Source organism: Balaenoptera acutorostrata, chromosome 14 (genome assembly GCF_949987535.1).
Source record: "Balaenoptera acutorostrata chromosome 14, mBalAcu1.1, whole genome shotgun sequence".
NCBI lineage: Eukaryota > Metazoa > Chordata > Mammalia > Artiodactyla > Balaenopteridae > Balaenoptera > Balaenoptera acutorostrata.
In genome coordinates this window covers 60377044-60500304 of record NC_080077.1, presented here as the reverse complement: position 1 = coordinate 60500304, position 123261 = coordinate 60377044, and the positions used below count along the sequence as shown (strand labels likewise).

General features: G+C 36.7%; 3 protein-coding genes across 11 annotated transcripts; 1 reads left to right on the top strand and 2 right to left on the bottom strand.

Moving 5' to 3' along the window:
- Window positions 1–6289: 6289 nt before the first annotated feature.
- Window positions 6290–74153, bottom strand: USP45 (ubiquitin specific peptidase 45). 8 transcript variants are annotated; one of them, XM_057527953.1, is made up of 18 exons: window positions 74088–74153; window positions 69371–69480; window positions 65758–65930; window positions 64394–64497; window positions 60470–60570; window positions 48343–48482; window positions 47858–47953; window positions 42199–42329; window positions 34550–34637; window positions 25317–25398; window positions 23329–23420; window positions 21784–21840; window positions 20932–21075; window positions 18936–19608; window positions 17193–17290; window positions 13666–13752; window positions 10653–10806; window positions 6290–10066 (listed from the first exon to the last, which is right to left on the bottom strand). In XM_057527953.1, the coding sequence occupies exons 2-18, from the start codon at window positions 69468–69470 to the stop codon at window positions 9936–9938; spliced, it is 2451 nt and encodes an 816-aa protein (XP_057383936.1). In that variant the 5' UTR covers window positions 69471–69480; window positions 74088–74153; the 3' UTR covers window positions 6290–9935. The 8 variants fall into 8 exon arrangements, 7 of the variants coding, with proteins under 7 accessions (XP_057383936.1, XP_057383938.1, XP_028019194.1 ...); XM_057527955.1 differs by having other exon boundaries at window positions 65758–65927; XR_009005208.1 differs by lacking the exon at window positions 6290–10066 and adding an exon at window positions 13367–13466 and having other exon boundaries at window positions 10741–10806.
- A 3913-nt stretch (window positions 74154–78066) lies between these two features.
- Window positions 78067–82867, top strand: TSTD3 (thiosulfate sulfurtransferase like domain containing 3). Its single transcript, XM_007169648.3, has 4 exons — window positions 78067–78201; window positions 81282–81455; window positions 81552–81711; window positions 82016–82867. The coding sequence occupies exons 1-4, from the start codon at window positions 78129–78131 to the stop codon at window positions 82086–82088; spliced, it is 480 nt and encodes a 159-aa protein (XP_007169710.1). The 5' UTR covers window positions 78067–78128; the 3' UTR covers window positions 82089–82867.
- Window positions 82868–85675: 2808 nt separating this feature from the next.
- CCNC (cyclin C) lies at window positions 85676–111889 on the bottom strand. Of its 2 annotated transcripts, none has more exons than XM_007169646.3 (12): window positions 111428–111885; window positions 105398–105504; window positions 104462–104546; window positions 104191–104260; window positions 101452–101503; window positions 94774–94829; window positions 93847–93882; window positions 93080–93171; window positions 92242–92309; window positions 89358–89437; window positions 88405–88523; window positions 85676–86919 (listed from the first exon to the last, which is right to left on the bottom strand). In XM_007169646.3, exons 1-12 carry the CDS (start codon window positions 111457–111459, stop codon window positions 86865–86867), a joined length of 852 nt encoding a protein of 283 aa, XP_007169708.1. In that variant the 5' UTR covers window positions 111460–111885; the 3' UTR covers window positions 85676–86864. The 2 variants fall into 2 exon arrangements, with proteins under 2 accessions (XP_007169708.1, XP_007169709.1); XM_007169647.3 differs by lacking the exon at window positions 85676–86919 and adding an exon at window positions 86944–87555 and having other exon boundaries at window positions 111428–111889.
- Between the last annotated feature and the right edge of the window lie 11372 nt (window positions 111890–123261).

The following is a 123261-nucleotide window of genomic DNA, read 5'->3' as shown; positions in this document are numbered from 1 at the left end:
AGATTCGCTGGTCCTCAAATCCAAGTGGCCCACAAAATACAACTTCATCTTGGGAGAAACGATAACTAATTACACCTCTATCAACACAATAATGTGAGTGCATAGTATTACTGGAGGCAAAAAGAAAATTTGGTTCCTTTGACCCTTTCCCTAATTTCACACAAAAAAGCACACACACACACACAAAAGGACGACACAACAGTCTAGTGCGATTTTTATTTATTTTGGGTTTTTTGGCCAGCCCTGCGGTTTGTGGGATCTTAGTTCCCCCAACAGGTATTGAACCTGGACCCTGGGCCGTGAAAGGACGGAGTCCTAACCACTGGACCGCCAGGGAATTCCCTAGTATGATTTTTTAAATCACTTTATGGAACAAAAACTAGGACATTTACCACATATTATCAGTGGTCGTCTCTGATTTTGCTCTGTGATCATTTTCCAAGTTTTTGCCCAGGGCCTGATTTTCAAGTTTATTTCTCTGAGAAACATTCTAATCAGAGAAACATTCTATCTTCCTTGTGAAACCTGATTGCCCTAGAGAAACTTTCATATTGTTCCTACTTTCTATAATCATCTTGTATTTGTTTGCTTGTTTCACTAGTAAAGTTGAAGCAGTTTTCTGGTAGTTTTTTGTTTTTTGTTTTTCCCATCTCTGTTCTCCAGCTGGCCAGTGTACTGCTTAGCATACAGAAAGTTCTCCATTTGTCGAATGAGAGAATTATTAAATAACTCACGTTTGTTCCTTCTGCCAGTTTAATGAGGCACTCTCAGCAATCACTGTTTGCCAGACCAGGAAATGAGTTTTACAGTCCCATATTTTCCTTTCCCTCATTACTTTCACCTAGGATTTCCCTGTAACTTTAGGATTCGAAGGAGACATCAGGCACTTACATGTATTTCAACACCAGACTTTCTCGCAATGTATTTTCGTGTTAAAGTGTCTATTTGAGCAGCTATCGTGTACACGAGCTGCTGCAGTCTAGTCATTCTGCACCTTGATTAGAAAGTGCAGTTAACAGTTGCCATCTTGCCAGTCTTAGCAATCTGCTGTCTATGACTAACAATCAGGGCGCTTTGTAAGTTAAATTTTTTATTAACTTGCCTTCGTTGCAGAGTGTTTGAAGGGGAGGATATATTCAAGTTAGTACTTTGCATTATTATGAAAACAAGTTATCCTTAAGGTAAAGTGGAAAAAAGTTAAATGAGATGTGGAAAAGAAACAGAATTAAGAAATATTCCTACTTCTTGAGATCTGAACCTTTAAGGTGTTATGACGTTCCATATCACATCCATCTTAAAATTTAAGAATAAAAATTATTTAATGGTAACTAGACTTGTGGTAGTGATTACTTTGTAGTGTATACAGATGTTGAATTATAATGCTGTATATATGAAACTTATCTAATTAAAAATTATTTAAAGCTGTGGTATATACATACCATCGAATATTATTCAGCCTTAAAAAGGAATGAAATTCTGATACATGCTACAACATGGATAAGCCTTGAAAAGATTATGCTAAGTGAAACAAGACAGACACAAAAGGACAAATGTTGTATAATTTCACTTTTATGAGGTCCCTAGAATAGGCAAATTCATAGAGACAGATAGCAGTTGCTGTGGGTTGGAGGACGAGAGGAAGAGGGAGTTATTATTTAATGGGCACTGAATTTCTGTTTGGGATGAGGACAGGGTTCTAGAAATGGTGATATTTGTACAACAGTGTGAATGTACTTAGTGCCACTGAATTGTACACCTAAAAATGGTTAAAACGGTAAATTTTATGTTACATCTACTTTACCACAATAGAACTACAATGGAGGATTAAAAAGTATATAAAGCTAATATGCTACAAGCAAATTATTAAAAATTACAACTCTTAATTTTTTTAAAATTTTATTTATTTATTTATGGCTGTGTTGGGTCTTCGTTTCTGTGCGAGGGCTTTCTCTAGTTGCGGCGAGTGGGGGCCACTCTTCATCGCGGTGCGCGGGCCTCTCACTATCGCGGCCTCTCTTGTTGGGAGCACAGGCTCCAGACGCGCAGGCTCAGTAATTGTGGCTCACGGGCTTAGTTGGTCCGCGGCATGTGGGATCTTCCCAGACCAAGGCTCGAACCCGTGTGCCCTGCATTGGCAGGCAGATTCTCAACCACTGCGCCACCAGGGAAGCCCTTAATTCTTAAATAATAATAATTCTTAAAACAACTGTTTAAATTCTTAATAAATTACAACTCTTTTAATTCTTACTTAAGCATCTCCTAGAAAGTAGTGAGAATATGTGTCATAATGAAATATGAGGAGGACATACAATAATAATTCAGTTATTTAACAATGGACCATGTAAACTATTAGATATAGAATGGATAAACAAGATCCTACTGTATAGCACAGGGAACCTATATTCAGTATCCTGTAATAAACCATAATGAAAAAGAATTTACACAAATATATAACTGAATCACTTTGCTGTACAGCAGAAAATAAGACAACACTGTAAATCAACTATACTTCAATAAAATAAGTTAAGAAAAAAACCAAAAAAACAATGGACCAAACTGGGCTTTATGCTTGTAATGACCACTTAGACCAGATTGGAGAAAGTAAGGTACACCTACTATGTTCACTGACTGGCATATTCTTACTTAAAAATCTTTTGTGATTCAAACTACTGTTTCTATACTTAAGTCACTTGTATGATGTAGTAGACATTATTAGTATTCACCAATATCTGATTCTCCACTGACTTACAGCACACAGAAGGTTTAAGCCTCCTTAGAGTTTAGGTAGTACTCAGTGAATTACTTCTGGCCAGTGGGCTGTGGGTTAAGTGATGACAGTTATTTCTGGACCTAAGCTTACAAGAACTGTTAAGCATTGTCACATCAACCAAGAATTCTACAGGCAGATAAAGGGGCAGCTACAGGTTGGTATATTCTCTGTCAGCCACGATCACTGAGTTGCCTTATGGGAAACAGTGGCCAGAAAGAGCCCCAAATCAGCGAAAGACTTTGCAATGACCACAAAATAAGTTGCTGAGATTCTGGAGACATTTGTTAATAAAGCATAAGCCTAATTTATCCTGACAAATATAGATATTGGTAACAGGAGTCGGGTGCTGCTCAAAGAACTGAAAATATGTGGCATTAGCTTAGAGGTTGGTTGGTATACATAGGAAACTAATATTGGAGGCTAGAAACAGGGACGTCACATTATGCAATGGTAAAAAATTTAATATCACTGTCACCCCCAATAACCTGGGAGGCAGAAAATGTACCTACTGACTTTTGAGCTAGGGGAAGAAGTTGAAAAATAAGTGTGTTGGGTACTATTGGATGCATTTGGCACGGTATTATGAGAAAGAGTGGAGCTCAGAGAGGAATGGTTGATTTGTAAAAGCTGACACGAGGGAATAGAGGCAACCAGAATTTGAGCCTCACATGTTTGTGTTTTTCAATTCCAAGCAGTAGGAGATAAACTTGAGAAAGCCTTTAAATGACAAAGGATCATTAAAACTCAGCCTTGCAGCAAAGATCATAACTAAGGGTGTAAACATCATAGTTATTTTGGAAATTTTCAGTGGGTTAATTAAGGATGTAATTAAGGTAACCTTAATTATTTTCTCACTTGGAAAAAAAAAAAAACCTAAGGATGGAAATGTGGTTAAGAGGATGGCTCTCCCATCAAAGCTTATAGACAGAAGGTACTTGCCATAAGGTCAGGAGAGAGGTAGGGAGGTAGGAAATCAAAGAAATACAACCAACCCAAGAACTACTTGTCTCAAAAAAAATGGTATGGTTACTGGCATATAAATCTGACCAGAAACAAAGAGGCCTACTAAGCTTTTAAGAGTTGTACTGGAAAAGAAACCATAAGCCTTGGCTAACAGAAATCGTGACTATTCCAAACTTTAAACAAACAAACAACTTCAGCCCGCAATTATCTAGGAAACAGATTGAAAAAAAGCTGTGCAACTTCCAAGGATGGCATATTCCTCAACAGCCATTCAGATGTAGCCAAGGAGGATAATAAAAAAAAGATTCGGGCTTTCCTGGTGGCGCAGTGGTTGAGAATCTGCCTGCCAATTCAGGGGACACGGGTTCGAGCCCTGGTCTGGGAAGATCCCACATGCTGCGGAGCAACTAGGCCCGTGAGCCACAACTACTGAGCCTGCGCATCTGGAGCTTGTGCTCCGCAACAAGAGAGGCCGCGATAGTGAGAGGCCCGCCCACCGCGATGAAGAGTGGCCCCCGCTTGCCGCAACTAGAGAAAGCCCTCTCACAGAAACGAAGACCCAACACAGCCATAAATTAATTAATTGATTAATTAATTTAAAAAAAAAAAAGATTCTTCCAAGGGGTGAAGTCTGGAGTCACAGAGAGCAGTGGAGAAGGGAATTCTTAGGGAATAGAGGAAAGGTCAACAATGAACATTCCCCATGCCCAGTGTAAGAGATTGACAGTATCTCCATTCTTCTTCCCCTTTCTGAATTAGAGTGTTTATTGTGGTTATAGTTCCACTGGTTTCACCACTGTACAGTAAGTTTGTGGAAAACAGAACATATTCTTTTGGCTCCTGGGTCTCCAGACCAGTGGGAGCAACATCCAGACCTGACATAGCACTTCCAAAGAGGCTAGTTCTGGAATGGCGGATGGTCCTTTGGGGCTGTTTCTCTTGAAAAGGGAGTCGCTGTGTTCCACGTGTAGAAAGAAGAGCTGAGTATTTGGTGACCAGAGGGTAGACTGTGAGAGACTTCTAGTCCATTCTCCTTTTCTTCTGAGCCCTGGGAGACTTACTCTTTCCTACCCATCCTTCCTGGCAATTAGGCAGGGCCAGTGTGACTACTTCTGGCCACTGGGTTGTGCGTGACGCATCCAAGATGAAGAATTTAATTGCTGGTGCAAGACCTTTGGTGTTCTCCTCCCCTGCCAGTGAAGAGGCCTGGCGTTAAAATGATAGGGCCAGAAGACAATCAGCCAGGATTACAGAGTCACCAGTTGGAAAACAGTTGCTTTTGCAGATTGACCAGATTCACAGTGGATTTGGGGTGAGGAAGAAATTAACTTTTGTTGTGCTAAGCCATTGGGATGTGAAGTTATTTGTTACTGCAGCATAACCCAGCCTATTCTAATACATATGGGAATGCAAACATTTTAGATATTTCTGCCTGAGTGCAATTTAAAAAAAAATGTATGAAAATGGCTTCAGGGGGTCTGTGAGCCTCTGAAATTACATACAAAAATCTGGGGCATATATTTTTCTAAGAAGATGTAAGTGCCAAGATTTCCCTTCCCAGCCTCTCTATCGCCATTAGCAGGAGTGAGGAGAGGGCCCCAGAATTAAAACCCTCCACTTCCTCCAACACTCATAGCTTCTCTTTGAGACTATCAGGACTAATATCATACACCTTTTTTTTTTTTTTTTTTTTTTTAAAGGATTTTCTTATTTATTTATTTATTTATTTATTTATTTATTTTTGGCTGTGTTGGGTCTTCGGTTCGTGCGAGGGCTTTCTCCAGTTGCGGCAAGCGGGGGCCACTCTTCATCGCGGTGCGCGGGCCTTTCTCTATCGCGGCCCCTCCCGTCGCGGGGCACAGGCTCCAGACGCGCAGGCTCAGCAATTGTGGCTCACGGGCCCAGCTGCTCCGTGGCATGTGGGATCTTCCCAGACCAGGGCTCGAACCCGTGTCCCCTGCATTAGCAGGCAGATTCTCAACCACTGCGCCACCAGGGAAGCCCCATCATACACCTTTTATCCCTAGAACATCCTTCGTCCCATGGACCTTAATTCCCATATGGCTCTGTGGGTAATGTTGCTTGATTTTTCTCCATATCATTTACCATTTGAAATATCTTTTCTTTAATCTTCACTTCTTAGAATGTCTATTTCCTCACTTCTTAGAGAGATTTCTATCTCCCATGGTCAATGCTGTATCCCCAGTGCCTACCACACAGCAGATATTCAATAAATATGAAAGATGGTCTATAACATTCATTATAATCTCAAAGAGCTTCATGACCTAAAAAAGGTTGAATACAAAAAGGTAGACAAAATGTTTCCTAACGAATTATCCTGCCTAAAAAACTCAAAGAAACATCTGAAAGGATGAAGACTCACCCTTGGCAGACACTGAAATCTGAATGAAAGAGGCCCATGAGATATTTTATTTGGAAATGATAAACTCCTGAAATAGGAAGGATATTTTGAATATAGCTAAGTAAGCAAATACAGTGTTTGTACACAAAATATTCTGTCAATAATGTGCATTGAAAAAAACTCCAGGACCAATCTTGAAACATAAAGTAAATATGAATTTAATATTTTATGCATGTTTATACAGTAACATCAAAATAATGCTCCATAAGTTACATAGCTATTTTCCAAAAACACTGCAAAAAAAAGATAAAATGGTAGGAATGATATATAATCAATATTACTCAAAATTAAAAATATAGTCATCTATCTTTTAAATAGATTTGAATTGATGGATTTCTACATGAACCAGAACATTTTAAATATCTAAAAATTGTCTTTCTTAATGCAGCAGATAATATATAAAGAATCACTTTTATTGCACATAACATATCTGGTTTAGGCTTATTTTTTCAGGTAGCATGCAGACAAATTATGAGTATGAATTTAATAAAAGTAGGCAAGATACTATTTTATACCTCAAAAATTAGATGAAGGTGATATATTTCACAGCTTAATCCTCAGGAAATTTTATTCAGATATCATATAAAATCATTGACTAAAGTCAAACATGCGAACTAAGAGCTCTTAAATACACATCATAGTAAAATAGTTTTGTTGGCACATTTACAATAAGAAAACAGGTATCAACTGCTCTTAGAACTGACACCACTCTCCCTGGCCACTCAAAAAGGTGGCCTTCACATCAGTTTTTAAAACATTAAATGACAAAATCTTAAATATAAACATACATTTGGTTATGTCAAAAATATTCACATAATTGGCACATAGTCAAAAATGTATCATTTTAAACATGGAAAAACTAGGGGAACCCGAGGTTAGATATAAACCAGTTTCTAAATAAAGCTAGTTAAACTCCTGTTTTATTTCTCAAATTCATTTCACCAAACACTATAGTAGTTGTTCTGAGGATCTGTAAACATTCTCACTGATTTGTACTGTTTCCTGAGGTCATCTGGAAGCCACTGTTAACTAAAGTAGCTCACAATTTAGTGCCCCTGCAAATGTGCTTTGGAAATATTCAAAATAAAAACAAAAATTTTAATGTAGATCCATGTGTAACTTAACATACTTTCTCTATTACAAAAGCTATCTTTAGGAAATTCTTAGATCTCAAAATCAAATTTATTCCATTACCAGCAGACCTGGACAAGCAAAGCATTCATAAACTTCGGGCCATAAAAAAACAGATTTCAGAATTAACTCATTTAACACTGTGGAAATGAAAATAAAAGTATCTTATTACTTCTAGAATAATGTCTAAAACTTACACAGGCCTCTTCATTTTAAAACATGTTAAAACAGTGTCAGCCCAGGGCCTGACCCTTAGTAGATGTTCAATAAATATATACTTAATGAGTAAATGTGAAGTTAAGCATAAAAACTACTGTAGTATTTGAGTACTGAGGTAATGTTCTGAAGCTACAATGTATCACTCACTTAATGAAAAAATCAGTCTTAACTGGTATTCACAATAAAGCTTAAAAGATCTCCTAATCTGCTAAATTTAGCACTAGTTCATTTCCTGGCATCCAACGAAAAGAGGAACTAGGCACTTTCCTTGATTCTTGCCCTCACCTATCACTTACCATCTCTACTTAACTCTGTAAAGGATAAGCCAAGAGGCAACAGGAAAAGAATGGTCTTGTTTCTTTCCTTTCTTTCTTGCTTCCTTTCCCTCTTTCTTTCTTTCTCTCTTTCATCTATCCATCTATCAATGAAATAAGAAGCAGGTGACCATCCAATGAAAAGTGCATGCTTCTTAATGGTATCTTTTCTGGGAGAAAAATGAGACAATTTAATATTTACATTTGGGGGAGGGGATGGTAATTGTCATTACCAAGACGGCTGACTTGAATAAAGAGGATTAACTAATAGTTTTCAAAAAATTTCACTGCTCTGGTACTGAAGTCTTCAATGTTAACGGCTTACAATTAAACAGAAAACACTTTAAACACTGTTTACCTTTTACAGGACACAACCTGAGTTTACAGGTTAACTTATAAAGATACATTTCTCCATCATTTCACTGTTAAAAATCAAGAAAATCACTATTATTGAAATTTCAACAGCTTAAAAATACAATTTATGCAATGACATTTTTAAGCTCTGAATTTCGTATATTATTACCATCTTTAACACTAATCACAATTCCATTCATCCATATATCAAAAGGCGGCACTGGTAACCTTGATAATATTACATATACTTAAATATTAAGAAGGGTGAGAGTCTTCGTTAAATATTTCCACACATTAACTACAGCCGTTATTCTTATCCTTCCTTAACAAGAGGAGGATGAACTAGGAGCAGGCACTTACCCAGCATCTGCCTGTACTATCATTTGTTAGCCCTCATGATTAGGATGCTTGAACCATGCCGTTATGTGTTTTGATTTAATAATGTAACACCAAAGTAGTCAGTTTTAAAAAATTTAAGCCTAAGTAATGGTAACATTTTCATGCCAAGTTTTGACAGCTTAATAATTTGTTTTCTAGGGGGGAAAAACTACCATATGTTTGCTATTAATTATTTTAAAAGAAAATCCGAAATGCCAACTTTATGCTCCATTAAAATAAAAACTAAACCTACTTGAACTTACTGATGATGCTTGCTGAAGACAAAAGGTGATCTCAAAACCCCAAAACCATGATTAATATTTACGGATCTACAGAACTAGAAAATGTATTACATTTCCCTATTAAGCATAATAAGAATAGAATTCTCTATCGTTTACAAATATGATTTGGTAATTTACATGTCAAAGGTATCCTATGGTCCCATATGGACTAACAACTTCTATTTACCAATTCTGCATGTAACAATCATCTATAAATATATTTTGACTTTGGCTAATCACTTGCAAATTATTCTCAACTCCATCATAAATAGGCTGCAAATAATATGTTGATAAAATATTTCAGTATTTTTCCAGTTCTCAAAACCTCAAAGCAATAAGCTAACCAGTATATTATTTGTAAATCCATATTACTGAAGCTACAGTGCTACCTTTTTATATGGTTGAATCATACAAAATATGACAAGGTCAGTAGGCCAATTGTGTAAGTATATGTTATAGCAATGTGTCCCACACAGCAGTGTAATATACCACTGGATAGCCCTGAGATGATTTTTAGTGAAGTGCTACATGAATGAGCAACTTTTCTTTAGTTATATATTTATTTTAATGTTTATTAGAAAAAAATGTAACTAGCACATAAAATGTAGAATATGCTCAAAATAAGACTATGGTTTAAAAAGGCTAAAAAATAAGCTTAAAAATAATAAGTAAACAATCGCATAGGAGACATATATACACATATATATGAAAACAGAAAGGTGGTATTGACTCACATTTGGGAAACACTGTTTTAAGGAATGATCTGACTTAGCCAGCATCATTTCTGAATGCTTATAATAATAAGCCACATTATAAAGGAGTTTCCTCTACTACTGTAAATTCTGGGGTTTTTTTTCCAGGACAAATATGTTTTTAAAAACATGTGTTTACATTTATTTTAAGAATATAATTTTGAAAGCATTTAGTAAATTTAATTTACTTTAAAAGGATTCACCAAAATGGTAAACATGTTCAGGAGCATTTGAGGGACATGCTATTCCTACAGAAAAGACTACAAAGGCACATTGCATATAATGGTTATCGCTGCAGCATTTAAATAAAAGTGATCTAAATAATCATTACCATTAACAATTAACAAATAATTATAATATTCTTTCATAAAAAAGAAGGTACGCTTGTGCGCTAAGTGCTCTTGATTCTGGAACCACCTGCACATAAGTGTCACTAACATGGACCCACTGGCTGGCTGATTCACTATCAGGTTCTTTCAAACCTAACAAAACAAAAAGAAATATAATTTTACAATAAGTATGTTCTGACTTTACATTAATGACAACACATTTATCACAAACTCTAATGCTAGACTTTATTACATAAGGCTGTTTCTTCTTGGGCTAAACATCTTCCAAAATGAACTCTTTCAAAGCGTTAATATTAGTATCATTTACTTTAAATATCTAGTGAAATATTAGATAGTCTTATGAATATTTATTTATTCAAGGAAAAGTGCATCTGCACTAAAAGAGAAGGAAGAAAATACAGTTAGTTTGCCGAAGCAAATTTTCAACTCCAACTCTAGTCTGAGGACCTGGTATGTCTTTAAAAACTATTGGTATTGTTAAATAAAATGCTATTCCACTGCAATACACGATGACTTAACACCTTGAAAAACTGGGTGTCACTTCACATGACCTGAAGGGTACAGTTTTATGATATTTAAGATTATCTAGGTACTCTTAAAGGTTTTCCTCACTTAAAGTGAATCCACTTGAAGTATCCATGAAAGAACTTACCTCTTCCAGAAAAGGAAGAATGAATTCATTTGTTTTTAAGAATAAAATAAACTTAGGATGGCATACCAGGTACATTTTTCTTTCCAGTGATATGTTCCAGTAATTTCCTGGAGGGTGTTCTCACTTTCACGTAAGCGGTGTAGTGGCCTCCTCTCATTGAGCCACTATGTTCCACTACGCCATAGAGACCATAGAGAACTTTATCTCCCACACTTACATTCTTTTAGACAAAGAAAAAAAACCTCAAATTAATTAGTAATATTTAGTGAACTCTTATTATAAGGAAAATTAAGTCAAATGCAAGTCCTGCTTAAAATAAGAGCAGTGCATATTAAAACTACACTGGCGTACTTTCCCACCTGTATTAGACCAGCAAAATGCAAAAGCTTGACAACATTCTCTGTTGGCTGGGCTGTGGGGAAAGGAGTGCTCTCATATGGGAATGCAAAGGGGTACACCCCTATTCAGGGATACTTCACGTTATCTAGCTAAGTTACACAGGTATTAACTCTTGGATTTATTGATCCTTTTTCTAGGATTCTATCTCACAGGAACATGAGCAATATGTAAAAAGACATGTACCAGACTAGTGACTGCAGGACTATTTGTAATATCAAAAAACTGGAGTAGACTCAAATGTCCATAAATTGGGGACGGGTTGAATAAACTATAATGTATCCATACAATAGAGTACTATGCTGCTTGGAACATGGAGTGCAGACTATCTCTAAATACTACTATGAAATAATCTCCAGGATACAATGTTAAGAATAAGGTAGAAAAAAAGGATACATATTGTAAGCTATAATTATTAAAGAGGGGAGATGCAGATATATATACTTGTTTGTTTACATTTTAAAAAAAATAATAGATGAATAAACAATAATTTGAAAAAATGGTTATCTATAAAGGGAGGAAAGAAATAGATGGAACAGACATGGAGAAAAACTACACTTGTTTGAATTTACCTTGTTTTATACATTTGACTTTGGAACTACATAAATATTTTATGTAATTATTAAACAAAAAAATTTTAATTTAAGTAACAATCCCTAAAAATGAAAATTTAAAAATTAAGCAAATGAATATCCAGTTGGTGGCATAATCACTCAGAGAGCAACCATAAGGGTCATGTCAAAAGAACCCAGGAGCCAACTTGAAGTGGCTCTCAGTAGCCAACAATAGACCCATTAGACTAACGTATTAGACCACAAATTAAAAGAAAAGTACAGTAAATTGAAATATATTTAATGTGTTTAAATCCATGAATTCATAATGATAAATTAACTGATCACAGTTTGAGGATGACAGTGAATTAATTCATTACTCTGAAAACTGGTTTAAAAGGGGGACGGGGAGAGAACTGAGCATTTACCCTGCCTTTTCTGTAAGAACTATACCATAAGATAACTAAATAGATGAAAGGAATTTCTCTTTATATAGAAGTATTCTAGCAAATAAATGAAGAAAGAATTACAGGATTACCATTCTGTAATTCTTAATGAACTCGCTGAGCAACACTCGTTGCTAATATCACAGAAAGGCAACTGGCATTATGTGCCACCTGATGAAAGAACAGAACACTCCCTGTGAGATAGCCTTACTGGGAGTGGGAGGAATATCAAACCTGAATCCGTTCAAGCCTCTCTTGGTCCAACTACCTATCTGTAGGAAATAAAGAGGATAGAGGAATAGTCATCAAAATCTAAACTATAGGAAACTACCAGAAAGATGATCCAGTTTCTTCAACAAATAAATTGCAAGGGGCAGAGATGGGAGAGGGACACTGTATATTAAAAGGGACTAAAAGATATTTTTCAATCATGATGTGTAGTCCTTACTTTGATACGAATTCACTTTGAAAATTTCATTTATTAGACAACTGGAAATATATACACTAGATGATATGAAAAAATTATTGTTAATTTTTTTAGTGTGAAAGTGGTATTGTGGTTATGTTTAAAAAGGTGGGGGTGATTCTTATCTTTTAGAGACACGTATAGGAAAAGATTTATGAATGAAATGATGTCTGATACCGGCTTCAAAATAACATAAGAGAAAAAAAAATAATGTAAGAGGAGGAAGTAGATGAGCATGTGGATGGGGCAGGACTGGCCATATATCTAAGGTTTGGAGGCAAGGTGATGCGTGCTAGAGGTTCATTGTACTGTTCTGTCTACTTTGGTGTATGCTGGAAATTCTCCATAATAGGTACTTCTAAAAAATGTTTTTGTAAGCTTAATACAGAGCTTGCTAGATATTTTGTTTACCAAACTATCAAATTCTATGAATATTGAATGTGAATAATTGACAGTGCTAGTACAGCAGATGAATTGGATTCACTGAAAAATTGCATTTAAGATATTTTGTTTTGATTGATCAATGTATTGAAAGTATTAAGTTCAGTAAGTTTATGTACCACAAATCCTAGACTGCTAACCAGTAATTGTGAGCAGGACAACATGTTAGTTACCCTGGAACTGTGTAGTTCCCTCATGGAAAGCAAAGTCATCAATTTCACCTACAGAGTTCTTACATACAAGTACGAGCAATTATAAACCAATTTGCTTTCTATATCTACGTATTAAAGTATTAGTAATTTTAAAGTATCATACTCAGTTCACAAGTACACTATTCTCAGTAGTGTACATGAAATGGCATGAAAAACAATGCACTAGTGTATTGATTTACAGAAGATAAAGAACTCTTCAACTGCTAAAACTACTGTCAATTAAGCACATCATTCACAGGGAACAGGAGAGGGCACAAAATCTGCTTACTTCTCTCAGCAGCTATCTGATTCTAGTAGCATTTACAAGCAGCTCTGATCTTCATGAACATCGTGTCTCACTCATGCTTTATGCATCTTTTCAACTTATTCTATCTCCCAAAAGACAAAAGTGATAGTGTGTTAAATGTTGAATGGAAGGAAGAAAGGGAGGGAAGGAGGGGGAGAGGGGGAAAGAGAGAGAGAGAGGGTGGGAGGGAGATTGGAAGACATGGCCTAATAAACGATACATAGGATATTCTGAAGCATATTATTTGCAAGACAATTAAATATCTTAATAATATACTATACCTTACAAGTAGCAGAACAGAATGGTGCTAAGTCAAGCGTCAGTGGAAAATCTACATGTCTGTTTACTTTGCGAAGATTCAAGCCAGCCTCAAAAAAAAACCAAAAAAAATTTTTCTTAATGTAACAAACTTAATCTAGATCATTGCATTTGTTAATTAAAACCAAAAGAGGGGGGCTTCCTTGGTGGCGCAGTGGTTGAGAATCTGCCTGCTAATGCAGGGAACACGGGTTCGCGCCCTGGTCTGGGAAGATCCCACATGCCGCGGAGCAACTGGGCCCGTGAGCCACAACTGCTGAGCCTGCGCGTCTGGAGCCTGTGCTCCGCAACAAGAGAGGCCGCGATAGTGAGAGGCCCGCGCACCGCGATGAAGAGTGGCCCCCGCTTGCCGCAACTAGAGACAGCCCTCACACAGAAACGAAGACCCAACATAGCAATCAATCAATCAATCAATCAATCAATAAAAAAATAACTCTTTAAAAAAAAAAAAAAAAAAAAAACCAAAAGAGGAATCCTAGAAGTTTTTTCATAGATATAAAAATATGACTCATGAACAGTCCAAAACTGATATATGACTAAGTTCTCAATTAGGTTTCATAAACTGTTATTGCAAAGATCATTCATTTACATGGGCATTTTTACCACAAACAATATGAAAATAATTGCTTTCACTGTGCCTTTCAACACTTACGGGAAAATAAATTCAATGTGATAAAAGCTCAGCTACTGACACATATGCTATCATAAAAATGTACTCAACTGAAGAGTCAGGAGTCTGGTGTTCTAGGCCTAACTCAACGACTGGTTAACCGTTGTCCTGACTCTAGACAACCTCATCTAGATCAAGGCAGAAAACGGGTATAAATGGATTAGATTAGTTCCTTTTCAGTTCTAAAATTCAGTGATATTCATTCATTAAAAAGAAAAAAACCTGAACACAAATCATTTTAACAGTAAAAGTAAACATTACATATTATATAAATCAAAATGAATATTCATATTGTTAAGCAAGCTCTATTTCTTTCCCTATTTCTAGTTTCCAAAGGCAGGCCTTGAAAAATGTACACTTTGCATTTAAGTAATGATAAAAATTTGCTAATAGACCACCAAAGATATTGGATAAGAAACCCACAAATAGAAATAGACTCTCTTGGAATAACAAGATACTTAAATCTGAGATGTTTGGGTAGACAAAATTAACAGATGCAACCTTTTACGCAAAGCTTTCACGACTTACTTCAACGACTAGTCTTTTTATTTGCATACTAATCACATAACTTTTACTACAGATCTGTTGCCTATTTCTTACCTTTAAAGAAAAGAAAAAAAAAAAAAAAACTTATTTTTTGACCAAAATATAGCCACATAGCGATTTGTATTTTCAAGTAATCTTTAGAAGTCTTAACATGATCTCAGACATGAAATTATGAAGTCATATGTCAGGAATAATTATTTAATCTGTATTTAATTTGTTTGCCTCCTTTCTTCTCATCAGGTGACCTCTATAAGCAGCTGATACCAGCATTGTCTGAGATCATTTCAGGCCAATGTGTCCTCCCCAGACGGTACTTTGTTACTGAGAAATTACCCCTTATTAGAAGAGAATTCTATCAACACTATTATAATCTTTGCCAATTTGGACAGGCTAAAAAAGGAATCTCACTGTCATTTTATTTTGCATTTGTTTTGCTGGAAAGAGTGGACCTTTCTTTCATACTTTCTTGGAATTTTTACTTCTATGAACTGTCAATTCATGTTCTTTACCATTTTATTATTAGAGTCTTGATATTTTTCTTATTGATCTTTAAGAACTCTTTACATATTTACAATATTAATCATTTGCAATATTTATGACAAAGAGCTCTATCTCGTTGAGATTTGCCTTTCAGTGTTGTGGATGTTTCTGATATACAACTCTAAAGTTACTACAGGGAAACAGGTTTTCAGGGACACTAAAAAACTAGAAGCAGAGACATTGCTTAGAGAATCTTACTCCTAAAATTCACAGTCCCAGAGAATGAGAACGTGGCTTTGCAGACATTCCATTTAGCCTGAGAACAAGAAGGGAATGAGATATCTATAAAAATCTCCCTTTAAAGGCATGAATTCTTTCTGTAAGTTGTTCCTGAAAGGGATGCAAGTACCAAATATAAAATAACTGTGCTACATCATTCTCAGATCTGGCATGACCCTATCTCGTTCACACAGAGTCACTGCAGCTATACACCTTCTATTTCACATTCTGATGTAATGAGACTCAATACATCTGCTTCTGCTCTCCATGGCCATTTCATTTCCACTGGGTTTCTGTAATGTTGGCTATAGAAAATCAAGAACTTAATCGAATTTCCATGGATAGGGATAGGGGTATAGAGAAAAATCTCTTCCTGCCCATCTGTGGCCTACCTGAAAATGTTGCAAATATATAATCAAAGCTTTCAATCTCTTCCCTTGAGATTTCTTTCAAGGGTTTTATACTTAGAAAATCTTTCACACAGAGGTCAGGTTAATAATTTTCATCAAGTTTTCTTCTAGTCTTTTGATAATTTGTTTCATACAATTAAAAAACATTTATCTGAAAATAGTATTGATATATATGGTCTAGAAGGAAGCTGTAAATTTTTATTTCTTCAAACACCCATCTTTCCTAAGTCCTTTACTAAGTAATCTAGCCTCTTTCTCAACTGATTTGAGTGAGATTCATCCTGTATCATAACAAAAGAGCTTTAAATTATACTCAAATTTTATTTATTGACAATTCTGACCATACTGTTTTAATTATTAACGTTTCTTCCAGAGAAACTTTAAAATCGTTTTATCAAATGCAAAAAAAAAAAACAAAAACAGAGAGACAAGGCATTGAATTAAAACTATAAACAATTAGATAAAAACTTGATACATTATATTTAGGTTCTCTCCCATTAGTCCTACAAGAGTGGGGCCTGCCTTGCAGCCCTTTTTGCAATTGGTCCCAGCCAACCACACCCAGCCCAAGTACCACTCTCATTGGAATGAAAGCTTAGAAAGTTATGTGCACCTTGTTATTTCTCTGCTTCTAAGGGTTCTTAAGAAATCTTATTTTCCATTCACACACACACGTGCGTGCACACACACGCAAGCCACTGAGGTTCCGACCATCTAAATCTTCAAATATTGTGAATTAAACAATCTTATTTAGAAAAGTCTTGTAAGCTATTATGGATGAAAAAGCAATAAATCTTATATGACAAAATTTTTTTTTTAATATTTATTTATTTATTTACTTGGCTGCACCAGGTCTTTGTTGCGGCGGCATGCGCGATCTTTAGTTGCGGCATGTGGGCTCTTAGTTCCCTGACCAGGGATGGAACCCAGGCCCCCTGCCTTGGGAGCACGGAGTCTTAACCACTGAACCACCAGGGAAGTCCCTCATATGACAAATTTTTAAATTCAATAAATTACTGTCTAATCCTTGACAGTAATTTACAAGACTTAGGGCTCTGCAAAATATATGATGAAAATTTGTATAGTGCTACTAAAGGGAATTTACCTGATGAAATCTTTTAAGATGGAGAATTAGGATAGCTGGAACAGCAGAAATGAGCAATTGCTTCCTGGCATTAGTATAAACCCCTCCTGCTTTCTTTTCTGCATAAAATACAAGATAACAAAGTTACTTGTAAATTTCCACCTTATACATTATCTACCCTATAATACAGTAAACATTTAAATAGAAGCATCACACCACATTTTCAAAAATGTTAAAAAAGAAATTAGACCTCTGATCACAGGGAGCCTCTACTCGTTCCCAAAACTCCACTAATATGAAAGGGAGTTTTTTTTAAGGCACACACTTATAAGGAGAAAGAATAGGGGAGGTGACACTTGCAACATAACTTTGGAAACTGGAAAGCAAATAGACCAGTAGTGACCTATGTCAATGCCTGCCAGTCAAAGAACAACAGAAACACACCTGTAGTTGAAAAAACTGGGTCATTACTCATTGCAGTGAAAAGAGATCATGTATCATGGGAATGATGGGTCATTTCAATAAGAGGTTGTTAGAAAAGACTTCTGATAGGATTTGAATATGGCCAATTGCATATTTAACTTGGATTAATGTAAGCTGGCATTTCTTCCTCTCCCATCTAGACATTTCTTTAATTACTAATGTATTAATCATGTCTTTATTCTGATGCTTTGACATCTGGAGCCTTGTTGACACTGGAAAGGGCCTTTCCCAGATCTAGCTAATTCCTAGATACTAAACAACTTAAGTGTGCCTTTCATATGCAAACTAACCAATCCAAAGCCCATACCCCAACCACCTCCTTTATTGAGCTCTAATAACTCTAGGTCACTATTCACCTGCCCTAATCATGCCAGAGCCAGGTACCAGACAGCTAGGGACAGCCCCTATACCGAAGAGTCCACTGAAATTTTCAAAACTAGTCAATCCTAAGCCTGTCTATCTTGCCGCATCCATTCCTTCCCTTAGAAACCACAATAAAGGCTCTTGCCTGCATTTTCTCCCTTGCTCCCTCTGTCTCCTGACCAACGCTGGTGCTTCCCCTTGTGGCCCTGTGTGCCGTGGCTTAGCATGCCCCCTCCTCTTGGGAACTATAAGTAATAAACTATCTTTTCAGTGGCAATCGTCTCCTTATCTGTTAGACTCATCATACCTGAATAATAAAATCTGCATTTTGAAACAACTAGTCACTAAGTAATCAGAGTGTTCTCTCCATTTAATCAAGGCTAGAGGTACACCAGAAATTTCTTACTTGACAAATCCCCCTTTTCTACTTTTCTCTGGTCAACAAAACACAGTTATTATATTGCTAGCTTTATAACATACAGTTACTTAAAATCTTCAAATTTATATCTTATGATATGACTTTACACTAGATTGATGGGATTTATGAAGAACATTAATCTCACTAGTGTTGTAATTTTAAGTTTTACAGAAATTTTTTCTGGAAAGATTTCAGATAGCTAGTTCCCTGAAATAAGATTATGTGGATTTGCATTTTCGAGGCAGAGATGGATACTTCCTGTCCTTCAATTTATTTCAACAAAAATCTACTGAAAATTTACTCTGCCCAGTCAGTGTCTTCAGTGTTGAGGTACAAATATGATAAGACAACCCCTGCCTCCAAGCAGCTAAAGTATGCAGACAAGGTTCTTAGGCTCCTCTATGTGGGATCTATAACCCACTCGTCACTGCTTATCAGATAATCCATGAATACTTTTTTTTTTTCATGAATACTTTTAAAAAATTAAGCTAAATATTTACCTGCAGAACTGGTTTCCTTTGGGTACTTCTGTTTCTTTTCAGTACAGTTCTCACACAGAAGCTTGTTGTTCCCCATTAGTAATTCCATAGATGTAAACTGATAGAGACAGGACTGAATTGAACATTCTTTAGAAGTGGTTACATAGCTCTGAGAAAGGGTCTGAAAAGCATTTTGGGGGCTGTGAGACACCATATGCCTGCCCTCTGAAAAACACAAATTATTCGAAACGTTTAGTGGCTTATTTTCTCTGTCAAAATCCCTATCTCCAGTCACAGTGCTGCTCAAATGAAGTTCAGAAATAGCTTCAGCCACTCCCTCATCACCACCGTCACCCTCCTTGGTGAGTGGTTCACTCTCTGACGGAGGGCGAAGGTATCCATTTGTGTGCACATAGTATCCACTGCTGGGTCTCAACAACAAAGTCTGCTTAGGAGCGCTTTCGGACTCTGAGGCCTCACTGTCAGCATCAACACTGCTTTCAGAAAGGCTGGCTTCTTGTTCACTGCCGTCGGTAGGGCTTTCAGTCAGAGTCGACTCAGTGTTCACGACGCTTGCGAACAATGAAGAGTCTCTATTCATTTCAAGGTTTTCATTTTTCTGGTATATGACAACAGCTTTATCTTCTCCAGATGACAATTTTCTTGTACGTTTTCTGCCATGAATTAGTTGATTCTGTAAGTTGATAGTGTTTTCAGAGAAAAGAATCTTGTGACCTTACTGAAAATAAATGCCAATAAGTCTTATTTAAACATTCGACAATTTCTAAAATACTATTTCTAGTACCTCTGAAATCCATTTCCTAAATCTACCCAAGCTACAATCAATAGAAGATATGCTAACAAAAAAGCTCTAATTTAAAAATAAACTTTTATTTTATTTTATTAAGAAACCGACAATAATGGTTACCTATTCATGGAGAGGGAACAGGACTTTCGCAGAACAGTGCTATGAAGGAGGCTTTTCAAGTGTAAACCTTTGCATAATCTCTGTAGTCTTGTCCCTTAAAGGACTTTCTAACAGAGTAAGTTAAATCTGGTAATACATCAATTTGCCAAGTTAGTACAAATCATATCATGGAAGAAAGTTTTTTTTTAATGAGGTGCAAACTCAGATTGATGTCTTTAAATGTATATGGCATAATTCATCAACCAGGTATGTCCCTAGAGAAATAATGGGTCTAGACAATGGTCATCAATGACTGATAACATTACAGAAAGAGAAACATCAAACATGATGTGCACCTCTTGGTGGAAATATACACCACCACTTAAAAGTTTTCTTGCCCAAAATTAAATAAATAATCAAACTTAAACCTAATAAGGCCTCTAGCTCTAACTGCCTTAGAGAGGAAACAAAAGGAACAGAAGCACCTCTTAACAACATGCAGATGAATTACTGCACGCAAAATGAATTACCACAACATGCAAACTGAATTACTATAACATGCAAAATGAAAAACTATTGATGTGGGAATGTGAGAGACTGCTGAAAAAAATGATATGATTTCTTCAACAAATATATTGCAAAGAAAAAAAAAAGGTGGAATCTGTGAGTTAAAAGACATTTAAAAGACATGGCAATCTATAGATCTTTTTTAGATCCTAAATTCAAATATGCTTTCAAAAGCAAAAACAAGTTTTTTATGAGACAACTGCAGAAATTTTAATTATGACTAGATGTTTATGCTATTAAGAAGTTTTAAATATTTTAGGTACAGTAATGATACAATGGTTATGTCTTTAAAAAGCATCTTTTAGAGATATACATTTAAGTATATGATATATTTGGGATTTATTTCAAAATAATCTAGGATGGTGAGGAGGAAAATGTGGGATAGATACAGATAAAACATGGTTAGCTGCGAGATGATAACAATGACGCTGAGAAATGGGTACATGGGAGTTTATCATACTTCCTTACTTTTGTGTACTTTTGAAATTTTTTTTAATAAAAAGTTTTAAAAAGCAGATATCTCACAAATGCATATAATCTTACCTTATCTTTAGATGAAGAATGCTTCTTGGTGGCTCTAGGTTGATGAGTATTTTCTATAGTAATAGTGCCACTGTATTGACCATTATCTGTGTCCTGTAAACTTCTATATTTACTCATTCTTCCCAAAAGTACAGGTTTTGAAACCTATTAGATACCATATATATAACACAAAACTTCTTTAGGAAATAAATTCTGGATATCATCTACTTTTTAAAATTTCTAATTCATTTGAAATGTAATTTCCTAAACATTAATTCTCAAAATATGAAGCATAAAGGTTTAAATTCCTTGAGAATAAGAACTATATCATAGGGGCTTCCCTGGTGGCACAGTGGTTGAGAATTCACCTGCCAGTGCAGGGGACATCGGTTCGAGCTCTGATCCAGGAAGATCCCACATGCTGCGGAGCAACTAAGCCCGTGCACCACAACTACTGAGCCGGTGCTCTAGAGCCCGCGAGCCACAACTACTGAGCCCGTGTGCCACAACTACTGAAGCCCGCACACCTAGAGCCCATGCTCCACCACAAGAGAAGCCACCGCGATGAGAAGCCCGCGCACTGCAACGAAGAGTAGCCCCCGCTCGCCGCAACTAGAGAAAGCCTGCGCGCAGCAACTAAGACCCAACGCAGCCAAAAATAAATAAATAAATAAATAAATTTATTAAAAAAAAAAAGAACTATATCATACTTTACGCATATACAAACTCCAATATCACGTACACTGTACAAACTCAATTACTGTATATAAAAAGTAATGACACTCAGATATCTGAAAATATACTCAACAAATGCCTAAATATATGAATTTATAAATGCCCTTCACAAAAAGACTTAAGTTTTTTTCTCCTTACCCTTTCTTCTATTATAGGAAGTGAAATATCAATAAAAGGATCTTTTACTGTGGAGATCTTAAAAAGAAAAGATATTGAGAACTTCAGTTAGAATTCTAATATAGACAATGTAGTTTTGTAAAGTCTTAAAGAAATCAAACTTCCCAGGCAACTAAAATCTTAAGTTAAAAAACGTTCCTGGAACAAACAGTAATTTAATTGGGTATAGCAACACATATTGTTAATCAAAACAAGATATCCCAAAACGTCAATAAATGCAACCCAGTTGAATTTTATAATACTGTTAATATGACTAACCTGTAATACTTAAAGTAACTTTAAAATAAACTGTGTTTAATAAAACTGATTAACTGAAGATATAAACATATTTTTGGTGAAATTATGGCCATAACATAAATAAAATGTGAAATGTTAAGAAAAAGCCATGAAAAAAGCCAGAGAGCTTGACTGTGTTTTGTAGATTCTTTAGGATAATTCTATTTTAAAAGATACTCTCTAGCTGGTGAAAAAGAAATCAACTTCTACGTTGAATATACTAAAAATTTAAGTGGGGTTTGACCACTGAACAAGGTGGGGCTTAGGGATGCGGATCCCCATCCCACCCAGCCGTCAAAAACCAGAGTATAACTTTACAGTTGGTGCTCAGTATCCAGGGTTCCGCATCTGCAGATTCAACCAAATGCAGATTGTGTAGTACTGCAGTATTGATAGCATTTATTGAAAAAAAATTGCGTATAAGTGGGCCCTTGCAGTTTAAACCCACATTGTTCAAGGGTCAACCGTAATATCATGATGACACATTCTGTGCTTCAGTATGACAGGCTAGAAGGAAATATAATATATAATTCTGACTTTATAAAACTAGAGAGGAAAGGTACTCCATAATCTGGGACAGGAAGATGGACATAAAGACTCTCTTTTATGATTAAAATCTGACAGAAGTTGAGACCTATTATACACCACATGCTTTCAGAAATATTCCTTACCAAGCAATTGGAAACCTATAAAAATTTATACATTCTTTAAGAAGTTATTAAAGTACAGATAGCATTCAAAATGAAAATTATCACTAAATTCAAAGATGAGTCAAGTCTGCTTAAAAAAAACTCCAACAAGTCAAATAAATGTAAACTTTAAAAGTAGATCAGCCTAAATTACGTTATGACATTAAATTATTTCTATTGGGATTACAATTTAGGGCAATGCATAATTATATTAACATAGTTACTCTCTTTGCAGAAGTTTCTCTTTCATTTTCAATCCAAATGAGTAGCTAACACATTGGAGCATATTAAAACAGGCTAAATGAACTTCACAGGTGTGTCAAGAGGAAAAATTAGATAACATAGTTACTTAAAAAAATTATACATTATGTTTATTTTCTAGGAGTGAAGGATATATTTTTAAAAGACTTTTAAAAACTACTATGTAGTCATGTGTGACAAATAAAAATAAATGACTGCTGATGATTACATGTGAAAGAAAACAATAAAAACAATGTGACCATAATCTATTCCATGTTGAAGTGAATTCCAAAGTACCTACATTTGCACATTCTTCACACATGACCGTGCTAGTTAATTCACCAATAAAGATACGATCTATGAAGTTCATTTTCACACCTTCTCTTCCATATGCTGTAAAAATAATACTTTTAATGCAAAAAACATGTCAACCATTAACCTAACAATGTAATAGGCTTTTTTTCCATTGAATCAAAAGAAATCTGAATAAGGCAGATATCCAGGACCATATTTAATAATATATTTCACTATATGATGCTATAATGTCTTTCTCCTTTACAATTCCACAGAGAAAATGTGACTATCAACTACTGTAGTCTCAAAGAAATAGCAAACTGTTCTTAAACTTAAGAAGTAAAATAAGTAGAGTATTAAGCACTATTCACACCACACTCAACTGCTCCCACTAAACCCTTTAAAGCCTCTGTGCCTATCCTAGAGGTAGATAGAGGGATGGGAAAAGAGATTATGATTTAGGACTACAGATGCCAGGACCATAACTATGGAAACAACAGAGTAGTAAAAGACAAGTAAACACTGCATAGGATAAAGAACTAACATGGCAATTAATAACTCAGCTATATATGTAACTCCTGTTACATAAAAATGTTAAAATTATTCTCTTTGAGAAATATTTATAAATAAAAGAAAATTATGCTTATGATTTGCTTCAAAGTAATATGTAGTTGGGGGAGAAGAGATGAAACATAATACACCATGAATTGAATGTAATTTAAGCGGGGTGATGGGCACACAGGTACATGGGCTTCATTATACTATTCTCTCTAATGGAAGTTTGAAATTTTCCACAGTAAACCATGGGGAAAAACATATTAAAAAACCTATTCACTCCTCTTTCAAACTTCTCTTCTATCCTTTTTGGATCTCTACCTTCAAATCTCATGCAAACGTTTTAAATCATTTTAGAACGTTACTTGAAGCACTGAATGACACAGCAGACTTTTATCTGGATATATCAATAAATATTTATTAATTATGATGATAACTATTTAGAAGTTATGTTAAACTGAGATGTTTCATTAATAAAAATTGTACAAGGGATTGAAAATAGGTTAAGATTACAAAACTGGAAAGAAGTGAAGGAAAAAATGAGCAGTTATTCTAAACATGCACTAGATGGCACTATCTGAAAACAAGAGAACAAGTATACTTGAGAGTCTGTATTTTTCAAAATCTTGAACCTTCAACTGCACATAAAGTTTTGTCATATACCATCATAATGTATGTATATTTGTTTATAAATTACAGACGTGTAGTATGTACACATAATGCTACCAAAAAAAACAGATGTTAAAAAAGAGAGTAAAATACAAATAATATTTTTAAACATTTTCTATAAATGATGACTACACGTTACCACTAGTTACTATCTCAAGGCAGAATATACTTTCCAGACAAGGTAAATCGTTAATAACATGGGATATAAATCCACACTTAAATACTGATCACTGTAAATGATCATCTTTGATTAGTTAATCATTGTTTCTGCCTCATATTTTGGCTGATGAAGAGTCAACATTAGTAGTAGACACATATGCTTGATTTAATAGTACTCTCGTAAGTAATGGTTTCCTTGCAGGAATTTTTGGAGCACTGAAGCATTTTGTCTAGTTAATAAGACTAGACAATATCCATAAATCCACCTATCTAAGCACACTTCAACTGCAAAATGATACAATATGATAAAAGTGAACTTCTAAGCGAGGTTGCTACTTTCAACAACCTTTCAAATCTCCCATAAGATACTTCACTTAAGGGCATCAGTGTCAATCTGTATATTTGATATTAGTTTTACTTTTTAAAATTCACATGGATTCTAACATTTTCTTTCGATGACTCATTAGACTTACCTTGCAGCCACAGGAGTAAGTACACCCTCCTTTTAAGGCCATTAGTTCACATAATGCTCAGTTCCTTTCCCTGCCCCGAAAAGAAACTTACAATATTTTCTTCTAGAAAAAAGTTTTAATAGTGAAAGAGTCAACATACCTTTGACTTTTTTTCTAGTTTCATCATCAGCAGTTTTAGTAGTTGGGTTGTTAAATGCTTTGAGAATGCCAGCTTGTATTCGCTATAAAACAAAGTAACAAGAATTTATTAAGAATCTATACTAGAATATATTCTTTCAAAGCATTATTTTGTGTTCCTGTAAATAGAATCCGGTTTTAGGGACAATCAACTCAAGCCTCATCCTCTTAATAAGAGGAGGACTTTCAGACAGCAAGGTACAGTGGATCTCAGTTCCCTAGTCTGTAAAATAAAATGACTGAATTTTTTTTAAAAATTAAATATGTCCTTTCTTCTAGTTCTAAAATTCCATTAATGAATAATGCTCTAATGCCAAATTCTCCCCCAAACAAAAGTCAAGATTTCCAAGTTTAGGTTCTCTCTTGGGTTTAAAGCATTTTCCTCAGTCGACAAAAAGCAAGCAGCCTAGTCTCATTTTGCTTATAGGTTTAGAGTAAGTTCTCGTTTTCCCTTCTCTCCCCCATCTCTCCCCGTCTCCTGCCCCCTCCCTCCCTCTCCCCCACTCTGTCCCTAAAATGATTTACCCCTTAATTAGGACAAAAAGTAACAAATAGACCACAGGAAATTTCTTACCTATGAATAAAATCTTAATATAAATATATAAGAAGCTATTAAACTGGTCACTATGACCTCCATGTAGATTATTTTACTTATATACATAGATGACTAAAGTCCAGAATATTCTCCACAGCAAGAAGACGATCCCAAATCTTAATTGTTGTTTTATTTGAATTTAGTTGTCAGTAACAATCATGTGTTAAAGTCATTAGCAGGTCTTAGTAAATGATAAGGTTTATGGTTCCACATCTCTTGCATGTGTTTTAGGAAAGATCCAACCTCACAAAAAATTCTCAGAATAAAACTATATATATTCCAAAAATAAAGACATTTAAGCTAATAAATTATCATCTTTTATACTAATTATGGTCCTACTTAGTAGATGAATTTAATCTTCTTTAATTCACATTTTAACAGTGGGGTGAGGGGAAAGCTTATTAATTATTCTTCAAAATATATTTTTTAAGTAAAGTCTTAATCACAGGTTTTCATATATGTGAAACCACTGTTAGACCTGGACTTCTTGGTGTGAAAATGATACATAAATCTGCTGTTAAAAAATTATTATGTCAGAGAAATTAAACCCAACTGCAGACTTCCCAGAGAATAATAAAACTTTGCATATCAGAATCCAAGATACGTTCCACTGTTCAGAAGAAAATTCACAGCTTTATATATTTAAATCAGTTGAAAAGAATAAAAACAAATGAATTAAGCAGCCAACTTATAAATTTAGAAAAGGACATCAAGTCAAACAAAAGTATAAGGAAAGAGTTAAACAAGATAAAAGTAGAAATTGAAGAGAATAAATGAATCGAAAGCTGACTCTTTGAGTAGCAGGGATAAATAAACCTACCAACTAATCTAAATCAAGATAAGGATGAAAAGCCCAACATCACACATCACGAAAAAGGGAAATCAATAACAAAATTAAAGACTTTGTAAGTAATCGTGAGAGACCACTTTGCTCAACTCTCACGCAATTACATTTGAAAATTCAGGAAAAAAAATAGATAATTTTCCAAGCAATTAAACCCAGAAGAGACAGAAAATTTTCCAGCTTTCAAAGGGAGGGAAAAAAAAGAATACTGTTAAAGTCACTGAATTAAGTACTACCTACAAAAAGTTCCAGGTCCTAACAATTTCACAGAGGAATGTCACTAAACCCATGTTCCAGGGCACAGAGAAAGGGAAACTTCCAAATTATCTTCATAAAGCATAATATTGGTACCAGAGCTGACAGAGTGTACACACACATATCAATATCACTCATGAAAAAATTCTAAATAAAATATCAGCAACAGAATACAGCAGCACATTAAAAGAACAGTACAGTATGACCAAGAGGCTTTTATTCTAGTAATGCAGGGATACTAGGGAAATCTATTAATATAAGCCATCATATACACTGAGAAAAAAATTATAAGATCAAATCCCTTGATATTCCCTATTCACTACTATTATTTACCACTAATGTTTTAGTTGATGCATTTGATAGAAAAATAAATGTCAGAGGTATAAAATATAAAGGAGATAAAATTACTTGCAGATGATATGAGTTTTTACTTGTAAAAGCCAAAAGAACCAAATGAAATAAAATACTACTATAATAATAATAATTTAATATGGAGTATATAAATATAATGAAGTAAATTGCCTTCACACACACAAACAAAAGCCAGTTAGAAGATATAGAAGATGGACCTAGAGACTGTCATACAGAGTGAAGTAAGTCAGAAAGAAAAACAAATATTATATACTAATGCATATATGTGGAATCTAGAAAAATGGTACAGATGAACTGGTTTGCAAGGCAGAAATAGAGACACAGACATAGAGAACAAACGTATGGACACCAAGGGGGGAAAGTGGGGGGTGTGGTGGTGGTGGTGGGATGAATTGGGAGATTGGGATTGACATGTATACACTGATGTGTATAAAATAGATAACTAATAAGAACCTGCTGTATAAAAATAAATAAATAAAATTCTAAAAGAACAAAAAAAAACAACAACAAAAAAGAAGATACAGAAGAAAATAACCCATTTATAATAGCAACTAAAAAGAAAATAACTAGGAATAAACTAAACAAATGTGTAAGATCTGAATGAGGAAAACTTCAAAACACTTCTGAAAGAGACAAAAGAAAACTTGATCAAATTGAAAGACACACCGTATTCCTGGACAGGTCCTACCATTACTAACATTTCAATGTCCCCACCTCCCCCACTCCCCGCCCAATTTATTCATTTAACACAATTCCAGTGAAAATGGCAATAGTATGTATGAGGTTTAGGGTTTTGTTGTGTTTTGTTTTAATGTGAGAGGTTGAAGGGAGAGATCGGTTCTAAACTAGATATGGAAAAATAAATAAGAATAGCAACGAAAACTATGGGGGGGAGGGGAAAGTGTAGTAAGAGTTGACTGGTCCTACTAGATTTACTAAATGCATTAAAATGTTCATAATTGAAAGTATGACTCTAGTATTCAAACATATAGGCAAACAGAAACAAGGGGAAGTTGAGAAATAAACCCAAAGGCATATGAAAAATTAGTATAATTAGGGTGTGACCAATTTAGTAGGAAAAGCATACTATACCATTTGGATAGGATAGCCAAATGGGAAAAAAGGAAATATCATGGAAAAGGATAAATTTCAATGGATCAAGATTTAGATCTAAAAATTAATCATAAAGAAGAAAACATGGGAAAATTCCTTTATAATCTTGGAGTGGGAATGCCTTTTTAACTATGACTCAATAGCCAGAAGCCATAAAAAAATAAAAAATTTAAAAAAAATTTTTAAATTCAAAAAAAAAATTTTAAGCTTTACATTTAAAAAAAAGCTACTGCCACATTATAAGCAAAATCAAAACACAAATGACAAACTTGGAAACATATTCCCTCCCTAATACACAAAAAGCTTTTAGAAATCAGAAAAGGATCAAAACCCAGTAGAAAAATGGGCAAAAAAATAACAGATGAAAAGATATTCAGCTTTGTTCAAAAAGAGAGACATGTACACTAAAATTACCCTGAGATACCATTTTCTACCTATCGGATTGGCAAAAAGTTTAAAGTTTGATACAACAGTATTTTGGTGAGGTTATTGGAAAACACTCTCCATATATGTTATGTTGCGGCTAGAGTGAAAACTGTATGCCTACGGAGGACAATTTGGTAATAGCTATCAAAATTCCACATGCATGCAATCTCATTTCTATATTTATACAGATATACTTACACACATGCAAAATAACATATATACATTATTCATCATAGCATTGTTCATAAAAGCAAAAATACTGGAAACAACATATAAGCGATAATTGATAAGGAAACGGTTAGAATTGGTTAAAAAGGAATTGGTTAAAAAAAAAAAAAAGGACACTTCCTATTTTCTGATATGGAAAGATTGCTACAATATCCTACCTGATAAAAAGGCAGGGGCATATATAGTAAATGTCACTTTTTGAAAAAAGAAAGGAAAAAATATGCATATATGTGTGTATATATACATATATATATATATATACATATATATATATATATATATATATATATACACCACCAAATGAGAGCATAAACCAAGAAAGACAATAATGTGGTTTACAGGCAACAGCAGGGCCAACACATAAGAGAGGCAAAGGGAATTTTCAGGAGCACAGTGAGGAAGAATTCCAGAATGATGCCTACACATCTAATGTGGGAGGCAACCAATCCAGATTGCAGCAGTGACACTTAGGATATGGACGTATTGTCGACACCAAGATCTCTTCTGCCATTCTACCATGTTTTTAATCTGAGAACAGAACATACAGGGAATGAGCTGCTAATGTTATTCTCCCCTCCGTGCCCTGCTGCCTGGATCAGCAGAGGATACACATTACCCCTCAGAACTGTTCTGCTAGGGCCTATTCCTGACAGCCATGATGTGGGCCATGATGAACTCAGAAGCAGAAAATACAATACAGAGCAGTCTCCAACCTTTTGGGATCAGAGAGCTAGTACCTGGTCTCTTCTACACCTCTGCCAATTGACTTTGACAGGCGTGGCTCAGAACACATTCATGATCTTGCCTACTGACTTCCCCAGAAAGAGCTCTTGTAAACTCTGGGAAGCCAAAGCCAGACTATGTTCCAGAGATTCTCTCATCTTTTTGGGGGGAAGCTTCATCCAATAATGGCAATAGGTTTGTGCTTGCTACCCAGTTTTATAAAACTAAACAATATATTATTTAAGCATACAGAGGTAGCTCTCAAAAACTATAAGAAAAAGCAAGGGAATGATTTCTGTAAAAGTCAAAATAGTGGTTGCCTCTGATAAGGAAGAAGTATTTGAAAAAAAGAAGTAGGTAGTTTTTATGGTACTAATAACATTCTTTTTCTTTTTTTTTTTATAACTCTGGGGGTGGTGTTAGGGAGAAGTGCTAATAATATTTATAATAATATTATGCTTTAAACCATATGTATATTGGTACACATTCTTCTGTATGTGTGATATGTTTTACAATAAGTTTTTTAACACCCTCCCCCAATAATTATGAAAGTGAGTTTTGTTTATTAACTAGCCTATGATCAGCACATTTTATTTCCTAGAACGGCTCACTATTCTCTTCAAGTGTTATTTTGAAAGTTAATGCAATGTATACCTCACATATATACAAAGTAGGGTATAAAAGTGAACATACAGCAATCCATACCATGTCACACTCTCCTGAAATATACTTATATGTGAAGGAAACTGAAATAATGTGTCCCAGAAGCTATTAAATACTGAAATAATCTCCAATTCAGACTCAATAAACGTGAAAATTTATATAATTTGGATATTGTCTAAGCTAAACTTGACTTTTATACCTTGAACAGAGAACTTATTAAACTAAAATATGAAAATTAGAATGGTGTGAATTCCATGTAAGAGAAACTTTTAATGGACTTAAATGAAAGATGCCAATAAATACCCATGTTCACCTATAAATATTTAATATAACCGTAAAAAGCCTCTCCAGCCACTAAAGATAAAGCCTCTAATTCAACTTAGAAGTCTGTAAATTTATTCTACAATTTTGAACATTCAGACGACTTTCAATAGAATTTAATGAGCCTTTACCATACTCTAAAATGTAAGCTATGATATCACACTTTTAAAAAAGAGTAAAAACAATTAAGCTGTTTAAATTATTGACTTTTAAATTATTAGACTTTTGTTTTTTTATTTTATCCTAGCCACAAATTTATATTCTCTGCTCTAAACTGCTAAAGAGTTAGTTAATAGGTAGTTCATCAAGCTGAATAAAATAAATAGGCTTAGATCCATCTCCAACCTTTCATTGTTGTGCTTTGAACCATTTAGGTTTAAAAAAAAAAAAAAGACTTTGGTTAGGGAGTGACTAACAACCACGGCACATTAATCATTTAGCAGTACCCATGTTCGACTAGTTCAAATCTCCATGTTAAACTTCTTTCAAAAATAATGCAAACACTCATAATTTAAGTTAGCTGAGATATTCTACCTTTAAAATAATCTTACCCAGTAACGTATTAAAGTGATATATCTTTGATAATGCAAATGTAATTATCATTAATTTAGAGATAGCTCAAATTAAAAGGAAAAAAGTGAAGAAGCATATATTTCTAAGGTAAAAAGACTGCCTATAAAAGAAGTTCTTATTGTGAATTTGATTTTATTTCACACATAGAAAATTTAGAATTTTTGCACAAATGATCCCTTTAGCTCTCTACTCAGCAAGAGCGAGTTATATTCCTCAACTTCAGAGTCATAAGAAAAAGACCCTAATGAAACAATATGAAAAGAGGTCAGTGGTTTTTAATCATCACTAGAAGAGTCTGGTGGCAGACATACCGCTGTAGCCTTCCTTCAATCAAAAAACACATGGCAGAGATAAACTACAACAGCTGCCCGATTAACAGCTGCGGAGTTCCCAGGCCAGACAATGCAGCTCCTGCTTGGGTACTCACTGTAACTGACTGGCACGACTGTCCTTGCTTACGAGACTGAATAGATCCACAGACTTGACATTTTAATTCTGCCACACCATCTAAAACCCTCAAATAAAGGAAGAAAGATAAGAGCTTTCAGAAACCAATGTTTCCTGCTGTACTGCCTGAGTTTTCAAGATACTGTGAATCATCATAATGCATCATTATGACAAAAGAATAATTTAATTGTAACAAAGAATGCCATCAAGTAATAAAAGTAAAACAGAAAAAAAATTATAGGGATAGATTTTATTGTTTTATTTGTAATATCAACAGAGAAAAACATTGTAAAGAGTGACTTTTAATTCCATTTACAATGATACATGACCACCATGTAGCAAATGTATCCTGCAAATCATAGGGGAAAAAAATTATTCTAGCAACTGATGGTTTGAATTAATCCTAAAGTAACTACTATGTCATCTATAGGCTCAGAAGGTCAAAATGCATTTACTACTCATAACACAAAGACAGAGCATCTCTTTCCACCTTGCTACCTTGTATCAACCCCTTCAATAAGAGTATCAATGTATCATAGTTATTAAGTCAGAGTTAATACTTTTTTCAAATAGTGAAATAATTATGGTTAAATTTTAAATAGCAAGCTTAAAAAATGGGTTATTTATACTAGTCACTAATGACCAAGCATTAAAATTAAACTTTAATAAGCAGTATTGGATAAAATTAGATAATTAGTTTGGAGGTCAGAAAGACTTAAGTTTGAATCTCCATTCTTGATATCAGTTTCTAGATCTAAGAAAATGTGATCAAATATTAGCTCAGGGGGATTGTGTTAATGTCCCAAAACTTAACTAATTATAAATCTCTTTACTGACTTTTTTCAAAACAAAGTACAGGTAAAACATAACGCAGAATTACCCTGTCAATTTAACAGTTTATTCAAATTATAACATATTCAAAGTAACTGCAAATCCCCAAGTAACTAGCTAGTATAACTCATTTAAGAGACTTTGTTTTCTTCCCAATTCAAATTCTCAAGAAATACTGTCCATTTAAAGGGTAAGCACAGGGAATTCCCTGGTGGTCCAGTGGTTAGGACTCAGTGCTTTCACTGCCAGGGGCACAGGTTTGATCTCTGGTCTGGGAACGAAGATCCAACAAGCCATGAGGCCTGGCCAACAAAAAAAAAAGGGCGTGGGGTGGGGGGTAAGCACAGACAACATATTCAACAAACATTCACTGAGCACTACTGTGTGCAAGGCACATGGGATACCATTCCTTGAGGAGAGCACAACCTAAGAGAGGTGATAGACGTAAATCTAAATAGAAGGTAGTAGGGTTCATAATCAAAATACATAAAAATAGATGGTAGAAAGGGAGTGACACCTTCAGAAGTTGAATTCAACTAATTTAATATGAAAGTCTAACAACAGCCAGTTAAGGATAGGATTGTAATATACACTGTTTGGTAGCAGGAGGGTGTAATTAACTCATTCTTTAAGATAATTTACGAAAAAATATTAGAACCATAACTCTCTCTTCACTGAAAACTGGCCATTAGGAGTAAAGAAACACTACAATGTTATGTACAATTCAAACAAAGTAGAATTTTTTTTAAAAAAAAAAAGGAGGGTCCGCCCTGCCTAGTAACATAGTAAACACCTACCACAAACATATCAGCACTTCATTTTCACCTGGTTGCTCTACTACCGTATTAATATTTAGATTAAGAAGGGTATTCACCTTGAACAGAAAACAGGATTTCACCTGTTATTAACAATTATGATTGGCAGGGGCTGCCCAGAGTGCTATGTTGAGAATGATTCTGAGACTGAACCCTGACTCAGTGGAACTGTTATGAATGATTAGCAGGGTCTGCTATGAGAGAGAAAGGGAGGAAGTGGAGGATATGTGCCGTGTATTTGATATCTTGCATCTTTAATATCTTGTATTTTCTCTGAAAAATTGTATCCTATTTGCATAGGACCCCACCAAAAAAGGTGAATATAACTAATTTAATATTAAAGTCAACCAACAGCCAATCAATTAAGGGACAGGATTACAATAAACCCTGTTTCAGAAATCTAACCAGTCCTTTTTTATTCAGAAACAGTCCCTGATCCAGGAGGCTGGGACCCCAATTTCCTGGTTCCTGAGTGGACTGCAATCCAACGTGGGATAATGGGACTTCTCTCTTTTGGGAATTTAGAATTGGGATTCACAAGCAGCAAGCCATGGTGGTCAGGTGCTACCATTCAGACAGGGAAGCAAAGAACTACTCTGTCCGCAGAGAGATGGGTAAAGAAAATCTATAGAGCCAGAGAAACTGGGGGAAAAAGGAGAATACTTTCCGGATTCCTGAGAACCTTCCTGTCCTATATCCCCCTTTATTTGGATTATTAGATTCCCTTTTCTTTATTTAAGCTAGTATTAATAATTTCTGCTATTTACAGCCAAAGGGCATTAACTAATAAAGGATAACAGAGTTGTGAAAGAGTGAAAAAATAATCTTCTGGTAGACGGGGCAAAAAAGTGGGGGGGAAGAGAAGAGTAAATAGAAGTTTTTTAAAAAGTCAAATTACTCTCAACCGTACATTAAAATTTTGGTAAAAATTCCTTCAGTTTTGTACCCTCTTCTTAAGAGAATATGTGATAAACACAAAGAAACCTGACCTTTGTTTCTTCTGTCCTCACTGCATCGAGCAGATAATGAAGAAGCTCCTGACTGTCCTGTTGTTGAAAACTTTTAAATCCAGGGGCCCTATGGTTTAAAAACAAAACAGGAAAGAAAAAAAAAGAACAATCATTTTATCAACAATATATTATTATCATTTAAAATCACCTTGAAATAACATATATTCAAAGATTTAATTTACTCCTTTTTCTATAAATAGAAAGACAAAATGTGATTACTGTTCCAATTAGGATGAGATCTTCAGTACACTGAGAATAAGATGGCTAAACACTTATTAAGCAACTACTACATGCCAAGTACAGTACATATGTTAAGCTTCACATAATCCTGAAACAAGCTTGGAATGTACTATTTTCTTTAGCTTATATATGAGGGTTCAGAGGGACTATTTAATTTGCAAGGTCACACAGCAGGTAAAAAAACAGTATTCAAACCCAAGCTACTGTGATCTATTATCTTCCTACCTTATATAACCAAAAGAAAAGCAAGAGATTATTTATATTAATATAAAGAACTATAAACTGTTATCTCTATGAAATGGTTTTCATTTTATGAATTTGACAATCAGATTTCCTGTGTATTAATTAAATAAAAGGATAAGGGGTTATTCATGGAGAAATCAGCACAGCAAATGTTTAGCTGATTTCAGTAACTTTAAAAAGTAATATTTACTGCAATTAACTCAATGCTAAAATGAGTATTTTTGCCTTAAATGCAAACAATTACTAAATTTAAAAAGTGCTCTGAGCTAAGATGAAGAAAGAATTTTGTCAAAATAATACAAAATAGTAAGACTATCTCATAGTAGTACAAGTTTACAATGGTCTTATTATGACATATACCACATATTTCATTTGATGTACACAAATGCTTTTAAGGAATTCATAAATACATACTCCGCCATTTTATATAAGGGACTTGAGCATCCATGGACTTTGGTATCCTTGGGGGTCCTGGGACCAATCCCCTGTGGATACCAAGGGACAACTGTAATACGAACTCCGTTTTACACTTGAGAAAACTGAAGAACAAGTTGAGTGCCACTGACATAAATCCAGGTCTTCTGATTCTTGAGTCCAGTACTTTAAGCATTATTCCTCATTATCTCATGATGAATATTCATCCTAGTAATGTACTAGTGTGAGTCCCTGGTGCTAAAACACTCTCTGAACTACTAGCGAATCTAGCCTGAAACAGGAACCATCATTTCAGTTACTCACTCTTGCTAAGAAGTAGCAAATAGCAGCATGATGTAGAGAACACTTTCACTTACTCCCTTCGTGGGCTTCCCTTTCTGCGTGTGGTGGATAGTGCCTACCTCCTAGATCAGAGGTGAGGACAGAAACCAAGATGGATACAAATTCCAACCCCCTTAGGGCCTCCCCAGCTGGAATTCATAAAGGCAGAAATTGCATGACACTACACTTAGGCTGTAGGTATCAGGAAAGGTCTGTGAAGTGGAAGAAGACTGGGAGGGGAAATGGGGATCCTTCAGAGAGCCTCACCAGCCAGGTGGCAGGTAGGAGGAGACAGTTTATGGCTTTCAAAGCAGACACACAGGAAGAAATAGTTCCCAACAAAGGAGAAACTGTCTCTACCATGTCTCTACCTATAGATCCATCTCAACCATGCACAAAGCACTTACTGCCTTCTAAACCACTGAAGAAAATTTAATAAACCTAGATTTTTTTCTTTCTTCTTTTATTTAGGGCTGGGGAACAAATCATATGATGACTTACAGACTCTCTAATGGAGCCTATCTGAGCTACCAATAAATACCAAAAGAGACCTTCAAACTTAAAGGATAAAAATAGAAAAATCACTAAACATATGAAAAAATTCACCCTATTCAAAACAAGGGAAACTCTAAACATTGACAGGAACTGTGCCTTAGTAAAAGTGTTACTGTGGGAAAGAGTTGAGAACTTTCAGAAATCTCAAATTCTAAGAGGAAAATGTATACACACTCATAAAACAGGAACAGACTGCCAAGACAAAGAAATTTAAAACGAAGAGACTTCATGGAGCTGTCTTCTGGGTGCAGATGAATCAGTCTGTTCATAATCCAAAAACTCTCTCTGCTCCAAACATAATATAAAAAGAGAAAACAAACAAACAAAAAAGGCTTAAGTGGGATTCAATACAAAAAAATCTCACAGAACAAAAATATTAGAACACGAAATTGTAGGCAGACTAAAAAACAGACTTGACAGGCTCTAGGCCTGAAAGAGCTCAGCCCTGAAGGGTAAAGAAAACTAAAAGTACTTCAGACAGAGACCAGAGCCAGGATCATTGTTTAAGGATGGTTGATCTTACCAAGAGCCTGAAAGGAAGCCCTTAGGCAAGTGTTACCTAAGGCTACAACAGAACACAGACACAGCCTAGGGACCTGAACCTGAGCCAAGCCCTCTACAGATTCTTCTCCCATCTGCTAACCAGGGCAGCATGGTAACTGAATCATTAAGAGAGCTGGATCTCCAAGGCCAGCCTGGAGGGAAGGGGTGAGGCTATCATAAAATTTAAAATTTTTAGGCAGAAAGAGGAGGTGGATATGAGGAAGGGAGGGGATGGGAGAAAGCAAAGGAGTCGAAGACAGGAGCGGAAAAACAAAAAATTCACTCCAAAGAAGGCTACAATCCAGTACTATAAAACACATAAAGAAATCTAATGTTAAAAACAACTGAAATGAATTTACTTCACTCCAAATAAATTGTATAGAACTGTCCCAAAGGTGTTGCCATAAATATGTTGAGAATGTCCAAAAACATAAAATAAAGGCATAACTGCCAATAAAAGCCCAAATACTACAAAAAATAGAAAAAAATTTAAAGAACATGTAGATATAAGATAGCAAATTAAAATATTAGAAATAAGAAAATAAAACTACAGATATAAAAATACAAAAAATAGGATAAACTCTAAACTATACACAGTTGAAGGGTAAATTAGTAAATTAGAAGAAAATACTGAAGAACATACCCAGAATACTATAGCATACTGAACTTTCATCTTTTTTTTTTGGCTGTGCCGCCATGCAGTCAGGATCTTAGTTCCCCGACCAGGCCAACCAGGGACTGAACCCGTGCCCCCTGCAGTGGAAGCAAGGAGTCTTAACCACTGGACTGCCAGGGAAGTCCCTGAACTTTCAACTTACCTTGAGACTTTGATGGCATCCTTAAGGTACATAACACACCACAGAATATCACAAAACTAGGAATATATATATATATATATATATGTAATTTCTTCATGGACAAAACCCAAAGAAAGCTCAGCACATCAATACTAGTTAGCAACATGAAGGAATAAAGGAAGCAAAAAGGTGGGCGTGAATGAGGGACTTCCCTGGTGGCACAGTGGTTAAGACTCCGAGTTCCCAATGCAGTGGGCCTGGGTTCCACCCCTGGTCCAGGAACTAGATCCCACATGCATGCCGCAACTAAGAGTTTGCATGCCACAACTAAGGAGCCCTCGAGCCTCAACTAAGGAGCCTACCTGCAGCCACTAAGACCCCATGCAACAAAATAAATAAATAAATATTTTTTAAAAATGGGCATGAATGAGAATGGAGACATAGAATCACTCTATAGCATCTCTGAACCTTTCAGGGAAGAGTTCATGTAAAAACTAGTGACACCCAAATAAGATCTATACTGGAGTTGATAGTACTATGTTAATGTCAATTCCCTGGTTTTGACAATGCACTGCTACCATATAAGATATTATCACTGATGGAAGCTGGATACAGGGTACACAGGAACTCTGTACTCTTCTTGTAACTTTTTGTGAGTCTTAAAACTATTGCAAAAAAAAAAAAAAACAACTATTGCAAAATAAGATACTGAAGGGGAAAAAAAAGCCAGAGGAAAGCTGAAGAACTTGCTCCCAACAATTCATCACAAGTGGTCAAAGTGTCTGACAATCACCATTATAACAGAAACTTCAAGAGATTGGCTCAACTTTCAAAAATCAATCAATGTATACATACAACATGGAAGAATCTCAAAATAATTACGCCAAGTGAAAGAAGCCAGACCAAAAAAAGAGTACATGTTGTATGATTCTATTTATAATTGACCCTTGAACAACACAAGTTTGAACAGTATGGGTCCACTCACATGCAGATGTTTTTCAGTAAATACGTACTAGAGTACTACACGATCCTCAGTTGGCTGAATCAACAAATGTGGAACCTGGGATCTGGAGGGCCGACTGACTGTAAAGTTATATGCAGATTTTTGACTTCGGGGAGGGTTTGTGCCCCAAAACCATGTGTTGTTCAAGGGTCAACTGTATACAGAATTCTAAAAAATGCAAACTAATCTATAGTGGCAAAAAATAGGTAAGGGGTAGCCCTGGGGCGGGGCTTGGGGAAGGAGTCCAGAGAGAGGGATTACAAAGGGGCCCAAGAAAACTTTTAGGGGTGACAGATACATTCATCCTATTGACTGTGGCAATGGTGTTACAAGTGTATACATATGTTAAAACTTAACTGATATTACACTTTACATACATACAGTTTATTGTAAATCAAATATGTTCACTAAAGCTATTCAGAATATCCATTAATACAATTCACTATTTCAACAGGTTAAAAAATGTATGATTATTTTAATAGATGCAGAAAAAGCACTCAGAAAAATTTAATACCCATTCTTTTTTCTTATAAAACAACAAACATTTATTATCTCATTTTCTCTGGGCCAGGAATCAAGGTATACCAATACCCATTCTTGATAAGATCTCTCAGAAAAAACTAGGAATGAGAATTTCCTAAATCTGATGAAAGGCATCTATGAAAAATCTACAGCTCTTATCATTCTTATGTGTGAAAGCCTGAATGCTCTGCCCCTTATATCAGGAACAAAGTAAGGATGTCTATTACACCACTCCAACACCACACTAGAGGTCCTTGCCAGCGATATAAGGTAAGAAAAATATATAAAATGATACAGCTTGGAAAAGAAGAAATAAAATGGTCTCTGTTTACCAATGACATTACTGTCTACATAAGAAATCCCAAAGAATCTACATAAAGCTACTCTAACCAGTAAGTGAATTGAGCAAGGAAGCAAGAAAAAAGGTCAATACACAAAAATCAATTGTATTTCTCTATATTAGCAATGAGCAACTAGAAATTGAAAAAAATTTAAGTACCAAGTTACAATAACTACCATTAAAAAAACCATGAAATTCTTAAGGTAAATCTAACAAAATGGGTGCAGGATTCATAGGATGAAAGCCATAAAATTTTGATGAGGAAAAATCAAGGACCTAAATAAATGAAAAGGTATCTCATAATCATGCATTGGAAGACTCAACATTGTTAAGATGTCATTTCTCTCCAAACTGATCTACACGTTCAATGTAATCCCAACTGACAAACTAATTTAAAAGTCACATAAAAAAGCGAAGGACCTAGAGCAGTAACCCAGCCCCCCAAAAAAAGAAAATTTGAGGACTCACACCATCCAATTCCAAGACTTAGTATGAAGCTATAGTAATCAAGACAGTACAGTATTGGGGTAAGAATAGACATATAGATCAATGGAACAGAACAAAGTCCAAAAATAGACTCAACATATATGGTTTAAATCTTCACCTGACTTTTTTTTTTTAATCACTTTTGTTAATATATACATACCTCTTTTTAAAGTAAATACAATAAAGCAAAAGAATATGCAATTTAGGGGCTTCCCTGGTGGCGCAGTGGTTGAGAATCTGCCTGCCAATGCAGGGGACACGGGTTCGAGCCCTGGTCTGGGAAGATCCCACATGCCGCGGAGCAACTAGGCCCGTGAGCCACAGCTACTGAGCCTGCGCGTCTGGAGCCTGTGCTCGGCAACAAGAGAGGCCGCGATAGTGAGAGGCCCGCGCACCGCGATGAAGAGTGGTCCCCACTTGCCACAACTAGAGAAAGCCCTCGCACAGAAACGAAGACCCAACACAGCCATAAAAAAAAAAAAAAAAAAAGAATATGCAATTTAAAAATATTTTCAAATAACGTTTGATCCAGTAATTCTATTTATCCTACAGACGTACTCTCATAAGTGCAATGATATACACACACACACACACACATATACACACATATCTATATGTAAAACCAAATAAGTTATATCCACATGTACTAATATAGAAAGATGTACAGAACACATTAAGCAAAACAAACAAGTTGCAAACAATTTATTTTTATGTCTATGTATGCATAATCACTTTTGGATAGAATAAAGAAAACAGATAACAGTAGTCTGAATTTTTATCTATGAGCACCTATCATTTTAATAATAATTAGAAAATGTTTATAAATCTCTATAAAACCAGAAAAAAAAAAAGATACAAAACAAAGTTATTTTGGGGAGAGTCAAAAACAAATTTCTAAAGTACATAATGTCCTAAAAACTTTTTAACTCTATGAGGCACCCATGTCTCTGAGACTTTTAAAGGTTTTTTTTGTTCTTCAGGCTTTGAAAAAACAGCACCTGGCAACCAAATGAAACATATAATAAACCCTCCATATTTTGGACTACATTTAAAATACCATGGCACATTATGCTAAGTGAAATAAGTCAGTTACAATAAGACAAATAGTGCATGATTCCAATTATATGAGGTACCTAGAAAGGGGGGAGGGGAAAAGAGGAGTTACTAATTAATGAACAAGTTTTAGTCAAGCAAGATGAATAAGCTCTAGAGATCTGCTGTTCAACACTGTACCTACAGTCAACAATAACACATTGTACACTTGAAATTTTTTTAAGAGGGTAGATCTCATGTTGTGTTCTTTCCACAATAAACTTTTTTAAAAAAGGAAATTAACATTGGTACAATACTATGAGATAAAATAAAATGCAATAAAATATAATACAATACCATGGCATAGGTAACTAGCTTAAATTAAAATGAAATTTTAAAACCTGGAGATATACAAAAATGCAAGTTCACATTTAAAGAATTTTGTTTCTACATATTTTACTAATTGTGGACTGGACTAGTTTATGAGCTCCTGAAAGGGTCTGTTTTTAATAAATTATAAGTTGTGTACCCCTGGATTCTAGCAACTACTTGACACAAAGTAAGATCTCAAATTTCTATAAAGGAATAAATGAATGTCAGGTCCCTTATGACATGTGCTTATTTCTAGGCACACAAGGATTTTGTTTTTAAATATACTGCAATATCTTGGGAAATTTACTTAAATTCTGCATGCCTCAAAGCTCATCTTTAAAAACAAGAAAACTAGGTTAGATGATCTATTATAGCACTTTTAGATTTTATAATTCTATAATTTTCTCACTTTATGGTATTACATCATGGGCTTCTGAGTCAGGACAGATATCTACTTAAACCCTATTTTTGTCACCATGAAACAAGGTAAACTACTCAACTTCTGGGGGTCTCAGTTTCCTTATATATAAAATGGGGATAAACAATCACTTCTTCAGAGTATTATGAGATATAATTTAGATAAGGCACACAGCTGCAACTAAACAAATGTTAGTTCTTTCTCTTGGTAGTCTAGGCAATAACAGCAATGTCACAGAGTCAAACTACTCATATTAAGTGATAAACACATTAGTGTTTTGTAACTCATGATTATTTATATTAAGAATGTAGATATACCCACTTCTGACAAAGCTGATTAAAAAGGACTTTGGGTGAAAGTGGTCCTCTTTCAGTCTCCTTCATGCTGTGAAGAAACAGGAACAAGGCTGAGGTCAATGGTCCAGGGCTTGAAAGTTCCACCACTAATGGGTCCTTTAAAAACATGATCAACTCTATGTCAGAAATACACAATTTTTAAATAAAATATTTTTAAAAATCTAAGAGTTACACTCTGTTTAAATGATGACTAAATCACCTCAAGTGTATCAAGAAGCTTTATTCCCTCATATATAAGATGAATATATAAAAAATGAAATTAAATGCCTTACCTTGAAAAATACAGGTATTTTCATATCCTCTGCCCTTTACTTAATAAAACTATTAGCTTAAGAGTGAAAAACCAATCTCTTGTTGCTTGTAACTGTCCCTTAATGTGCTCTCTTAAAATAAAATTACTCATCGACTTGATATTTGTACAAATTCACAAATAATCATAAATTACATTTATGAGCAAAACCCCATACTCTTCTTTTCCCCAAATATTTTACTAACAAAATAAGGAATGGGAAATTATGTCACAAATTGGTACACTATCTCCCTCTTTTAAAGGAGAGAGACACAAAGTTTGACAAAAGCAGCTACAACTGTGTGAAGGAGCAACGCTCTTTATTCTAGAATTTTTTCCCCACCAAGTTTTATCTTCTAAAATGTTATCCTTGCTAGTAACCCCTCTCCTTACAGACAATGAATAAAAAGCAGATCCCAAATATAATCCTCAGACACTATAGAATGTTATCTTCTAAGACAACTATCACATATGTTGTCTCATTCATATACTCATGAAATACAAATTACATATATATTTCATACCAACTATCCTTAAAAATCAGCCATCTAGCTAAAACCACAGAAAGGACAGGCTATAATTTTCTATAGCTTTTGAATATCATAAGTGATTTCTGCAATGTTCAGTAAATTGAAAGCTACCTCAAGGGTCAAAAGTAAAATCTAAAGCAGTTTCAAAGCTCAAGCACTAAGGTGCAGTATCCCCTGCTCCCAACTTAAGTATTTCGAGACAGTTTAAAAACTTCAGAACTGAGTGAGTAAATAACCTGTTTTTAAAAGTATACTTAAATTTTGAAAACAAAAGTAAGTTTATTGATGAGAATGCAATATGGGTGAATCTCACTAACATGTTGACAGAAGCCAAATGTAAAAGAGTCCATATTGTATAACTTCATTTATATATAATATTAAAACAGGCAAAACTAATCTGCCTTTTAGAAACCAGGTTAGTGGCTATCCTTGTGGCAGGAAGGCAGGGAATGGAAGGCAACCTGAAGGGGGCTTCTAGCTGCTGGTAATGCTCTGTTTCTTGAGAAAAATGTTGGTTAGTTTCAGTTCAGTGTATTCAGTTTGTGAAAATTCATCAGCTCTACATTTATGATGTACACTCCTCTGTGTGAATACTTTAATAAAAAGTTTTTTAAAAGTAAGCACACTGCTGCCCAGAGATAAACCCACGCACATATGGTCACCTTATTTTTGGTAAAGGAGGCAAGAATATACAGTGGAGAAAAGACAGCCTCTTCAATAAGTGGTGCTGGGAAAACTGGACAGCGACATGTAAAAGAATGAAATTAGAACACTCCCTAACAGCATACACAACAATAAACTCAAAATGGATTAAAGACCTAAATGTAAGGCCAGACACTTTCAAACTCTTAGAGGAAAACATAGACAGAACACTATGACATAAATCACAGCAAGATCCTTTTTGACCCACCTCCTAGAGAAATGGAAATAAAAACAAAAATAAAATGGGACCTAATGAAACTTAAAAGCTTTTGCACAGCAAAGGAAACCATAAACAAGATGAAAAGACAACCCTTAGAATGGGAGAAAATATTTGCAAATGAAGCAACTGACAGAGGATTAATCTCCAAAATTTACAAGCAGCTCATGCAGCTCAATATCAAAAAAACAAACAACCCAATCAAAAAATGGGCAGAAGGGCTTCCCTGGTGGCGCAGTGGTTGAGAATCTGCCTGCTAATGCAGGGGACACGGGTTCGAGCCCTGGCCTGGGAAGATCCCACATGCCGCAGAGCGGCTGGGCCCGTGAGCCACAACTGCTGAGCCTGCGCGTCTGGAGCCTGTGCTCCGCAACGAGAGAGGCCCGCGCATCGCGATGAAGAGTGGCCCCCGCTTGCCACAACTGGAGAAAGCCCTCGCACAGAAACGAAGACCCAACACAGCCAAAATCAATCAATCAATCAAACATACGCATCTGATTCAAGATCCTCATTAAAAAAAAAAAAAAAAAAAAAAAAAAAAAAAAAAATGGGCAGAAGACGTAAACAGACATTTCTCCAAAGAAGATACACAGATAGCCAACAAACACATGAAAGGATACTCAACATCACTAATCATTAGAGGAATGCAAATCAAACCTGCAAGGAGGTATCACCTCACACTGGTCAGAATGGCCATCATCAAAAAATCTACAAACAATAAATGCTGGAGAGGGTGTGGAGAAAAGGGAACCCTCTTGCACTGTTGGTGGGAATGTAAATTGATACAGCCACTATGGAGAACAGTATGGAAGTTCCTTAAAAAACTAAAAATAGAACTACCATGTGACCCAGCAATCCCACTACTGGGCATATACCCTGAGAAAACCATAATTCAAAAAGATACATGTACCACAATGTTCATTGCAGCTCTACTTACAAGAGCCAGGACATGGAAGCAACCTAAGTGTCCATCGACAGATGAATGGATAAAGAAGATGTGGCACATATATACAATGGAATATTACTCAGCCATAAAAAGAAACGAAATTGAGCTATTTGTAGTGAGGTGGATGGACCCAGAGTCTGTCATACAGAGTGAAGTAAGTCAGAAAGAGAAAAACAAATACCGTATGCTAACACATATATATGGAATCTAAAAAAAAAAAAAAGGTTCTGATGAACCTAGGGACAGGACAGGAATAAAGACGCAGACGTAGAGAATGGACTTGAGGACATGGGGAGGGGGAAGGGGAAGCTCACCAAGTGAGAGAGTGGCATGGACATATATACACTACCAAATGTAAAATAGATAGCTAGTGGGAAGCAGCTGCATAGCACAGGGAGATCAGCTCGGTGCTTTGTGACCACCTAAAGGGGTGGGGTAGGGAGGGTGGGAGGGATACACAAGAGGGAGGGGATATGGGGATATATGTATACATATAGCTGATTCACTTTGTTATAAAGCAGAAACTGACACACCATTGTACAGCAATTACACTCCAATAAAGATGTTAAAAAAAAAAGTAAGCACACTGCTGATATTCATATAAATATTAACAAATTGAATCCAGCAACATAGAAGAAGAAGAATACATCATAACTAACAGGGGTTTGTCCCAGGAATACAAGATAGGTTTAACATTTGAAAATCAATCAGTGTAGTTTACCACATTAACAGAGAATAAAGAAGAAAAACTATATGATAATCTCAGTAGATGCTGGAAAAGCACTTGACAAAATTCAACATCCATTATGATGAAATGCTCAGAAAACTAGGAGTAGAAGGGAATGTCCTCAACCTTATAAAGAACACCGGTGAAAAACCTACAGTCAAGTTCATTCTTTTTTTTTTCAGTGCAGTGTCTAGTCTTAAATCCTCTTCTCTTTTTTTAAATTGAAGTATAGTTGGTGTACAATATTACATAAGTTACAGGTGTACAATATTATTATTCATAATTTTTAAAAGTTATACACCATTTATAGTTATAAAATATTGGCTATATTCCCCATGTTGTACAATATAACCTTGTAGCTTATTTTGTACCTACTCTTTTCTTTTTTTTTGGCCTCGCCATGTGGGATCTTAGTTCCCCAACCAAGGATAGAACCCATGCCCCCTGCATTGGGAGTGCAGAGTTTTAACCACTGGACCACCAGGGAAGTCCCTGTACCTACTCTTTATAATGAAGGACTGAGTGTTTTTCCCCTAATTTTGGGATTAAAGCAAGGATGTCTGCTCTCATCACTTCTATTCAACATGTTACTGGTGGCTCGAGCCAGCACAATAAAGTAAGGAAAAGAAAGAAAAGGCATACAGATTACGAAGGACCAAATAAAACTGGTGACTGAAAGAGTAGTGATCTACACTGATAGTCCCACAGCCCGGGTCCGCTGTATGTCCTAAAAAACTTAGGACCTAAGATTGAAAATTTCCCTCTTAGAATGACACAAGCCTACAGTGATCAGCTATAATATGATTGCCATATATAGTAATTTCACAGCTCCACATGTGAAATACTTAAACCTAACATCCAATCACAGTTAATAAGAAATCTTTTCAAATGACTAGCATTAACTTCCATTTAGTAAAGTAGTCTTCACTATCTCACTACTATCTAGAAGAGGGCACTGGGCTCTAACATAAAAATTTTAAGAGGCTGAACAGGCAATGAGTTTACAGACTGCCTTTTCAACAAAAAAAATACAACAATATTGTCTTTAAAAATTGCCTCCTTGGAAGAAAAATCTAAGGTTACTACACTGGGCTAAGAACTTTTAGAACTCCTCTTTCTTATGTATTTCAAAAGCCAGATCATGAGCTATACATTCACTCTCTGTTCCTCTAAAACACACACACACAAATCAATTTCTAACTGAAATCATAATTATTAGTGTAAATGCCCTCCAGCCCAAGACCACCAGGAACACATCTGTAGTTGAACAAGGTGGGTTTATTACTTGTTCCACTGAGGGAGAACACACACAATGGGGGACCATGGAGTGTCTCTCAGAGGGTATTCAAAAGAACTGATGTAGAATTCGGGCTTTAGTTGGGTGATTTAGGGAAGTTAATCTAAGGAAAATAATCTAAGGGAGCAGAGGTCTGCTCTCAATTGGATGCTGTCAGAAAGTGAGGGTATTTCTACAATTGGATATCTCAATAAAAGGAGGCTAGAATGAGGATAAAGCTGTAACTAGTTAAAAAAAAAAAGTCACAGTGACTCAATTAGGCCAAAAGAGGACGTTTGGGATTTTCTAAGTGGTAGAGTTTGTGTTTAGAGAAAATTATGAAGTGGCCTTGCTCTGTCTCATTTTAACAGTCCTGGAGTAACCTAGCTCGAGTCTGGTATTCTGTGAGATTGTTTGAATAACATGGCTTAACTGTGGGTGTCAGGCTAGCTTCTGAATGTCAAAGGCTGCCTTTTTCCCCTTTCTCATTCGTTTAAAAACCCAATATCAAATTAGGCTCCAAAAAACCTTTAGATGGTCACTATTAAAATTAAATCTACCTTTAAAGAACAAAAATGCTGTATTTAAGTAGTTGTCACCAGTAACTACAAAACAGGAATCCTAGACATGTCATTCAACAAAGGCAAAATCGTTTGTCTTTTCTAGTATGTCTGTTTGAAAGCTGACTCAACATTTTTTGTGCTGTCTGACCCATGATATGTTTGAACTATAACATACCTTAAAGCTATGACTTTAGAAGTTTTAAATCTTATTGTTTATTTTCACAAAATGCTCTTGAATTATGTTTTCAAATTCTCTGACTACCATCTCAATTGATAGTTGTGAGAAATAAGAAAGATAGGTTTTGGCAACAGGTTTTGGCAACACCACTGGCTTATCTAAACAGAGCTATTATCCAGCTAATTATACTTCTTACCAGCGGAGAGTCTGAGGAAGGAACAATCTTGAGTTCTGTTCCGTGTTCTTTGATCTCATTCATCAGTTCAGTAAGAATGTAAGACTGTGCCAAATTCTGAAAGAAAACAAAAGCAACATCTTCTGATTCAGTTATAATATGCCTCTGATTTTACAGAATAAATACTCTCCCAAAGCTTCAAATGTCATCTGGCCTAGCAAAAATATTTTTAAGTTTTAGAAAACTTAATTGAATGCATTTTACATTTAATAAATGTCACTACTACTGACAGAGTCATGGTAAAATACAGAGATCTTTCAGAAGCACTGTGGAAAAAGGTGTATGTATGTGTATGACAATGGCTAAAGATAGCCTAACCAATCAAAAAGAAAACAGACTTCTAGACGAACATTCAGCAGTCATGTGACAGTCCACAGGTGTGCCAATAAAAACAAATCAATTAATATAAACTTTTACATTTTACAAAGCTTTCTCTTGGCTCTTACCTGCATGACTGCATTAAAAAAGCAAGTATTTCCTAAATTTGTAATTCCTTTTACAGATGTTACACTGCTGTCTTTTCTTCCCTTTTTTTCACCTGTTTCACATTTTTCTTCACAAAGTTTTATGATTCTAGAAAATGCATCTAAGTTAGAGAAAACATAATGGACATGAGATTTAAAATTAAATACAGATCATTTGACATAATTTAAATGTATTATTTAAAATTAAATAAGATTTTCCTCTGAATCAATGTTCCTGAAGGGCAAGAATACAAACTCAAATAAGTATCTCCTGTTTTGTATCCTACTGCTAAAGCAGTTAATTTTAATTCATCTTAATATACACATCCGTACCTCAGACACATTGTAGAATAAATTCCAGATGAATTTAAAAATAAAATATTTTAAAATGAAGTTAAAAAAAAAAAAACAAGTAGGAAAGACCAGATCTTGGTTTCCAAACACCATTCCCACTAAAAGGAATGAAGACCCCTTGAAGGAAAGGCTGATTCTAAACCTGGGGCAGCAAAAGAGGCAAATGAGCCTATAACATTTTTGTTATGCCAGAAAATAAGGAAGTGCTCAAAAAAAAAAAAATGGTATGTCAAAACACACAGGCGTCATTTTAAACAGGTTCCCAATGGTCCAATCTGGAACAATTTGAATATCAAAATAAAGAAGGGTACTGATAAATTATTATTCACTGAACAAAATGAGAATGAGTCTGACCTGATAATAGATTTTTAAATGAGGATAAAAGAAAAAACTTTTCCTTACAAGAGAATGCCAACTAATAAAAAGAAGATCTTTCCTGGACCAGGGCTCGAACCCATGTCCCCTGCATTGGCAGGTGGATTCTTAACCACTGCGCCACCAGGGAAGCCCTCATGTGGTTTTCATAAGGATTAAATGAGCTAAATTTTTTTTTAATAAATTTATTTATTTATTTTTAAATTTTTGGCTGCATTGGGTCTTCGTTGCTGCATGCAGGCTTTCTCTAGTTGTGGCGAGTGGGGGCTACTCTTCGTTGCAGTGTGTGGGCTTCTCATTGCGGTGGCTTCTCTTCTTGCGGAGCATGGGCTCTAGGCGCACGGGCTTCAGTAGTTTGGGCACGTGGGCTCAGTAGTTGTGGCTCGCAGGCTCTAGAGCACAGGCTCAGTAGTTGTGGTGCACAGGCTTAGCTGCTCTGAGGCATGTGGGATCTTCCCGGACCAGGGCTCAAACCTGTGTCCCCTGCATTGGCAGGTGGATTCTTAACCATTGTGCCACCAGGGAAGCCCCAAATGAGTTAAATTTGCTTTGCAAAGCACCTGGCATGCTAAGCACTATTTAAGAGTGTGAAAAACAGCCCAGAGAGGCCCCCAAAATTGTTATTTGTGCCAAAAACCATATGTTCATGAACAATCCTTCATGTCCCCTGTTTATCTGCTCTCACTTTTTTCTCTTTAATCATTTCCTATATTTTCTGGGGGTGTTCCCCTCAAGTTTATCTCATTTCTAACTGGATTTTCTGAATTGCTAATATGAGTTTTTTGCCTTTTGCATTGACTTTGTGGTTTTCATGATCCTGGCTTTTCTTTCTGACACATGGAAACCTCTCATTGAGAGAAATAAATTGGTGGTTTCTCAGACGTTTCTTTCATCAAGCAAATCTATTACAAGGAAAAAAATTTTCTTTAACCTCATAACTTTTATCCTTTGATGCAATAGTTTATCATAAACTCTATTACCTGTTTTCCCCCTTTATTCCTGTTTATTTATTCTTTAAACATTATTGGTTGTTACTGGATATCTGCTGTCTAGATAATGAAGAGCTGTTTTTAACGCCCAACCCTAGAATTCTGAGTTACCATAAAAAAGAACTAGCAGGGCTTCCCTGGTGGCGCAGTGGTTGAGAATCTGCCTGCCAATGCAGGGGACACGGGTTCGAGCCCTGGTCTGGGAAGATCCCACATGCCACGGAGCAACTGGGCCCGTGAGCCACAATTGCTGAGCCTGCGCGTCTGGAGCCTGTGCTCCGCAACAAGAGAGGCCGCGATGGTGAGGGGCCTGCGCACCGCGATGAAGAGTGGTCCCCACTTGCCGCAACTGGAGAGGGCCCTCGCACAGAAATGAAGACTCAATACAGTCACAAATAAATAAATAAAAAAAGAACGTGAATTTCTTAAAAAAAAAAAAAAAAAAGAACTAGCAAAATAGATCTCTTCTCCTGTCCTCCAGATATTAAAATAAGTGATAAAAATTAAACCCCATTACAGAGCTTGGGGACAAAGGCTGGTACAATCCATGGAGAAGGTCACTGAGGTGCAGAGTCCAGGCACAGAAAAAAGGAAAAGCAGGAAAAGGCCAGACAGTATCCAGACCTACAAGGGAATGTAAAAGCAAATGAAAAAAGCCAGCCAGTGCGTAAGAAGCACTACACAAACAAGAGGAAGCCCCATACAGATCCTGGCTGGGCTTGCAAATGAGAGCAATCCACCTCTTAATTATAGCTGAGATTCTAACTGAAGTCCAGAATTAGCCGGTTTCAGGCTCACATTATAGCTGTTGCCACGAGATAGTTTCACAGTGATTTTTAAGAGATTTAAGATGAAAGAGTAATTAAATCCAAGCAGTGCTCCATCTTTTGGGGCAAGGCTGTTACTCTGATTTTATGTTAACAAAACTCAGTTTCCAACAGGTTAAGTGATTTGCCCAAAGTTATAATGATAATCTTTTGATTATAAATCCATTGTCATTTTGCCAGGTTAATTTCTCTTCAGTGATTTATGCACAATGAGAAGAATTACAAAAACTAGCAGGAAAGATTCTTACAGATTTGAGTATATGCAACCACAAACAAATATGCCTTCTCAAAAGTATTTCCTTTTGTTAACATCCTTAATAAATGTTGTCATAATATTTTTTAGCTTATTAATATGAAAACAGAGTGGCTGGGGAAAATAAACTATATAGATTATATTAACTATATATAAATACATAATATATACCATAAATATATATTTATTATTCACTTGGGAAAATACTTCCAGAAATAAATTATATTTTAATCTTTTAAGACCAAATAGCATTTTTTAAACCATAACATGCAAATGATTTATGTATCTGTGTACCACATTTACCCATCAGTTTTCAAAACATCTGGGATAGCATCCTAAAGTAAACAATGTTCATAAGACCATCTGGTCAAAACTGCAGGCAAAAAAAAGCATAAGCATATGGAAAAACAGATTTTACCCTTCCCTTCAGCAGTAAGGGATGACAAATGTCAAACCTAGATATATCCACGCTTCACTGTGCAATGCTTTTCAGCACCACCTGGCTCTCCGTGCATATAGCCACCAAATATGGACAGCACTGCCAGAAAGAACATATCCACGGGGCAACGGCAATAAAAATAGTTTATTTCATGGTTAAATAGCCACTTCACACAAGTGGCAAGAGTCTGTTTGTTGACTTTTACATGTATTAAGTCTGTGAGAACATGCTCAAAATTAATTATGCTATTAGACTTGAATATTAAATAGATCAGATAATATAACTAGAAAATAGAATGACATTTTCTAAGAACTATTTATATGTATCTTAAAGTGCAAGTTTTTCATTTTATTAATACTAAGTAGCATGTTTATAAAATGTAACAACTCAAATAAAATTGATTTATCAAATGTCCACTGTGGGGCTTCCCTGGTGGCGCAGTGGTTGAGGATCTGCCTGCCAATGCAGGGGACATAGGTTCGAGCCCTGGTCTGGGAAGATCCCACATGCCGTGGAGCAACTGGACCCGTGAGCCACAATTACTGAGCCTTCACATCTGGAGCCTGTGCTCCGCAACAAGAGAGGCCGCGATAGTGAGAGGCCCGCGCACCGCAAAGAGTGGCCCCCGCTTGCCGCAACTAGAGAAAGCCCTCGCACAGAAACGAAGACCCAACAGAGCCAAAAAAAAAAAAAAAAAAAAACCCTGAATGTACCAGAAAACTGTGGGTGAATATCTTTATAAACGTGGAATACAGAAGACTTTCAAAGCATGACCCCAAAGGCTAAAAAACCATTACAGAAAAGACTGATGGACTTGGCAACAATGACACTAAAAACTTCATTACTGCCCCCCCAAAACCAAACCAAAAAACCTAAAAACTATAAACACAGTTAAACATGGAAAAACAAGTATTCTTGTCAACTATACCCTTTGTATAATCTTTCTGGAGGGCAGCTAAACAACAGTAATCAAAATTTAACATGTGTTTATAAATTGGCCAGAAATTCCAAAAAATTTAACCTACAGAAACAGAAGAATAAGTACACAGAGATGCAGCTTTGCTCATCTTGGAGAAAACTGAAAACAACCAATAGTGGATCTGTTGCCAAGTAATATTAAATGTCTCTCTTTTCTCAAAGGTATAAATATTTGTGAATTGCCTTGGTTAAACCAGAAACGGAACACTGGTGCGTCCCAAGTTTCTCATAGGCACGGGGAAAGCAAACTTATTTTGCAATTTGCTTATTTAAAGAAAAAGTCTGAGAGCATCATCTCCTCTGATAACTTTCCCCACTGTAAAGATGATGATCAAACAAACGCACACAGCTAGTTGTAGGGAGTAGATTTAAACCCAGGTAGTCTGGGTTCAGAATCCACACACTTAACCATTATGATCTGCTATCTGTCTGTATAACAATGGACGATAAGGTTAATAAGTGTGACAAGTTAAGACACTAATGAAATGCTAGTAGTGATATGAAAGAAAAGACCACTCTTTTAAGCAAAAGCTGGATGTAATCAATTGCTGGATGTCTTAGGTGTGTGAATTTATAGTTTTATTAAAGCTTATAGTAGCCCTTCTCAAAGGGTTCCTCAAAAAAAATTAAGCCCTAATGCCATAGGTACCCACTGTATCCAATTAACTTCTCCCTATATATATCCACAAGTTAGTGCCATTTGGGGTAGAACTGAGAAAACAGTCATTCAAGTAACTCTGTGTTCTGTAGTTCGGATGAGGAACCCCAGATTTACATCCCTACAGGTAAAACAAATTGTTTTTGAAGTGTTCAACATTTTTTGTCCCTAACCCATTTTATATATGGAAATAGCAATTTTTAGTACGTATTTATGAAAATGCAAATTTCTTAGGCATATGGACTGTCACTTTATACTAGAACAAAATGTATTACTTTATAAAGAAAAGTCAAAGTATTACATTACAGTCAAATTGTTACTGTAAAAGGGTACAATATTATTTATTCTCAGATACATTATTTCAGATCCCAAATGTACCATACTTTCTTATTTCCAAAAGATACAGCAAACTTATACTTAATAAAACCAAAAGAACCAACATAACATGTCTTTTTATACCAAGAGCATAAGCTTAATGAATTTAACAGAATATAATATTTTATGCTCTCTTTAAGTTCTTTGAAAATGGCATCCCACCAGTATTAAAAATATGGGCCAAATTTATTGTTTTAGAAAAGAATGTGGGACTATCTATCATGTCTAGTTCACACATAGCAAACCAATATTCAATGATATAATTTCAACAGGAATTCCCGTATTCTGTAAGTGTTTGTAGAACACTTACATGACATTTACTAGACTACCAAAGTGAGAAATAAGCCCTTCAGAGAATATCGGCCCACTTTTAACAATACATATTTCTGGGTGGGTCTCACAAGAAAGTTTTCTTGCTCTTTTTCAATCTTGTGTTATATGACCTTTTCATTATATGGGGATTTTATGTGTTGTTTTTAGTTTTCTGGTATATGTTTGAGGGGGAGAGTGTGGAGAGATTATTTTTTGTAAAGCAAATCCTAGCATCAGATGTGGGATCTACACAGCTGTAAGCATTCTTCTGGGAACCAGCACTGGGATTCCCTCAACTGCTTAATGCAATTACCTAAACCAGTCATGTAGTATTAATGTAATTTGCCCATTTCTACAGCTGAAAAGAAGTTTAATCTTTAAAGAGTAAAAAGGAAAAACTTGCTATCCCACTACTTGTCTACTTTGGAACCAAATAAGAATTACCTCATATGTTTGTTCTCAAAATTCCACTAACTCCTAGTTAACCATTAGCCCTAGAAATCTTTATTTGGTCATATAATAAATTGATATTGACATATGAATGGGCAGGTATACATATTAAGGCATTCCTATATATCTCCATAGTACAGTAAGTGATCTTTCTAAAATACAAAACTGATCATCCACTTCTCCTCTTAGAACCTATAAGTGGCTCTTCATTGCCTCCAGGATAAACTCTAAACTTACAAGGCCCTTCAATAGCTGTTTCTACTTACCTCCAGAGTCTCACCTCTCACCAGCCCCCCATCATCACAAAACTCAACCTTGCAGCTCTATACAATCCCCTGAACGTATCAGGCTCCCTCATCAACGAGCTATCTCCCCTGCCTGGAGCACACACCCCTTCCCTCTCTGCCTACCTAACATCTAGCTATCCTTCAGATTCCAGCTTAGAAATCTCTTCCTCTACATAAAAGTTTCCTGGATCCTCTCATCCAGATTACTTACCACTCCAAAGTGTCCTCACAGTCCACTGTACTGGCTCCTCACGGTACTATTTAAACAGCAATTATAATTGTGATTTGTCAATATCCCTCACTAACCAAAAGATCAATAACGGCAGGAACTGAGAAACAGATCTGTCTCATTCACCACTGTATCTCCAGTATCTAGCACAGTGTCTGGCACAAGGTAGAAACTCAAGTATATTAATAGACTGAATGAATAAATAAAATAATTTGATAATATTCAGGGGTGTTTTGGTAGAAAATGCAAAGCATATCTACTTCCTCAGTAAAAACTGCTCACATGCTAGTTCAGGTCAATTCAGCAGTATTTACTACCTAGTCATATGAGAATCAAAAATATAAGCCAGGGTACAATCCTCAAGGCATGTACAGTTTTATAAACAAGACAGATACACATGAAAGCTGAACACCACAAAATCAAGTGTTAAGATTCTAAAGTATGCTACAAAGAAGAAGAGATAAAACGAAGGATTGGGAAAGTGTCACTGAAGTAGGATCTGAGCTGAGCCTTAGGGCAAGAAAGACTGAAGACAGAAACTATAAAGACAGAAATGTGCTAGTTTAGCAGTTCTCAAAGTGTATCTAAGACAACCCCCCTCTTTTGGGTGTCCATAAGCTCCAAGGTATTTTCATAATAAGCCCAAGATGTTATTTGGTTTTCTTACTTTCATTCATTCTCAATTATACAATGCAGTTTTACAGAGGCTACAGGCCATGTGATATCAGAACAGACTGAATGCAGAAGTAGATACGAGAATCCAGCTGTTTCTATTAAGCCAGACATTCAAGAGATTTGGAAAAATGTAAAACAATGCCACTCATTAGGTTTGTGTTGTTTTGGAAACCGTTACCTTTTCTAAAAATATGTTATTTGTGTTAACATGTAATGGAATTACAGCTATTTTTCAGTAAATTAATAAATATTCTAATTTTTTAGATTTAATTTCTAATATGATAAATATTAATAGATATACCCTACCTAACCAAAGCTCTTTAAGTCTTCAATAATTTTTTAAGAGTCTAAAGGGCTACTGGGAACAAAAGTTGAGATTCACTGAGCAGAGAAGCTGAATTAGATGTATCAGACATGAAATTAGCCCAGGCATCGTATAACTTAAAAACATGTTTAAGGTACAGGTACAGGCTTTCCTCTCAGTAGTTATTTTTACTTAATGCAAAATATAAAAAGGCTCCATTTAAATCACTCTTATCCTGCCATTTGAACACAATATATACAGTTTCATAGTCTTTTTGAATTACCATATACAGATATTTTTACATTTCTACAATCTTCACCATTATCATTTAAAATAGCTACATAATCATTTCCAGCATTCTTACAAACCTCAATAGCAACTTTCATATTTGACTTGTAAAGTATCTTATAAAAATATTACTATCCCAAAACACTTACTTCTAAAATACCAAGGGATATTATTTTAAATCAAACTTGCCTGAGAGCTGCTGTAACTTGGAACACAAAGATACTAACATTTTGCCCTAGAACTTCTGGAAACCCTGGATTCAGAACTATGTCTCGCCCTAACTTTAAAGGCTCTACACACTCTCAAACTCCTTCAAGAACCTGTTTCCCCCATTCCAGGTGCTACCCATGGTTCCATAAACACAATTAAAGCTCACATTGGTGTTTCCTTCCCAGCACCTGAAATGATTTCTTCCCTCCTCTCTACCTATCTAAAGTTCATCCTTTAAGGGTCGGCTTGGAAGCCAGCTCATCCACAATTCCTTTTATTATTATTATTATTATTTTTTAATGCTTTCCTTTTTTTTTTAATTTTTATTTATTTATTTATTTTTAATTTACGGCTATGTTGGGTCTTCGTTTCTGTGCGAGGGCTTTCTCTAGTTGTGGCAAGTGGGGGCCACTCTTCATCGCTGTGCGCGGGCCTCTCACTATCGCGGCCTCTCTTGTTGCGGAGCACAGGCTCCAGACACGCAGGCTCAGTAATTGTGGCTCACGGGCCCAGCTGCTCCGCGGCATGTGGGATCTTCCCAGACCAGGGCTCGAACCCGTGTCCCCTGCATTAGCAGGCAGATTCTCAACCACTGCGCCACCAGGGAAGCCCCACAATTCCTTTTGAGTTCCTTTCAGTTGAACACTGCATCCCTCTTTGAATATTTGAAGGACTCTGTTTGAACATCACTCAAAATACAAACAAATTTTATTCGACTTACATCATTATTTTTTTAATCTCACACCTTTTTTAAACTTCTTTAGGAAAGGTCTTATCAATCTCTCTTCCCATGGGAAACAGGGAGAAAGTGCTGAGGAAAATGAGGCTCAGACAAACTGTAATCTGCCCCAGGTCACAGAGCTAGTGATTGAAAGAGTCAAATTTGAATGCCAGACTCCCCTGACTCGAAGCCCATGGTTTTTCTCCCATACCATTCCACGCTCCCTACCTTACATCCTTTGTGATAATAAATATTCAAGAAATCTGTAAAACTGAATGGAATCAGACTGGCTTTGTTCTTAACCTCAAGGAATCTCTAACGTAAAAAATCCAGAGAAAATAATTTCTACAGTTGTACTTTTGCCACCCTTGCCATCATATCCCTACATTTCTTCTTTTTTTTTTTTTTTAATTTATTTTAATTTTATTTTTGGCTGTGTTGGGTCTTTGTTGCTGTGTGCGGGCTTTCTCTAGTTGCGGCGAGCGGGGGCTACTCTTTTTTTTTTTTTTTTCTTTTATTTATTTATTTATTTATTTATTTATTTTTGGCTGTGTTGGGTCTTCGTTTCTGTGGGAGGGCTTTCTCTAGTTGCAGCAAGCGGGGGCCACTCTTCATTGCGGTGCGCGGGCCTCTCACTGTCGCGGCCTCTGTTGTTGCGCAGCACAGGCTCCAGACGCTCAGGCTCAGTAGTTGTGGCTCACGGGCCCAGTTACTCCGTGGCATGTGGGATCTTCCCAGACCAACGCTCGAACCCGCGTCCCCTGCATTGGCAAGCAGACGCTCAACCACTGCGCCACCAGGGAAGCCCCGGGGGCTACTCTTCATTGCGGTGCGTCGGCTTCTCATTGTAGTGGCTTCTCTTGTTGCAGAGCACAGGCTCTAGGCACATGGGCTTCAGTAGTTGTGGCACACGGGCTCAGTAGTTGTGGCTCACGGGCTCTAGAGCGCAGGCTCAGTAGTTGTGGCGCACGGGCTTAGTTGCCCCGCGGCATGTGGGATCTTCCTGGACCAGGGCTCGAACCCGTGTCCCCTGCATTGGCAGGCGGATTCTTAACCACTGCGCCACCAGGGAAGCCCCCTACATTTCTTCTTATGGCCAACAAAACTAATGGGCAGCTTTCAGGAGACAGCATTAAGACCAACCTCTGTTCTATAAGTATTAAATGCCTATAACCACCATATTTTCCAATGAATGAGTGATAAAATTAATCATTTCTTCTGCTGTCCAAGAACCTGAGTTTACCTCCTCTAGTTCCTCCTCCAATGTTTTCATCATTACTGTCTCAGAGCAACAGCTACCAAAAATCATTCTATATTGAGCTACAGAAAATACAGCTGAAAACGATATTTCTATATAATTTTTCAGTTTCTGATGCCACCTACTAAGCAGTTCAATCCCTGCTCTAAAGGCATTTCCAAATTACCATGGCCATTTATTCCCATTCATCTAGTTAATCAAAATCCTGAGCTATGTACTTGATTCCTCCTACTTTCCCTCACTCATTACACCTAGTCCACCTCCTCTCCACCAGAACCCCTACTCATCTCTCACCTGCCCTACCACAATAACCTCCTTTTACCTCCTTAAGGATCTCCCCACCTCCAATCTTAACCCACAACAGTCTATTCTCCATTTGGTAGAGTTATCTTTATTTTTAAAAAGATGAAATGACTATCACTCTTCTGCTTAAAACACTTTAATAGCTTCCATTACACTTCCAATAAAATAAAAATCCTTTACCACAGAATTCCTTACAGTATCCTTCATGACCTGCCCACCTACATCTTAACTTTACCACATTCTGCTTTCTCCCAGCAAACCACACTCCAGCCATATTGGCCTTTCTTGATCACTATGACCATGAGATTATTACTTATCACTGCAATCTGTTCTTTTCCTTTGTAGCACTTATCACAAGTTACATATGTGTTATGTTTCTGTCTGTCTCTCCCACTATGCTCTAAACTTCATGAGGGCAACATAAAACTGTTTTTGTTTTACCAACACATATCAAATAAAGTATAAAGCATGGCATGTGGTAGGCACTTAATATTTTTGAATGAAGAAACTCCTTCCCTATATATTTGTAATATATATTAATGTGTATTATATACCGCTTATATGTTAGACAACAAAGTACAATATATAATACGTTACTATTGTATAATAAAGGATTTGGCTGCCTTTTGTCCCAGGTTCCTGAGAAGCCCCCTCTAAATCCTTGGATTTCCAGAGTGACAGGAGTGTCTGTTTTACTCATGGTGGGCCCCTCAGACCACGCTTGATAGTTTATGTTAACAAAGTATTTTTTTATTCATTGTGGGACCTTAGACAATGTATGCTAATGAGATGGCTCAGGATGGGAGCCAGCCATGCCAGAAAGCCCAAACTTGTGATTAGAGGGCTGGGATCCTGGAGACTGAGTTATGTCATGTGGCCAATGATTCAATCAGCCATGCCTATGCAACGAAACCCTAATAAAAACGCTAGACATCAAAACTCCAGTGAGCTTCCCTGGTTAACAACAGTCTGTGTGTACTGTTACACATCAATGTGCTGAGAAGGTGATGCATCCTGACCCCACAGGAAGAAGACAAAAAAGTTTCATGTTTGGTACCTTCCCAGACCTCACCTTACATGTCTTTTCTTTCGGCTGGTCCTGATTTCTATCTCTTTTTGTTGTTGTTGCTATAATGAAACTGTAATTGTAAGTATAGCACTTTCCTGTGTTTTCTGAGTCATTCTAGCAAATTATTGAATTCAGAGGACAGTGGGAACCCCTGTAGCCAGTTGGTCAGAAATTGGGGTGGTCCTGAGAACCCCTAGCTTGAGAATGGTGTCTGAAGTGAGGGCAATCTTTTGGGGGAACTGAGCCCTTAATCTGCAAGGTTAGCCTAATTCCAGGTAGTTAGTGTCAGAACAGTATTCCAATGATGTAACAAATAACAGATATCATTTCATAAATGTGTCAGGGACTATGCAAGTATTTTTACACACATTATTTCTAAATCTTTAGAAAACATCCCTAAGCTTCACAACATTCCCACTTGACAGAATTATCGTACTAATTTTTTACATAAGGAAACTAAGAAGTCAAAGTCACACAGACAGTAGGTAATTTAGGTGGAACCTAAATTCAAATTCAGCCTTGTTTTGATTCAAAAGCCCACAATCCAGTCACTATCCTCTCCAGCTTCTCATTATTAGTTATGTAAATACAACACAAGATAACATCACAAAACTGCTACCTAAGAATTCATGGCACTCGTACTGAGAGGTTACAGTAAAATCCAAAGTACTCTTTATGAATTTATTATCTCTTTATAAGAATTATAAAATATCATACTTTAATACAAATTTCCTTAGCAACTGCTGTTAACTTACTTGTTTGTGTTTTAGAAACATGTTTCTGGAGAAAATCAACTACCTGAGCCAAAATCTTCTTATTACAATGTGTTGATAATTTTTCATCGCACTCATAACACCTGAAAAAATATAAAATTTAAGCAAATATTATGAAAGCATCTTCAATAATTTTACACATCAGGTAATAAAGTTGGTATTTATCCACTTTTGTCTTTAACTCATGGGGTAAGGGGGATACATAGGGTGAGGCAAGAGAAATGAGGTAAATAAGTCTACAGAAATAAGCAGGGGACAGTTCATACAGAGCCTTAGCATTCAAATTAGAGTTTTGGTAGTTTATCCTAAGTGTAACGGAGTGCCATGAGAGGCTTATAAGCAGGCGAGTGATATGATCCAATTTACATTTTGAAAACATCACTCTGACTAATGTCAGATTGGATGGCATCAGGAATAGAGAGAGATCAGGGTAGATGCAGTGGATCTGGAGAGAAATGAACAGACAAATATTTTCAGGTAGAAGCAGTAACGAATTGGATATAAAAGATAAGGAAGAGGAAAGGGAGAAGCTGATGTGGGTATGTCAGTGATTCTCAAACAGGAGCAATTTTGTCCCCCAGGGGACATCTGGCAGAGTTGTGAGACATTTTTGGTTGTCACAACTGGGAAAGCTGCTACTGGCACCCAGTGGTCAGAGGCCAGAGCTAATCCTGTCCCCTCACAGGACAGTCCCCCTCACAACAAAGAATTATCAACCCAAATGACAACAGTATTGAGACTGAGAAATCCTGGTCTAGATGAAACAAGATATTCTGTGAGCAGATAGTGTTTAAAGCTGAGTGGTGGATATAGAGGAATTCATTATACCATATGTTTACTTTCGTTAAAAGGTTGAAAAATAAAATAAGATAAAAAGGGGAAGAAAACAACTGCCAGGCTCCTGGCTTGAATACTTAAGCAATGGAGGTTCCACTTACAGAGACAGGGAAGACTGGACGAGGTAAGTGTTGTGTTTTATTTTGTTTGGAGTTTATTTGTGAAGAGGGGGTTAGAGAAGAGATTTTGAAAAGCACATTCCTTTTCAGAAAACTACCCTCCACTAAGTTTACTCATTAGTGCATATACTTAATAAAGGTTTCTTCTATCTATTATCATCTTAATGAGATCCAATGATCAAATAAGAACAGTGTTTGACCATATTGAAAGTGTTTTATAAATGTAATGCATTATACCAACATGACCTTACATATTCACAATCTTCTTGCTTATAACTATTAGTGGTCCTGGAATCAATGGCTGTAAACTAGGTTTGGGTCCCTTTTCTAAACAGCGCTCAAAATTCAAATGGTTACTGAGTGTTCACTCTATCACTTTGCACACAGAAATACACAGATACATAGATAAATCTGTGAAGGAATCGAGTCACAAAAAACATTCCCAAAGCAACCTTTCCAATAGATCATGATGGAATTTAAGCAATTACAGTTATCAAGCTTCCATTATAATAGATGTTCAATATTTAATGATGTAATGATTGGCAAAAATAATAAAAATATAATTGCTCATTTGAAAAATATTGAAACGTCAAATTTTTACTGAGATTACAACTTAATTTTTACTTGTTATTAAATATATTGTTGTAACTTTAAGAGTGCAAAAAAAAATGTAAATAAAAACTGCACAATGGCAGCGAATTTGGAGAAAAGAGGAGAGCTCAAGATAATTTAATTCCACCTGTTTCCATTAGAAATAACCAAAAAAATAATTGAGCACTTACTATCTGCCATGCACTGTTCTAAGAACTTTACATGCATTTTCTGGTTTAATTCCTCACAACAATCAAAAAAGTATTATCATTTTAAAATAAATAGCTTTATAGAAGTGTAATATTTTCTTTTTAAGGGTGGGAAACAAACACGGCTCGCAAATCAGTAATAGAATAAGAGTACAAGGGAAATATTAAACCTTTCAACAAACTTTTGAATGATTTAAAAGCACACATTTACATGTTATTTTTAAGTGTTAAATCAGTGCCTCTAAACCCTGGTTAGGCATAAGAATCACCTATGGAACTTAAAAATACAGAAGCCCTGATTTAATAGAGGACCATTGGTACCTATGGGTTTTTCAAATTCCACCTGTGTGATTCTGATGTGAAGTCAGAGGTAAGAAGCTGCTGTATTATTATACTAATAATTATCTGTTTAAGCAGTATTAAATCCGCTATCCAGCAACACTTTGTTAGCTGTGATTAAATTATCAAATCTACAATATTCCTTTCTTTTTTTTAGGTTTTTCAGGTTTTTCCTCTAGTTCCAGCTGGCCTTCTCTAATCCAGATTAGTGAAGTTTTCTACTGATACTGTTAAACTTTTTAAGGTTTAAGAATTAGATGGGAAAAAGAAAACAGTCACAACCTTTGCATTTCTATAAATACATGTGACAAACCTGAATTTCTTTCTTTGAAAGAGAAGTAATTCTATGGACCCCCAAATGTGACTTAAAATTATTTTCAGTATAATATAAATCTCACAAATCCATCTCACAAAACTCAATAAATTCACCATCCTTGTAACTCTATATAACTATGAAAGCAAAATTACAATTAAATATAAAATAAAATTTAAAAAACAATTAAATTAAAACTAACCTAATTGATTATGCTAGGTAAGGCTTTTTTGCTGAAATTAAATCATGATTCATACCATAATTGGGGTCCTAAGAGCTACAACAGACATTCCAATTCAGATTCACTTGAGATGAACCTATTTTGCCAGGTGCCACTCAATTCTCCCACCATCTTTTTCTACTTCAGTGGTCCTCAAACTATGGTCCCAGGCCAGCAGCATTGGCAACACCTGGGAACTTGTTAGAAATGCAATTTCTCAGGCCCCACCCCAGAACTAGTAAATCAGAATCTCTAAGCCTGAGACCCAGCAATCTACTCCAACAAGCCTCCCAGTGATTCTGATACACCCTATCGTTGCAGACCACTGCTCTATTCAGACTACAGGGAAATGTTTACTGAGCTGCCACACTGTGGGATCATCCCCCTCTCCCTTGGCTCCAATGCTTCATTTACGTATTAAGTTCTAGCAATTCTTTCCTCATTCACCCCAATTTTATTACTTGGGGCCAACAACAAAAACACAAATGCAGCAGGCATCCAACCCTGTGGCTGAATTAAATTATATGATGATGGTCTCTCCTACAAACCAAAATATCCTTATATTAATTTTAGAACCCTGAAATGAAGTACAAAGTTAAAATATTTTTGTCTTAAAACTTGAAAACTCCTGAAAATTCATCTGAATAACCCTAGGAGTCTATAAATTCGTGAGAAAATTTTTGCTGTAAAATATAGGAAAAGCTTTTCAATACAGTGTCCAGTTAAACCACTGAAGCAGTGTGGTATGCTGGTAAGGGACTAAAGAATCAAAAGACTTGTTTTAGTGCCTGGATCTTTATTTTGTAACCACAAAAAGGTAAATAAATGATACTCAGTGTCCTTACACATAAAATGTTGGAACTGGACTCAGTTCCCAACCAGGGTTAAGTAGTAGAATCCCCTGAGAAGTTTTTACAAACTATCTATGCCTAGGCTTTCCTTGTCCCCTGCAGAGAATCGCCAAACGACTTGACTGCTTGAAGTACCTTCCTCCACTTAAACTCTGACATTCTAATTTAGCAAGTTCATTATCAAAAAATCAACTAGCAACAACTTTTCTTTATTGTACAAAGAAAGTGTTAAAGAAAACTACAGGGATGACTAAATTTTTTCTTACTTAAATTTTATATTCATGGATAATGTTAATTTTCTTAAATGATTCCATAGGTTGTGTTTAGGCTAAAAAGTATAAGCTGGTATATCATCTTTAAATACCGTACCTTATAAAACTCAAAGAGTTTTTATAGTGAACACAAGTACTAACGAAATCTAACTTACCAAATGATCCATGTGCTCAGACTAATTATAATACAATGAAACTCTGCTCTCCAACTCTTGAAGTGCTTCAATGAATGCTGGCTTTCTGAGTTTTTACCACATCCCTAAAGATGAACAGGACACTCTTTGTATGATTTACATACAAGTTTATTTCAAATTAATCAAAACTTAAATCATACTCAAACATACTAGAAGTTTTGTTTTGTTTTTGGTTTCAAGCAGGAGGGAAAAGTTTCAGAAAACAATATGGATTCTCATTAAATTCAATTTCTTGCAAAGAGTCTAACTTGCTTCTTGTTACACAGTAAAACAGTCATGAGCCAAGTTAATTTCCATACCATTTAAAAATGTACACGCTCTCTGTCTTATGCATGGTGGGACCCTGAGCATCCTCGCAGGCCAGTAGTGCCCCTCCCCTATACACACATTTCCTAATACCCTACACACCTACCTCCACCCAACTCCACTGAAAACTAGTGAGACTCAGACCAATCACAGTAACTTCCACCACCAGGTAAGTAAAGATATGAGATTCAATTCCAGTCAATGTGCCATGAGGGGCAGTCTAATGGATGTTTCTGGAAAAGTTTTACGTATTTTAAAAAAGAACACAGGGAAGGGATGTACTTTTTGCCCTCTTTCTGGCCTTTGGGGATTGCTGTGTGATACACAGTGCATGAAACATCTTTGACCATCCTGAAACCATGAAACTGAGGATGGCAGAGCAGAAAAATGGAAGAAATCTCAGTTTTTAATGTTCTTTCCATTGAAGCAACTAACTTTAAGTGGCCCTACTTCTGGCTTTCTATGTGAGATAATAAAGATGCCTCTTATTCTAAAAAATATATATATACTTTTAATTTTATTTAAAAATTCCTTTATTAAAGATATCAATAGGTTCTACAACATCGTAAAGCAACTATACTCCAATTAAAAAAAAAAAGATACCAATAGCTTCTAAGCTCTTAAGAGAAATTACTTTGCAAAAAAAAAAAAGAAAGAAAAGACAGAATAATCACTTTTTATAGAGAAAAAAATGAATCCAAAAAGATTTTTAAAAAACCCAAAAACTTGGATCCATTTCCTAAGTAAATACAAATAGGTAAAGGCAGGGCCACATATAAGAACTACTGCAAGTGGGCTGGATTCCCTTTTGAAGTATTTATAAACCACACATGATTAATTTCTGAACATACATACATTTTACTTTACCTTAAACATTTCTAAGCTCGGCCTTGGAGAGTTCTATCTAAACACAGAATAAATTAATCTTAAGTTCTAAGCATTACCAACAGTCAGAGCTCACAGTAAGATTTAAGGAAAATATTTAAGACAAACTCTCACATAAAAGAGACTTTTCTCACCTGAAAACCACACTTGAGGCACAACCAAATATCAGAAGGAAGTACTGGCTGTCCATCATAGAATTTTCTTTCTTTTAAACATTCCAAGCAAACTGACCACAGATTCTTAACTATTGCTTTTTTCACATGATTCACACTGATAGCATGACTTACATGTTGGCAAGTGAAACCTACTGAATAAGACACAAAGTTTGAACATTTTCTTTGCTAAACCAAAGTGACACCATTAGCAAGCAAAGGTCAACAATATTAAAATGCTATAACTAAAAAGCACAGAGATTCAAAAAACAAAATAACTCAAAAGGATACATACTGCATGATTCCATTTACAAAACATTTGTGAAATAACAAAATTATAGAGTTGGAGAACAGATCAGCAGTTGCCAGGGGCTTTAGATGGGGAGCAGTTGTGTGGCTATAAATAAGTAGCACTCAAGGTGGTGATACTGTAATCAAGTATCTTGACTGGTGTTTATAGAAAGCTACACATGTAATTAAACTGCATACACACATACACACACACACACACACACACACACACAAGTGCATGTATATCTGGTGAAACCTGAATAAGCTCTAAGGATTGTACCGATGTCAGTTTCCTGGTTTTGATACTGTGCTATAGAAATACAAGATGTTACATCAGGAGAGACTGGATGAAGGGTGAATGGGACCTCCTTGTATACGTGTTGTACCTTCCTGTAAATCTAAGATTAATTCAAAAATTAGAAGTTTAATAAATAAGAAGATTATTTATTGAGCAGCTACTATGTATCAAGCATTTTGAATGTATTTTCTTTCACTAAGATACACAAGTAAAATCTTCCCATGGGCTAGCTCTGCTATGATACTATTTTCACCATGGTTGCGAGAAAGAAAAGAGAAGAACAAACAAAGGCATAATTTGCAGGAACAAGAATTCTCAGAATTCTCCTTAATGACTATTCCCAGATAACAAATGATTTTGCATGGTCCTTCATTATCCTTTATAAAAGATTCTTACTGTGTGCACTGTGTGGAGACAAATGGCCAAAATGAGCAAATATGTTCTTAATTTATCAAATAACCATATTCTTCTCTCAAGGGCTCAATAACACTTCCATTCCTCCCAAATACCTGAACACTTCCATTTCTACCCCTCAAATATCCCAAACACCAACTCTACAGCTATCTGCCAAAACCAAACAACAAAGGCAGAGACTGAATACCTTGAAGAGGGAAACAAAAGGAGTATGTACATTTCAACTTTCTCTACTTCCCTTTCTGAATGCAAAGCATTCCTTTTCACCTACTGGTTAATTAGGGACTAGGCATTGGTTCCATTTCATTCTGAAGGTAAAGAATGTGATTCCTGACAAATTACTTATAATAAATAGTTTCAACAAAAATAATATGTAAATCTGATAAAAGATTAAAACGTCTAATTTTACACCAAGAGTAAGTTATAAGAATAGACATAAAAGGAGTAATTCTGAAGTCCTATGTTTGAAAAGCAAGGATGCATGCCATTAAAGAAAGGGCTGTTCAGGGGAAGACTGACAAAAATGACCACACAAATACAGGACCTAGAAATGGTTTACCAAATGTCATTGCTTTGAGTTTTTATATTTTAAAATTCTAAGGGAAAAATCATTCCACACACCTTCTATATCATCTCTGGCATGGGATCTGGCCAGAGTAAAACTTAACCATTCTCTGACTCTACAATTCAGACTTATGAAACTGAAACTGCTAATGAATTCAGAGATAAGTGAATTCAAGATGAAAAAGCTTCTAGGCCCCTAAATTAAATCTATTAGCTTTTAAATATCTCAACCATATATACATTTTATAAGTAAATTAAAAAATCTGAGGTTTTCCTACAAAAGCTAACCAGTGTTTAAACAGTATTCACTATCTTTCGTGAGGGGGAACAATGTGAAAAATATCCTTCTACGTTAATAAGTAAATTTCCTCAGTTTTCTGCAATTCATTTAATCATATAATTGTCTAAATTTCATTTGACAAATAGGTCCTCTAGAGATTCCTAAATAAAAATATAAAAATGTATTAAAGTCTAGAGTTGTTTCACATTAACAAATCAAAAACAATAATCAAAATCTCCATTTTTTTACTTTAAATATTAATAAAAATTTTACAAGGAGTCTTCCAGTTTGCAAATGGTGGCATAAAATTAACACTTCCCCTTTCTCCTCCCAAAACTATCCAAGGGCAAAAAGAACAGAAAACAAAAATACAAAGTTCATTTTCAGAGAAACCAGGAGACAGCTGAAGCCCCAAGTCACAAATTGAGTGGAAAGCCTCCCACCTCAAAGCAGCAGAGATCAAACAGGGGTGCGCACAGAAGGAAGCAGAGAGAACACTGCAGCAGTAGATTTCACAGAGAACAAGGCATGCTTTGCAGACACAGAACAAAACCTAAATCTCTGTGCTGCAACAACAGTGGCAGGAGCACCCCTATATCCAATTTTGTTTTGAGAAGAATCGAAAGAAGGGGATTTCTCATTCACTAAGTGAAAAGAAAAAAGCAAGCCATAATCGCAGGGAACAGCCTTATCTCTGTGGCAGTCGGAAAGAAGAGATAATTTGGATTCTGAAAAAAACCCAGGGCTGCATAATCCTGGTAGCTGGAAAGAAGTAAAGCCTATATGAGCTCAAATTCAACAGTTAGGTCTCAACAGTGCTCTGGCCCTCCTTCTTACACAAATATTCTAAAACGAACTAGCCCAAGAAAAGCAACCCTACATCAAAGAAAATCAAAGCCACAAATTCTATGCTAAGATAATATAAGAAAAAGGAAGGAAGGAAAAGGAAAAATGGCAGAGCAATCACTGCCATGAAATAAAAACACAAAAAAGAAGCAAACGCTTTAGGCTCAGGTGGCAGAGCAATAGGAAGTGACTAGCAGAGTTTAGGATAAATAAATAAATAAATAAAACCACAAAAACGAATGCAAAATTAAAAAGAGTGTAAGGTGAAAGCAACACTGCTGAACACACAGTAAAAAATAAAAATGAAAACAGCACGCAAAGGGAAAAGGAAATAGGAGTTTTAGAGGATATGAGAAAAAATGATAACTATGCAAGATAGGCAAAAGAGAGTTAACATAAGAATAATAAGAATCCCTGAAGAAATCTTATTAACAGAATAGAACAAATATTTAAAGACATAATTCAGACTTCCTTCAATACAGCAATCTATCCTGAAACATTATCCAAGTTAAAAACACTTAAAAATGGAAATAATATATTAAAAACCTCTTTTTAAATGGAGAACTGAACTGGTAAGTCAGTAAGGAAAATCCTCATAAGCTAAAACCCGAGACATGAGGCTAAAAAGAAAAAAGCAAGCCAGGAAGCTAGCAGCTCCCCAGGGTCATATGCCAACCTCACTGGCTTGAGGGCTTGGTTTTCACAGCCAGGAGAAACAAACAACAACAACAAGAAAAGATGCCAATTCTAAGTCAAATATAAAATAAACAAAATCTCAATAAGAATGCCCACAGGATCTAGACAAGCTGATTTTAAAGTTCATGCAGAAAATGGTCATTAAAAACATATATTATTATTTCTCTTCTGCAACACTATTCAGGATGCCAGACATCATAATTTACCAGCAATGTCATCTGAAGAGTCTTCATCATGAGGTATGGTAGGCCTTTTACTTCTTTTGGCTTTCTCAGGTAAAGCTTTGGATGGCTCTTTCACCCGCATCTGTTACTTACTGAAAAGGTTGGGGGTAAAAATACACATTAATCCTCAAAATTAAAATTTTATGTACTTTACTTAAAGCATATTAAAATGGAAATGACTTCAAGTTTAATGGGCCTAGTAAATTCACAGAGGAAGAAGAAGGGAGCACCAGCTGAAACCAAAGAAATCTTTATTAAACCAATATATTTTTTTTATACAAAAAGTCAAACTACATTTGACTTTTACCAACGGTTCCCTACATGTATGATGGCCAGGTGAATAAAAAAAACCTGAAGTGTACACTGCTTCTGGTTCCTGTGCTTCCCTTGCCCTTTCTCTTGTCTCACCAGCTAGAAGACAGGCGGAGCTGGAAGAGCCTTAACGGGCCAGGGGTGGAGGCCTAGTGCCAAGCACAGCAGAGCGGCCCAGCACCAGACGACTGACAGAGAAATACATTTCTATCGTTTTAAGCTCTTGCATTTTTTGTGAGTTTTTTCCCCACTTTTTTATTATGAAAAATTTTAAACTTCCAAGAAAGTTACAAGAACAGGATAATGAACACCCATATACTATCTAGATCCCACATCTAGAATATCTTGCCCTATTGGTTTTATCGATATATCAATGTGTATATAGACATAGCTATACATGTATGTGAGTATGTTTGTTTGTTTTTGCTGAACTATTTAAAAGTAAGTTGCAGAGAGCATATATCCCTTAAGGCAGGGGTCCCCAACCCCTGGGCTGCTAACGGTCTGTGGCCTGTTAGGAACCGGGCCGCAGAGCAGGAGGTGAGTGGGGGGCGAACGAACGAAGCTTCATCTGCCACTCTCCCTCACTCGCATTATCACCTAAACCATCCCCCCTCTTCCCATGGAAAAACTGTCTTCCACGAAACCGGTCCCTGCTGCCAAAAAGGTTGGGGACCACTGCCTTAAGGAGATTCTCCTATACAGTCCTATCATTATCACTTCTAAGAAAATTAACAGTAATTCCTTAATATCATCTCATATCCTATCATATTCTAATTTCTTCAGCTGACCCAAAGTATCATCTGTACTGGTTTTTTGCATAAGGATTTAATCAAGGTTTGCACTTTGTACTGGTTATGTCAGTTAGTATCTTTTAATCTACAACTGTTCTTCCCATAAGAAATGGAGAACTAATACTGTCTTACTTTCCTAAGACACTGGCTTTTTTTGAGATCAGGCCAGTGCATGAGTCAAACTGGAGATCTTGTTAAAATGTGGATAGCAAAGTGATTCAGAGACATATATATATATATATATATATATATATATATATATATATATATATATTCTTTTTTATATTCTTTTCCATTATGGTTTATCACAAGGAAAACTTTTTTTTTGGCTGCGGTGGGTCTTTGTTGCTGTGCGCGGGCTTTCTCTAGTTGTGGCGAGCAGGGGCTACTCTTTGTTGCGGTGCGCCGGCTTCTCATTGCGGTGGCTTCTCTTGTTGTGGAGCACGGGCTCTAAGCGTACGGGCTTCAGTAGTTGTGGCACGCAGGCTCAGTAGTTGTGGCACACTGGCTCTAGAGTGCAGGTTCAGTAGTTGTGGTGCATGGGCTTAGTTGCTCCATGCTCCGCGGCATGTGGGATCTTCCCGGACCAGGGCTCAAACCCACGTCCCCTGCATTGGCAGGCGGATTCTTAACCACGTGCCACCAGGGAAGCTCCTCTAAATATAATTTTAAGAAATCCCTTCTATTTCTTAAAAACTCAAAGTTAATTCTAAAGATTTTAGATACAAGTTAATGCATTTTTTTAAACCACTATATCCTAAATCCTACCTAATACCATGCTACTCCATGGCTAAGCTATACTGTAATTTTTGTGGTTGTTTATTTGCTTTCATTGATCAAGGTGGAAGAAACTTTCAATTCAATAACAAATTCTGAATCCTGATTTAGTCGTACTATGTTCCACCTAAGGAAGCTTTTGAGTTTACCATTTTAAGAGCCATTTCCTTAAGTCCAAGGATCATCACTATTGAACAAGGCTGCAATAAATTAAGGCCTTCGGGGTTACAGAGATGCAGAAGGTCTCCAAGTTCCTTGACCACTTCATTTCTGACTGCCTTCACCCTCCAGACTGCCTCATCCACTTATCTCTACAGTTCCACCTTGCAAAATCACTAATTCAAGTATTCTGTTCTCTGATCACAACTTCAAGTTTTGCCGGCTTGTTTCATCAGCCACTCCAATCCTCCTTTAGTGCCCAGGCTGACAAGAGACTGCATCTCAACAAGTGCTTCCACGATCACCGTAGCAGGGAAGGGAGAAAGGGGTGGCAAATCGAGCGCTGGTTCTTAAAGTTTCACTTGCAAGTGACACATGTCTGCTTATATTTTACTGGCCAAAGCAAGTCATATGGCCACATTTAACTTCAAACAGACCAAAGGGGGAGGGGCACGGGGGGGTAGTGTACAAAGAGGACAACCTTAACATGTACCCAGAAAGAACAGAATATGTGTGCACAGCCTTAATGACTTACCACACCACCCCTCTAACAGAACCCCAATCCTAGACAAATCCAATTAACCACTTTCTCCATAAATGCATCCAATCAGGCTGGAGAAAGTCTTGTAAGAAAGGAGATTGGGTCCACTAAATTCATAATCATAACTGCAAACGGATCAAGACACCCCATTATCTACTACACCTTCTGGCCAACTCATTTATATACTCCTCACACAGCCTTCTGAAATCTTTTTCACTCTCCCAAACCTCCAACTCCTCCTCTCCCTACTCCTCCAAATTATCATCTGGTCTTCTACTTGATTGAGAGAAAAGAGATGTAATCAAATAGCAAATCGGATCTTTCTACCCCCAAATTTACAAACTTAGACCTCCAACTATTTTAACTTGATGTCCTGAAAAGAGATAGGCATAACTAAGAGAATCCAAGAAAAATGGCCCATGAGAAACTGGTCATATTTTTACACCCCCTGCACAGGTAAACTCTTGATAAAGATGAGCATTAACACATAGCTAATACTGGCAGAATAACCAAAAGAACCAGGTAGCTGACCTAGAATCTAAAAAACACCTATGCCTTTTTTCAAAAACACTGACTCATACTTAGCTTGGCAATGTAGAGTCAATTTCCAGTGATTTTTCTGACACATGTACTATGTCTAAACATACAGAGTCATTTTGGATGGTAACCCACTATTTAGCAGTCACTTATCTGTATAGCTTTCTTCTTCAATTCCCCGTTTAGGCAAAAAGAGACAAAATGAAAGTCCGATTATTGGAGCTTCAAATACTGTCCATCAACAATATTGTGTCTGGGGAGTTCCAAGACCACCCTCTCATTTGGAGATTTACTATAAGGTCTCACAAAACCCAGCATATAGTTGTATTCATGGCTAACATTTATTACAGCAATGCAGTATGGACATACAGCTTGATCGTAATGAAAAAAGACACAGGTGAAGTCTAGAGGAATCCAAGTGCAGGCTTCCTTACCATTCTCTCCCTCCCAAGCGGGGTCACCACACTCTTCCCCCAATAAGTAAAATCCAGTAATGTCTGTGCAATGTTTCTGCTCAGGGAAGCCCATTACAGACTCACAGGTGCAGGATTTTTAGGGGGGCTAGTAACTTCTGCATAAACCGTACCCTACAACATAAAACATGTTGTTCCCAGATGCCAAGCAAGGGCTAACCTTTCTAAGGACAGCAGTCTCAGGCATGCTATGTTAAGTCTTTTCAGCACAAATAAATTCTGGCCATTTTTCTCACGTGGTTTCCCAAACAAAACTTTCGTTTTCAACTTCCGCGTTTACCTACACCTGTCTTTTCTCTAATGTAGGATGTGCAACTAAACTGTTTAGAAATGTTTAATTTTTTTAAAAGGCCGTGCATACAAAAGCCCACATTCTCAAAAAAGAAAAAAATCTTTTTTTTTTCCTACTCTTGGGCGATTATTTTCGGCGGGGATGCCGGGGGAGGGAAGAGACAAAACTCTCTTTTCTAGAGGCTCAAAAAGATGACCAGCACTTACATACTTTTTTGTGCATCGCACTCGGTTCTCAGCACTGAAGAGATACTAACCCACTTCATCCTCCCAACCACCAACCACCTTATGAGAGAGGTTACTATTATTTCTCCCATTTTATACTTGAAACTGAGACACACAGTAGTTAGGTGACTTGCAGAAGCCAGGAGCCAGTAAGCGGTGGATGGAGATTTGGACCCAGGCAGTCCATCTCCAGGGTTCCTAATACTACACGATGCTGCCAGAAACCCGTGGTAAGACTCGTCCTCTGTCTCACAAAAACATCCCAAGTTTCTGAAGAGAAAATGCGCCGTGAGGATGAGCGCGGAAGGGAGGCCGGAAGGGTGCTGGGTCGCCGCGACCCTGGTCAAGGTGAGGCGGCCCCTCTCCCGCCCCACCTCGCCGGCTCCTCACGCCGCCGCCCGGACAGCCAGCCAGCCCGGCCAGGCTCACGCGGCCCTCGGTGACCGCCCGGAGCCCTCAAGGATCGGGAAGGCGAGGGAGCGTGGGAGGGGGGGGCGTTATTTCCCAGGCCAGTCAAGCCACAAGGGCCCGGGGTTGCGGAAACGAAGACGGAGAAACTGCGGCGACCCCAACACCGAGCCCCAACTCACCCTGCCAGGCCCGGCGGCCGCCTCTACAAGCGGAAGAGACTGCGCCTGCGCGTCCGCCCCCCCTGCTGGCAGGGGCGGGGCCTCGTGTGCCCGCCCCCACGTTTGGGGCGGGGGGGTTGGGGCCGCCCCTCGCGTGGCCGCGCACCCGGAGTTGGGCGTGGACAGGGCGGGGCCGGGTCGCGTCGCGCCTGCGTCCTGTAAATTTGCAGGACTAGGTAGGCCCCGGCTAAATCTTAGAAAAATGTTAAGTAGACTGCTAATTGGATCCTGATAGTGGCCTGGAGTTCGCGCAGCTGGGGTGTTCTCGGAGTCAGGATTAAGTCCCACTTGTTGCTGGACAGCGTGCCCGGACAGCCTCCGACTTCTCGCCGTCACATTCTTCTGTGCAATAAAATCACATCAGACATCATATATTTTCTTGTTTTTTCTCATTATTGTTGTCTTACCTGTCGTTCTCACTTTTTTTTAATGTTTTTTAAAATCTATTTTTATTTATTTATTTTTGGCTGTATTGGGTCTTCGTTGCTGCGCTCGGGCTTTCTCTAGTTGTGGCGAGCGGGGACTACTCTTCCTTGTTGTGCACGGGCTTCTCACTGCGGTGGCTTCTCTTGTTGCGGAGCTCGGGCTCTAGAGCACAGGCTCAGTAGTTGTGGCACACGGGCTTAGTTGTTATCTGTCATGTGGGATCTTCCCGGACCAGGGCTTGAGCCTGTGTCCCCTGCATTGGCAGGTGGATTCTTAACCACTGCACCACCAGGGAAGTCCTTCACTTCTTTATTAGAAAATTTCTTGACCTATACCTAGACCTCTTCGAAGCTCGATTACCCGTTAAAGTGGTTTGCACTTTGCATATGTTTAGTAAAAGTAATTGGTTGAGAAATACTTTGTTTGAATGATATTGCAGACATCAACACTAGTTACAGATAAACTCTACGATTCTTGTAATCTTTCACAATTCTTCAGCCAGGGGACAGGTGTGGCATTATGGAAAGAGCCTTGGATTCCTATTTGATGGATTCTTCAAAGGAAGGAAATTATTTTTAAATGGTACCTAATAAGTATATTTTTAGTGCTATTGCAAAGACATTATGACAAAACATCAAATAGAAATATAAATGTGCTTAAGGTCAGCTCTGTATACATTTCAAATAATGTTAAGTATCTTAATTTTACCGTCATTGTTCTGTCTGAAAATGTATGGAATACTTTGCTAAGCTATAGGCTATACATATATTAAGTTTTTATTGTGTATTTTAAAAGATACATTTTTTATTATAAAAGTAATACATGAAAGTTTCACATAAAGTTCCTCACCTTTTCCTCCTTCCCTCATTCCCATTTGCTTTCCTCAGAGGTAACATTTCCTCTCCTCTATTTTCTGTTTCTTGTATATAGTTTCAGGAATTGTCTTTGCACATACAATATGCCTTTGTACGACATTTTTATATGATTACCATTTGTTAAAAGAGAACACAGTCAGCTTAGATTACGGTCTATTTTCTATTCTACAACTTGTTTTTTTTCACTTGATTGTATATCTTGGATATATCTCCACACCAGCCTCATTCTTTTTACTTGTTGCTTAGAACTCCAGTGAATGGATGTATCATTTTTTCCCAATCAGTCCCCTGTTAGTGTACATTTATCTTTGCCTACTTGTGCAGATATTTTCAGTAGATGAACTATTAGCGGTGAAAATGCTGAGTCAACAGATGTTCAAGGGCTTCCCTGGTGGCACAGTGGTTAAGAATCCGCCTGCCAATGCAGGGAACACGGGTTCGAGCCCTGGTCCGGGAAGATCCCACATGCCACGGAGCAACTAAGCCCGTGCGCCACAACTACTAAAGCCCGCGTGTCTAGAGCCCGTGCTCCGCAACAAGAGAAGCCACCGCAATGAGAAGCCTGCGCACCACAATGAACAGTAGCCCCCACTCGCCACAACTAGAGAAAGCCTGTGCACAGCAACGAAGACCCAACACAGCCAAAAATAAATAAATTAAATAAATAAAAATTTTTTTAAAAAGCAGATGTTCAAGTTTTGATAAACTTTTGGAAAAAACGTTGCATGAAAGGCAATACATTTCCTAATTCTTCATTTGATTTGTCTAAAATCTGGGAGCTTGATGTGGATTTAGAAAAAATGGGAAAAATCCCAAGTCTCTTAAAAATCCTCTCCTTTCCAATTGTCTTTCACTTGCATTGTGGTGAAAAATAAAATGAGTTGTTTGAGAATTAATGACTCATATCAACTCAGCACTAGTAGACCTTTCCCAGAAAACATTGCATTATTTCTCTGCCTTTCATTCCACTTCAAGCCTTACTTCCCTCCGTCACACTGACTCTGAAGGAAGAACTTGGACATTTGTCCAAGGAGCAGTGATCAATACTCCTGTTTGACAAGATCTTTTTGCTCTAAGCCCTCTTAAATAAACCAAGTTTGGCACTGTGCTAGTTATAGGAGGACATATTCCTCTTTTCAGAAAAAGAAATCCTACAATATTTCTCAAATAATCAGTCATGAACACTTGGAAAGAATTGTTTAGTAATATGTGCTCTTGCAAAAGTGTAAATTAGATTAAATGTGATTCATTGAGGCCAAGTACATTGTTTCCATATCTGTGTCCATACAACCTGTGGTTTATGATGTGGATGCCACAGAGAGTACATGAATCTACAATATTTAATGACATCTTAGTTCAAAGTCAATCCACAAAGTAGATTACACAGAGACTATGGTTAAACTTCAAATGACTTGGAAAACATAACTGTAAATGTTGTCATTGGTATAGAAATCTGAAGTCATTTTATTATTAAACTATTGAAAGCTGAATAATTTAAAAGTGCATGCTTAATGAAATTATTCCTTGAACACATACTTTAATAATGCCATTTGGAAACTAATTTTAAAAAATTTCACTGTGAATCCATTTGCAGTTAAATATGGCTTTCATTATCCTTGGGAACCAAATTGAGAATAGATTAAAAATAAGGTAATGAACCAAGTTGAGAATAAAGTAAAAACAAGGTAATAAGAAACTTTATATGCTGTAGGCTGAATATGCTCCCTCCACAACCATACACCAAGGTGTTCTAATTCCTGGAACCTATGAATATTTTACCTTACATGGCAAAAGGGTTTTGTGCACATGATTAAATCAAGATTATCCCAGTGGTCCCAGTGTAATCACAAAGGTCCTTATGAAAGGGAGGCAGAAGGGTGAGAGGAAGAGAACAGGATGTGACAGCACAAGCAGAGGTCAGAATTAGAGATCTGAAGATGCCAAACTGTTGGCTTTGAAAATGGGGAAACAGACCAATAGCCAAGGAATGCAGGCAGCCTCTCCTAGATGGAAAAGGTAAGTACAGAAATTCTCCCCTACAGCCTTCAGAAGGAACACAGGCTTGCTGACACCTTAATTTTAGCCTAGTGACTTCTGACCTTCAAAACTGTACATAATAAATTTGTGTTGTTTTAAGTCAGTAAGTATGTGGTATAGTAGCAATTGGAAACTAACACATTTTATAAATTAGTTGGACCTGACTCTGACAGAGTTATCATCAAATATAGTCAAATATCATCATGTTGTGGGGAAAAGATGACAGCATGAGATTATCTTAATACTGACATCAGTTGAACCAGCTATGGGAGTGAAGAGCAATTCTTAGAAAAGTGCACACGTGCTTTGCTTTAATTCAATGCAGGAGAATCCTGTTATCAAGTAAATTGGAGAAATTTATTTACTTTATATATTTAAATATTATCTTTGTTATATTCTCTTTCCACTTTTAAACTTTGTCTCTCCTTAAAAAAATAATAATCATAAACAAAAAAGCAAACCCAACCCTTAGTTTCTTACCAGGCAATTTTAAGTTTTACAGCAGGGCGCGTTTCCGTCCACGATTACTCCTAGTGGCACTACCCGGTTCGGCCGGAGCCTAGCTCGAGGGCGCTCGAGAGCCCGGCGCGGTTCGCCCGGCGGCGGGAGGAGGAGGAGGAGCAGGAGGAGGAAGTGGTTAGTAGCCCCGAGGCTCGACCCGGAGATGAGGCTGCTGCGACTATTGCACTTGAGTGGGCGCCAGGCGATCCTCGGGTCCGCAGAGGCTGCGCTCTGGGGTGAGCTCGGGGTCCCGGGGGAAAGGGAGAACGCCTAACCTAGGGCCCCTGGGAAGGGATGGCGTTGGTGAGGGTGATCGCTTCTTTTTTAAAGGCTTCCAGTTAAAAGTCAGACCCAGTACCCTTGGCACCTGGTAATGTAACACCCACTTGCAGTTCTTGTTCCTTCAGATTCCGGGCTACTGGGGTCTGGGGTTGCTCTCGGGGTACGTACGGAGGGGGGCAACCATTGCTCCAGGGAGCTCGCGTGGGAAGGCAGTTATAAAGGTATGGGTGCTTGACTGAGCAATGAAGGTCAATTCGCGACTCAGGGAAGTGAGCTCAGTGGCCAGTTCCTGCCCGGGAGAGTCGCAATGAGGAGCCCCGTGTTGCGAGTTATACTTGTGACCCACTAGAGAGCAGCACTCATGGGCTGATGAAACGTACAGTTACCACGTTAGGGCTGTAATAGTACCACCCCTAATTTTACAGCTGGCGAAACAGAAGCCAGAGAAGCGAAGGTGGTCAGTGGAGGAGGTGGGTCTAGAACCCAGAGCAGGCCTCCAGTCCCTTCTCTTTGCTTTACGTGCTGCCTCTCCTTTAGTAACAACCTTTGTGGATAAAGATACAGGGGCCCCAGCGTAACACTTTCTCCCCTCACCCCTGCCCCGCCCCCGCCCCAGTTATTCCATTTTAACTCTTGGTACAGCCTCTGTAATTGAAGAGGTGTCGTTCCTGCAAATTCTGTTATTTGGTTTTACCTTTAATCAGCAATCATTTATTGAGCTCCTAATCTGCCAGACGTCCTGCTGGGGATACAGTTTACTTCACCATTTTGGGGTGAGACACACACAAACCATCACCACACACAGCCCAGTTGAATGAGACTGCAATGGAAAGGACTGAGTTGGAGAAGGTGTTAGAGAAAAGGTGCCTGTTTCATTTTAAAAATTCTACTTGTAATACATGATTATATTCTCATTATATTAAAACAAACAATAAAGCTCAGCATGAGTCACCTTTATGCACTCTCCCCAGATATGAATATACATAAATGTACACATGAAAATACTATGTATGTTAATATATATAATAGATTAGTATATATATGGATATCTATAGTATCTATCTCTCTGTATATATACTATATACCATATATATATATATATACTATATACTATAGATACCTATATATAATGTGATCTACACTGTGCTTGCTTTTCTGTAATTTTTTTCTCACCTAGGTATTCAGAAGCTTTCTATGGCAGCACATATAACTCTTTTAACCACTGCATATATCCCCTACTATGAATTACCACAGTTTATTTAACTAGTCCCTTATTGATGGATATTTTGGCTTCCAATTTTTTTGCTATTATAAAAAGTTCTCAATAATTATCATTGTACATGCTTCTTTGTGCATATGTACAAGTATTTTACAAGAATAGATACCTAGAAGTGGAATTGTTGGATCAAAGGCGAGGTGACAAGTGACATTTAACAGGGTCATAAAGGAGACTTAGAGTGCCAGGTAAAGATGAGAGAGAAGGGTATTCCCTTCAGAGGGAACAATGTCCCTATATCATGAAGGAAATGTGAAAATAGATATTTATTGTGCACTGTATAGAGTATTTAAACCTCATAGCAACTCTAAAAGGTTAAATAATATTATTCGATTTTACAAATCAGAAGCTAAGTACCAGAGAGTTTAAGTAATCTGCCCAGGGTCACAGAGCCAAGTGGGCAAGCCAGGATTTGAACCTAGGTTTATCTGACTCTAAAATCCCTGCTCTTTCCACTATAAAAATGAGATTAGAGCACATGTATACTTTTGATGTTGCTGGAGGGTAGGATAATTGGGGCAGAGAAGGAATGAGGAGGAGGTTTGGTAAGTTATATTGGTAAGGGGGGGTTGAAGGACATTATAGAACATACTAAGAAGCTTGGACTGTATATCCTGTAATGTAGGCTGTAGGGAGTAACCAGGTGAGGTTGGATTTACCTGTGTGGAAACAGCAAAATTGGAGTTTATTCAAAGTTTAAGCTCAAAAAGTGAAAATTAGGTATAGCGTGTATTACTCTTGAAAATCCCTCAAGAGAACCACACATCATCTCTCAGGGATCCCAAACAGCCAGTTTTTCTTCACTGTAGGAGCAGTTCACTGTTTCTTTGGTTGAGCATCAGATGAAGTGGTTAATTTACAAGTGGAGGCCATGTTGTACAAAAAAACACACACACACTATAGCTTTAAATAATTAGTGTGGAGTACAGACTCACACCGTGAGAGGCTTGGGGGAGCTGAGACTCATCAAGGGACCATACTTGGGACTTCCCTGGTGGTCCAGTGGCTAAGACTCCGTGCTCCCAATGCAGGGGGCCTGGGTTTGATCCCTGGTCAGGGAACTAGATACCACATACCGCAACTAAAGATCCCGCATGCTGTAATGAAGATCCCACGTGCCGCAACTAAAAGAAGATTCTGCATGCCACAGTGAGGATCCCGCAGGCGGCAGTGAAGATCCCGCCTGCCACAACTAAGACCTGGTGCAGCCAAATAAATAAATAAATAAATAAATAAATAAAATTTTTTTTAAAAAGGGACCATGCTTGCTTCAGGCTTTTGCTGATCAAGTGGAAAGGAAGGAAATCCAGTCTTACTGATTACTCTTCCTGTTCTCCACCCCTCCCCCCCACCCCACTCCTTGCTGAATAAGAGAAAGGTAAACGTCGGTTTAATATGACTCTACTATACAAGAAAAACTTAGATTAGGGTAAGATTTACAAATTATTTGCAAAATTCAGTTACCAAATGTTGAATGTGTATTTATAAACTCTCCCCCCAATTAAAGGGCTTGGAGAGAGTAGAATATTGGAGGTGGCCCAAGACCAGCCGTAAGTATGCAGGGCAGGATAGGGCTGCATCTTACTGTTCAGTCAGACTGTATGCAAAATATATACATTGATTATACAGTTTAGTAAAGTCAAAAGATCAATATGGCTAGCTGACTGGAACAATGGGGAAAATTCCTTTGACCTACTCTTTCCAGATATTAATAGAGATGTCATTTTGAAAGTACCTAAATTATTTTATTCTTTCCAGGTTTGAAGTCAATAAAAGGAAGCTGCAACAATTTTTGCACTGCTATTTGTAAAGATGTCACTTATATGGAACTTAAAAACCTCTTGAAGTCCAAAAAAATTATGTTAATTGATGTTAGAGAACCATGGGAAATTCTTGAGTATGGAAAAATCCCCGGGTCTGTCAATATACCATGTAAGTGACATGTGTCTTAACTGATTCATTAGAAATATATATCCAGTAACTGACTGTATCTAAAATTTAATTGAAATTCTTAACATTTTCTTTCAGTGGATAACGTAGATGAAGCTCTACAGATGAACCCAAAAGACTTCAAAGAGAAGTACAATGAAGTAAAGCCATCCAAATCTGACAGTCTAGTGTTTTCTTGTTTAGCCGGAGTGAGAAGCAAGAAGGCTATGGACACAGCAATATCTCTGGGCTTTAACAGGTGTGTAGATGAAGGATAAAAATGGGTTTAAGAGTATGTATTGCAGTATTTCATGGGTCTATTTTTACTGGCCTACTGAAGAATTTCTTATAATTACTATGTTAGTAATGGCAGGACAGACTATAGACTCTTATAGACTAAGAGTCTCTACTTTTCATCCTACAATCTTTCAAATAGGCTCAAAGTCTAAATAGTATGGTGAGAAGCCATGGCATCTCTAAATCTCTAAATTTCTTATCTCTAAAGTTCCTATGAACCTTGTGCTATAAAGCAGGAGAACTAATTATTTGATGTATGTTTTTAGTGCTCAACACTATGCTGGAGGATGGAAGGAATGGGCAACCTATGAATTTTCGGAGAAGAAACAAGGAAATTGAATTTTGGAATACAAGCTGGCCCTTTCCTTGTGTACGTGCAGCCTAGGATAGTGGAATAAGCAAAAGAATCAAAATGTAGCCCTGGAACCACTGGTTAATGGGAAGGGGATTTTGTGTAAGTCAATTATTTGTTGAATCTTTTTCTCACCTATAAATTGGGAATACCACTTCTCCCTGCCTACTTCCAAAGGCTAATGAGGCTTGCTGTAATGTATGTGACTTGCCATGGAAACATAAGGGTTGGGATTCTAAAAATTAATTTTTAAATAGTTTAGTATAGTTCAATAGTATTCCAAAAGACCTGGTTACTTGTATTACCTAATCATAATGTGTGACCACTTCTGTTAATATAGTGTCTATACTCTTCAAAGAGGCTATGAACTAGACCAGTTGATTAAGACTTCACCTTAAAACACCAAGAATCTGGGGTGCAGAAAAGTAGGTGAAATATGAACAATGAAAATACAACATTAGCAATATCCAAAGACTTATGGCACTGTGACCAGCATGGTAGTGATATAATTTGCAGTTTAAAAAAGTAATATGATCTATGGGGATAGTAATCAGAACAGTGGTTGCTTCTGTTGAAGGAAGGAAATTAACAGGAAAATCAAGGAGGAAAATTTCTAGGGTGATGGAAGTGCTCTATATCTTGATTGAGGTGTTGGTACATAGGTATATACATTTACCAAAACTCATTGAACACTTTAAAACTATACATTACCTGTAATTGCATCTCAATTAAAAATAATGAAAATTAAAAAAAGTTTAAATGCAAATGACTCCCACTAGCATATTTCTTTGGAATGTTAAGTCCTACACTTGTTAGTATACTAGTGCACTGGTGAGTGGTAAAACAAATTTGTGCTTTCTTCCATCCATGTCTCTTCAGACCCATCTGTTTTTACTCTCATTTATATTGTCATTCAGAACATGTAAGGCCTGGCAAGTAAACTATAAGGACTTGGTTTTGTCCTAAATGACTTATTAAGCCATTGGAGAATCTGTGGTAGGTATGTGATATTATCACCTTGAACTTCTATTTCTGATATGTCAGTCTAGTTTCTAGCAAACTCCCTACAAGATCTAGAAAAGCTGGAAAATACACATAATACAGACACACACACACACACACACGCGCGCTTTTCAATGTTGGTTCATCCTCTACAGCTTTCCTTCTCCCAGGATCGTGACTCTTCAAATCCTCGCTGCCTTAGTAATTCTGTCATGCCTTTAAACAAATTTTATTTATATATTTATATAAACAAATATTACTAGGGCATATAATATTATGGAAGTGAGGATCTGAAGAGCCACAAGCTCACAGAGAAGAAAAGCCATAGAGAGTGAACCACCATTGAAGTACTGGGCCCAACCAGGAATAGGTAAATACATCAGGGTATAGAGTCTGGGGAAACACACCAGGCTTTTCCAGAAAGACAAAAAATATTCTAAAAGAAAGGAAATACTAAAGAACACAACATTATCTATGTATATGTAATATATACTGAATACGAGTTTAACAAAAATTATGCAATTAAATTGGGAGGATGATGGGAGTGTAAGTCCCAGGGTAGAACAAGTTTGGGGGTGGGGAGGGGGTGGGAGCTGGAAGTGGAGAACAGGAGGTGTGTGAGAAAGTAAAATCTTCATCTTCCATAGTAGGAAGTTAAGAGATAATATTTACAAGTGAAAAAAAAAATCAAAAGAAAAAAAAAAGGAAACTGGAGGGTAAGCGGAGGAGGAGTATAGTAAAGTGTTTAAGAGCCTGGGACCTGCAGCCCAGATGCCCAGGTTTTAATAAGATTCTAATCCAAGCTCTTGTCACTTACTTGACTTGTGACTGGGTAAGTTACTTAACCTTCTGTTCATGAGTTTCCTCATCTCCGAAATGATTGTTCTGAGAATTAAATGACTTCATAATGTAGAGAGCTTGGAATATACTTGTCACATAATAAGTGCTCAATAAATGCTATAATTATAAGCTTGTTACTTGGAAGTGTGGAAGTAACACAACAGCAGAGAAATGACTAAAAATTGCTCTGGGGAGCAGGAATAAGAAGCAGGGAAAATGGGACTGGGACCTAACATCTTCCTTATGTCTTATAGGAACACTGTCCAAAAGAATTATGATGCAAGCCATTATGTGATTTTTAGTTTTCTTACACTTAAGTAAAATAGGTGAAATTAATTTTAATAGTGTTTTATTTAGTCCTATGTATCTAAAAAATCATCATTTAAAACATGTAATCAATATAAACAAATTAGATATTTTACATTCTTTTGTTTTGTTACCAAGTATTGAAATCCAATGTGTGTTTTTACATTTATAGCACATTTCAATTCAGACTAGCCACATTTTTAGTGTTCAATAGCCACATGTGGCTAGTGGCTATCTCACTGGACAGTGCAGCCTATGGTAATATTTGATGTTTAGAAAGAACACACATCATCAATGGCTGCTAAATCACAGAAAGAAACACCAGCCATTATATGCCTCCTGATAGGAGATACTTTATACAGTAGTCTATAAAGGAAAAAAAAAAATTTGAGCCTGAACCTGATCAAGCTTTTGCATTCAATTACCAATTTATAGAAATACAGAGAAGAAAAGAACATGTTAAGTAGCACCTCAAGGATACACTCAGCAAAATACATACGGTGGGAAATTCTTAGTGGACAAGCAAACCAAAATGGGGAATTTTTTTAATGAAATAAAGGAGAAATCCATGAATTTTAAGATTTAAAGGATTTATCAATGAATTGCATGTGTGGTCTTTATTTAGATCCTAAGCAGAATTACTTAATAATATTTATGATATTAATGAGATAACTGAAAATGTAAACACTGGATATTTGATATTACAAAATTATTTTGACTACCTTTTTTGGGTACAGTCAGACTTCTATCGGGTTTTTTGGGGGTTTTGTTTTGTTTTGTTTTTTAAAGAGCCATTATCTCTTAGGATTACATACTGAAATAATTATGGACAAAATGATATCTTGTATTTGCTTCAAAATAATATGCATGTTGGAGGAAGTGGTGGGAGTTTAGATGAAATTGGCCATGTGTCGATAATTGTTAAAGTTGAGTGATAGGTATATGGAGGTTCATTACAATATTTTATCTACTCTTGTATATGTTGTGTTAAATTTCCTACTTAAATAAGAGGTTGAAAATAAAACTACAAGGCATATGTATTTTCAAAATAAAATTTTTTTTAGAAATATAGGTAAGCTTAAAGGAAAAATTAGGGTTGAGTCAATGATTATAATATATAATCACTCTGCCCTTCCAACCCAAGCCCAATCTTAATTCCTTCAGACCTGAGGAGAGCTTTTTTTTCTTATTTCATAAGCCTAGGAGACCTACTTCTGTCATTGGTACAGACTTTATAATCTCTCTTTCCAGCTTATGTGATACTATCCACAAGGAAGCAGAACTCTAAAAGTCTGGTTACAAACCATTTGAAATTAATTACCCACTTGATAAACTATGAAGGCTTTAATACTTATCCAAAGGAAGAAAGACTCAGAAGACAACATAAGGCAGATTCAAAAAGATAAATTCAAGACATTAGTCAATATAGCTGGAGAATTTACTTTTATTCTTGCAGTTTTATACTAGGAAGTCAACATTTAATAATCCATTGTTCACAATTGATTTATAAAAAATTTTAATCCTTAAATTGTACATCAATATCCTATGATTCCAAATCTTATTTATCACTCTCCTTCAAGTCTGAAGAAAATGATCACGTAATTTATTAACTTCCACAGACAGCACAGTCCCACTGACATAACATTTAGTCTGAAGTCCTACACTCATATGAGAATTAAGAATAGCCAGTATCAAACTGGCCTGCAACCTGATTGTGTTCCTGGCTCAGGATACCTGTAGTAAATTTGTTAAGTCCACACTAAGACACAAAAATAAACTAGGGTGTGTATGTCATATAAAAAACTTTTCACAGTAGAGTAAAAATAACATTAAAATGTTACCAAATTTCAATATTATGGTGTTTTATCCAATTAGCTTTCAAAATGCCTGATGAACTGAATTAAATGCAAATAACTTTGTATAGGTTTCTTTTTTTATGTTTGCCCAGCATTTCAAAATGGTTATGGAATATAACTTTTAAAATGTCAAAATATGCTATACATATTGCACTTTTCTGCTAGGCTGGGCTAGTATCCTCCATGGCAAGATACCAAAACTACTGAATAAAATACGCTTTAAAATCAATAGGTACTTGATTAATTTCCCTGAAATTATCATCATCATTACCAAAACCTTCCAGGATTTTGTAAGATTTGATTCCTTAAATACAGTTTTAAAGTTTAACTTAAGGAGGGAAAAAAAACCCCTCATATATTTGACTTTCTATTTCCTTTTTTGGTCGCTCAATGACCAAAGAGAATTTTAAACAAATTATGCTTCATCTTTCCTGGCTTAATAAAAAGCAACAATTTCTATTATCCAAATTAAGAAAAGTTATACTAATCAAAAGCTATTAACTTTCAAATGTCTATGTATGTCTGTCTGTAGGTCCCCTTAGAACCTTTCCAAACTTTCATAAACAATAGATTTTAATCGATCATGTACTAGAATCAAATTCGGTAAGGAAAAACTTATTTTGCAAAAATAAAATCACTTCCCAACATGCTTGACAGAAACAAGCTATTCATTTTCATTTGTGTTCCATTGAAGACATTATTGAAATCTGTCCAATGGTTTATTTCCAACTGGTCCACTACAGAATTCTTCGGAATGTTTTAAGATTGGCTGTAGCTAGAGTTCTGACTTCCATTTGGACCCTGCTCTCCTTCACTGTTCAAGTGGGGAAGAAAGAGATTTTACACCAATTAAAAGACTCGTTTTCAACACCCTGATAAACCTACTAATTTTTAAAGTTATTCCACGCTACAGCTCTACAAAACAAAGACGTTCCCAATTATAAGACACAGATGTGGAAAAATTAAAATCCAGAAGACTAACATTTGGTTTTATGTTTTTATTCTTATGTAACTTAGTGCCCTCACACATAACAAGCATTCTGGAAGTTAGTGTCCATTACACTCAAAAATTTAAATTAGGGTATGGGATTTTGTTGTCATTACAGGTATCACTCAACATAGAGATTAGAGCTTCTTCTAGACAAATTTCCTATAAAATTAAATTGTACATAGAAAATCTTATTCCTACTAATTATGAAAATCAAGAAGCGTTCTTCCAAAAAAAATTATTGTCCAAAGGCATAATAAAACCATACGTAAGTACAGCAAACCTTTATAATTAAAAGTCAGAAAGAAATATGGTAATTTCCTGGAAAACGCTGAATATTTAAAATAAAAACTAAAACTGAAAATACCAGTAACTGTGGCAATAGGATTATTGCCTTATCTTGTCCATCATCATCTTGCAGCTTCAGGCCCTGCCACTAGTGAAGAATCACTCAGGGAATTTCTGCAAAAAATGCATCCAAAGGCAGCTGTTTGAATGACTGCCTTAAACAGCTCCTTGTATAAGTCAAGTATTAATTTTTTCCAAATGGTAACATTAACATATCAGATCTACAAATCTATCTTAATGTTATATAACTTATTTATTTTTCTTAATAAATGATTAAGATGGGTAGCATTTCTTTGTTTCCCTTCTGACCTTTTTTCCCTACCCCAAACGATCTGAAGTACAGTGAGAGCTGAGAACCACTGAACTTAAATGAACAGATCCTATTAAAAAAAACAAAACAAACAAAAAAACACACAAAAAAACCCCACCACAACAAAAAAACCTTTTTAGGACAAGTGACTCATACTTAGCAAAATTATGTTACTGTTTGCAATGGATCTTTGAGTCACTCAAAAGCCAAAATTATTTATTTACCTTTACAATATCAGATCAATCATCTACATTTTTGAAAAATGCTACTGAAATTTATAAATAGGATAACAGCCAGTAGTGGGGGGAAGAAGTCAAACTGACATGGAACTACTACAGAGTTCTTTATCCCTGAATTTTAGATGAACTTGCCTCTCTCTGTTCTGTTTAAATTTATGTACAGTATATAATCATATGTTGAGGGATACCTGTAATAGACCTGCCACTGCATTAGGAAAATGATCAGATTAATGTATTTTTTTAAATGAGACGTTCTCAATCTATCAAGTCACAAATTAAGAAAAAAGAAAAAATATGTCATGAAGTTTTGGAAGAAAGTTTACAAAAACAAAACAACATAATCTATGAAAAATTATGATAATGCATATGAAATATATAATTAAACAAAATCAGTAACTAAAGTTTATAAAGTACCTGTTTGGAGGAGGTTTTGGTTTCGGCATCTTACTAAGAATAGTTGCCATCTCTTTTCTCTCATCAAAATTCTTCCACTGCTCATACAGTTTTAAAATAACCCTGATTATTTCCAAAATCTAGAAGAAAATATTTGAAAAGTTCTCAATGGCCAATTATCAAGCAACATTTAGTATACAAAGAACACACATCATATCCTAGACATCCCTTAGAAAACTGTGGAAAGATAGTCTCTGTCCTTCAGGTTAGGTTAGACAATCCTGATAAATGTGAAAGCATGTGTATGCTCAGTCTATCCTCATCCATCTCTGCAGTTGGTTTCCTTCTACCTACTGATATCTTAAACCAAAAGAAAATAGTGAGGTACTAGGAATAGAGGTCTAAATCATGAAAGAGTATGCCACTATAGAGTACACTCCTCTAACACCGATTGTTTCAAACAATTTAATGGGAGGTAGTGCACAAAAGACTGTTTTGATTCTCTACTAACTACTCTGCACATGAGTTAAGGTGCTCAAAAACCAGCAGCTATACAAATCTGTCAAATCCAGTTTCCAAATTAGCCCTTCTTCTTCATCTGAGTAGACCTAACCTTGGATTGATTCTAGAACATTTCAGCAGAAAAGGTAGAAGGGCAAAAATCACTTTGTCAGGAGATAGTCCGTGTTACAGAAGTTTACAGTAGTCACTAGGTAGCTTTTAAAATAACCCTGGCAATTAGTGGCTACTTTGCAACCAATCAAACATAAATTTACCATTCTGTTTAATCCTAAACTGAAGAGAAATATAACCTAAATGGTCAACATCAGTTCTCCTTGCCAACACATTTCTTACCATTTCTTTACCAAAAATATTCTTAGCCTGGCTAAGAATTTTAGGCTCATGGTAAGTAAATATGACATTAACTTTAAAATGTTCAAGTTCTATTCAGTTAAGGGAATTTTAAAGATTACCTTCTCCATATCCACAGAAAGCTCAGCAAACCACTGTCTGGCATCTTTCTGTTGTACAACACAGGCTACATGCAGGCAAGCTGGAGAGAAAATGAGAGACACAAAGGTCCATGTTTAACTGCAAACATGGAATGTATGGACTCAGAATAAGATATTCACTTAAATTTTTATGTGTATTTTCTTATATTCTTTTAAAAAATTATACAGATTCATAGAATAGTTATCACTGACCATCCCATCAACTTAATCCTACAGGGAGGAAAAGTTACTGGGCTATATATATATTAAGGTCCTTGGCATCTGCTCCTCACTGTGAGCTAGCCATGATGCAGCTGCCTTGAGAGGGCACATCAGAGAGGAAGAAGTCCACCGAGGAAATCGGAGCAGGGAAAGGATCCCTGCATAGCAGTACACAGTAGCGGTCAAAATGCACCCAAAAGTCAGAGTGACAAAACAAACAAACCAAAAAACCAGCCAATCAATATACTGATAAATTCCAACACTACTGTGTTTTGGTATTTCAGTTAAAAGCAGTGTTGCCTCTGCTTTTTAAAGTTATTAGCGCATGATCAAGTTAGGTGAAAACTGGGCACCCTAGTACAGAGTTCAGTGTTGTAATCAAACAGAGCTGAGAAAAAAAAAAATGTAATGCACCGCATACAATGTAATTATATACATTACTTACAATATAAACTAACAAAGATAGTGGGAGACCCCAAAGACAACAGTCTACATCATAACTTTGCCTAATATAATTCCTCCCAAGCAGCCTGCCTACCCTGATCCCACACAAGCTTGTTAAATGTTATATTCCCTGGTCTGGTTACCTATATGACTTTGCTAAGAATGACATTCTAGGCAAACAGCAACTCAAACGTGCACGGACATTCTGGTTGCCCCAAGTTAAAGAAAGCTATTTATAAAGTAGGGCTTAGGTTCAGTAAGGATTGAGAGGCTAAAGGACCAATTATAAAAACAGGTAATAAAAATACAGTGGAAAATGCCATGACAGGGCATACACAGAGTAAATTAGGGAAAGAGACATCCTAAACCCAGACTGAGGTGATGCAGAGAGTGCGGAGTTGGGGACGGTGTCACTGAAGAGATGATATCTGAGCCAAGTGTTTAAGAAAGGTGAGAGTGGGAGCAGAGAATGATATATCCATAAATGGTAAAAAGAAGCTGTGGATTTTATCCAGAAATTGGGAGGAGCACTGAAAGGTTTTAATTGAAGCACCAATTCTGCATTTTAAAAAGCTCCTTCTAGCTCAGAGTTTCTCAACTTTAGCACTACTGACATTATGAACTGGACAATTCTCTGAGACTGCCCTGTGCACTGCAGGATGCTCAGCAGCACCCCTGGCTTCTACTCACTAGATGCCAGTGGCATCCCACCCCAGCTGTTACAACCAAAACCATCTCCCGACATTGCCAAAAATCCTGTGGGGAACGAAATTATCCCTGGTTGAGAACTGCTAGCCTTGCTCAAGTGTGCAGGATAGACTGGCTCTCTGAGAACAGGGATGCTGGAGGCCAACTAGCCAGGAAGGAGACTGCTGTGATAACCTGGATAAAAATGAGAAGGTGGCTGTGAGATTACTAAAGAGTGCAGCACAACAGGTGCTGGTTACCAACTAGATGTAGGTATCGAGGAAGATGAAAGAGCCTAACTACTGGGTTTCCAACTAAGGTAACTAGTGCTATTCACCAACATAGCAAAGACAGGAAAAAGAGTATGTTTGGGGGCAAACTGATGAGTTCAGTCCTAATCATGAGTCTGAAGGCCAGTGAGATGCCAAAGGAAGCTATCCAAAAGGCAGAGATTGATATAAAGACCAGTTCAGGAGCAAGATCTTGGTTAAATAAAGAAATTTAAATGTTTCAACACACAGAGATAGCAGAAGCCATGGGCCTCAGTGAGACTACCCGGGAAGAACAAAAACAGCAGGGATGACAAAGATGTGGCACATGGCCTTCCTACCCATGCAGATCCCAGTACTCCTTCCCACTGAACCCAGATGCCACTTGAGAATCCTTCCAGGGAGCCTCCAGTACTACAAAAGTATAACCTATTTACCACCCCTCATGTAAGAAGGCGGAGAAACATTAACATTTAAGGGGTAACTGAATAAAGAGAAACCAACAAAAATTAGTCTGGACTGGTAAAAGAATGCGGGGAAAATCAGGGAGACAGAGTCATAGAAATGAATACAAGACAGAAAGGGAACAGAAACTAACAAGTGCCTAACATATGGCAGGCAGGCATTTAAAAGGTAACTCGTTTAATTCTTGTAACAACTCTATACTGAGTTTTTAGTACCCTCCCCCAATTTTACAATTAAGGAAACAAACTCAGAAAGGTTAGATAATTTTCCCACAATTGTAAAGGAAGAAAAGTTTAAACCTAGGACCATCTGTTCTAACTCATGACAGTACTGCCTTCCACAGATAATAGAATGGTGGCTAACTTTCCCTCTAGCAAGGCATTAAGGACCACAAAAGCCTCCTTTACTTGACTGCTGAGGACCTAATTGGGCTCAGGAAATAAAAGAAGACCTAGTTATTTTATATAAGTTACAACTAGTATTAGAAGGCTTAATTCCAAACTTCTCCCGCTAAACAAACAAAAATGTTCTATTCAGACACTGGTTAAAATTATTTTAAACGATTTAAAAAAAAAACTTACCAAAAAAGGGGGGTGGGGGGACAATAATCCTGATTTGTGATAGTTGCAGTTCATATTATTGAAAGTTCACATGCAAGGAATAGTCTATTACTTCAAGGAACATAAAAACATAAAGTACAATAGGGTGAAATTTCTTTTAGGATGACCTAAATAGGTATACAACAATTTAGCTACTAAAGGTACCCCACATTTACATACCTAAAGCTATCATGAAAGGAGGATACAGTAGGCAAAGATCCGTTCTGTAGGTATCATTCACTATCCTCCTATAGGAATGTAAATCATATTATTACTGAAAGCAGAACTACCTCATATGATTGTACATTACCCTCCAGAGAGGGCCAGATTTCCCATATCTGTATATATTTATATCTCTTTTATATTACCGTAACACAGATATAAAGGTGAACATCAAAGGAAAAAGATGGATACATGAATGTGACAATGAATAAGCATATTTTAATGAATAAAATTACAGCTAAATATATTTAAAATTTTAAAACCTCACAATAAATTTTAATATAAGATAAACATTTTTCTAATTTTCCAAAAATTAGAAAATCAGATAGGAAACCAGAAATTATACAACGAATTAATATATATGTTGAATACCACCAAAAATATTCTGATTATTTTAAAGATAACATTTAATTTATTTTACGGAAATATAGTTGAAATCAATGTTGTGTTAATTTCTGCTGTACAGCACAGTGATTCAGTTATACATATATATACATTCTTTTTCATATTCTTTTCCATTATAGTTTAAAGATAACAATCTTAATTTTCATGTAGTCTGTTTTTCATAAGAATCAAATTTTATTGGAAATATTCATCAAATAGATAATTTAAAGATCTATCATTTTAGCATTTATAGCAGTATAGTTATTAGAATTCAACAAGCAGATATTTCACTCAACATAAAATATCTTGGGGCACTAGTTTAATTACTTTAAAAATACTAAACTTCATACTTAATTGTCAACCTTCCTAGCTAATAACATGTTACACTATGAATAACTTCTGTTCTAATTACCATGCAAGGGGAAGCAACATGTCTTCTTGGCCCATGTCCTGCACATACTGGAGCAAAGGTCTATAAGGATGATACACTATCAAGCAACAATCCTAGAAACAGTTTAAAAAATGTGTATGTATAAAAACAGATTTATTATAACACAAAAACCTTACCATTACCCAACTGATTTTTAATTGTGTATTTCAAAATGTATTTTTCTAACTCATGCTTGCTTCCCTCTTATTCTCTTAAGCAAGCAGTATGGCAGCCCTAAACCCTACTGTAATAGTGAAGGCAGTGCTCTCTCTGAAATATACCTTGGTAAATCGGTTGGCAGTCAGTCAGCATCCATTCCCTTAGAGACTCAAAGTGTCACATCTGCAACACACTGAAACCTCTTATTAGCCTATAAATCCGTAATTCCCAACTGGAGGAGCAGAATTCTGCCAAAGACATAATCTATCTTTAAATAACACCACACACATACACAAATTGTGCAAATAATTTACAGTGGTTTAATGTCCTGACTGGTTTGCTTGTAATCCTCTTATTATAGTTACTATAGAACAGAAAAAATTTCCCATCCTAAGTAGTATATACAAACTATTTTACAGGCTTCCAAGAGCATATAGGTGATGATGCCACTAGGTACTATGATTTACCATCACATATCACTTGGATGGTTTTAAAATGCACCTCCCTACAATTATTTCTTTAAATTTATGACTTCACTAAATTTGAAAGTAAGTTTTACTCTATTAATCACAAGGAAGAAATATACTTACCATTAATTCTAAAAGATAGAATTCACATTCTAATATCTGTTTAAAAAAAAAGATTATAAATGTCAACATGAAACCAAATTAGATGAGTCTACTTAGTCTAACCTAAGAATGTAATTAGACATTTATCAAAAATTTTTACTAAAATTTTTTTAAATCAAGAAAACACAATAGCTTATATCAGAATGAACATATGCTATAAACAATTACTTGTTATACAATGCATGCAACTGTGATTATGAAACATTTTAATCCTTGTAAGGAAAAGCCAGCCTCATATAAGTATTCTTATTACTTTTTTTTATTTAAAATAATCCTGTATAAACTTCAGATTTTCCAATATACTTCCCACTCAACAAATGCAAAAATGTAATTATCTCCACTTAACTGTTCTTCTTGTTCTATTACAAATTAATAATAGAATACTGAAAATGAAACAAAAATACAATTTAAATAGAATGAAAAAATCCCTTGCAAGGTGGAAAAAGAAAAACATGCCTATTAAAATGGCAATAGAAATGTATCTTCTAAAATAATGTAAAATTTCAAGTATGGTTTTCATTCTGTTCCATTATAGTAATTCTCAACCCCAGCTGCACATTAGTAGCCACCTGGGAGCTTTAGAAAATACCAGTGTCCAGGTTTCAAGCCTGAAAATTCTGATTTAGTTGATCCAGAGAGGCTCTGACATCAGTATTATTAAAAAAGCTCCCAACGTGATTTAATGGGCACCCAGGGTTGATAACCACTGCTACAAAGTATTTTTTTAAATGGTAGGAGCACTTTAGCTTTAATTTAGAAATAAAATCCATATTCTCATAGAATCTGAAACTGCCATTTCTAGGAGACTATTCAGTTTATTTTAATATAAAATGTAGCTAGTTTACATACAGCTTTAACAAGTAGTTTTATTTTTTACAATATACTTACATGGTTCATCCTATAAGGAAATTCCTTTGGAAAGGCATATGAAAATCTAGTTTTCACTGCAGAAAACAAACAAACAAAAAAAACTTAAACTGAGAAAATGGGGAGTGAATGAACACAAAACTTCTTTAATACAATGTAAAATATTAGAGGTAGAGCTAAATCATTTTTAATTTTTAGTAGGAGCTCTTGAATATGCTTAGGGACGCAGATTTTTTTGTTTTCAGGCAAGGGGAAAGACTGAGTGGCAGAAAGCCCTAGGCCCCCATCTATATTACAATTAGAGAGTTTCAATGATATATTTAATATATTAAGAAAGAGTTCTGCTGCTTAAAAACTAAAGGAAATGGAAAAAAAATCACTGGCTTTTATCATTGCTAAAATCTTTCCAGCTCTAGAATGGTATTGCTCTATTTAGTAATTTAGCTTAAAAGGAATATGGGTTATATATGTGTTCACAAGTATATATATATATGTTTATATTTGTAAATATATACAGTTGACCCTTGAACAACACAGGTTTGAACTGTGCATGTCCACGCATACACAGATTTTTCCAATAAATAGGTACTACATGAACCAAGGTTGTATATGTAGATTTTCCAACTTTGCAGAGGGTCAGAGGGTCAGCACCTCGAACCCCTGTGTTGTTCAAGGGTCAACTATATATATAAATATTGGAAGGATAATACAACCAAAAAATGTTAACAGTAGTTATCTCTGAGATTTAAGGATTTTTACTAATCTGAACTTTCTAAACTTTTTATAATAGGTATTTCTTTATCAAAAGACATATTTTAATAAAATCATGAATATATGTGCAAAGGTCTCTAGGACTTTCTTCATACCACACACAAATATATACACACACACTCTTAGTCACTAAGAAAGTACTAACGAAAAAACTGTTAATCCTCTATCTCCTCAAAAATGGTAGGAATTGACTATTCTAACAGCTAATTTAGATAGGTAACATTTGCCAAGATTTGAAACCTAAGCCATTTAAACTTGACATTAGGAAATGTCTACTTAACCTTTCCTTTCCTCTCTTTTTAGTTAATTTTAAAATGTACCCATCAAGGTTACTGAGTTTTACAAATCCCCCCCTTTTTATAATTTTTTTATTTTTTGGCCATGCCGCGGGGCGTCAGGATCTTAGTTCCCCAACCAGGGATCGAACCTGCACCCCTGCAGTGGAAGCGTGGAGTCTTAACCACTGGACCACCAGGGAAGTCCCCACAAATCCATTTAATGTAAGCAAGGTATGACGTGTACAAGCAAAACAGGTACTTACATAATGCTAACCAATCAACAAGGTAAAATTATCTCTGTATATGAAGCAAATCTACATCCCTAACCCCTGGACCTTGACACCTAACTTACTGAATTAGATTTTACCTGATGCTGTCAACTTCTCTCCTATTCCATGATAAAATTGCTCTGCGTTTTGATTTTCTACTTCCTAATTCTTTTCTTCTGACCTGGAGGAAAATGCATCTCTCCTCTCTATTGCTACCCCTACCACTTGTGCATTTGCTTTCATCTACTCAACTGACAGTCAACTTTTTTCCTTTGCACCTTTAACTATTCCTCCTCCAATAAATCTGTCCTATCACTTACTAATATGCTCAAATTTCCCTTTAAAGCAAAACAAATGAAACCTCTACCAAATTATATCCCTCTACTTTTTAAAAGTAGACTCTTGAGTAGCCTGCCATGTAAGATCTCACTGAGAAGGAGGCTGTCTGGAGGCCAGGAAGCTAATCATGGCCAACCAAGGAACTGATCAAGGCAGGCACTTTGATCTTGGACTTCCCAGCCTCCAGAACTGTGAGAAATAAATGTCTTGTTTAAGCCACCCAGACTTTGGTGTTTTGCTATAGCAGCTGAAGCAGACCAAGATGCCCCCTCACCCAGAATCCTCTGTTATTAACATGTTACATTAGTATGGTACATTTACTATAATTAATGAACTAAGATAGATACATTATTACTAACTAAAATCCATAGTTTATTCCGATCTCCTTAGTTCGTAACCTAATGTCCTTTTTCTGTTTTAGGCTCTCTTCCAGGACGCCACATTACATTTACTTGTCATGTCTCCTTAGATTCCGTATGCTGTGACAGTTTTCCAGACATAACTTATTTTTGATGACTTTGACAGTTTTTAGGAGAGCCAGTCAAGTATTCCGTAGGTTGATTCCCTATTGGAATTTGATGTTTAATGATTAGACCAGGGTTTGGGGTTTTCAGAAGGAAGACCACAGAGGTGAAGTGCCATTTCATTATATTACAGCAAAAGTACACACTATTAATGTCATTTATCATTGTTGATACTGACTTCGATCACCTGGCTGAGACAGTGTTTGTCAGGTTTCTCCACTGTAAAATTATACTCCCACCTTCTTTCATAATGTACACATTAGAAGAAAAGTCACTATGCATAGCCAACACCTAAGGAGTAGGAATTTATGCTTCCTCTACTTGAGGGGGGAGTTAGCTATATAAATTATTTGAAATTCTTCTGTATGGGAGATTTGTCTCCCCCCCCCATTTATTTATTTACGCTATCATTTATTTATATCAGTATGGACACATGAATATTTATTTCATACTTGGGTTATACTTTGGGTTATAATGCAGTATTATTCTGTTTTATTTTGTTGCTCAAATTCTTCCAGCTTTGGCCATTGAAAGCTCTTTCGGTTGGCTCCTATATGTCTTCAACATACCGCCATTAATGAGGGGTTTGGTTTTGGGTTTTGTTTTTTTTTTTTTTTTGAGTACTTACTTACTTATTGGCACTATAAGATGCTCTAGGTCCACCTTGTATATTTCCTGCCTGATCACAAACCCAAAGGTCTGGTTTTTTTATTTGGTATACATCTTCTTTGCAGCGAAAGACACTATGCAGCTCTCTTTCTTAAAAGGTATCAAGTCTCAAATTTCTATCACTGGCTTCACATTTCTAAGAGGATGTTCTACTGATACATTTACACTCAGAATGTTGAAGAGTAAATCTAATTCTTTTCAGAACCCACTCATTCTCCTCTTCCAGTACCACCTTCACCTCCCAATGCCCAGGCATGAAACCTCAAAAATCATTTTTAACTCTTCTTAAATCTTTTCTTTTCAAAAGTCCTGCTGACTCTATCATTCAAACCTAGCTTGCTTGTTCTCCTTGCTGGCTACCAAAACATTATTTTAAGGCTTCATTAGTGTTTACCTTATTATTTCAATAACTTAAAAGTTTTTTCCTACCTTAAAATTGTTAGCTTTACTTCTTACAGCACCCAGTGGTGACAGTACTCACTATAGTTTGCTGTATATATAAAACTATTTCAGAAAGGGGTTTTTTCGGTGAGTTTTTTTGTTTGTTTTTTGGGGGTTTTTTTGGCCATGGCACGTGGCTTGCGGGATCTTAGTTCCCCGACCAGGGGTTGAACCCAGAGCCACGGCAATGAAAGCACCAAGTCCTAACCACTGGACCACCAGGGAACTCCCGGTGGTTTTTAAATTGTGGTAAAATATACATTACATATAATTTACCATCTTTAACCGTTGTTTTTTTCTTTTAACATCTTTATTGGAGTAATTGCTTTACAATGGTGTGTTAGTTTCTGCTGTTAACCGTTTTTAAGTATACAGTTCAGTAGTATTAATTACATTCACACCGTTATGTAACTATCACCACCGTCCATCTCCAGAACTCTTTTCCTCTTGCAAAACTGAAACCCTATATTCATTAGGCAACAACTCCCCGTTTCCCCCTCCCTCCAGCCCCTGACAGCCACCATTCTACTTTCTATGCCTAGTAATTTGATTACTCTAAGTACCTCATATAAGTAGAATCACACAGTATTAACCTTTTTGTGACTGGCTTATTTCACTTATCGTAATATCCTCAAAGTTCATCCATGCTGTATCACATGAAAAACTTCAAACTTTGTCTGTCTACTTCGACTCACACTCTCCTCCAATTCATCTTACATAATTCTGCCAGAATCATCTTCCTAATACACAACTCTGGCATCACCCTCATGTTGAAAAATAAAGCTTTCATAGGTACTGCCACTGACAACAGAACAAGCTGCAGATTCCTCACGGAAGGCCATCTATTATCTGGCCTTAGCCAGGTAGGGGGGCTATTTCCCACTATTTCCTAACTCACCATTCACTGAATGTAACTCAGTAGCTTTTCCTTATATTGATCAAACTGTTCAATGCTCCTAGACTATCTTTCCCCTGCATTTCCCCAGGTTCAAATTCTTCCTTCACCAAATTCTATTTAAGCCTTTTTGGATTCATCTAACAACTCAACTTTTCCCACTCAAAACATTCATTACATTCTCTGTTACTCTCTTATGCCACTTATTTTCTTCTGTATTAATATTTGTATATTGATGTCTTATTTTCTTGTCCTTAAATTCTTTGTATTTATTTTTATATCCACCACTGCATCCAGTACGGTGTTTTCCAGTGATAATGATGCTGTTGTTGATGACAATGATAGTAATCACTACAGTTTACTGAGTATTATGAATTGAATTATGCCCCTCCCCCGCCAAATTTACATGTTGAAGCCCTAACCCCCAATGTGGCTGTATTTTGAGACAGGGCCTTTAAAGAGGCAATTAAGGTTAAATGAGGTCATAAGCATGGGGCCTTAATTCTACAGGACTGGTATCCTTACAAAGGGAAGAAACACTAGGGATGCACACACACAGAGAAAGGGCCATAAGAGGACACAGCAGTAAGGCAGCCATCTGCAAGCCACGGAGAGAGGCCTCAGGAGAAACTTAACTTGTTGACGCCCTGATCTTGGACTTCCAGCTTCCAAAACCATGAGAAAATAAATTGTTGTTGTTTAAACCACGCAGGCTCTGGCATTTTGTTATGGCTGCCCTAGCAAACTAACACACTGAGCAAAGCACGGTTCTAAGAGCTTTGTTGATATTAACTTATTTGATTCTCACAACAACTGTATGACATAGATGTTATTAATATCCTCATATAACAGAGAGATTATATTTTGCTTAATTTGTCATGTTGAAAGCACTGGGGCTGAAATTTGAAACATAAGCTGTCTGGGCCATATAATACACTATAAAATTTATGAAATAAGTAAAATAGTCTACTATAAAGTTCCCTATTCATTGGTAAAATGAATATGAGTGTGCCTTTTAGCCTTTGCATGAGAAATAAAAAACAAACCTTGGTAATAGGTATTTTACATTTTCAAAAATATACACCTTCTAAAAAATCTGGAAAACAGAGACTAAGGTAAGAAAAAAATAAGGCACCTATAATCTACTCAGAGATGAGCACTGCTAACATTCTGGTAGATTTCCTTGCAGTCATTTTTCAATTTTTTTAATAATTTTGATTTTCCAGAGGGCAATTCAATACTTCACCAATGGGATATATTTGACATATTAAATTCTATGGCAAAACTGATTATTAGTCTTCTATCCTCAAAATAAGATATGACATGAAAAAGATTGAATTAGATTATTACACTCCTTTCAGAAAGGGAAATGACCCCAAAAATATGAAATTCTGGCTCAGAAACAATACAAAATGCCTCTGCCTCTTCTGTGTAAGATCACAGAAGTAAAAAAAAAAATAATTTTAATTATCTTTTGTTAGGTGATATCTTTTAGCTTAACCTATGAAGATGGAACACAGCATAATATTATTACCTTGTGTACAATACTTTACGATTGCTACTTTACAATGTTATTACCTTTAATGCCATGATTCACAGGCACGTAAACCCCATGTTTTTAGGTAAAGAACTAAGGCCAAAAGGTAAAGCAACTTGTTCAAGGTTATACAGCTGCTGCTTAGAGACAGAACTGGTGCTTAGAATCAGCTCTACAGACTAAAGAGTCAGCATATTTTTCTGTGCCATATTTTTCCATAAAGAGGGAAAAAACACAATCCCCATCAAAGACATAATTACAATTGCTAAAGAAATAGTTTATTTCACCCACAAGAATGACACAATAGATAGTTATGAAGCAATAAAGTATAATAAAATTGAAAAATAAAAATTCTTTCTTAACCTTATTATAAAATTAAGAGCCACAGAGTTGATGTTTTTGGCTCAATAGTTACTACCCATTTTTAGCATTAAAAGTAATGTCTTAGGGCTTCCCTGGTGGCGCAGTGGTTGAGAATCTGCCTGCTAATGCAGGAAACACGGGTTCGAGCCCTGGTCTGGGAAGATCCCACATGCCGTGGAGCAACTAGGCCCGTGAGCCACAACTACTGAGCCTGCGCGTCTGGAGCCTGTGCTCCGCAACAAAAGAGGCCACAATAGTGAGAGGCCCGCGCACCGCGATGAAGAGTGGCCCCCACTTGCCACAACTGGAGAAAGCCCTAGCACAGAAACGAAGACCCAACATAGCAATCAATCAATCAATCAATCAAGAAATCTAAAAAAAAAAAAAAAAAGAAAAAAGTAATGTCTTAGAGATAATACTTTAAGTGGTTTTAAAATTTTTTGTATTTTAAAATTTTTAGCCAAATACATTAGGCATAAAGGTGATCTCACCTCAGGAGATTTAACAGACCCAACTAATCTCTCATAGGTCTCATAAACTGAAAAACATCTATGTCCTATGGAGCTTTCTTTAGAATTACAATCTTAAAGCAGGATATATTTTTTGCACTTACATACAGAAGTAGCAGCAGAAATCAATCTTGTATTTGAGACTACTCCAAATTCCTAGAAAAAGAAAAGTAAAAGAGATTAGGTACATAGTAACCCAATGAACCTAAGTATATCTGAGGTCTATTCAAAACAGAGCATTTCCTATGTTCCTCCGATGTTTGCAGTCTGTTTATCTACCTACTTGAGGAATGATGTACTTAAATCTCTAAATTTATGACCTTTCCTTAAAATTACTACACTTTAACACAAATGCTTAAATAATTTTATAATTTAATATTATTGGAAGGTACCAAATTAGAAACCAGACCCTAAAGTGCCAGTGCCAGTTTTTGCACTCAAATTAGTTTCCAAGAGTTTTTAGATTCTACACTTAATTGCCAGACTAAGTATTAAGTATACTTCCTTTCAGTTGAACCTGGACTAACAAACAGGTACTTCAGGGAATTTAGTAATAAAACAGCTGACTCTCTGAAGAAAATAAACTTTAATATCACCAAAAGAACTCAAAAGACTGTACAAACAATTATTTTTCTTTTCAGAACAGGAAGACAAGAATGATTAGCATAAGACTTCGGATGTCAGTTCCCATTTCCTCTTTGAACTTAATATACTGCCACTGTAAAAATAACAAAAATTTATGAGGTGATCCACCTTACATATAGTCTCGTTTAATTTGATTAACCTTATAAAGTTATTAAAGGCTTTTTTTTTTTTGGCCGTGAGGTGTGGTGTGGCCTGTAGGATCTTAGTTCCCTGACCAGGGATCGAACCCAGGTCCTTGGCAGTGAGAGTGTTGAGTCCCAACCACTGAACCACTAGGGATTTCCCCAAAGCCTTCATTTTTAAAGCTGAAAAATCAAGAATTGGTTCCTTAGCCAACAGAAGAAACTAAACTGAATACAGTCTGTTCAAAAACCTTCAACCTACATCCTTATCTAACTGTGTGTGTTTTGGGGGGGTGGTGGGATATGTATGCCTGTATATGTATTTATATTTACATTTAAACCTCGCACCATAATAACTGATACTGAAAATTAAATGCCTGAGACATCTTCTTAAATGCCATTTCAATACAATTCTCACACAACTGGACAAAACACAGAAAGATTTGGTCATAGTTAAAGAGTTTTAAAAATGCTATAACCAAATATGAAAGGATACATCTTTTTCCAGGAATAATTCTTTACCCCAAATTCTTAAAGGAAAAACTTACACCTAATAAATCATAAAATAGGTTTCTATTCAGTAAATCACGTAACAAAAGATATTTAACACACAAGACAAATTAAAACTCCAAGTTAATCTGTACGAGTAGAAGTTTATAAAGATTTTGTCTTGGTTTCTCATACTGGTTGTCCTTCAGATACATAAAATTACATGGTAATATTTGGAAAAGCCACCCCATAATATGGGCCTTTTATAAACACCTTCTTTTCCATTAAAGAACTTAAAAACAACAGAGCTGGTTCTGCCTCCTTAAATTACCACTTACAGTTAAATTACATTTAATATTCAGGAATACAATTACTAATCTAAAGACATCATCTAAAAATAGAAACATAATACAAAGGATTCATATTACTGAAGATTACACGGATTATTATGAAGACCAGTTAATAATATCTGCTATTATTTTCTGGATTTAACTGAGCTCTCTCAAAAATACTGAAAAGGTAAATAAGGTGGGCAGAGATTTGGTCTCAGCTGCAAGTTCCCATCTCTCTTCTCTCTCCCTCACCTAATTTCTCAACCCTCACTACCCAAACCATTCCTCGTTAGAACATATATTGCTATAGCCACCCCAATCCTTGCTTTCCCTCTTGCTTCCCCTATGGCTTGCTAGGCAGCCAATCATCAGGAGGCAGGAAGGGAAGACAGCAGAACACAGGAAGCATAAGGAGGAGAAGGAAGAGCATTCTCAGGTTATAGTAGACAAGCTGTGGCATTCATGGAATACTCCTTAGTGCCAAACAATAAATGCCTCAGAGGCAGAAGAGCAAAGCAGTTAAGAGCATGGGATTAGGAACTAGACTCCCAGGGTTAAAATACTGGCTGTCACTTATCAGCTATATGAACTTAATTTCTTTGTGTCTAAGTTTCCTCACTTATAAAATGAGATTACAACTGTGTAGCCCATAGTTTGTTATAAGGATTAAGTCATAATTTGTAAGAGGAGTCAGAATAGCACATGGTACATAGTAAAGTGCTACATAAGTTTTTGTTAATTGAATATATAGAGATATGTATATATTTCTTTGATTTTGTATAAATTTCAATTTTTTATATAAATCACCATCTGTTACTATTTTTACACAGTTAATCTGAAAACTGGGGCAGATTAACCAATACACGTTGACTATACTTTGATAAAGAACAGAAAACTAGGACTTCCCTGGTGGCGCAGTGGTTAAGAATCAGCCTGCCAATGCTGGGGACATGGGTTCGAGCCCTGGTCCAGGAAGATCCCATATGCTGTGGAGCAACTAAGCCCATGCGCCACAATGAGTGAGCCTGCACTCTGGAGCCCACAAGCCACCACAACTACTGAAGCCCGCACGCCTAGAGCCCATGCTCCATAACAAGAGAAGCCACCGCAGTGAGAAGCCCACGCACCACAATGAAGAGTAGCCCCTGCTCGCTGCATCTAGAGAAAGCCCGCGTGCAGCAACGAAGACCCAACAGAGCCAAATATAAATTAATTAATTAATTAAAAAAAAAAAAAACAGAAAATTATTTCATACCTCTACTTTGGATGCCAAAAACACACATGTAGGAGCCATTAATACAGGATCTATACTCTTCAGAGAATACCTAAAATATGATTAAACAAAGTTAAATGTCATTCATATAGAAAAACATATATGAAAATAGAATTCATATAGAAAACATTTATATGGAAAAAAATCAGGACAACTCTATGGCAAACACACGATTCACTTATATAAGGTTCATCAACATTAGATAAGAGTTTCAAATAAGCATTAACATATCCCCAAAATAACACAGCCCTACCTGGCATAGAATCTCTTGAAATAGACCGTAGCAGTGGCAATAACTTGTTGTCTTAATTTAAGATGTTCACCTAATGCTTGGATAACTAAAAGAAAAATAATAAAGTTAAATGTATTTCTGATATCATTATATTAACATTTAACAATAACTTCCATGCAGTTAAATCATGACTATATTCATTTTTAACAAAGAGAAAAACCTACACATGCTATAAAGCTCTACTTGGATCACAGTGGTCTAGTACTAGGATTGCAAATTTGTTAAAAAATATATAGGTACACATAAACAATAACAAAAAAACAGAAACTGCCTCATAGTAAAATCTATTCTTGAATCAAGGAGGTTGAATGATAGGTATTTCCCCTCTATCTTCTAAGTATTTTCAACGCTCTTCATATTATTACTATTATTAGACCCCTATCAGCGTTACAACTACTGCTTAATAAAGTTTATAAAAAACCCAAAATGAATCCTCAAAACAACAGAGAGGTAGGTTTGCATAAAAGTGAACTGAGGGTGAGAAAGATCCTGTGACAAAGTTACCACGTGGCAGAGCAAGGATCTTTTAACTCTAAAACTCTTCTGTCCAAAGCAAACTTGTAAGATAGGAGTGACCAATACAGGATGTCAATCCAAAAAATCATTTATCCTCAAAGTACTTTGCTATAGCCAATCTTAAATTGGGTTTAATGATGCATTACAAAGCTTAGGGAGATTAATACTTTTAGACCGTCTTGAGTGTCTCTGACATGTAAGATTCACAAAAGACTTTAAATCACTTTAAAATATATATATATAAGTTGTAAAAAGAATACACATGTACATAAAAATGTAAGGTAGGGACTAAAACAGTTAATCACAAATTACTACAGAAAAACATTTTAATTCAGAGGTAACCAACTGTACCAATTCAACCAATTAAAAGAAAAACTTTACCATTTGTAAAAAATATCTGTAATTTCCAATACTCTTCTTCTGAGAGAAACTTTAAGTCCTTCTGGCGTTCCTTCAACAGATCTTGTTTATCCAAAATCCACTGCAAACTAAAAAAAGCAAAGATTCAGACATCCTACAGAAAATCAACTAACAAAGTTACAGGAAACATTCTAAGATTGAAGAGGTTGTTAATATTCTGAGAAGTACAAAATACAAGTAACCTTGAAAGACAATATTTTTCACATTTCTTGAAACTTTGACACTGAGAATTACCTCACTAATAAATGTAAATATGCCCTGAAAAAAATCTGCTCTAATCTTTTCTCTCTTCCTTCTCAGTCTGTCTATCTCTCCCCACCCCCACCTCTGTCACTATTATAGTGTTATTTCATTGATTTTAAGACTGAAATCAAGATGCATCTTCAGTGATGCCTAGCATTTTAATGGGCAGTAATGTTTACACTTTCTTAGTGATAAATAATGGTGAAATTGACACTGACTGATGATGCCTTAGATTTGAAGTATCTCTTCTCTCAGATGTTCATGAGTAACTAGAGTAATATTCCTACTTCACAAACTCCAATCATGTTAAAAGCTGCTTCAGAATTTATTTTACCAATAGCCGCCTCCTCCTGCCTAGTCTAGTCTATTTTTAAACAGACACGTAATTGACGTGATCCCCAAAAATATTCTGCATCATGCTTTTGTCACTCACTATGTATTGGAAGTTTTACATCAATGAATTTGTTATTCAGCATCCTTTTAAATTGCTGCACAGCATTATGGATGGATCATTATTTATTTAGTTAATCCCTGGTGATAAGCATGTAAGTTATCATCTTTTTCACTACTACAAGTAATGCTTTAATGAACATCTTTGTAATTCACCCTTGTATATTTGATTAATATTTGGAATCATTTCCTAGAACTAATGGGTCAGTTTTGCTGGTAATTTCAATATGCATTGTCAGCTTGCCTTCCAAACCAATTTCCATTCACAGGAGTGACACATGAGGGTGTCTTAAAATACTTAACCCTACAGGTCACTGCCAATCTTTTAAATACTTTACAACTTAAAGGCAAATTAGTATCTCACTGTTTTTTTTTTAAATTTACTTCTAAGGTTAAACATTTCTCCACGCCTTTATTGGTCAAATATAGTTCTTTGGTACATCGTAACTCTAACATGACCATTTTTCTAATGGGATGGTCATCTTTTTTATGATTAAGATAATCTTATGATCTAAAATTTGTGTATTATGGATAAAAAAATCATTTCTTTGTCAAATATGCTCTAGACATTCTCCAAGTTCAGCATGATCTCTCAATATTTAATGATTTGCAATGCAGAAATCTGAATCACGTATTTATTCAAATCTATATTTTACTTTGATTTTGTGTTTATCACACATGGGAAGGCCTTCCCTGACACAAAATGATTAAAAAAAAAAAATTCCCTCATATTTTCTAATACCCTTAAGGCTTTTTTCTTTCAATTTGTGATCAATCTGGAATTTGATACAGGGTAGAGTAGGGATCCAGCTAAATGTTTTGTTAAATGGTTATCCAAATGTCACCAAAGAATTTCAAGAAGTATAATTCTATCATTATATTTGGATCTTCTTTATAATTTCTTTTTTTTTTTTTTTTAAACGAGTCTTTTTTTTTTTTTTTTTTTTTAATTTTACTTATTTATTTATTTATGGCTGTGTTGGGTCTTCGTTTCTGTGTGAGGGCTTTCTCTGGTTGTGGCAAGTGGGGGCCACTCTTCATCGCGGTGCGCGGGCCTCTCACTATCGTGGCCTCTCCCGTTGCGGAGCACAGGCTCCAGACACGCAGGCTCAGCAATTGTGGCTCACGGGCTTAGTCGCTCCGCGGCATGTGGGATCTTCCCAGACCAGGGCTCGAACCCGTGTTCCCTGCATCGGCAGGCAGATTCTCAACCACTGCGCCACCAGGGAAGCCCTATAATTTCTTATTTTTAATTTGTTTTTCTTGTTCCTATGCCATCCTTTTTTTTTTTTTTTTTTTTTAATTTTTACTTGGCTGCACCGGGTCTCAGCTGCCACACACGGGATCTTTGTTGCTGCATGCAAGATCTTCGTTGCAGCATGCAGGATCCTTTTAGTCGTGGCATGCAGGATCTAGTTCCCTGACCAGGGATCGAACCCAGGCCCCCTCCATTGGGACCGTGGAGTCTTAACCACTGGACCACGAGGGAAGTCGCTGCGATGCTATTTTACAACATGTAAAATTGAGTAATTAAAAACTGGTATGGAAAAACCCCCTTGCTACTATTCTTCAGAAGATTTCTGGCAATTCTATTATAATTATTATTCTAAGACCTGAACTTTAGAATCATTATATCAAGTCCCCAAAAAGGAAATTCATCCAAAATTTTCTTTGGGATTGCATTATATTTAAAGATCAATTAGGAGAAATGGTATCTTTACAATGCTGGAATTCAAACTCCATTTATTAAGATCTTTATGTTCTCCACAGAATATAAAAATTTTCTTCCTACAGGTCCTGCACATTTCTTAAGTTTATTCTTGAGTATTTCATATTTTCCATTGCTATTGTAAATTATTTTTTTCCATCAACAGTAAAAGAAAGTTTTCTGTTTTTACATTTTGCAACTGGTCATCTTATCAAACCTTTACTATTTCTAATAATTTTTCAATTAACTGAATTTTCTAGTTAATTTTATCTCCATATATTGATAATTTTGTCATTTTTATATCTCATTAACCTATCAATTACATTGAGAGTAGCATATTCAGAACAATGTTAAAGAAGCATCCTAATTTTCCTAATGTTTCACCATTAAATATCTCTTGTTAGTGCTCTGATATGTTTTTATGATGTTAAGTAATCATCCTATTACTGTTTTAGTAAGAGCTTTAGTCAAGAATGGATGTCGAATTTTATTAGGTGTCTTCTTAATTCCTTTACTGTTTACTAACAGATTTCCCAATATTGACTACATTTCTACAAAATCAATGTCATTTTTTATACTTTTAACGTAATCTGGGACTCCATTTGATAGTAATTTATATTTACATCAATATTCAAAAGTGACTGTTTTTAGTGCTATCTTTGCTAGATTTTATCAGTGTTATCGTGACTTCATAAGGAACTGGAAAACTTTCTGTGTGAACTAGAACAACTTTAATAGCAGATTCTCTTGAAAGTGGGGAAAAATTTACCCATGAAATAATGTGGGCCTGGAGCAATTTTTAAAGAAGTAGCTCTCTGGTAACTTTGTTTTGGCTTTCAAATTTATTTTGAAAATGGAGATAACCCAAAGGTATATCTGCGATTATTTACTTTTCTCATTCCTAATTTTGTATTTCTGTATCATCCCTTTTTTCCTTTATTCAGCTAGCATAGTTTAGTCTACCATTTTGGTTTTCCCTTCCAAAAAACCAGCTCTTATAATTTCTGACTATTTTTTCCCTTTCAATATATTAATATCAGTGTTAACTTTATTAAGTCTGTTTTCCATAGGTTTATTTCAGTTTTCTTTTAATACTCTTAAGTAAAATATTTAATTTTTATTCTTTTTCAGTTATTCAAGATGTTTCCTTATAAATTTGGCTTTGGCCACCTCCCATAGACATGAATATACATTGATCTCATTATGTTATTTCCTAGATAATATGTAACTGTTTTCAATTTCCTCTTTGATACAATAAAGTATACAGAGTTGCTTTTGTAGTTTTACTTTTGTTACCTGTTCATTACTTCAATCGACCAGCAAATGTTTAGTGTCCTTCTAGCTTTACTGCATCACGATCAAAGAATGTGTTGTGTTCTACTTTAACTTTCTGGAAAATACTAGGATTCTCTCTGTTCCAGAATTATCATCAATTTCTTCTCCACAGTCATTTTATGTTTTTAAAAAGATAAATTTCACAAATATTTTAAAGTTTTTCCTCACAGCACACAGTATGGAAGATAAACTAATTAACACCACATATCATCAAATTTAAGATTACACTGATTGGGTTTCCCTGGTGGCACAGTGGTTAAGAATCCGCCTGCCAATGCAGGGGACACGGGTTCAAGCCCTGGTCTGTGAAGATCCCACTTGCCATGGAGCAGCGAAGCCTGTGCGCTCTAGAGCCCCAGAGCCACAACTACTGAAGCCCGCCCGCGCGCCTAGAGCCCGTGGTCCGCAACAAGAGAAGCCACCGCAATGAGAAGCCCCCACTCGCCGCAACTAGAGAAAGCCCTCGCGCAGCAACAAAGACCCAATGCAGCCAAAAATAAATAAATAAATTTATTTTTAAAAAAAGATTACACTGATTGTAAGACTCACCATTATTTCATATGTTACTAAGAAAAAAAATTGCCATGCTGATAGCAGAAATGTTAAAATGGGCAATTTAAAGCCATGAAAACAGCATATTTCATGTCAATTTTCCTCTTTCACCAAAATCACCACCTAAAACAATGGCTTTCATAATCTTTTTGTTTTGTCTTGTCTTTCATATTTGATTGTCTTGTCTTTCATATTTGTCACCTTTTGCAGATGAGGGACTCCGTGATTCTCAAGGGATCTGAGCAAGACAAAGAGGCTCTTTCCTCCAGGGCTATTTCAATTGGGAGGCTAGGACAGTTTTCAAAAAAAGCACATTTAATATTATAGTATTTTATATTTGAAAAGTGAAAAAACAATTGGTTTTATAAAATAGATCCTGGCCCCCTTTTGATAAGCCGACAGTAAATGAAAGCATAATGAGAATGCTTATCAAAAGGGGGCAAGATCTTTTCTTTTTTTAAGTGGAAAAAGGGCTGTAACTTCTGATAATCAACAGCTAGCTACCTGTCAATTCTCTCAGCTTCTTTTAAAGTTTGCCAGAATACTTCTTCTTCACTACCGAAATTTTCCATATTTTAATTTTGCCCAAGCAAATATTTCAGTGAGTGAACACAGTGCAAAATAAAAATCTGATCAGAAGTGAAGCTTCTATAGCACCACATCTCCACAGAATCATTTATAGCAAGAAGAAAACCTGCTTTTCTGAAAACAGGTTTCAAAGCCCATTGTTTCTTTTTTCTAGTGCAAAAGGCTAAAAAACCGAATGAACAATATAGGAATCCATCTTCTTCACACTCAAAATTTAGTTACTAATGCTCTCTTAGCATTAAAAATTATTTACACTAAGATATCACCTTTATCAGGTTCTGTTCGTCTTTCAAGTATACAGTGTACAGCCTACTCAAAGTTCAACTAGTCCCATCACCCACCTTCCTACCTGCTTAAACAGATGTATTTAGGGAGAAATGTTTTCAATATTACTCTAGCTCTTCCACAGAAACAAAAATTCATGAAAAAACGTTGAAGATATTGGCAAAGTCCCTGGAAAATACACTTTTAAAACAAAATATGAGACACAGACTAACGAAATGGACAAATGTTGAGAGCACTTGTCCTATACCTTACAAACATAAAACTTCATCTAGGTTTAAGGTAGTGGCAGAAAGCGGTTCATGAGCAGAAACAAGCCTGACTCCCTCCTCTCCTCGGAGTAATAATAAATCCGCACAAGACAGAAGATGAATGACAAAAGATTACGATGCCGACCAACTTTAGAAATACCAGGCAAAAGCGAACCACAACTGTCCTGAAAAGCCAGCCTCACAGTTCTGTACTGTGTCACATTTCCCATACCTGTGCCCATCCCATCCCAACCTTCACCGGCTCCGCTCCTCCTCCTCCCCCGACCCCCCGGCCTAGCTAAACCAAAAATCAGAAGTTCAACTCCCGAGCCTTCCTTCTCCGGAGACTGAACCCCCTTCCCTCCCCGCAACAGATTTTCCCCCCAACGAAACCCGGCCAGGGGGCGGGGTGAGGGGAGTCGTCCGAGAAAAGCTCATCCCGCTTCCGGCCGCCGCCGCTTCCCGGGAGACTCCGCGGCGCTCGGGACATGGGCCGGGATCCAGGCCAAGGGGAGTCGCAGGCCCCGTCCACACAGCACCCCCAAGAGCCAGCCCCGGACAAGAAAACGGAAGATCACTTACTAGTGGGAGCTCTGCCAAAAGTTCCCTGCCATGGAACACAGCTTGCCCTGATAAAAAAGCACCAGCCGGCGGAGCGGCCCGCGGAGCGACCATAGACCCAGCCCTCCCGGTAACCGCGCTCCTCGATCTGATCTGCACAGCTCCGCTCCGCGGCGGCGACGGTGAGAGGAAGAGGAGGGCACCCTACTCTCCTTGACGCCGGCTGGCAACACTCTACTGTGTAAATCAGTTCCTATGCATAAAAGTTCCGGCCCGCCCCGCGGTAGCGGAGGAAGCCGACGGTGAGGAGACAGCCCTTGGGAGCCCTGAGAAAGGAGACGGGAACTGGCTCCCACGAAGGCTCGTGGCTGTCGGGAGACTCTCGCGAGAGTTTCTCGTGGATTGCGGCCGGGACCCCGCGCGGCTCGGTCTTCGGCTGGAGCTCCAATTCGTCGAGAAGGGGTGAAATGGGGAAGGCCGACGCCCTGTTCGGGCTTTCGTTATTGCGTGGTTGCAGGCTTCCAAAGCAGCACAATGGCTTTGTATTAAAGTATACGATTTCCCGACTTCAGTTCTTCCTCCTGTGTTTGGAAAGAGAAAGATTATTTTGGCCTCAAAGACCTACCAAAACCTACCGGCACCAAGCCAAATACGTTCTTAATGGAGTTCTTTTGGAATGAAGCGCAAACTTTTAGAGCAGCAATGTTTTAATGTTAGAGACTAACAGTTTTGCAGAACAGCCTAAAACATTTTTCCTTTATTACATATATATGTGTGTATATTCACATATGTGTACCAAATGGAGAAACATAGAGCCAAAAATGCAGTAATTTAATTTTACGCGATGAAATCTGTATTTAACATTTCTATTATCGTAACATTGCATTTATTGTAAAGCTGCTAATCTAATAATTTGACACACCTGAAAGTTGTTCACAGACGATCAGTGTTCTGAGGTAGCTTAAGAGTATTTTCCACACGGGGTGGGGGGAACCAATTAGGTTGTGAAATTGAGTATGATACGCATTTTACTAAATGAAATAAAAGATCAGGTATGTCAGAAATAGCAAGGGTATTATTTTAAAATTTTGATTCAGTTATATATGTATATGTGTACTAGATCAAGATGTGAAATGCATTTTAGTAGTTTAACATAAAAGTATTTTATGTCACATGTCATTCCCATAAAGTCTGATGTGGATTAGACTGCTCTCATTGGTGGTTCTCCAGATCTTCAAGGATCTAGTATATTTCCATCTTTCAACTACAGTTAATCTTTGAGCAATAGGGCTTTGAATTTCAGGGGTCTGCTTATAGGTGGATTTTTAAAAAAATAAATACAAACTACAGTACTACACGATCTGCGGTTTGTTGACGTTTCTGATGCGGAACCTGTTCGAGGTTGGTTGAATCCTCAGTTGCAGAACCGAAGATACAGAGGGCCTCCTGTAAAGTTATATGCTGATTTTCAGCTGCTGGGCTGGGGGTGGGAAAGCTCTGGGCCCCTAACCCCTGAGTTGTGCAAGGGTCAACAATACTCCATCTTGGATCTTTGATTCCAGGTTTAAAATCTTTCTAGAGAGAGTGCAGAGGACTCCTACTGGGGCTTTTAATCAGTGATAAGAGACTTGAACCTGAAACAACGCACTCACCTTCTCTTATGACCTGTTGACCAGAATAGGCAGGTGCCTCTAACTTAACTTCAAAGTAGGCTGAGAGATGTAGGGAGCATGTAGCATGACTGATTAACGCTACTGTCTGCTACACTGCAAATCACAGTCAAGAAAGTTTGAAAGGCAATAGCTGAAGAAACACCAGGCCACAGACTACTTAAAGAAGTTCAGAATTTCTTAAACTCTCTGAGTTTTTGGTCAGCCTGATGTCTTTCAGAAGATAAGGATACTGCAACAAAGTAGCATAGTTCAATGTTTTTTTCCTGTGTGCCCCTGTAACACTTGGTTTCTACCACTAGACTAGCATTCTGTTTCATAACTAATTCCGCACTCTTCTTCCCACAAAACTGTGAGCCCCTTCATTTTTGTATCTTCAGTAGTTCTGGGCATAACACTTATTAGGCACAGCAGATACTGGTATTTGAACCTGACTTATACAATGGTGGGGGGGGGGGGCGGGCGCTGTGTGTTAAAGAAAAAAGAATATAATATTATGGACAAAATTAGGTTGAAAAGTGAGTGCAAAAGAATGAAAGAAAAAGAAATCACAACAAAGTACTAGAGCCTTGGAGATTCAGGTCGCTTCCTTCTGTGAACTTATAGGCAATTTACCAGAAATGCTACATAGAAATGCTTCCTGTGTGCAGCTTGGTTTCTGCTTCCTACCCAGCACTCCAAATGTCCAGCAGCCTGCAGTGCACACAGTGGTTGTGCAAGTCAGGGGCATGAAGCTTAGGCTTCATTAGTTTCAAAGTAAATCGTCTCTGAGGGACCCTATAAATGTAGGTTGAATTGAACTGACTTGAACCAAAAGCTAATTCATTTTAGGATATCTCTCCTGGAATAGAGCAATTTACAAAGGCTGTTAGAATGCCTAGATACCTCACCTTACCTGGATGCAAAAGATGATGAGCCATGTTATTTTGCTTTTTTGTTTTCTGATACTTTAAAAAAAACTTTTCTTTATGATTTTAGGAGTATTATTTCTCAGTCCTCGCTACCCACATAATTTAAACTCACTGAAATCAATCAATCTTGTCCCTTCTAATTTATGCTTTGTGCTTTTCACATAGGGATGTGAACAGTAAATTCTTGATACTAATACTGATTATCTTGGGACAAGAAAGTATTTATGATTTATCTTGCAGTGCTTTCTCCAGCAGCATGAATACTATTTCTTGGAAACTAGAGCCTAGAAATTTGGCAGCTTTATCAAGCTTACTTAGCTAGTTAGTGTCAAGAACAGCTAGAATACAGTTCTGATTCCCAATGCAATGAGCTTTTCACCCAACTATACAGCGTCAATAAAACTGTGATGACTAAAAGTACTGTAGACACATTATTCTAGGGGCTTCCCTGGTGCCGCAGTGGTTAAGAATCCACCTGCCAACGCAGTGGACACGGGTTCGAGCCCTGGTCCAGGAAGATCCCACATGCCACGGAGCAACTAAGCCCGTGTGCCACAACTGCTGAGCCTGTGCTCTACAGCCCACGAGCCACAACTACGGAGCCCACGTGCCACAACTACTGAAGCCCACGTGCCTAGAGCCCGTGCTCCGCAACAAGAGAAGCCCCCGCTTGCTGCAACTAGAGAAAGCCCATGCACAGCAACGAAGACCCAAAGCAGCCAAAAATAAATAAATAAAATAAATAAATTTATATTTTAAAAAAACCCACATTATTCCAGGTTCCTAGTAGAGGTTTCTCTTCCCAAACACTATTATTGGAAACTATCCGCTCACTTTTAATTAAATTACTATTGTAATTTGCTTTGGTATTAACAGTCTTTATTGTGAAAATGTCCTCTACTCTATCTAGTCATTCACTGTGCCTCCCTTTATTTTAATTCATGGATATCTGTATTTGTTGACGATGGCTAAACCTCTAACTTATGGTAAACATACTAGTTAAGAACTCAGTCTCTAAACTAGACTGATTACTTGAACCTTCAAGTAATAACTCTGCCACAAACTAGTTGTGTAACTGTCTTAGCTTTGACTGCTATAACAGATACCATAGATTGGATGGCTTAAACAGAGACATTTATTCCTTATAATTCTGGAGGCTGTGAAGTCCAAGATCAAGCTGCCAATAGATTCAGTTTCTGGTGAAAACCAGCTTTCTGGCTTGCAGGTGGCCACCTTCTGAGTCCTCCCATAGCAGAGGAAGAAAGGACACTGATCCCATCAAGGGGGCCCCACCCTCATGACCTCATCTAAACCTAATTAACTCCACAAAACCCTTCTGCCAAATACCATCACACTGAAGATTAGGGATTTAACATGTGAATTTGGGGGCGACACATATGTTCAGTCTATAAAAGTAACCGTGGTCAAACTACTTAGCCACTCTAACCTCAGTTTTGTCATCTGTGAAAACAGGTTTAATTGTAGTTCCTAAGTCATAGGGTTCTGATGAGGTTTAATTAAATGAACCTTAAATGAAACTAGAATAGTGCCTGGTACATGGTAAGAGCTCAATAACTCTTACCCTTTACCCTTTTTTTTTTTTTTAAATTATTTATTTATTTATTTATTTATTTATTTATTTATTTATTTATTTATTTATTTTTGGCTGTGCTGGGTCTTCGGTTCGTGCGAGGGCTTTCTCTAGTTGCGGCAAGTGGGGGCCACTCTTCATCGCGGTGCGGGGACCGCTCTTCATCGCGGTGCGCGGGCCTTTCACTATCGCGGCCCCTCCCGTTGCGGGGCACAGGCTCCAGACGCGCAGGCTCAGCAGCTGTGGCTCACGGGCCCAGCTGCTCCGTGGCATGTGGGATCTTCCCAGACCAGGGCTCGAACCCGTGTCTCCTGCATTAGCAGGCAGATTCTCAACCACTGCGCCACCAGGGAAGCCCTACCTTTTTTTTAAACTCAGTTTTTATTATTTAAAACAAGTTTAGATTCTACAAGCTGGACTATAAAGAACTTTGTTTTCAGAGTTGGAAAATAGTGCTACTTTGACGCAAAGAAAGATGTACTCTATCTCTTAACACTAACCCTTAACACTTTAATGCACTTGTACTCCACAGGGAAAATAACCAAATGTGCTGATTTACAATGTGCCAGTTTACTCATACCATTAGTCATTTGTTCTGCCCTGTACACTCCTAGGTTTGGAATACCCAAACAATTTGGGGGATTCTGGAATTCAGTTAGTCTGATTTCAGTTAGTCTGGAATGGCTTTTGAGAGAACACAATGTGTCAGTTATAAATGTTAGAGTCAGAGCCCAAATATCCCTATTGTCTGAAAATTCCCAGGACCAGGAAATGGAACATTTCCAAGAAGATCATCCAGAATAAAAAATGGCTGAATAATTAATAAACATTTTAAGCCCAGTCAAGGTGAGCCAACTAGGGAAGCTTGTCTGGATTGTGATAGTAACTAAAAGTTTACACCAAGTTATTGTATCATTTTGCTTAAAAAAGAAGGTATTTAAGGAAGGGAAATTTGTGGAATATATAACTGGAGGTCAGGAAGATCAAATTTGGCAAGGTGTCTGTTTGTTTATTACCATAAACTTAGTGATGTAAATAACAACACAGATTTATTATCTTAGTTCCAGTGGTCAGAAGTCCTAAATTCATGGGTCTCACTGGGTTAAAATCAAGGTGTCACTAGGGCTGTGTTCCTTCCTAAAAGCTCTAGAGGAGAATCTGTTTTTCTTGTCTTTTCCAGCTTCTAGAGGTTGCCCACAATCCTTGGCTCATGGTCCCCTTTCATTTTCAAAGCCAACAATGGCCAGTTGACTCTCACATAGCATCACTCTGACACTGACTCTTCTGCCTCCCTTTTCTACATTTGAGGTACCCTGTGATTACAACATTGGGCCCACCTGGATAAACTAGAATAATCTATTTTATTTATTTTTTTAATAAATTTATATATTTTTGGCTGTGTTGGGTCTTCATTGCTGCACTCGGGCTTTCCCTAGTTGTGGCAAGTGGGGGCTACTGTTCGTTGCAGTGCGCGAGTTTCTCATTGCGGTGGCTTCTCTTGTTGCGGAGCATGGGCTCTAGGTGTGCAGACTTCAGTAGTTGTGGCGCACAGGCTTAGTTGCTCCGCAGCATGTGGGATCTTCCTGGACCAGGGCTTGTACCTGTGTCCCCTGAGTTGGCAGGCGGATTCTTAACCACTGTGCCACCAGGGAAGTCCCAATCTCTTTATTTTAAATTCAGTTGACTAACAACTTTAACTCTATCTGCAACCTTAACTTCCTTTTGCCATGTAACCTAACCTAGTCGCAGGTTCTGGGGATTAGGATGTGGACAACTTTGGAGGGGGTGCGTTATTCTGACTTCTGCAGTGCCTTCAGATTGTTCAAAGGCTCTGGCTCACGGAGTTAAATATCTAGGCTCTTCAAGAGGTATGTGCTTAGAACAGAAGTGAATGCCTCAGAGTGATATAGCTTGATAGCACTAACTCCTATTGATCTGATTGTATACTTACCAAGCAATCTTCCAATAATAATTTGGCTTTTCACATGGATTTGCCTATAGAAATATAATACTCTGAGCAGTGAACAAAAGTATCTGGTCAATTTGGTAATTATTATTATCCTCACAGATTAATAAATTTATATTGGCCTTTTAATATATGAATTTCTGTGTGCTTGATTAGTGTGTGTCCAAACCTAAGAGATGGTCTAGACTTGGTAAGCTGGCAGCTCAGGTTTCTGAACCTGTAAGAATAAAAGGCAGATCCTGTGGGCTTCCCTGGTGGCGCAGTGGTTGGGAGTCCGCCTGCCAATGCAGGGGACGCGGGTTCGGGCCCTGGTCTGGGAGGATCCCGCGTGCCACGGAGCAGCTAGGCCCGTGAGCCACAACTACTGAGCCTGTGCGTCTGGAGCCTGTGCTGCGCAACAAGAGAGGCCACGATAGTGAGAGGCCTGCGCACCGCGATGAAGAGTGGCCCCCGCTCGCCGCAACTAGAGAAAGCCCTTGCACAGAAACGAAGACCCAACACAGCCAAAAATAAATAAATAAATTTATAAAAAAAAAAAAAAAGGCAGATCCTCAGACCCTGAGGAAATCCATCTGTCTCAGTGGTCTTCCCAAATGATTGAAATCTGACTTTAATATACTTTTCTCTTCAAACTGATACTCAAAATGGATCTCATTATCTGGCTGTGGACTGAATGCTCTCCTAACTGCTCCCATCACATCCTTTATCCCTGGAACACTGACCAATTTCCTTCCATCTTTTCAGTCATTCTTATTTCAAATCTGTATATTTTAATTAGATGCTTTTGATTGCTAATGTTACTTCCAGAAATATACAGTTCACTATAAAAAGAAATATGGATTGACACTAGAATTGTAACTAGAAAACTATACAGGATTGAGGCATTTTTTTTATTGCCTTTTTGAGCTAAGTTTCATTTTATACTTTTCTAAAATTGAAGTATAGTTGATTTACAATGTTGTGTTAATTTCTGCTGTACAGCAAAGTGATTCGGTTATATATACATATATATATATACACACACATATATATATGCACATTCTTTTTTAAAAAAATACTTTTTCCATTATTGTTTATAGAATATTGAATATAGTTCCCTGTGCTATACAGTAGGACCTTGTTGTTTATCCATTCTATATATAAAAGCTTACATCTGCTGACCCCAACTTCCCACTCCATCCCTCCCCCAACCCCCTCCTCCTTCGCAACCACAAATCTGTTCTCTATGTCCATGAATCGGTTTCTGTTTCACAGATAGGTTCATTTGTGTCATATTTTAGATTCCACATATAAGTGATATCATATGGTATCTGTCTTTTTCTGACTTATTTCACATAGTATAATAATCTCTAGTTGCATCCATGTTGCTGCAAATGGCATTATTTCGTTCTTTTTTATGACTGAGTAGTATTCCACTGTATATATGTACCACATCTTATTTATCCATTCATCTGTTGACAGACATTTAGATTGTTTCCATGTCTTGGCTGTGTGAGTAGTGCAGCTATGAACATAGGGGTGCATGTATCTTTTTGAATTATAGTTTTGTCTGGATATATACCCAAGACTGGGATTGCGGGATCATATGGTAGTCCTATTTTTAGTTTTCTGAGGAACCTCCATGCTGTTCTCCATAGCGCCTGCACCAACTTAACATTCCCACCACCAGTGTAGGAGGGTTCCCTTTTTTCCACACCTTCTCCAGCATTTTTTATTTATAGACTTTTTAATGATGGCCATTCTGACTGGTGTGAGGTGGTACCTCATTGTAGTTTTGATGTGCATTTCTCTAATAATAGCAATGTTGAACATATTTTCATGGAGGCATACTTCTTTCTGTATGTTTTCTCTGTTTCCTTGTTCCCAGCTAGCCTGTATTATCTCCCCATTCTGTGTCTACTTCCTAGTCTCTGCTCATTGTAACTTTAATTTTTGTGCTCTTCAGCTTTTCTCTACATCATGAACTTTGAGCTTCACTTCCACTCTACTTCATTCTCTATTTCTTTTGTTTATTTGTTTGTTTATATCGATAGAGGTCACACACACAAAATATTTTTCTGGGACTCTACACAGCTAGGGGCAGTCCTGATTAGAATTACCATGATTGGCTTGGAGGATGGTCCTTAATCTTGACTGTATTTTAGAGTTACTTGGGGGGTTTCTAAAACATTGTATTTCTCAAACTTTACTTCCAGACCAAAAGCTTCTGTAGAACGAATGTACACATACATGTATTTATACTCCTGTGTACTTATTTATGTTTGAGCAAGGAGAAAAACGTGGAAGAAATGCATCGACATTAAAATGATAATGGGATTAGTGGGATAGTTAGAACAGGGCCACTGCTAAGATATGGGGTCTTGGGCAAAATTTTTTGTGGGGCCTCTTTCTATATTAACATTCTGATTAAAAGATGTTCTCCACTGGAAACTGTAAGGTTAAAAACAAAAAGAACTGTAGAAACATTGTACTCTGGTTTGTAAATTGGTTTCTCATAAGAATATAGGTTAACAATTCTGAACCTGCTTTACATGTATGCTGAGGTTGAACAAATAAGTAAATGGATAGCAGATAATGGGAGCCAGGTTTCTCACTGTCAGAGAAAGAAGTTACACACAATCAAGGGAGGAAGGCTAGACTGAACTCTATGGTAATGAATGAGAGTCAGAGATCACAGAATTAACTCTGTTTAGCTTATTATATAAACAGACAGATATATATTTGTACACATGGATTAGTATGCATATATATATATCTCCTAGTCTGCCTACTGAGAGAAGCTAGAAGCAGTGACACTCCAATTGCAAGGAGCTCGCTCACACCAAATCTTGGTTTCTAAATACTATTCTCCAATAAAAGGAACGCAGGATCCTTGGAGAAATGGCTAATTCTAAGGCTGAGCAGGGAAAATACAAGATGATCCTGAGTCACACTACCAGTAAGGAAGGAAGTGCTCAAAAATACAGAAGGATGGAAATATATCAAAAGGACACAGGAGTCAACCTGAAAAAGACCCCAATAGCCTAAGGTGGAAATATCTGAGCAATAACAACAACAAAATAATGTACTATTATAACCCAAAGAATAAAGTAAATATCCTGAATCCATACTGATACAAATATTTACTTCAATAAATAAATGGGTAAAAAGAGATGTCTTCCTTAGTGAAGAATGTGTGGCAGGTGTGTTATGCTTATGAGGACAAGGCTGTCAGATTGAGAATGACAAAACCAAAAGACAGGGGAAAAAATTGGTTCATTGTGGAATTAACCCACTCTCAAGAACCTGCCTCCAGACTTCTTGTTATGTGGAAATAATAAGTCCCTTCATTGTTTAAACAACTTTCAGTTGCCATTTCTGATATCCACAGACAAGATTATCCTAATTGACACTGAAGGAGAGAGAAGAAGGATTAGGACAAAAAATGTGGTGTGGCTGTAAGCACAGAGTTTCCCAGGGCAGGAGGAAATGGCCAATCTTGTACTGACTCTGAAATCTTATTTGCTCTGGGAAGACCTCCAAAACAAGTTCCAACTGTCGTTCAGATGCTCAGTTGGGCACTTCCATCACATTAAACTGCACTGATTTTATTTGTTCTACTTCTCAGAAAATAGAATAAAACTTATTTGTGACTTGAAATTAGGAGGCATGGATTATACTTTTTATATATTCTTTGAGGAAACAGCTCCAAAACTTTTCTGTTCAAAGACATTTAAAATGCTGAAAAGGGGAAAAAATAGCATGATCTCTTTAAATTTGCAACTTAGAAAAATTGTAGGAACTGAACTGGGAAAATAATTTTTTATGTTAATTATTAAAAAAATGGGAGCAGGAAAAAAATGGAGAAAGAAAAACATTACCATATTTTTCTTTTCCTTTTTCTCTTTCTAATGTGATAGGAGGGAGGAAATCAAGGAATACAAAGCATAGTGAAAAGCTTTAAATGATCTTATGGAAACTATCTATTCAATAAGAGATGATTAGTGGCAACCCTGGAGGCAAGAGATTCAGGCATCCATGGCCAGTAAGAGAAATGCCTTGGGTAAGCCGATTTAAAAGTTTTCCTTGTGGGACTTCCCTGGTGGCGTAGCAGTTGAGAATCCACCTGACAATTCAGGGGACAGGGGTTCGATCCCTGGTCCAGGGAGATCCCACATGCTGCGGAGCAACTAAGCCATGTTCCACAAATACTGAGCCTGCGCTCTAGAGCCCACGAGCCACAACTACTGAGCCCATGTGCCACAACTACTGAAGCCCACGTGCTCTAGCGCCTGCGTGCCTCAACTACTGAGCCCACGTGCTGCAACTACTGAAGCCCTCGCGCCTAGAGCCCATGCTCCGCAACAAGAGAAGCCACCGCAATGAGAAGCCTGCGCACCGCAATGAAGAGTAGCCCCCACTCGCCACAACTAGAGAAAGCCCACACGCAGCAACAAAGACCCAACACAGCCAAAAAAGAAGTTTTCCTTGTGATAAACCATAATGGAAAATAATATAAAAAAGATATATATTTATATCTGAATCATTTTGCTATACAGCAGAAATTAACACAGTATCGTAAAATATTTGAATTTGGTGAGCTCATGCTCTTCTGCTCTCTCTCCGTACACATTGTACATTTAATAATGATTAGAAACAATATGAGCAGTCTTTTAAATGCGCATTTTTGAATACAGAAATCCTTATTCAGCTGCTGGGTAATCAATTCTTGATCTTCTATCTCCATAAAATCAAATTCAGCTACCTGAAATCATAGTTAATAGTAGTTACATGTACATATTTTACTTAATCCTATTAACATGCCTATTAAGTAGGTATTATTATGCTCTTTTTATGGATGGGAAAATTTGGGCTGAAAGGTTAAACAATGAGCCCAGATCTACAAATGTGGTATGGTGGAGCCAGGCAGGATGCAATACCAGTCTGTGAGTCTAGAGTGGGTATGACTTCTGTATTATACCAACAGTGCCAAGAAGGAACAAACCAGAATAACAATACCTGCTGGGCCTACTTTCCAATGTTGGGACCACACATGGAGGCGGTCTTTGGAAAACATGATTTGTTGAACAAATGAAAGTCTTTACAGTCTCAAATTCTAAGTTCAAAGAGGCCCATTTAATAGCGAACCCACTCCTTTGGAAAAGTCAGCTCAACCACTGCTACACAGACTTGATTATGGTGTAAACCAAGCTCAACAGCCCACCATAAGCCTAGCTAATAACTTCATCCCTTCATTGGTCTACTTCTCTGAACCTATTTCTCTGAATTTTTTATTTGATTCTATCACTCCTCCACACAAACTAATCAGCTTCTTTTCCAAAGTCATTTTCTGGAGCTGAAGAGAAGAAAGTATATATGACATTTTGACATCTTAAAAAAATCTTTCTGGCTGGAGAGAGACTGCCCTTATCAGGGCTAGCCAATTCTTAGAGAATGCAAAGGGTCCAACGAGATGCATGCCTCTGATATGTAAACTAACGAATCCAGAGCCATCATACCTTTGCAATCTGGCCCATACACCCCCGGAGGCAATATTCCTCTGCCTTAATCCTCACAGGGCTAAGTGCCAGGCAACTAGGGACCACCCCTATGATAGGGACAGAGTAAAGGACAAAGTAGTGATTAAATAGTTAATCCTCCTAGGGAATCGTAAGTAAAGAAAAAAGTATGGAAGACCCCTGGAAGTTAATGATCACTCAAGAAAGCAGGTTTGCTTA

What these genes read in the sequence shown, in the direction of transcription:
- USP45 (XM_057527953.1), bottom strand. Translation starts at nt 69,470, where the DNA reads ATGCGGGTGAAAGAGCCATCCAAAGCTTTACCTGAGAAAGCCAAAAGA. An exon ending in CTTCCTCAGACTCTCCGCTG is followed by an intron (nt 42,330 to 47,857) that starts GTAAGAAGTATA and finishes ATGTTTTTAAAG; the next exon opens with GACCCATTAGTGGTGGAACT. An exon ending in TGTGTGAAGAATGTGCAAAT is followed by an intron (nt 21,841 to 23,328) that starts GTAGGTACTTTG and finishes TTTCTTTTTAAG; the next exon opens with ATCTCCACAGTAAAAGATCC.
- TSTD3 (XM_007169648.3), top strand. Translation starts at nt 78,129, where the DNA reads ATGAGGCTGCTGCGACTATTGCACTTGAGTGGGCGCCAGGCGATCCTC. An exon ending in CGCAGAGGCTGCGCTCTGGG is followed by an intron (nt 78,202 to 81,281) that starts GTGAGCTCGGGG and finishes TATTCTTTCCAG; the next exon opens with GTTTGAAGTCAATAAAAGGA. An exon ending in CGGGTCTGTCAATATACCAT is followed by an intron (nt 81,456 to 81,551) that starts GTAAGTGACATG and finishes ATTTTCTTTCAG; the next exon opens with TGGATAACGTAGATGAAGCT.
- CCNC (XM_007169646.3), bottom strand. Translation starts at nt 111,459, where the DNA reads ATGGCAGGGAACTTTTGGCAGAGCTCCCACTA. An exon ending in TTTTGGCAGAGCTCCCACTA is followed by an intron (nt 105,505 to 111,427) that starts GTAAGTGATCTT and finishes TGCTTTTTTTAG; the next exon opens with TTTGCAGTGGATTTTGGATA. An exon ending in TCCTTTCATGATAGCTTTAG is followed by an intron (nt 89,438 to 92,241) that starts GTATGTAAATGT and finishes TTTTCTCTCCAG; the next exon opens with CTTGCCTGCATGTAGCCTGT.